Source organism: Musa acuminata, chromosome BXJ1-2, assembly GCF_036884655.1.
Source record: "Musa acuminata AAA Group cultivar baxijiao chromosome BXJ1-2, Cavendish_Baxijiao_AAA, whole genome shotgun sequence".
In the NCBI taxonomy this organism is placed as follows: Eukaryota; Viridiplantae; Streptophyta; class Magnoliopsida; order Zingiberales; family Musaceae; genus Musa; species Musa acuminata.
Window position 1 is genome coordinate 27629516 of NC_088328.1, and position 136721 is coordinate 27766236.

Here is a 136721-nt window from a genome sequence, read left to right on the forward strand (position 1 = left end):
TTGATGGCTTCGATGCAGAAAGAAGAGAGCCACAAGGAGAAGAACCGGAAGAAGGCAACGAGAAAGAAGTGGAGCTTTTGGTCCAAGATGATGACTGGATCATCAGAGAGGAGAAGAGGGGTGGAGGGAGATCAGCTCCACTCTTAGACTGATGCCAAATGGTTGGCAGGAAACTTCTGCACATTATGTACATAAACTGATCTCCCTCTGTTCATCAAAATCCATGAGATTGTGTAGAGAGAGAGAGAGAGAGAGAGAGAGAGAGAGAGAAGCCTGTGTTCTGATACATATAACGAACAATTCTCTAGAATCAATAAAACTGGAAAGTTCAGCTCAAGATCATGGATTTGGTTTGTGTCAAGATACATCCTTCACAGGACATGCAATTTGATCTACATGGGTCCATTAATATCTTTTTTTTTGTGTAAAAATGTTCATGTAATGATTTATAGACAATTTCAATAAATATCTTTTTCTCTTTTTCTCAGCACCTAACCCACTATAAAATCCATAAAAAAAACCTTATTAAGTTAGATGATTTGGATTAACACAAATCCTCAAACAACTATATATTTCTTTATTGAAGAATCTTTTTCCATAAAAGTAAAGAAAAAAATATAATTCCATAAATTACAGCAAAAAGAAAGCAATAAGTTTCTGCTTCAGTTTTTCTTTTTTTTCCAAGATGATGAAAGTAATAAATAAATCAAAAGAAAAAAATAACAAAAAGCAGTGAACCAAAGAGCTTTCTTTTTTTTTGTTACCAAAAAATAAAAGACGAAAAATTACTTTTCCTAAAGTTTGGTGAATAATTTTTTTTTTTTTTATTTTAACGTCAAACATATCAAAAAATAAATCGGAAGAAAAAGAAAAGATAATTTGGCCATGTCGGTGCCGCAAGCGGCGCACCTTCTCGACCACGCTTTAGAGGACGACGACCGGAGACTTCCTCGGTGGGGATGCTGCAAGTACCTCGCATTAATGGAGGACATGAGATCGGTCGATCCCACAAGGTTGCATCACAACGCTTGCTCTCGAACACAAAGCCTCCCACGAATCCGTTCATCTTTCATTGATCGGGACAAATAGTGAAGAACTGTGAGTACTCACTGTTCTTTCCTTCCATCTGTCTCATCTTGACGATCCGCCTTTCCTGGAACACAAATCCATGGGGTCTCCGCATTGGTCCATGCAATCATATCGGGATCAACCGGAAAGATCAAACGATGATGACCATTAATTTTCTCAGGGTTCTCTCAGATTCGCACTGGCCCAGATGTTGCGTATCACTGTAACGCGAAGTTGACTAGCTGTTTCCTACTGAATCCCCCGAGAGAGAGAGAGAGAGAGAGACAGAGACAGATGCCGACCATCACATGGGCACAGCACAAGATCAGAAGCAGCAGGAGGAGAGGGAGACGAGGCTCTTCTCCCACATCCTCTAGTTCTTTGCTTCAGCTTTCTCTCTCTCTCTTTTATCCTCGTGTCACATGAAGGCTTTCCCCGCTGGCGCAATTTGGAATGAGATGTCACGAGAGTTGTGCAGCAGAGCAATACAGCAGAAGCAAGGAATCACTTCCCCTCATCATCTTGCCTTCTTCGAATCATCTTCTGTTGCAGGAAGGGTTATTTAGGGATAAGACAAAGACAAAATGCACGAAAGATCTAATAATAGATTACAGTTCTTGATATGAGAGGTAAGAGAGATTGAGGATGAGGTGATTGACACTGGCAACAACCAGTTCAATGGGACCAAATAAATTCCACCAAAATGACATCTTGTCTTCCCAAGTACACACCTTCAGCATACATTAAACAACATATAATAAGCTTAATCCTGACTTGGACATAAGTCGATCACAGTGGCTGTAGCTCTCACCTGTCCTCCTGCTTGTAAAGTGAAGACCAAAACTTGCATTGTCTTCTTCCTCTGAAAACAATACAGCCAACTCTTACACTTGCATGTATGGTAGCATCACTGGCCACTAGTGCTAATGCAAGCTGAGTCCTCAGACACCAACATACTCTCTGTCACACTTGCTTGCTTGGACAATCATATAAATATTCTTCATTTATGACACTAAAATTCCTTAGCAAGTAAAGTGAAGAAAGAATGTAGCACTTATCTCATTGTATTCCTGGGATGTGTTCATTACTTTTTGTAAGAATGCTGACCCAGCCTCCAACCTTGGATAGTCAATCATCTGTCAGGAAAAAAATATAGTGCATGTAAAGGATAATAAAGTCAGCCTTTGCTATCTGCAAGTCATAGATTCTTGACCAATGGGGTCAAACAAAATAAATGTGTCCATCTGTGATCTGCTACTGATGCATCAGAAAATATAAGCAAATTATATGGGTAGCTTTTTTGCTATGCATTCATATTCTGCATCCTCGGACCATACGTCTAAATGCAGCCAATCTAACATTCCCTGTAATAACCTGGTGATTAAGAACAAGAGCTAAATTGTTGAGCTGATTTCCATCCGAGATCAGGATGCTCATCCACTGGGTATTCTATCTATATTGATGGTTGGCCTGAAAAGTGTCCCCATCTCCTGCAGCAGCAGGCCACATTCATGAACTGGAGATCTCAGATAAACAAAGTATGAGATCTGCTGCTGCTTCATCTTGCTTGTAAGACAGGCAAGATCTTTCTCAGACAGATTACTCACCTAAACCGATAATTAATGCCTAGATGTTGTCCTTTACGCTGAGATCTACCTCGACATGCAGCCATCCTCATGCCTCATTAACCCTCCACATTGTTCCCATTGTCCCAACACCACACAGCCATAATAGATGATTGAGAAAGCCAAGGTGGAAGAGTTTTGACTTCCGGTGCTGCAAAGCCCTGATTTCAGTGATCAGGTTCCGAGGAGCATGAAAATTTTGTTTTTGATCCTTCAAGAAGCTTGCTTTAGTGACAAGCTTTGGTGTTATCAAGAAATTTATGCTGTAGTATATCCAATTTTTTATATGAATGTATATGATGGATGGGAGATAGCAATGCAGAAACTCACCGCAAATATAGCTACAGTAAGAATGATCAAACAGTGGAAGCAAAATAAGGTGGAAACAAAAGCAAGAGAAAAGGGAAGGCATAGAAATTGCACAGGTTTCTTGATGTTACGTCGATATAGTCATAAATGTTGGGTATTAAGATGCCATTTTTTTTTTACCGCGTTCGATGGCTGGTGCCGATTTGGGAGAACAGGGGAGGGGCTACTATGGGAATAGAAGCGGGGGGAGGGAGGGGCACAGTGGGAACGGCAGTGTGGCGGTGCTGGCACTGGAAGAAGGACAGTTGGAAAGCCTCTCTTCTCCTCTCTCTCTTTCTCTCTCTATCTCTCTCTCACGCACTCTATCCCATTCATCCACATTTCCTTCGTTCTTTCTCTGTTGGTTTCTTTGTTTTCTCCTCTGCCTTCTCCCTTTATAAAGTGGCACGCAGAGCAGGACCAGAGCGAGTGACAAGGAGGGGAAAACGGGCAGGATGCAGCGGCGCAGGTCGACGCCAGCCGGACTCTGGGCCCTGCGGTGGGCCCTGACCTGCGCCATCGGCGCCATCGCCGTCGGCGCGCTCGTGGCAGTCCACGTGTTCCTCCTGCCCTCCGCCGCCGTCCCCGACGCCTTCAAGCTCACCAAGGCATCTCCTCCTCCTCCTCTTCTGTTTCTTCTCTTCTCTTTCCCTTTCATTGCTTTTGTGTTTCTCCGCATTCAAGATGTCTTCTTTCCTACATGTCTGGCTTTCTTGATTCTTGGAAGGTGATCTAGGTCTAAAAAGTTGACATTTTCTTGATTCGTTTCTTGTAATCTTTGCTATCCCCATGCCCGTTATTATTTGGGCACGGATTTGCTTGTTCTTTAATCAATCTCCGATGGATATGATCCTCACGAGGAAAAAGATTTTGGGGCTTGGGTTTGCTGACCCTTCTTGTTGCCCACATCATGTGATACGATTTGAGTTTGGTGGTGTGTTTTCGTTCAGCAACGTGAGGTGGGATACCGGCGAAAGGCGAGCGAGCTCAGCTGGACGCAGGAGATCGCGCCACCCCAACTTGCCAAGCTTAAGATTTCCACTCAGAAGGTGATCCCGTACCACATTTTCCAGAATGTTGGTTTGCATCTGTTGTTAGCAGATTGTCGTGTTCTTGTAATATCTTTTTCTTGATATTTTGATGTATGACGGTGCTCTATGGCGAAGATAGTGTTGCCGTCTATTTTGTTGATCTCGTTTCCTCTATATCTGGCAGGTGGGCAGCATGAGGGAGGGAGATTCCGGTTTCGAGAAGCTGTGGAAGCCTCCTTCGAATCGTTATTTTGTGCCCTGTGTGGCTCCCAGCTCTTCTTATCTTCGTGAGAGAACACTACTCGTCGATTTCTTGGTCTCTTAGCTGCATATTTTCTTGCTGTCATCTTGTGATTTACCAATCTTCCATTTGTCAACGTGATATTTTTGCAGCTCCAACGCGGTCAAGGGGCTACTTGCTAGTTCATGCCAATGGGGGGCTAAACCAAATGCGGGCTGGGGTATGTAGTGGTTGATTTCTCTCAACTGGGTATTTTGTTGTTGGCTTTCATTGGGGACCTGATGCAAACCTGCCTATGTTTGACATAGCAGCAGAAGTGAACCCACCCAATCTTTAGAAAATGATGGCATGAAAAGAGATCTTGATGTCAGCCTGTTAGTTTGGCAAGTCCCATAGTCCCACATCAGGAAAATCAGACTTGTTGTCTCGTCTTGGAACTATAAATAAGGGCCTGAGCTTTGATGTTAGACACACCACAAGAAGTACGGCAGGCATCACAAGAAAACCTGCTTATGGTTTGAAGTCTTCTTGTTTAGGAAGCTGAAGGTGTTTTATGGCCTAGGATCATTTCCTAAGGCATTTGTAAGTGTCCCTCTTTTATAATAGTAATTTGCTCCTCTTTCTTCCGTGGATGTAGGTCAAAGTTATTTGACCGAACCACGTATATCTGGTGTTCTGGTGTTTTGTTTGTTCTTGTCGCTTTTATTATTTCCGCTTTATTGTCTTTGTTGTGTTGCCAAAATTACCCTTTGGTAAATATCCTGGGGCTAGCTCTAACAAACTGGTATCAGAGCCTGGTTCTGGGATCTTTTGGCAACAATGACAATAACAAAGATTGTTGTCGAGAAATTCGATAGAAATGTCAACTTCGGCATGTGGCAACTCAAGATGGAGGTCATTCTGGTTCAAGACGGAGTTGATTTGGCACTTTAGGGTGCTGAGAACATTCCAGATGGTATGTCAAAGGAAGATCTTGCGGGTATGGATAAGAAGGCCCGATCTAGCATCATTCTAAACCTCTCTGACGAGGTTTTACGGGAGGTAGCTACGGAGACTACGGCTAAGAGCATGTGGGACAAGCTTAAAGCCTTGTACATGAAGAGGACAGTGGAGAATCGTCTCTACTTGAAGCAGAGACTGTATATGCTTCGGATGGTTGAAGGTACATCTATACTCTCGCATCTTGATAAGTTTGATTCTTTGGTTATGGATTTGGAGAATATAGATGCAAAAATTGATGATGAGGATAAGGCTTTGTTGCTCTTGTGTTCTCTTCCCCAATCTTTTAAGCATTTCCGTGATACTTTGATTTATGGAAAAGAAACAGTTTCTTATCAAGAAATTAAATCTGCACTGTAATCTAAGGAGCAGATAGACAAGAATATCACTGGGGAAAGTAGAGGAAATCAGGTTGAGGGTCTGGTTGTCAGGGATAAAATGGATAAAAGAGAATTTGACAGTAGTAGATCTAAATCTAGATCTAAATCCAGACATAGAAATTTGGAATGCAGATATTGTCATAAAATGGGGCACATTAAATCTGATTGCTTTAAATTGAAAAATAAATTAAAGCAAAAGGAAAAATTTGTTGAGAAAACTATTGAATCCGCTGAAGCTAGTGTAGCATCTGATGAGAATTTTGGAAATATTTTCTTTGCTACTGATGACAGGACAAAGTCTAAAAATGAATGGATTTTAGATTCAGGTTGTTCTTATCACATGTGTCCCAATAGGGATTTATTTTCCACATATGAATCTTGTAATGGTGGAATTGTTTTGATGGGCAATAATGCCGCATGTGATGTTGTTGGTAGAGGAACAATCCGAATTAAAATGCATGATGGTATTGTGAGGACGCTCACTAATGTTAGACATGTTCCTGATTTGAAAAAGAATCTCATCTCTTTAGGCACCCTAGAGGCCCTTGGGTGTAAATACACATCTGAAGGTGGAGTTATGAAAGTTTCTAGAAATGCCTTTATTGTTATGAAAGCTTGTAGGTCTGGTAGCTTGTATATTCTGCAGGGAACTACTGTCACAGGTTCAGTTGCAGTTTCGTCATCATCATTGTCTGATTCTGACATCACCAAATTATGGCATATGCGTCATATGAGAAATATTCGACCACCACAAAGGTATGCAAATTTGGTTGCATATGCTTTGTCTGTTGCAGAAGAAACAAGTGAAGTTGGTGAGCCTACTTCCTATTCAGATGCAGTTTCTTGTGATAATTCCGCTAAGTGGTTGATTGCTGAAGGAAAAGTCCTTGTTCAGAAAATTCATACGAAGGACAATCCAGCTGATATGTTTACGAAGCCTCTTCCGGTTTACAAGTTCAAGCAGTGCTTGGACTTGGTTGGTGTTCATTGTTGGTGATTGCCCGTTGGGGCTTTTGTGAAGAAGGTGGAGCAAGTTTTGTTGGGACATGCCAAGGTGGAGATTTGTTAGTTTGGCAAGTCTCATAGTCCCACATCGGGAAAATCAGACTTGTTGTCTCGTCTTGGAACTATAAATAAGGGCCTGAGCTTTGATGTTAGACACACCACAAGAAGTACAGCAGGCATCACAAGAAAACCTGCTTATGGTTTGAAGTCTTCTTGTTTAGGAAGCTGAAGGTGTTTTATGGCCTAGGAACATTTCCTAAGGCATTTGTAAGTGTCCCTCTTTTATAATAGTAATTTGCTCCTCTTTCTTCCGTGGATGTAGGTCAAAGTCATTTGACCGAACCACGTATATCTGGTGTTCTGGTGTTTTGTTTGTTCTTGTCGCTTTTATTATTTCCGCTTTATTGTCTTTGTTGTGTTGCCAAAATTACCCTTTGGTAAATATCCTGGGGCTAGCTCTAACACAGCCTAATTGGTATCCTACATGCAGTTTTATGCCCCCTACCTAGTCCTTTTTGCTTGCCTCGTTCAAATCTCAATATCCAATTTATTAGATGTGGGATCACTAGTCATATATTCTTCATTTTTAAAGAACTAGCCATTACTAGAACTTTCAAAATAATTCAATTCAAATAACTGTCATGCCAATATTAACGAGATGCAACAGCTAGGCGATGCTATGCTAAATTGCTCCAAAAAACCAAGAACAGTAAGAAGAGGTGTCACTAAAGCTATCCTGTGACACAATCAAGTCATTATTCTAAGGGAAGGAATACCTTATGCCACTTCTATAAGAAAAGAGAGTCATGATTCTTAACTAGTGGGGATAAAGACTCAACTGAATCTGGTGGCACCACATCACTTAAATCTTCATGTCATTGTTTATGCTTCATGTCACATTACTTGAATTCTCGTATACATGCTCAACAGTGTGCTAGTAACTTAAGGTATGACCAATGACACAAATGGCCCGAGTTACTTATCCATCCTAACATATAACAGCCCTGGAACCATGTTAGTTTTTAAATCCAATTGATGATTAAAGAAAAAGGTCATAGCTACTGATATTTATTGGATTTAAAGCTGTTTAATGAAGAACTATTGTGAGAAAAGACTCATGTAATAGGTTACTAACTCCTGAATCTAGATTGAACTGCAGTCACAGACTACCCTTGTTTTTCCAGGCACTTAGCCCCAAGCAAATATGCTTCTTAGCATGAAGAGATCTTATAATTTCGTGATATGATGGACATCTAATTTAAATTCTGTTTGTTAATTCTTTTGAATGCATTCAGTGAGATTCTTTGCTGTGTATCCTTTTTCTTTTAATAATGTTGGCCATAGCATAACAGCTTACATGGCTTCGAAATGTAGCCTTGATAGAAAGCTTTTTGCCTCATCACATATAACTTATGACGTCTATCTTTTCTGTATTTATTCATTCATGACTGGTCGAAACCTCATAAGAACCATCATTTGGAATGGCAGATATGTGACATGGTAGCTGTTGCACGATTGATCAATGCTACACTTGTTATTCCTCAACTTGATAAGAGATCATTTTGGCAAGATTCTAGGTAAAAGTTGCTTTTTTTATTTTTTCCCTTTTATGCTTTGGCAGGACTAGACCTATGTAGGTGCTGTAGATAAAACTCACATTGTATACTCGCTAATATCCATTTCTCATGCATGTTGCCAAAGTTTGTGTAAGTTCTCATAATTAGATGCCACTGTCACGTGCCATGTTTGACGCTGGTCCATGTTCTTTGTGCCCAACAAAGTTATAGCTTCAATTTTCATAAATACTGCTATTTTTTTATGTTGTTCATGATGAATTTCCATGTGCTTAGATGTCGTCTGATACTTTTCGTGAATATATGTCAGCAATTTCTCCGATGTGTTTGATGAAGAACATTTTATCCGCACCTTGGCCAATGATGTTAAAATTGTAAAGAAACTTCCTAAAGAATTGATGACAACTGCAAAAGCAGTAATACATTTCCGAAGCTGGTCAGGACTGGACTACTACCAAGATGAGATATCACGCAAGTGGGATAATTACCAGGTATATTTGCTGGAACATGGAAGTTCATTTCTATCCTTCTATCAAGATTCAAAGTTGCGATGCTAATGTTTCTAATTGAAATGCTTTTGCCGGCAGGTTATCAAAGCTGCTAAGTCAGATTCACGTCTTGCAAATAATAACCTTCCTTCTGACATTCAGAAACTTCGTTGCCGTGCTTTTTACGAGGCTCTCAAATTTTCTCCACAGATTGAGGCTCTAGGAAAAGTACTAGCCTTTAATGCTCTGTTTTCTGCTTTTTGGTAACTGTCCTTATACAATCATCAATTTTTTATGCTTTTTATTCTGTAGTTGTTGGTGGAGAGAATGAGGTCTTATGGTCGTTATATCACTTTGCACTTACGTTATGAGAAGGACATGCTTGCTTTTAGTGGGTGTACGTATGGCTTGACACCTGCGGAATCCGATGAATTGGCAAGGATTAGGTATTGCTGTTGAGACTTGACAAAATAAAGTTCTGGATGTTGGGAGTAGAAGACAAACTCTTGTTGTATGGCATTAAAACGTTTCTTCCCTATTCTGCAGAGAAAATATTTCCTATTGGAAGGTCAAAGAAATAGATTCACAAGAACAAAGGGACAAAGGATATTGCCCATTGACCCCAAAGGAAGTTGGGATCTTTCTTTCTTCTCTAGGATATCCATCAAATACTCCAATATACATTGCAGCTGGAGCAATATATGGAGGGGACTCTCATTTGGCTGATCTACATTCTCGTTTTCCCATTTTATTGAGCAAGGTATTAAATGAATGACTGCAATGGACAATAGGCAGCATATTGTGGATGCTAGTTTTTATTTCTGATGAAATATGCTTTAGTTTAACTCTATTTTTGTGATATTTCACTGAGAATACATCTTTTTTTGTGATGTAAGCATGAAGAATAATATATAGTGTAGACACCCCCAACCACACATTCAAAACGTTATTTCATGAAAATCATTTGTTACTTGATTCCAAAGTTGCCATTGCAAATGAATGTAAGTTGTTTAGATTTTGAACAATACCTCCTAGATAAAGATTTTGATTATTTGCTTAATCTCCTTTTGGAAAGATTGTTTAGATTTCTTTAATATCAGTTATGAAGTTTATTGAGTATTTGACTGCATCAACCTTGTTCTACTTAGTTCTAGCTTCAGTACTAGACCTTTATCATCAACTTCGGCAGTAACATATTGTATCTTGTCAAAGTTCAAAGAAGGAAAAAAGTAGCCTGGATCTCCTTGTGACACCAATCACATCCGATAATTAGATGCCTACAACCATAAAATGATCTAAGAACCACAATAATGTACAGGAACAATCAGGAACCAGAAACATCACTCTTAATTGATAGATTGTTGTCTGATATGCTGCTGTCAGATTTTCTGTTTTCAGAAAGTGCTCCATTCATCTCCATTGCTTATCAGTATATGCTGGGTCATGATTCATGGCCTGATGCCCATCAATGTCTGAAACACATCCCTGTGACTTGATCTTGGCTTTATACAGTGTTAAATTGTGGACTTCATCGCAGGAGAAACTAGCATCAGCTGAAGAGCTTGGACCTTTCAAAGATTATGCATCTCAAATGGCAGCATTAGACTACATTGTATCAGTGGAAAGCGACGTCTTTATCCCTTCATACTCAGGGAATATGGCAAGGGCAGTTGAGGGTCATCGCCGTTTCCTTGGTCACCAGAAAACTATTAATCCTGACAGGTAATGTTGGTATTTCCCTCCTTACCGGTGAAAGGCTTTTGAGCTTATTGAACCTTTTTGTCTGCTACCTTTATGTATGTAGAAAAGCTCTTGTTCATCTGTTTGATATGATCAACCAAGGATCTCTTAAAGAAGGGAAGAAGCTGTCAAATATCATCACAGAGATTCATAGAAGACGGTAGGTGACAGTGTGAGCATAATACTTGCTTCTTTCCTTTTGTTTAATATTGCCATACTTTATCTTTCATTTTTCGATATGACAGGCGAGGTTCTGCCCGCAAAAGGAAAGGTCCTATTCCTGGCACGAAGGGCATAGAGAGGTTTCGGTCCGAAGAAGTATTTTACGAGAACCCTCTACCCGATTGTTTGTGTCAGCAGCAACCTTAACAATTGGGTAACTCACTTGTGCATACATAAATCAATATATGCTAGAATTCTGTATAAAAATGAAATGTCGGGATACAGCCGATGGCTTGGCAAATTCGACACGGTCCAGCTAAGCATCTCGCATGACCGATGAGGTGTTGGAATTCTGATAGGGCTGTGGATTTTGTACATGTTTAAGCCTATCAGCAAAGTGGAGATCAATCACAGGACCACTTTGTTGGGAGGAACTAAGGAAGTTGATCTCGTTTTGTATACCTGAAGAAATAGAACCTGGTGGCTTGGATGGATGGAGGCTGCGATTTGGCCAAAGCAACAACTGCAATTGCTCACACCATTGCTGCAACATTTACAACACAAATGTACCATTTGGAAAGGACAAAACACACAGCATTGGTTGTCTTCTTCCGTGTGAACTGCACTGTCATAGAGATTTCCAAAATGCACTTGTCATACAAATTGCTACTATTAAGCTGAATGGTCAAAGAATCTGATTGACTGACTATTGTGTGGCTGCATCTGTTGGCTGTTTGGTTGTGTACCTTTTCATGAACGTGGCTTATTAAACACCCTTTTGGTGCGATACAGAACTTTGTGTTTATTTTGATAATATCAATCGAGACAAGTCTTCTGAGAATATATATATATATATATATATATATATAATGTTATAAACAGAAAAAATGGAACATGATTCCAATGATGGTTTAACAAATTTTGACAAAAAATTATTTAGTTTAGATTTTATTTAAATAAATTTAACTAATTTAGAGATATATTGTATATATAATAAGTTATACATCTACTCAATGAGAAAAAAAAGAGGAGGTAATTAAAAAAAAAAGAAAGAAATAAGATTTGATCTTGATTAAAGATGATAAATTTTGATTGAAGAAACTTTAAAGATTATCTCTACAAGATTTCGAATGAAGTCTATCAATCTAAATTATCATGAAGAGGGGTAGATTATTTTTCAAATAAAGTCAAAAATATTATATTCTTTAAAGGATAGAATGTATTATATATTTAATTTGATACAATTATAATTTTACTTATTTGTATATTTTTTAATCTTTTTTTCTAATAGATTAGAACATTAGAACGAAAATTATCAAAAATGGATCAATGAATTGAGTTTTATTTTGATGGCGTGAAACCCCAATTATTATTTTGGTGAAATGATTATATCATCCACTTTAGAGACATAAAAATGTGAGATTACTTTCAAAGTAAAACCGAATATACCTTTATCCTAAGAGTTTACTTCTTTTTTTACTATTATTTTTAAGTTATTATATATTTTTTTCTTTCCTTCTATTATTCGTGATAAGCGAAGAAATAAATAAGTTTAAACATAATGGATACGTTAGTCATCATAATGACCCGTCAATCATATATTATCGACATATAATGATCTGATCTAAGATTTAGACTCAAATGATCACACATGGTCATAAGATTTAGTATTTGACCTCGTAAAGGGCTTAATCAAGCGACGTGGACTATACAAGTAATGAACATTACGTTATGCCCTCACTCAACACATGGCATGTCCCCTCTTAATGTCCGACGATCTCGGATATAACTACTCTTAGACTAGTTAGGAAAAGGACCATAAGCTATGCGATTGCGACATTCACCATTGAACTTTAGAAACTAACTTGATTAACGGAGTTGTTGTTGTTGTCAAGAACACCATTGAATCAGTCGACACAACGGAGAAATCATGAATAGTTGAATCAGTCTTGAAATGAGACTAATTGGATACGACTTATCGTCCCAACTCAAATAATAGAATCTGACTTAACAACCCTATTAAAAAAAATTATTTTACACAGTATATGAAACGTGCCTCTCATTAATTAGATAATGGACTAAGTGAGGTAATTAAGTCCATGATCACAAGCATTTAGGTACTTGGCCACGCCAGCCAATTAGACTTACCTCTACCGAATAGACATTAGTGAGATTTCCTCTTAATTTATAACTTGTAACATGGAGTTCAAACCATCTCATGCATATCTCGAGACAATATTATAATCCTTGCTGAAGGTCGACAAAGTTCTTCTTTGATTGTAATGAAGTAATCTTTCCTTCCAGGCTTGCATTGCAAAGAAGCAGAGAGATGGCTGGGGATAAGCAGTGACATTGAGAATTCGTGTAGCTTCCATCACCTCGAATTCGTGTGTGTATACACACACACTTGATAATGGATGATTAGATGATTCATGATAAACTTTGATGTTCTTCTGAATCTGTTAATCGAAGTTGCTGTTGTTGATGCTGACCATTATGAAAGCATTCCATAAAAGTATTCATAGACCAGATGGATGGATAACCACTCTGTTGACGAGAACTTGATGTAACTTACAGTGAGATTAAGATAGCATTAAATGTGATTAGACCTGCAAGTGTTGGATCCACAGCTTTTGAAAATTGCTTAGGAAATATTTATGAATCTGGTCATCGTAAACCAAAAGCGAGGAAGGAATTTTCAGCTCTTGCTACAGAGGAGCAGGTCACCTTAACGTGCCATTCTCATTGCAGTCTTGAAGATTCGATGATAATAGCATTAGATTGCCAACAGTACCCATAGAAGACATATTACTATGGGAACAACTAGATGCTGGGTTTGACATCTACTCAATGCATAAACTATCTTTTGGTCCTTGCAATTCAATTGTTCAGTGAATCATACCTCTATCTGTCACCACTTAAGAAAACATATTTGAAGGATCAGGAAATTAGATTTGAGACACCTGAAAGGAAGTCTTGAGTGGTACTTTACGTAGCTTAGACCTACACTAGTTGGATATATATATATATATATATATATATATATATATATATATATATATATATATGAGATTTGCTGAGGTGTAGCACATAGTTAAGTTGGTAATAGAGTGGGAGGATCACCAAGACTGGAGAAACCTCGGTCAGAGAAGATGCATGAGAATACATCAGCTGTGTTTGGTGGGCAATATTTCCTCCAACCCAAGCTAGTGTTTAGTTTCTGAAGCTTGTCAAGAAGAAAAGGGAGAAGAAGAATGTGATTGCATTGCACTTTGCCTTTCACGTAATGCAATATAGCCTTCTCCGGTGGACAGAAAACCTGAGCATGACGATGGCATTCAGGCCCCATCAACATGACCAAGCTGTCTGAATTCACGTAGGAATTTGAACATATTGGTGGCAGATAGCAGTCAGACAATTATTAGAATTTGTAGTTTTGTTCTGATGAATCCATCACAGTTAACTGCTCCTTTTGTCTGGACTAGGAAGCAGTTGCACCTGAGAGAGGACGTGATCGAAGGATGAGCTAATGTTCATTTTAATTCGGTGACAAGCATCTGTCAAGCCCTGTAGATGCCGTTGTTGCAATCTTGGTCATCTTTTGATGTCTGCCAGACCTCGCAGGTGGTGTTGAACATGCACTTGGTATCCGGCGAAGATTCTTTGCTTGCTGCACACATCTCTTTGATTAGGATGGACTGTTCAATCTTTTGCTGCTCGAAAGATCTTCCACTATAGATTTCTATTAATTCTACTTATTTCCATTTCCAAATAATCTGATCACAGAAGACGTCGAAACGTTTGCAGGGATACGAACGAAATGGTTTGGTCATTTCTCTTGTAAACAGAATAACATCTGCTTCACATTTCACAGTCATTTCTTTCTTTGTTTCGGTGACGAACATTTACAAGCTCACCGTAATTGGAGATCAGACACCGATACAATGCCAAAGGTTGAGTTCATATATTGTACACCACTATCTTTTAAGAGTATCCTATTTTCATATGTGGCTTGATTTGATTTGAACGTCAGACTCATACTATCTTAACCTTCATCTTACACATGAACATTTTCTTAATATTTAGTTGGACGATCACATTAGCCGCCTCCTGATTGTGGCAGTGATCATGTTCATCTTCTCAAGTCAGCACTCTCAAACCTACCCTGGCCTTCTCCTTTCAAGCAACAGCAGGATATGTCTCGTGTTCTGGTCTAACGGGTTTCGATGCTGCTTGTATCACTCCCTCCATTAATGGGTGTGTTGTCTTTATTATTGAGAGCTGATGCAATGATCGATGTCCTTAAGATTGTGATTGCAAGTTGATGAAACAATGGACTCTCACAACAGCAATTAGCCCTGTGCCCTTTTGACTCTTTTTCCCGTCAACGGAAGCGACCTCTGAACGTCGCATGCATGCATGAACTCAATTGCTGTGGCAATGGAGAGCTGCTATTTAGATTCAACCGATTGCTTGATGTTGATCCAGGCGAACAGGGTGTATAAATGGCCGACTTCAAGTGCAAGGAATAGTTGAGCATTGGAGCAAGGAAGAATGGGAAGATCTCCATGCTGCGGTGGGAATGATCTCAAGAAGGGTTCCTGGACCTCTGAGGAGGACCAAAAGCTCATCCAGTTCATCCAGAACCATGGCCATGGAAGCTGGAAAACCCTCCCCAAACTAGCTGGTCCTCTCTCTATATATTCTATCAACGTATGTATATATACTGAAGATAAATGCGTGCTTCTTGTGCAGGACTCAATAGATGTTGCAAGAGCTGCAGGCTTCGATGGACTAACTACTTACGACCAGATATCAAGAGAGGAAAGTTGTCCCCAGAAGAAGAGAACACCGTTCTTCATCTCCATTCCATCCATGGCAACAGGTACAACCTCAGCTCCACAACCCTGCCTTAGGTCGCCTGGATTCCAAACATCGAACGTAAGGCTCGCCTCTTTCTTCTTGTTTCCTTAGGTGGTCGACTATCGCCGCACACCTCCCGGGCCGCACTGACAATGACATAAAGAACTTTTGGAACTCCCTGAAGAAGAAGAAGAAGCCGATCTGTACGAGCACCGATCCGATGACCTACCGGACGAGCACAGAACTCTTTGCCTGCCTGCTACCACATTTAGCTCTCGCAAGTCACAAAGAAATCATGGAAAGATCATCGTGGGACGACTATGGAGGTCATCTACAGGCAGAGGCTATTAAGCTGGCTAAGCTACAGTTCCTGGACTACCTTCTCCAGTCTGCAACACCAGTAGTAACTAGCGGTAGCAGCAATAGCATCATCATCTCCGAAATGGAACCCATGGAATTGGCAAACACACCCATGCCCTGGCCCTCTTCTCTCCCTTCTCCTTGCCCTTCACCGCTGTTTGGCTCCCCCGCTCTCCACCAGAACTTGCTTGGAACGTCACGCAGTTTCGAGCACCCGCTGATCAATGACAGGAAGGGAGAAGACATGATGACATCCATGGTTTCTTCACCAACTCTCCCCCCTCTTCACGATGCCTCATGGAGCAATGAAGCTGTCTGTAGCACTTTTAGTCACGGTGTAGCTCCTTCAATTTGGCCAGATGATCCTCTCTACGACTGAGTTGAGTTGATCTCTTTGTCGCTTCCCTTTCCGTAGCAGCGGGTTCTTAGTGTGCGTCGTCCCATGCACTTGTACTGTAAACCACTTATGATAAGAGATCGAGGTTGGTGTTGGATTCGCACTTCACGGCAATATTTTGATTGCTAATTGATTCATAACAGTAGAAGTAAAGGAACAACGGACGGCATGTTGATTCAACACCTGTATATTTATTATAGGCAGCCACATTGCCCGGTTGGTAGGATCATTCGGCCCTGTTGTGGCACGTCATGGTTTAATCTGATCACATGATGGTGAGCAATTCGATTCCAGGGTTTATAGTTTATTTGAGCTCGGAAAAAATACAAAGAAAAAACAGAAGAAACAATTAATCACCCCTCCAATATGCTCATTCCACCTTCAGCACTATCTTCATAGACTCGTAGACGAAATAGCTAATGGAAGCAGATGGCAGTACCTGGGAAAGAAAAGACACCTCGATCATTACAGATCACCATAAAAATATGAAGCAATGATCACACACACACACACACATACTGGTGATAAGTACCTGTAACAAGCTAGGAATCATGCCGGCATACAGTGCCGGGGCACCACCTTTGTCAACTATGTTCATAAACGTGGCAAAGGCATTCAGTTTGTTTGCTTGAACCTGCATCTGTAGATGTCGCCTCACCACTTCAAACGGGTATGTGGCAGCCTCAGCACAAGCACCGGCAATGGCCCCGTAGAGCAAAGTCCTCACCGGTCCCAGCTCCAGTTGATCAAAGGCATTCACTTCCTCACCTTGTTGTCGTTTCATTAAAGCCAACCTGTTCCTCCCTTCCGGTGACCGCAGATAATCTGCCTTCAGTATATCGTACACGCCGTAGAAGACTGCACCTGAAGGTGCCATGCTTATGAGAGACGGCACAAGCCCCTTGTAAAGAGAAAAGAATCCTTCGGTTTCGATCATGTGACGGAAAACACGTATGACACCTCCCAAGGCTTCCCCTCCGGGAGCTACCATCTTCGTTCGTATCTGAAATTTTAAATTTTCAAGGCTTAAATATAAAAACACTGGCACATTCTGTATCTAAAACTCCGATGCAAGCACTCTAAATATATCAGCAAAAACATTAAAATTATCTTCAAACCAAGGAATAAGAAATAAACAATTTATACATACCGTGTCCATCGGTATGCAAAGAATTGTTGCAGTAACGCCAGCTGCAGCCCCCGCAAGAAACCTTTCAAAGTTTGTTGTTTCTTCATTTCCAGATAGTTTGAGAAGCTGCTTTCTATATGTATCATATGCATAGAAGTTAATCGCTTTAAAAGGAGCAGTACGAAGAATGTTGACAAAGTTCCCTTTCCAGAAGCCCTTCAACCCTTGTGTCGTTGCAATTTTGTGAATGACTGCAAATAGATTGCTCTGTTCACCACCAACTACATATTCCAACTTTAGCCTCTCAAGAGGAGCAACAAAGGTCCTGATACACCACAATATCAATACATGAGGAGTGCAAATAGATTGCTCTGTTCACCACAAACTACATATTCCAACTTTAGCCTCTCAAGAGGAGCAACAAAGGTCCTGATACACCACAATATCAATATATGAGGAGTGCAAATAGATTGCTCTGTTCACCACAAACTACATATTCCAACTTTAGCCTCTCAAGAGGAGCAACAAAGGTCCTGATACACCACAATATCAATATATGAGATGTCATAATGTCCCACTCTAACTAGTCCTCATAAGTTAACTACTGTTTCTGAAGGGCAGCTCAATAGGAGAGAGTAAAGTCATGAACAAGGTCCAAAAATTTGTATACGAGAAAAAGAAGATAAATGGTGATACGGTGGGATCTGAATCACAAAATTCTTATACTAAACAATGTTATATATAAGACAAGAATTTTAAGTTTCATCAAGTACAGGATCTGAAACTGACAAACCAAAAAATAACATTAGATATCATTTCAAAGTCAAAAAAATCTGATCAGACCAGTAAATAATATTGGCAGTATGCTTGGTATATAGTAGTAAAAGATAGAAGCATATTCAAAATCATGGTTTACAGCAAAAAAAGACTTAACAAATAATATACGAGCATGATAAAAGAAAGGGGTCGCAATCACTATAATTTCTCATTCTCATTTACTTTAAGCTCTTATCTACCAATTAGGATAAATCTCAATTCCAGAACTGGAAAGAATAAAATAAGACAAAATTTGTATGCGTTTTACTGCATGTATGAGAGATTACTTGTAGTTATTGAGTCCAAATTGGTGGAAGATATTTCAACTATTCAAATAAATCAAAGTGCAACAAGGAACCAAATAGATTTTGGTAGCAATCCAAAAGCCTCCACATTCCTAGAAGTACCTAAAGATCTGAAAAATCATAGAAAGGCCACCACATACTTGTCCATCAGGATAGAGACATTCTTGATAACAACAAATTAAAAAGTAACCTAAAGTAACCTAATTTGTTGAATGTATAATGGTATTGTGATTCTCAGAACCAAGCATGCTAGTGGTTCAATTTTTTAAGAATTTGTTACTATCCTTCAATCTTTCTGGTGTTTCGCAATGTAGTAATCCCTCCTCTAATTGGAACTTACCAATAAGGAAATAGAATTCTCAGAAACACACATTTTTTATTTTTTCACTAAGTCTTGACAAACAACACTATTATTACTCGAAGGAAAACAGTAGCCATCTCAACTCACTGATATATGCCAAATTATGTTCCTTCAGTAGGCCCTATAAAAAGCTGACAATTAGCAGCAGAAACGGATGAGAATAAAAATATATTGATGAAGAATAAAATAAAGTAGCTTGTTTGCGATATAGTTCTATTAAAAAGAGGAACTAATGATAATGAATCAAACATAAAACAAAGAAATGCGCTTCACAGTGCCTCGAAACCATAGCGGCGACAGCTCCAGCCCAGAGATGCTTGGTGGTGTTCATTGCACCGGCTCCCACCCCCTGCACTCTACCATTCATATTCTCGTTCTTAATCCTGTTCTTCTCATGCTCCTCCAAAACCACCATTACGCCATCATCCTTCCCTTCCCATGCCGCCTCCTCCGACCTCCTCACCTCCTTCCCAAGGAACCCCGCGGACTCCCGCACGAAACCCTCGCTTCCTTTCACCGACAAGCTCACCGACAGGAAACAGTCCCCGACAGCGCCTCCCCACCTGATCCCGCCCAAAGGAGCCGGCTTTCCGCAGGAACGGCACAATCTAACCGGCATCGTCACTGCGGAATCTGGGACACAGGGTTCAAGGAAGAGGCGACCTCCGTCGGCGAAGAGGGGTGGAACGCATCGCTCATCCGGGAGGCGGATGCGAGGAAGGATGGCGGCGTGGAAGCGGACCTCCGTGCCAGGCATCGCGACGAGAGGGAGAACAGATGGGAGAAGCTACAGAGTTCAGAATGTATTTCTAGGGAAAGGGTCAAGATTTGGAGAAGGTAGGAAGCGGGGAGACGTGGGAGTGTGTTGAGCAATGTAAGCGTTCGAGAAGAAGAGTCATGGAGAGGCGAATATGCTCGGGGCGAAATGGAGATGGTAGTGGCAAAAGAGGCCTTTTGGGTTCCGCTGGCGTTCGATCCCACTAGTTTTGAGGAACCTGACATTGCACACGTGGATTTTTCTTTTTTGTTTTTTTTATGGATCGGAAGTTGGACATCGTTAACTATGATGACCAAGGTGGGCCCCTTTTTTATTTTGATGTACGGCTTTCCGTATCCATCCTTTCTGAGTTTCAAATAACACATTCGACACTTTATATATATATATATATATATATATATATATATATATATTTGCAACTTAGTTGCCCCCATTTAATATTAATTAAAGACTCCTGCCGTTTATATCTATTTGCAACTTAGGTTGCCATGATGAACCATGGGCATAAGCTTTGGGAAGATGACAGCAGAAAATTGCATCAAGAAAACCCCCGAGTCATATTCCAGAATAAGATGATGAACTTTGAAGCCGTGAAGCCATACAAAATCGACATCTCAAGTCTATACTCTTCTAAAAAAAACTGGCAGTTGAATGATGGCAACGAGAGGGCATATGCCCGAATATGCATACATACCTGTCATTTAGAATAACTTCCTAGTGCATCTTGATCAACTAGAATACGAATTTTGAGCTGCTTTCCTTGGTTGCAAGTCATTGTAGCATATTTCCATTATTCTCTCATGCCTCTGTCAGGATCGAATCTGCTGCCTTTAACATATCAGAACAGAATGAGGCCATGCGATTCTTCTAGCACCAGAATAAGAAGATGTCTACTTGTGCAAGTACAAAAAGCACATTATGATTTATGGACGATAGCCAGTATAGGTAAGCATTTTCAAAGATAAACAAGTTTTGATGCAATATTTCGACTGATAAATTTGGTTTTTTGCAAATATTGTCCTGCTTCTTGAGTGCCTAAATTATCCTTCAACTCAACACACATCATATACTTCAACCCCTAAGACTAGGAGTCATTGGCATGAGCAATTTGATCAACAAAAATGGATGTTCATGTGGATAAGAAAATCGCATAGTCTACCTATCAGTTTATACCAAAGCGAATAAAGCATCCTATAAAGTTCAAAATGTCACAAGGTCTCATCACAACCAAGTCTGATTATATCACGTTGGCATTAAAATCAAATAAGGAATTATTCTACAGATGATCTATCGAATTCAATTAAAATAAAATATACATTCAACCTGAACCAAAATCATTCACTTTCCTTTCGCACAATGTTTCATACTAAATTACCAAATAAACTGATACATAGTAAATCTTCTAATAAACAATTTGGACTAATCTACATCTAGCACAAAAATTTATAACACATATTAAAAACAAAATAGGTATGGCTATCAATCGCAAGTATCACATTAAGCAACTGCAATATGGAATACTTCTCTAACCCAAGGATCATACAAGTATAATTAGAGTAATTGATTTTTATTTTTCGATGAAACAGGATTCAGAACAACCTAATTTTTTTTAAAAATAGAATATGTAAAAGCATAATACAAAGCAATAGAAAAAGAAATATGAAAGGTAGGTTTGGGAGAGCTGCTGTCTCATGTGAATAGTAAGAGTGTGTGATAAAACTATGTTCTTAGAAAAAATTTCCTAAAGATTCACCATCTTTTCAAAATTGTGAAAAAGAAGAACCATCAATTTTTATTCGAAGATTCTTCCTATCCTGGATCAAACAATCCAAGTCTATCCAAAAAAAATTTCTGTCCAGATTATAGTCATTTTTTGGCACAGAGTGACAAGAGGTTAAGGCATTCTCGAGAGAGGATGGTAATCATTAGTTTCCCCAAAAAACCATTATCTTCATTCATGCCACAACTGCAAAGGGACATGTAAAAAGGTGCTCATCAATTTCCTCACTGGAGGCACCAAAATGCATGCAGAGTTGACATTGATTTCAATATATAGAATAAAAGTTGGGTGTGTAGTCTTCCCTTCAAGGTTCTCCAACCAAATATCTTAACTTTTGTAGGTGCTTTTAATTTCATTACTTCAACAATCAATAGAGCATGGGATATGACAAATTCCTGACAATTTCCTTCAGCACCTGAAATGCATCTAACCCTACTAAAACAACCCATGAACATAACCAAGTGTAATGAATCTCATCTGGGCCAAATCCGTCTCTTATATTTCAGGAAGACTTCAAAGAACCAACTGAAAAGGCCCTTCTGAAATCCAATCACTACCTCTTGACCATCATTCTAAACAAACTCTCACCAACAGAGGCACTGGTTCAGCTGATCCCAGCAAAAACTTGAAATATGATAAACAGTAATCTTTGTCAAAAATAATTGTCATAAACATCATTTGCACATTCATTTATCTTTCATCAAACAAATGCTTAGGCTATAGCTTAATTGCAACGCTAAGAATTATGTTAATTTTCGAACACTAACATTTGGCTGATAGCTCCAGATCTAAAAACCATGTATGTCACTCCATTCAGCTACCCAATATCAGAAAAACTCAACCATATATCAGCACCTTTTAGACCTTCTCCAATTTTCCGAGGCCTACTGAATGGAGTGAAACCAGAACAAATGCCTTACATATCCAGAAACTGCTAAATGGAAGAAGCTTAAAGACCAAAAGTAAACTCTTCATCCTGGGCATCATGGCCATGATAACCACTACCAGCTCGGACGTGAGATAAGTTAGAATAAATTAAAACTTCTTAATTGACATTCTAGATCATAGAATCTAGTCAAGGTCCTGATCTGATTAAACAACATCCGTTATTACTGTTTGGTCAGAAATGTTTGCTAATTATCTTTTGACATGATCAAGGATGAAAGACTAAAATACAAAACCCTTCTTTTGGTGGCAGCTTGATATTAGTTTCTGGTAACATCATGTAACGAATTTAAAGAACACTAGAGAACTAGCAAATAAACTGTCAAATAACATCATCTTTGTTGTAGGATTGAACTCATTACAAATGCTGGACATTTCTAAGTCCATTTTTTGAGTATTTAGTATAAATGATTTAAAGGAGAGAAAGATCACACTAAACTAACAAACTGTTCTTAAGATTAGTCTTGCAATTCTTTAATCAAAACAGCAGTGTTTATACCCAAAAAAAATTCACTTGTGTGTACCTGGAAAATTTATAATCTGGTTCAATGAGAATAACCACAAGTCATTTCTGAATGAATCTTTCCAGTTGGTTGTGAATTTGAGAAACTTAGCAATTTTTTAATCGTGAAAAAGAAGTAAATATATTAAAAAATCAAGTAACACACTTCTACACTCTATGGTGGTTAGACAGACTATAGCCTTGTAGAAAAGACAACCAAATGAAAATAGAAAACTTATATCATAACCTCCAACAAAAGTTGCCATAAGCTAAACAAAATCGGTAAAGTACAAAGATCAGTAGATAATTTTCCTGAAGCATTTGTGATAAATGTATCACATGCATGGACATATATATGTTTCATGTTTCACATAGTCATAATTAATAAGCTTATTTGTAAAATATATAGGTTAATTTCATAAATAAATAAAAAAAGGCATACGTGTATGTATCACAAAGAAGTTCAATAGATACAATATGATAAGATCTTTCAGTCAAAACTTCATATAGCTTCCGCTATTCACAATCTATTTGCCGTTCTTCTCACTCTACGCGGTTCCAATCAACTGAAAACGCAGAGAATTTAACTAAGAGGAATTCCTACTTACCCTAGAATTGCCACTCGACCCTCATTACCAATGCCTCCTCCATTGGAAACAAAGACCCAGAAAAGGAGAACGAGCAACACCCTCAGATCAAGACGAAGGATTACCTCCACTCCTCCGAGAAAATCCATTCTCCTCCTCGGATACGCCGGAAACTTATCGATTTCTCCCTGGATGACTGGGGTTTTTCGAAGAGCCCATTAAATCGCAAAAAAACAAACAAGAGGGATCGCCGGTAGTTCTGGCTCCCTCGGCGGCGGCGGCGACGACCGGAGGGAGAAGCACTTCATGTTCCTTCCTAGCCATCTCCGGTGCTACCTTCGAAACTTATTCGTTCCCACGACTTAATGGACGACTTCCAACAGGATAGGCGGAGTTGGAGAGCATGAAGTAGCATGCTGGCTCGATGGTCGTAACTTAAGCGGGGTTGAATGCGTCGGTATCCTTCCTACGGAAGGGTCTTGTTTTCCCGCGTTCTTTTCGGTGCTTAATTTTGAATTATTGCATCGTGTCTTTGTAGCAATTTATTCTCAGGCTAAATGGGCCGTATTTGGCGGCCCAAACTTGCGATGAGGTTCGTCTCATTGGCAAGAGGCAGCCATGCTGGGCATGTCATATTAGTAGAGCATCGGAATGCGATGAATCTTACGACCCCCTCTCTGGCTTTGCAGGTGGAGGTTTTGTGATCAAGAACTGAGGAAAGGATCTTAGTAGAAGGCGGCTTCGCCTTTGAGGCTGCACTGATGTATGAATCAACTGATACACTTGTCTTTTCCAACCATTCCGTGGTCGCCACTGATATATGAATCAACCCCTTCTTCTTTCAAATCCAGTTTGGGGTAGAATAATCGAAGTTGGTTTTGCAGGCATGACATGCAGCTTGTCTGAACTCTTTAAGGATGAGCATCTTTTTCCCTTTTCTTTCTTCAACCTTGTTCTTACAGCTGGTCTGAGTGGGTTAATGATGGCGACCACCTGCTGCCATTGGAGCTTCTCTGCCTCCAATAATTTGAGCTCCCATGGCCTCTTTGTTCCAGCTGAGGCTTCAATCATGGGTTGAAAGCGGTGGGCGCCATCTTTCCACGCATGAGAAGCCTGGAAAAGAGTCAGGTGTCGCTCCATTAGAAGGCTTAGAGTGGATTCCACCTCCTCACTCAGTCAAGGGCTGGCTACTTTGCTAGTGGTCAAGTGTAGAACTTTCATGGCCTAACTAAAAGATACCCAGAGTTCCCGGTGCTGAAAGGAGGCTACTGCAGTATGTCAATGTGTCAGCTTCTTCTGTGATGGTTGTTGATTGGGATCAAAGGTGGCACTGGTTGGAGCAGTTTCTATTGACTGGATCAACAATGGCTGTTCTTGTCATGGAAAGGTCTTCTTTTTGCTTCATTGCCCAATGTTCTTCTTTCTTTCAGGAGCATGGTCTTCTCCAAGTATACAGTGTCCAATTGGTTGGAACCTCGGGTATGCATATCAGGATGTTGTAGTATGTTTTGGATCTTGAGAATTTGCAGTGAACTTTTGTGTATATCACATCTGTGTGTCAGTTGATGACAGATGTATGTAAATACATTGACAAAAACTTCATCCATATATCTGCTGTTCTCTATCTGAGCAACCTCTGCAAATGTAGATACAGAACATGTAAAAATCTTTTCATCTTTTTATGGAAAATTTGTCTTTTTTTTTTTGCTATGACAAAATAAGATCTGCAAAGGTCAAGCAAGATCTCCTTTATCATCACGTTGAATTCTAAAGGAAAGAGAACAAAATGTTGTCTCTTCTCCGCATTTACTTTGATTGCTAGCCCTGAGTTAAGTTGGTATGTTTGAGTTCTTTCAGCTGATGCATGCAAGACTGAAGTTTAGAGCAAAGCAAAAAGGATAACAAATGAATCTAAATCCCATCAGGTGGCTTCAAGTTTCAGAAGAAAAAGATTTGGTGATAATAACATTAGTCTCCATGGATCATCCATCATCAAGTGTAATTTGGCTACACCGCAAAAGATTGGATGCTTTCATTCTTGAAGTTACTTGTGATATCTTTTTGATGCCAATGATAAACCATCGATTCAGCCCTCATGCTCAGCAGCTGATTTCCATGTTTCTAGCAACTGTTTCTGCATATATTCTACATTCCATAAGAACATTTACATGATCAAAGATGAAATATGCTTCTCATCTGAAGCAGTATGATTGTGTTACTCAGAACATGGGAACATTTGGATTGCTCATCTTCATATGCCATCATCTCGACTTCACAAAAGAAATATTGCAGCTGCATTATTGTACACTAAAAATGAAATTGCATGAGAGAAAGCTCTGCAAAGTTAATTATTGCTATCTGCTCATTTTGTACACTAAAAATGGCTACATGATTCCACTTAAACAAGTCACAAGATGCGGCAAGAAATCCAGTTAATAATGGTTTCAAGCCCACAACCAGATTGGAGACATCATCAAAAAAAGAAAAAAGAAGAAACTGCTCTGAATTTTCTTTTCTTAATGATGGACCAAAATTATCCATGAGAATTGCTTTACATTGAACAACACTCTGAACACATTTTTACACCCTGCACTCCTCCATAGAGATTTGCTTCCACTCCACTATGCGTCGCAGAAACTTGAGAACCTATTTATCGAAAACATTCAGAACAATTATATTAGCCTATAGATCTGTCGTCAAAAGTAGAGCAAAAAAATGATAGCCTAAGTCAGAGTTTGCTACTCACCTCAGCTGGTTCTCTCAGAGAAAAAGAGGCATTTGTTTCCTTTGCAATCGTTGAAACAAGAATGCCAAAGCCTTGTCCTCTATCTTGCAAAACCTGAAAAGACAATACAAGACAATATATGTTTTACTCAATCCAAAATCAAATCTATGAATTGTTCACTATGATTGATATCCAATCTAACGAAGATTAAAAAAAACATCATAATACCTTGAAAGCATCTTCGTCGGTACGATCATCTCCTATGTACAATGGAAATACATCATTGTAGCCATCATATCCTGGGTAACAAAAGGTTGATGAGCAACGGTATGCTGAACTGATGGAAGAATGCAGTTTAATGGCCATTAGAGCTTACCAAGAGACTCCAAAAGAAACTCGAGGGCCTTCCCCTTGTCCCACTTGATGCTTGGGCGAATCTCCAACACCTAACATTTGAGCAGCAATCAAACCAAGTCATGTTTACAGTAACAGAGTTTCCAAACATGAATTATGGCAAAATACTTGGTAGAAGAGACAAAGAAAGAACTGGTGAACTTGGGATTCTACCTTCCTTCCATGAGTGAGTCTGAGTTTAGGGTAATCTGTGATCGTTGACCTGACCTTTTCAGCTAGTAAACACCATTTCTGCAACCAAACCAAGATCAAATGACTTACTGTGAGACACAGGAATTTGCATGTGTCTCTTCCTATACTGTCATATGTTTACCTTTTCATCAACACACCGAAAGTGAACAGATAGGCAGAACTTGTTGTTCTCCACCCTACAGCCAGGGATGCACTTTGTTGTCTCTACCAAACGCTTGTAAACCTTCAAGAAGGCAATGTACAGATAAGTACTATTTGGTGAGTGCAGCTTTCAGTCCAATGACTATGGAATTCTTCCAAGTTCAACATGGAAACAATGAATCAAACAGATCATATATAGTGCCTGCAACTTTTTGGACGCAGTAAAATAATCAAGTGCTTTGATGTAGAGTTTCATTTAGAACAGCAAACCAAATAGTTTCGTGTGTCCTTGCAGATACTCTAAGAAGCGGTGCAGAATCAACTTTTGGAGATTGGAACTCACCTCATCTATCATGGGAAGGAAGTCCCTGGCTGGTTGAAATAAAACATTCTCTGCCTGCACCAACAAAGATGACATCGGGGCTAAGAGACTAGCCTCCTATAGTATCGTTGAGAGAGATGTAGCTACTGGTTGTTGAGCTTGCCATGAAAGAGAGGGAGACCCACCTTAGCTTTTAGGTGCTGAGGCCCATCGTTGGGACCTTTGATGTCCATGCCATGGCTCCCGGCATAGTACAATTCTGACAGTTCTACGAAGCTAGTGACCTGATCATTGACAAAGCAATTGTTATCGACAGAAAGGAATAGAAGAGCTTGATCTCATTCTTACGGTTGAGTAGAAGCAGAAATGTACCTTCTCTGTGCACCTCCCACTCACGATAGCTGTTGGAAACTGTCTTGCCACCTCTCTTACTGCTTCCCTCATCTGCTTCAGAAGGAGGAGTTCCTTAGTGCCTCCGTTCCACAGAAGAAACAGTGGAACAAGGGACAACACAGAGAGCAACGGAAGCAGAGCCAGGGGATCCGAAGAACTCACCTCGTCGGACATGAAGGCACGGTCGGGGTCGTCGACGATGGGCGACAGAGTCCCATCGTAGTCTAAGAACATGACGATCTGCTTCCCCTTGGACGCGGCCGCGAGAACCTCGAAGTCGTCCAGCGCCGACGGATGCAGTTTCTGCGTGCGAGTTCCCGCAAACCAGCACCGTCGTCAGTAAGCATCAATGGCTACGCCGGACCAAGATCAAGCAGCAACCACACTCACCATCCATCCGTCGTAGTCTTGCTCGTCATGGGAAGCAAACGAGGAGACTGCGCGCGCCGCCGCCGACTTGACGTGGGTGGGAGACGAGGCCTTCATCGATTCGATCCAAGAACCGGTCTTCCCACCGCCGCCGCCGCCGCTGCTGAGATCGGGCCGGCTCAGAAACTTCTTGTACCTGGCATGATTAGCTCCGCCGCTGACAGGACGAGTTGGCGCTGCAGCGGCCACCGCGACGGCTGGCTCCTCCTGCATGACCACATTCTGCTTCGTCATCTCGTCTTGCGCCGCTCTGCTTCTCCCCTGTATGTGAGTTGGGAGTTGTTGTTGTTGAAGTGACGAGAAGAATGGAGATCTGAGAAGATGAGAGTTTGGAGAATGGAAATCTGAGAAGATGAAGGTCAAGATCCTTCGCTCTTCTTCTTGGCGGAGGGAGAAGAGTAGCAGGGAGAAGATGAGAGCTGGGAGCAGGTGTTCTATGGAGATTGGCGGAAGGGGGGGGGAAGCGACGCGAGGTTTATATAAGGCTCGAGACCGGAAACGGACAAAGAACGCGCAAAACGGCCTTTGGGGTGGGGGTGTGGGGCCCGAAGGGAGGAAGCCGTGGCCGAGCAGGCTGCTGGCTCCAGGTGGCGCGCGACAGCACGAGGAGGACGATGCGAGGCCCGAATCTTGATGACCAGCACGGGCCCGCCGCGTCACCTCCCGCGGCTCTCAGCAGCTTCCGTTTTGGTTTAAGAATCCATTGGATTTTGTTTTGGCAGTATTCTTTTCTTTCCTCGAAAAAGAAAAATAAAAAAAAATCCACTTGTCATTTTCTTTTTTGTGTGCGGACAAATATATGTATAGTTATTAAAATCGGATGATTAAATTTGGTCGTCAATACAACTTGATGAAATCGACTCGAATCGTCACCTTAAAAAAAAAAAAAAAAAAGGTAAGTTCTTCCAAAAAGGATGCGAATAGAAATCTAAAAAATACATATATATATCATATTTTGCTTAGTTCATTCCTATAAATGGTTGCACCTTCCATATATTTATTTTGCAAGGCTCATATGATGGTTAAGTCAGTACTCATTTGTTGTTTGTTAATGATGTCAAAAGTCCATAAGAAATTTATTATTCGTTTAGTATAATCAAAATGATGATGATATACCTCATAAGATTATTTCATGTAGCATTAGTTTTTATAATTATCGATTTGATGAGAATATATATTTTTTTAGGTGTCATATTTTTGAACTATATTTAATAAGTTCTTTATCATTTTCTAAAGTTAATATGGTATGTCATAATATAGGGATTGACTAGACTCCATGTATCACCCTCCATTAAACTTTGAGACATTGATTTGTCCCGAACATAACATCTAAAAAATATCGATGAATCAATCTTTTATTTCATATAGAACATCGACCCTAAAATAGAGTATTTCATATAGACATTATGGATGCTAGGAATGTTTTATTTAATATCACATATGGAAGAAGAAAAACAATGCAAGTGAAGTTATACTAAAAATATTTTCTTTACATACCGTTAGTTGAAGCATGTCAAATAATATCTTTTATTATCTCTAGATATTGATATGACATGCCCAATAAATACTATCTAAACCCAAGTTTTGAATCCTAATTAATTAAAAACAATTATCATATTAAAACCAATTAGTGATCTGATCAATATTTAAGTCATTGCGGTTGACAATCGGGATAATTATTAGTATTATACCATGTAATAAAAATATTAAAAAAATTAAAGATTAAATATATCAAAGAAGAAAAAAAATCAATTTTTTATTTTATTTACTATTAACATTTTAAAATGATACATTATCCATCCATAAACAACATATAAGGGTTTCCTTAATTGGTTGTTCCTAGTTTTAACTTAACCCTTAAGTAAGTATATTCAATCCAACGATCAAATTGGATTTGTGGATTTTTCGAGTTCTTCGATTAATCTCCTCGATTAATATGGTTAGATAGTTTACTGTGCACAAGGATTTATTTGTCTATCGAATAAATTGTCTAAAATTTATAATTTTTCTTGAATAAAAAATTAAATGAGAATGTTGGAAGAAGACATATGGAAGATCTAATTACAAATTCTTCTCATCATAATTTGTATTATGTCATGCATTAAATTGTATGTATTGGGACCATTGTGTCTTCCTCAAATTATTATATCAGACTTCAAGACATCAATAACAATTGACATCATTATCAAGGCATAGGTAAATGCTAGCTGGATCCCTGCAGGACACAATGTCCTATTATTTGTGTCATATTTTTAGCAATGAAAATGTGGGCTAATTGTGGAACCTTATTCTAGGAATGGGCATATTTGATAAGCACATGTCACATACATATAGGGACCATCGTAGGGCACACCTATGGGCTCCATATTGTTGAATAATTTATTCTTAGTTTTCTAAATGATAGAAAAGAGTTTATTATTTAAAGAAGTAGTAAAGAGCGAATCTTTTCGTTATTTTCTAAATGATAACTTTAGTTTTATCTTTTTCTTCTTTTTTGGTTTTATTGCTTGACGAGGAAAAATATTATTAACACATGGTCTCAACATATATAGAATAATTTGAGGTGTTTGTCTCTTATATGAAAGTGTACAACTCTCGATGTGTCATTAGCATAAAAACTGAGGTCGAAAGAAATTTTTTAATAAAAAAATAATTTATTTTTTGTTATAATGTTAAAGATGAGTATTCATACTTGATAATAAAAGACAAATGGAGGGTGACTTTAATATTTTTCTCTCTCTTTAGATACCGTATGTATCAAATAATGATTAATTGATAAATTAATTATTAAGAAAAGATTAGGATCGCTGATGTTTTGAATAAATGCAATTAAATAAAAAAAGAGAAAAACAACAAGAAACCCTATTAACCGTTCATATATAATAGAACATGTGCTCACATATAGGAACCATAGAGTGAGTACATCTACGGGGACGGCTGATTTATCAGAAGAATCTCTCGAGTAATTTAAATTTCTTTTAAAAGAACTAATAAGTAGTTTCACTCTTATTTTCTGAATTACAACCTAACTTTGTTCTTTCTCTCTTTAGTCAAAAGTTAAGCTGAAAGATGGATAAAATCATCTTGAAGAAAAGCAGCATGCACCAAAAAAGGATGTGCACTACAGGCATTTAAGTGAACACCACTTGGACTACTTCCAAAGAGAAGAAGCTGCAGCAAGCAGTAGTAGTACTACTACCATTATTGCGAGCCCTACTTTGTCTTTCAGTTGATTATGTCTTCCATCTTGTTGGAGTCTTAGTACAAAAACCCTAATCGAAAGACAGCCTCGATTGTTAAGGGATGTATCTGTCACCAACTCCCTCGTGCATTGTCCTAATTAATTGCTATAACTCCTTGCTAGTTTCTGCTCTCTTTCTTAAACATCCCTGATGCAGAGTTCAAAGACCTCCCTACATTAATCATTGTAGTGTACTTGCCGAGCAATGGCTTGTTCAGATTAGTAAGTCTATGTCATTAAAGACCAGTTGCCCATGATACTGACCAGCCAAACGAAAGGGCCAACAAGAAACCAGATAACGCATTATCCCTCGTCTTCTTATGCTTGTCTATTCTCCTTTTCCTACCTAATTATCCACAACTATACGATAAAGTCTTGTGGTTTTTGTTTTCGTCAAACTCTTCATTAATTAACGGTGCACAGAGATCTACTCCAGAATTGAGAAGCAGGATTTCCGACATCTCCGTCTCTCTCTCTCTCGTGGATTTATCGGCATGTCCACAAGAGTGACCGAGATGCATGGAGAATAACTTGTCCGTTCTCCAGAGGTGGTGGCCGCATTCCGCATTGCCAGAAACGTAGTTATCGCAGCCATCGGCATTCTGGAGATGGGACCATTTATTGTCTTGCAGAGCTTTGCCACCTTTGAGCTTGTGGTGTGTTGTTGAGTGCATGCAGTTCTCGTTCTTCTCTACATTGACCAGAGCAATTACATGGAGATGTGCAGTCACAGCTTTATCGAAGCCACCAACTGCTATGAACCCTAAACACACGAAAGACTAAATGAACGGACGGAAATCACGTGGAATGTAACGATGATGTGCTACTTAGTTCATAGATTTTGCATGGATTTGCGTTAAGGTAAGATTTTGGAACTTCCATTTTATCTAATGCTTCATGCACTTCGATTCTGCTACGATATAGTTTATGAAGGATTTAATGAATTGAATTGTCATGGTGGTCAAAAGTCGTAGTCAGAGACTCGATATGAAAACAAGCATGCCACGTGAAGTCTGCCTCTACACGACAACTCAATCGTTATCTGTGTCTACGCACTAATTAAACTTTAAAGTACACTTGGACTTTTGCATCGCACATCTCGATCGATTAGACAAACCCCATTTTTGACGGTCGGAGTGCTGCCACTTGCAGCTTTGATATGAAGCCAATTGGATGTAAATGAGCAAAATATGAAGTACATGTAGTCTTTTCAGATATGCATATATGTGTATTAAAGATGACATGCACGGAAGAAGAAAAGGTTTCACATGATGTGTTGCAGAAAGTTTACTGCACTGTGGAAACAAAGAGGGCACGTAAATTTTAAGACTGTGTTGCATGGGAACTAACCGATGATCGAGAAAAGAGATCGAACCGAGCTGACACTTGACTTCCGGATCCAATGATCAAATATCTCCAAGGTGAATGTCCCGTCATCCAATCCATATGGACTTCTCGTCCACCGTCCTTGTTCAGTTTCCTCTACGTGTAAAGGCACAAGAGGAGGGGAATCATGACGGCCTTTCTGAGTCCTTGGAGCATGCAGTTCCTGCTTTTAAAAGGTTAGGTGAGATACATTGAAGCTTCTCCGCGAATGAGGACGAGGCAGGATTCTCATACAGAGGTGGAAAGTTAGGTTATGTCTTGGTCCAGAACTTGCAGTGATCGACAACTGTGTGCAACTTCTACTGAGGGTCGATCAGCAACCATTGTTTTCAGACTCATGTTAGAAAGGGGAACAGCAGACAAGTTCAATTGTATTGAGTTCCTTTCTAGGTTGACTTCAGATTTCCCTAGTGTTGAGTCCACTACGTTCCTAAGAACAACTGAAGCGGTGTTGCTTTCACTGTGCCGACGGAAAAGGAAGCCCTAAGGCCTGCGGTTTCTGCGGTCTCCATCCGCCACTAGCTGGTGGTGTTGAAGCGTTCAAACTTTGATTTCATTGGTGAATGGGCTTTCCACATCACTCGGCATCCAATGCTGTGGTAAATTTTGCATGAGATCTCTTTGTGTGTGTATGCGTGTAAATTTCATACTGCACCTTCCTGGGTGGGTGATTACTGGTGCATTATTTGAAGGGAAGAGGGTGCATTATTTGAAGGGAAGAGGAGCTACCAAGAACCCTAAACTTTCTAGCTTGGCTGACAGAAGATGTCTGTGTTGCTTATGATCGAAGCCTGTCAAGCATTTCTGCACAAAGTTCTCTGACAAGATGCACCACCGTGAATGCCTTATTCTCAGAGTTATATGATTGAAGTAGTTCTTTTGGAGTTTCTTCCTCCAGGAACCTCATGTTTGTTGGTGAGTTGGGTGGCTTCACCTCAAAGGACTATCCAAGAGGCTTTTGATTGAATTCACTTTGATTCTCTCCGACCAACTTGTGTGACACCAGATGATGAAATCATTCCCTCTCGAAATGACAATTCAGAATAATTTTCATCAGGGGATTCTTGATCCATCTCCCGAATGCCTTGCAAAACATATCCTGCTTCTATGTCTAAATATGAACAACCTCACCTCTTTGTTCAAGAAAAGAAGTTCTTCCTCAAAACAGAACCATAGGGACCGAGAAAGGTCATATGAAGCGGCTTTTGGTCAAGAGTGCATCAAGTTTGATCATATCTCATGCATGTCCAAATCAATCATCGGCATCAGATCATGCGGACAATGAAGCAGAACTAATACAATTCTTTCTAGTTAATGACTATTCTCACAACCAGAATCTAGTTAAAGAACAGTTGTTAATCTCCACACAGGCCATTTCAGAAACGAATAGTTCATCTGAGGAACAAGATATTTTATGGACTCTATTGATCCTGCTTCAAACATCCCGGTACGTGGAATCTTCTTACTAATTCATTTCTCTGTGCTTCCATACCAAAATATCCCTTACGCTAAACTTGAGTAATCTAAGCAAGAAGGCACCATACGATAGATACCTCCTAGATTTCTTTAACTTAGGATTACTTGAGCTCCGATGTTAAGGCTCATCATCAGCTACAAGCATACGAATATCTAAGACCACGAAGAGCAAGCCTGAAAGTTTAGTAATAGAAAGTATCATTTGATTCTAAGTGGAAGCGCTTTAATGCTTTTTGATGAGAAAGCGTAGTTTGATTCTCAGGAAAACAGTAGGTAGAGTCGTGCTTAGAATCTTTTGAGGGAAAAGACATGTGAGTTCCCAATCCATGCAAGCTGGAATCTTGGCATTTCTGCATTGAACTCAGACCTCAGAAACAAGATGAATCTACGTCCTTTGCTGCCATGCTTAGTCCTCTATTCAAACATCACGTTCGATGTTAGGTTCTGATTCTTCATGCTTTCATTTCCTTCGCCATTCTTTTCGTTCACGTCTCAGCTTGGAACTAATCAACTGAAGATGTGCTGATGACAGAAACATGGGTCGTTTTATGGATCCGCACGAGCTGAACAACTTTATTCGATTCGGTGATGGAAAGAAGAGCCATTTTTGAGATCATGTATGTATGATCTTTGAGATCGAAGGTTGAATTAGGCTCCCCAAATATCATACATACATGATCTCAAAAATGGCTCGATCTTTGCGTTGCTTAATGCGCAAGTTCAGAAAACAAGCACTGCAGATCCAGAAGATTTCCAATTCCAAATTGGCTGTTTGCTTTCTCTGTGACTTGGGCATGTCTTGAACTCTTCTTTACCTCTTTTCTTTCCGTCCTTGACCTTCTTTTATATTACAATGCCAACATTTTCCACATGCTGAAGTACTAAAATGGAACTTAAAGATCATCTAGGAGTTCAAGTTGCTAAAGAATAATATTCATTTTGGTTTTGTTGGACATTAATCAGTTAAGTGCAGATGATTTAATTCATCAAACTTTTGTTTGGAATGCAAGAGAGAGAGAGAGAGAGAGAGAGAGAGAGAGAGAGAGAGCAAGTAACAACACTATTTCCATGGTGCAACTCTAGAATCACCTCTAAGGGTTGTAAACACCTCAACTTTAAGGAAATGAAGAAGGCATTCCCTTGATCAACTTGTTCCTATTTTTTCTGCATCAAAAAAGTTTCCTTAAGTTTTCTGTATCTTCATGGTTAATCTGGGCTGGGCTTTGAGGTGGACTGTGATGAGAAGAGGCAGACTAATTTGAGATAGAGCTCAGTTAGCTATGGCACAGGAAATACCATCAACAGAAAAAAAAAGAAAAAAAGAAGAAAACTAAAACAAATTAATGAAGCATTTTCCTACCATTTTCTGAATATCCACAAATTAGACAAAGTTCCTTGATTAATTATGTTAATAATTATTGTGCTTCAATTTAATTGATATATATATATATATATATATGTATTTGTGATGAAAGAATGCTTAACTATTCATATTATAATTTTTAATAAGAGCAATTTAAACTTTACAAAATAAAAATATTAAATCCAAATAAAAGAAAAGGTCATTTGTAACGGTAGTTATGACGGTTATAACGGGCGTTGTTTTACAGCTTCATGCCGGAGGTTTCCGTAACGGCCGTTATACCCCGCCGTAAAATGGCATCCATTCCCCGTCCCCGCTGCAATCCAACTTGCGAAAGAAGGGGCGACGCGATGCGGCGGTCTCGCTTCCTCCTCGCCGGCTACACCGCCGCCCGATCCGTATCGGGCCTCCGCGGCTATCGGCCTCTCTCTTCCGCCTCCGCCGACACCCCGGCCCAAGTCCTATCCTCCACGCCGCCGCCACCTGCGCGGACACTCGCCGACCTACGCCGGCGCCTAGCCGAGGAATCTCCCGCCTTCTCTGATTTCGTCTACTCTGTTGAGGTCGGGACTAAGAAGAGGTCGCTTCCCAAGCCTAAGTGGATGAAGGAGACCATCCCTGGGGGCGCCAAGTACGCCGCCATCAAGTCGAAGCTCCGGGAACTCAAGCTCCACACGGTGTGCGAAGAGGCCAGGTGCCCTAACCTCGGGGAGTGCTGGTCGGGAGGCGAGACCGGCACTGCCACTGCCACCATCATGATCCTGGGGGATACTTGTACCCGCGGTTGCAGGTCGTATTCTATTTGTTTCCTTTCCTCCTGTTTTCTTGCCTTTTTTTCCTTGAAAATTGTTCCTTTTTTCATAAAAGAAAAAGATGTAAAATTTGCCTGTGTCTATTGATAATGAAGCATTTGATTTGTAGCAACGTAAGTAAGAATGTGGAGATCCCATTCATCTTAACAATAGGTCTCTTTATCTGATCTTAGGAATGGAAATTATGTGACGAAATTATTGATTTGATAGCTCTTGAAGTCTTTCCTTTTTGTTTTGCTACTAAGTTATGGTTGTGCTGCCCTTCAAGTTGAGAACAAATTTACATATTGATTATGAATGTTCAAATTGAGTGTTAAGGTACGTGTTCTACAGTTTAGAATATGATTTTATGGTTGTCGTGTTTGATAGTTAATTATTAGGAACGTCGAATGAAAGATTAGGAGAAAAAGAGGGTGCAGTATTATCTGTGTATAATTTAGAGTCTAGTTCAGTAGTACATTTTTCGTATGAATCACGAATCAACATTGTGGCATGAACTTGCTTTAAAGCCTATTGTTATTGCTTCCGGATATTGGAAAAGATTGCAGAACACATCAGACTTAACTAGTTGATTAGAGTGGATGTATGGTGGTCTTTGAATTCATGATCAGATGGAATCTTTTGCCAGATCGGATTTTTGAATTCAGTATTTTGGCTAAAATTGATTTTAATGAAAAATAAAATTAACATAAACTTGAAAAATGTGAGAGGAAGAACTCTGAAAAGAAAATCAAAGAACCTAAAAAAAAATTGAATTTGAGGTAAGGTTAGTGCAAATCAAGTAAAACATCAATGCAAACAAGGTGTGTGGTTTCATGCAAAAGATGGTCATATCAGCTGAAAAGCATCTAATCTAGACCTTTCTTCAACCACCGGTGTTGTTTTTAGCTGGCCAAAAACATCTTGTGCCTTTCACTCAATCAAATGTAGAGAATCACCTTTTCACTCAATCAACTGTAGATTATCAACAGTGCACCAGTGTAAAAACCATGACTTCCACCAGAGTTACTAGTATCATCACACCATGGCTTCCACCTGCAAAGTTCAATTTCCTCCCAAATAATTTATCACGTTTTCCTGTTCATGGGCAATTTAATGCAATGAAACTACATATGGCTTATCTGGTCTCATTGATGGTTATTGATGTTAAACTCATTAATGACTTGGAAGTTGGACACAACCTGCAGAAATTCTTATATGCATTTCAAAGTATTTTGCTTGTAGTTATGCTTAACTTCAATGCAATGTGGACCTGATGTTAACCTGGAGTTTTCAATACTCAAGATATCAATATATTTCTTCCATATCTAAAGGTTAATGTTACTATTTCTTGCCTCTTCAGATTCTGTAATGTAAAGACATCGCGCACTCCTCCTCCACCAGATCCAAACGAACCTTCTAATGTTGCTGAAGCAATTGCCTCATGGGGTTTGGATTATATTGTGATTACTAGTGTTGATCGTGATGACTTGCCTGATCAAGGAAGTGGCCATTTTACTGAAACTGTACAAAAGTTGAAGGCTTTCAAACCAAAGATTCTGATAGAAGCACTAGGTATGATCTGTGATTTACGTCTTTTTCATTAGTTATAGCCATGTTTTTTTAGTAGTACTGGTTATTTATTTACTTAGAAGGCTTCTATTATCACAAGAATGACCCTTTTGTAACAAAATAACTTTTCATCTTTGCCATTGATTAATTAGCCTTATCAGCCCACTCCTAACAGGTTAGGAAAGGCATGGGCTAATCAAGCTCTCTCACTAAGTCCAAACGGTCTAGTCTTTTATCCTGTGCATTAAAGTTATCTTATTTAGTAGTTTAGCTCTCTAGCTGATAGCTTAGGCAACCTTTTTCTCCTCCTTGAATTGAAGAAACACTTGTTCGAAGCTTCACTTCTAATAACTAAAAAAAATGGTTAGGAAAATATAGCATTTTTTTAAGGAAAGGAAAAAGTAATTATTGTTTAATTAGCCTTGATTAAAATTGATCATGATTATGATAGAACTTGTTACCGTTTAAAATGTGCTAAAGTGCATCCACATCTTTTATGATTCATATAACTTGGACTTGAATGTTCAAAAACATTTTCTTTATGCCTCTAGAACCTCATCATTTTCTAGTCTTTTAGATTTTTGCATGAAACATGTTAAAGAGGCTTCAAAAGATAGATGTTCATTTTTGAGATTCATATGATAGCAGAAGAATGGTATCACTGGAGTGAACTTTCATGTGGGAAAAATAAGTCCACGGTGACCAGTGCTGGAGATAAGCTTTATGACTAATGCTGGATATAAGCTTTATAAGAACAAGTGTGCAATATGTCTGAATGTTGAGCGGTGCAGATTGTTTCTATGTTGCTACTTATGAAAGCTACCACGTGGTTCATAAAACTCGTACTGATCCCTTGGTGGGAGTCTCATGCATTGGGCTACACCTTTTTTTATCAACATATATGTTCACTGTATTTGTTATCTAACTCTCTTAGCTCTTAATGATTGGGCTGATTACTGAATCCTTTCTTTAAGATTTGGGTAACTCTTTTAAAATTTCTCTAACCTTATTGTTATTTGCGTTAATGACTGTGCAGTTCCTGATTTTCGAGGAGATCCCAGCTGTGTGGAGAAAGTTGCAAAATCTGGATTGGATGTTTTTGCTCACAACATTGAGACAGTTGAAGAGCTTCAGAACATGGTCCGAGATCACCGTGCTAACTTCGAACAATCGATTGATGTCCTTAAAATGGCAAAAGAGTATGCTCCATCTGGGACTCTTACAAAGACATCAATTATGTTGGGTTGTGGTGAAACACCTGAGCAGGTAATCAGCACAATGGAGAAAGTGAGAGCTGCAGGAGTTGATGTCATGACATTTGGTCAGTACATGAGACCGTCAAAAAGGCATATGCCAGTCTCAGAGTATGTTACACCAGAAGCTTTCGAGAAGTATCGATCACTTGGAGTTGAAATGGTACTATCTCGTGATGTTTGTGTCTCTGATTGTTAATGGTATTAGCTTAAGAATGACACCATATAATTAGCTTCCTCGACTGATTCTTTGACAAGATGAAAAATCTCTTTTCCTTTTTAGATTCTCCTTATGCTTTCAAAGCTTTTTCTTTTTTTGTCAAAATCAGCCTAGATAATTGAAGGATATGCAGGAAAACAAGTGTCTTGTGAATGACTCTTAAAAGTATGCTTACATGTAGTTATAATGTTTCCACTGATTGAAGTTGTCCATTGAATTACATGCAGTACTAACGTGATATGATGCTTTGGCAGGGGTTCCGATATGTTGCATCTGGTCCTATGGTCCGATCATCATATAAAGCAGGTGAATTTTACATCAAGTCAATGATCGAAGCTGATCGAGCTATGGCTTCCTCCACATCAAATGATGGATCTTAGTCACAGTAATGTTCTATACCTGTACATCACAAAATTGAGTTGCATTTCCTTTCGGCAAATACATCAGAGCTTTCTATTCTGGTGCATCATCAGCATTGACGCTGTATTTTGTTGTCAAAAGTGTTGTCAAATTTATTTATAAATGTAACTGAGATGGACAGTTGTCTAGACTGATGTATTTTGTTGAATGTGAAAATAATATTAACAAATCTTGTTTTCTGAGCTAGCAAGTCATCACCAACCAATATAATATAACTACTGCAGTTGTTCGAACTTAGTGAGGATAAAGAGGTGAGTCAGCAGTGCCGCCATCTCCCATACCAAGGTTGCTGCCACAACACCATCTACCAACTCAGCATGATTTCTGGTATGTTATCGGGGAATCAACTTCAAAAGTTATATAGTTTGCAAATATTTTCTCTTGCTTATATGCATAGGGAAAAAATTCCAGACAGCAATAAGTACCTGTTCTTTGTTGTTCAACTGCAATATTTTCAGCATCATCGGTGGGATCTAATTATGCATAAGATTAGCCATGTATGTGTCCGCATGGAAGAAAATTTTCTTCAATGTTCATGTTTATCTGGGATGAAAAGAATTTCCAGACTTGGGACCAATTAATCAAAATGTGGGGTTTTCTCCCAATGTTCCAGATATCTGAGAACTGTCCTTCCATTAGTTGATGGAGAGTTGTTTTCTAGGAAACCTGCAGTATAAGAAGACAGGCTATGTATATACATTAAAACATTATTCTCTCAAATGGCACACACAAAAGGTTAGGAATTTTCTTGAAGTGGCATGCTTCGAAAGGTGGAAAGCATTTGCGTTGACTTGTGTTACTACTGTCGACTCACAAGTCCTTTTGAATCATAACAAGAGTAATTTTAACTTTGTCTTATGAGATTAGACCTGTATTTTGTTTTATACAAGGAATGCTAGTTAGTCTTTGGGCTTCATTAGGTGAGCCACCATTTGCAAGGAATGGTAGTTTGAGTTGGATCACAGGAAATGTCCATATGAAAAGTGGGTAAGTATATGGATGGTCAACAGAAAAAAAAAAAAGTATTTTGTAGATGTATTGCACTCCACATAAAATGTATTTTGGCTCTCATTACCAGTATAAAGTTAAGGAACTTCCCTTTGTCTTCTCCATTTCTCATTTTAACAGTTCAATATCTTTATTTCGTGTGAGAAAGAAATATGCAATATATTTTATTTTTTCACATTATAGAATTTACAGTGGTGTTTATATTTGCATATTATGACTTGTGTAAACTGCTATCGATCCATCTCAAACTCAAATGAATATTTCAATGTGCATGTGCAGGGCTTTATAAACAGTGGCTAGATGTAGCATTCGCCACCCTTTTCTGTTCTAAGTGTCATACATAATGCATGATCGGAAAGTGATACATGGATTGGAATGGGCGTTGAGGCAAACTTCTGGAAAAACTGCATGTGATATGCAAGTACAGGAGGAGTCAGACTGCACTATTCTGAGATGATGGGTTGGTCAGTCTTCAACAATGTCCTGCCGCAATTATCGTTTACGAGCCACAAAAGTCAACGGTGGATCCTTGGAGAACTGAAACCCATCATCGGGAGAGAATGATTACTTAATTGCCGAAGGTTATGGTCATATTTCTGTGTGACTTTGACCTTTTTTATCCCCACAATTGGGTGGTCAGAATGAGAATTGGCCAAATTGATGAACTTGTATCGATTGAGAAGATTATTTCTAAAGGTAAGTTGAAAGCCATGGCGATAGGCATTAAGAACTCACAAGAACAAATGATTGGAAGTCGAAAGAATCAAGACCACTTCTTTAAGCATCCCCTTTTGCTTTTTTGTTTAGAGAAGTCATTCTTTCTGCAATCATCAACTCATCTTGAAGGAATCGAGGTCTGCTAACTTTCCGTTTTGGTCATCATTTCTACGGTAATTACTACATTGTAATACCGTCAAAAGCATTATTTTCATGCCAACCACCTGTCTGTACCAGAAGACTATATTATACATGGTGTGCAGTATAATCGGCTAATTAAGCTGCCCGTTGATGTTAGGCAGCATCACTGCAGAAGATGTCGATCCAATCTAGAAGCATTTGACCACCTTTCAAGCCGCAAAATCTCTATAAATGTCTCTTCCCACAAGCTTAACTTTGCCATAGAATCAGTCATAGCTCAGCCATGGCAAGCCACCACCTCTGCAAATGGCTTCCATTCCTTCACCTGCTCTCATCTCTTCCTGTTCTTGCCTTGGCTGCCAGATCCACCCCTTCTAGCACATTCAAGGCAGTCAACCTCGGAGGATGGCTTGTCACTGAGGGCTGGATCCAGCCCTCCCTCTTTGATGGCATTCCCAACAAGGATTTCTTGGTAACAACAACAACCATTCTTTGGTCATGGCTCTTCATTTTTGTTTTCCTTTGCTCTCTTATGTCCTTACTGCTATCTCCTAATGGATTTGCGATCACCATCGCCATCAATTTCATTAGAAAATAGAAGAAAACATATTTTGGTTCTTGTTGTTGAAATTTGCTGGCTTTCATGATTACATTAGTAGAGAAAGATGATCCAATCACTCGGTCTTCCCCCTGCTGACTTTTGAGTCACTTGCGGCTGTCTCTTGTGACTTAGGATGGTACTCAGCTCCAATTCAAGTCGGTGACGCAGCAGATGTACTTGTGCGCGGAGAGCGGTGGCGGAACGATCATCGTCGCCAACCGATCAAGTGCTTCGGGCTGGGAGACCTTCAAAGTGAGTCTCGTTTCTTGATCTCTTCCTACTGATGAACAGCAACTTGTCGTTTTATCAGAGCTTTACTGCTTCTGAACCAGCTGTGGAGGATCACGGAGTCCACCTTCCAGTTTCGGGTCTTCAATGGACAGTTCGTAGGCCTCAGCGACCAAGGAAATGGCGTAGACGTAGTGGCCGTCTCGACTTCACCAGGTGAATCGGAGACGTTCGAGATCGTCGTAAATGCCAATGACTCCAACCGTGTTCGAATCAGATCAACCAACGGATTGTTCTTGCAGGTGCTTGAAACAGCTACGAGTCTTGCTGCTTCTACAAAACCCTTTCTTGTTCTAAACACGAACGTCTCTCTGTTTTGGTAGGCGAAGAGCGATGTGTTGGTGACGGCGGATTACCCTGAAGGCACCAGCTGGGGAGACGACGATCCATCCGTCTTCCTGATGACGAAATTTGGGACGCTGCAAGGGGAGTTCCAGGTCACCAATGGTTACGGAACAGAAGCCGCAGCAGTGATGACAGTAAGAAATCTCCAGAGCTCCATGAGCAGATCTGTTTATGTTCATCTTCCATGATTACTGATCATTATTGTAATTGTCGGCAAAATGCTTAAGATGATTAAGACCTTTTTAGGATGCCTTCCTCCATAAAGCTGGCCATCTTTTACATTAAAGTTGACTTTTGACCAGGATATCTTCTTAACTCTTATCCAAGGGTTGACTAACGATTCCGTTTGAATGGTGGCAGGAGCACTGGAACACCTTCATAACCGAGGATGATTTCAAGTTCATATCGGGCACCGAGTTGAATGCGGTGAGGATTCCAGTCGGGTGGTGGATCGCCAGTGACCCCAGCCCTCCATCGCCTTTCGTTGGAGGGTCACTTCGAGCTTTGGACAATGCCTTCACCTGGGCAGAGTAAGAAACTTCTTCGGTCAATGCCTTTGAATCTGTCCCGGATGAGCCTTCAATTCAGTTGACCTTGTCGGTCGCAGAAACTAGAAGTCAAACCTCTAACAATCCTTGCTTGGATGCAACAGTAAATACAATCTGAAGGTCATAATCGACTTGCACGCTGCACCGGGGTCGCAGAACGGGTACGAGCACAGTGCATCAAGAGACGGATCGATCGACTGGGGCACGACCGACTCCACCATCGATCGAACAGTGGCCGTGATCGAGTTCCTCGCCGCCAGGTTGTGGTGCCTTCCTCTTGTCGATCGGTCAACTGTAAGATTAAGCACCAACATGAACCGATCCACCTCCCTTTCCTTCACAGGTACGCCCAAAGACAAAGCCTTCTTGCGGTGGAGCTGCTCAACGAGCCCCGAGCCAGCGGAGTTCCCCTCGACACCCTGAAGAAGTACTACCAAGCAGGCTACGACGCCGTCCGCAAGCACACGACCAGCGCCTACGTGATCATGTCGAACCGTCTCTCCGGCAGCAATACCGAGTTACTCCAGTTCGCGAGCGGCCTCAGCCGCTCGGTCGTCGACGTCCACTACTACAACCTCTTCTCCGACATCTTCAACGGCTTGACCGTGCAGCAAAACATCGACTACGTGAACAACAACAGGTCCAGTGAACTGAACACCGTCATCACTGCAAATGGACCTCTTGTGTTCGTAGGTAATCAGACCCCGTCAGAGCTTTGTTTGGACAAAACCTCCATTGTCGAGGGCTGATCACCTTGTGGTTGCAGGGGAATGGGTGGCAGAGTGGACGGTGAGTGGGGCATCGAAGGAGGACTACCAGCGTTTCGCGCAGGCTCAGCTGGACGTGTATGGCCGAGCAACATTTGGGTGGGCGTATTGGACGCTGAAGAACGTGGAAAACCACTGGAGCTTGAGATGGATGATCGACAATGGCTACATATCTCTGTAGCCCATTATAACAGCAATAGAATTTGGCCAATGTTCTCCTTATCCCTGCACGTTCAGTATCAAAAAAGAAATCAAAGGGAGCATCATCCACTCAATCCCAGCTTATATCAAATGTATTCTCGGCCAATGTTTCCTCGTATTCAATAATGTGAAATAAGAAATGTGTCAACCTTCTTCTCCGTTTGAAATATGTAGAGCTCTTCAAACAAGATGCGATTTATAATTAGAAAGATGCAAGAGGGGGACATCGACTGCTATTCGCCGTGATGAAGGATGTAGCATTGGAGCGTCATGAACAGCAACATAAATTATTTGGCGTTGGAGTAATCAAATACAAAGAAAAAAAAAATCGAACTAAATTAAACTATTTATTATGTGGGATGAAATCATCTAAATGTCTCGAGCATAAAGAGAATCTAAGGGTAGCATGAGCGATACCACCTCAACTAGCAAACTAAGAGCACTAAGTACAGTACGCGAAAGATCATATGCTGCAAAAGAAGGCGGTGGCGAATGCGAGATTGGCGAGGAATACTGCAAGCGACGTTGCGAGCTTTAGCGCGCCAGAGGACGAGGGGGCTGCAGCGGGTGACGTCGCTGGCGGATGAGAGTTAGAGACCGGCGCAGAAGCTGGTGCTGTTACCGATGTTGGCGGCTCTGCGATTGAAGAAGATGGTGGATGCGACGGCGGCACCGAAATCGAAGATGACGGTGCATTCGCCGGTGGCTCTACAACCGGCCCTGACGGTGGACTCGATGAACGCGCTTCCACCGAAGCTGGAGGCGCATTAGACGAAGGTGCTTCAACTGAACCCAATGGTGGATTCGACGGTGGCGATGAGATGGAACTCGACGGTGGGGTTGCTGGGGACGGATGAGTGATGGGAGTAGAAGCCGGAGGCGGCGCATCATTGCATGAACAGAAGCAGGGTATGCGTCATCGAGTAACCCAAGAGCTCAGTTAGCTATGGCACAGGACATACCATTAACAGAAAAATAAAATAAAATTAAAAATAAAACAAATTACTGAAGCATTTTCCCACCATTTTCTGAATAACCACAAATTAGACAAAGTTCCTTAATTAATTATGTTAATAATTATTGTGCTTCAATTTAATTGATATATATATATATATGTATGTATTTGTGATGAAAGAATGCTTAACTATTAATATTATATTTTTAATAATATTTAATAAGAGCAATTTAAACTGTACAAAAATAAAAATATTAAATCCAAATAAAAGAAAAGGTCATTTGTAACGGTAGTTATGACGGTTATAACGGGCGTTGTTTTATAGCTTCATGGCGGAGGTTTCCGTAACGGCCATTATACCCCGCGGTAAAATTGCATCCATTCCCAGTCCCCGATGCAATCCAACTTGCGAGAGAAGGGGCGACACGATGCAGCGGTCTCGCTTCCTCCTCGCCGGCTACACCGCCGCCCGATCCGTATCCGGCCTCCGCGGCTTTCGGCCTCTCTCTTCCACCGCCGCCGACCCCCTGGCCCAAACCCTATCCCCCACTCCGCCGCCACCTTCGCAGACACTCGCCGACCTGCGCCGGCGCCTAGCCTAGGAATCTCCCGCCCTCTCTGATTTCGTCTACTCCGTTGAGGTAGGGACTAAGAAGAGGCCGCTTCCCAAGCCAAAGTGGATGAAGGAGACCAACCCTGGGAGCGCCAAGAACGCCGCCATCAAGGCCAAACTCCGGGAACTCAAGCTCCACACGGTGTGCGAAGAGGCCAGGTGCCCTAACCTCGGAGAGTGCAGGTCGGGAGGCGAGGCCGGCACTGCCACCGCCACCATCGTGATGCTGGGGGATACTTGTACCCGCGGCTGCAGGTCGGATTCTATTTGTTTCCTTTCCTCCTGTTTTCTTGCCTTTTTCCCTTGAAAATTGTTCCTTTTTTCATAAAAGAAAAGGATGTAAAATTTGCCTGTGTCTATTGATAATGAAGCATTTGATTTGTAGCAACGGTAAGTAAGAATGTGGAGAACCCATTCATCTTAACAACAGGTCTCTTTATCTGATCTTAGGAATGGCAATTATCTGATGAAATTATTGATTTGATAGCACTTGAAGTCTTTTCTTTTTGTTTTGCTATTAAGTTATGGTTGTGCTGTCCTTGAAGTTGAGAACAAATTTACATATTGATTATGAGTGTTCAAATTGTGTGTTAACTTACGTGTTCTACATTCTAGAATATGATTTTATGGTTGTCGTGTTTGATAGTTAATTATTAGGGGTGTCGAATGAAAGATTAGAAGAAAAAGAGGGTGCAGCATTATCTGTTTATAATTTAGAGTCTAGTTCAATAGTACATTTTTCGTGTGAATTACGAATCAACATTGTGGCATGAACTTGATTAAATGCCTATTGTTATTGCTTCTGGATATTGGAGAAGATTGCAGAACACATTAGACTTAACTAGTTGATTAGAGTGGATGGATGGTGGTCTTTGGAATCATGATCAGATTGAATCTTTTGCCAGATTGGAATTTTGAATTCAGTATTTTGGATAAAAATGATTTTATTGAAAAATAAAATTAACATAAACTTGAAAAAGATGAGAGGAAGAACTCTGAAAAGAAAATCAAAGAACCTAAAGAAATGAATTTGAGGTAAGGTTGGTGCAAAGCAAGTAAAATATCAATGCAAACAAGGTGTGTGATTTCATGCAAATGATGGTCATATCAGCTGAAAAGCATCTAATCTAGACCTTTCTTCAACCACAAGTGTTGTTTTTAGCTGGCCACAAACATCTTGTGCCTTTCACTCAATCAAATGTTGAGAATCACCTTTTCATTCAATCAACTGTAGATGATCAACAGTCCACCAGTGTAAAAACCATGACTTCCACCAGAGTTACTAGTATCATCACTCCATTGCTTCCACCTGCAAAGTTCAATTTCTTACCAAATAACTTATCACGTTTTCTTGTTCATGGGCAATTTAATGCACTGAAACTACATATGGTTTATCTGGTCCCATTGATGGTTATTGATGTGAAACTCATTAATGACTTGGAAGTTGGACACAACCTGCAGAAATTCTTATTTGCATTTCAAAGTATTTTGCTTGTAGTTATGCTTAACTTCAATGCATTGTGGACCTGTTGTTAACCTGGAGTTTTCAATACTCAAGATATCACTATATTTCTTCCGTATCTAAGGGTTAATGTTACTATATCTTGCCTCTTCAGATTCTGTAATGTAAAGACATCGCGCACTCCTCCACCAGAACCAAACGAACCTTCTACTGTTTCTGAAGCAATTGCCTCATGGGTTTTGGATTATATTGTGATTACTAGTGTTGATCGTGATGACTTGCCTGATCAAGGAAGTGGCCATTTTACTGAAACTGTATAAAAGTTGAAGGCATCGAAACCTAAGATTCTGATAGAAGCACTAGGTATGATCTGTGATTTATGTATTTTTTATAGCCATGTTTTTTTAGTAGTACTGGTTATCTGTTTACTTAGAAGGCTTCTATTATCACAAGAATGGCCCTTTTGTAACAATATAACTTTTCATCTTTGCCATTGATTAATTAGCCTTATCAGCCCACTCCTAACAGGTTAGGAAAGGCATGGGCTATTCAAACTCTCTCACTATGTTCAAACGTTCTAGTCATTTATTCTGTGCATTAAAGTTATAATATTTAGTAGTTTAACTCTCTAGCTGATAGCTTAGGCAACCTTTTTCTCCTCCTTGAATTGAAGAAACTCTTGTTCAAAGCTTCACTTCTAATAATTAAAAAAAAATGGTTACGAAAATATACCCTTTTTTTAGGAAATGAGAAACCAATTATTGTTTAATCAGCCATGATTAAAATTGATCATGATTATGATAGAACTGGTTACCTTTTAAAATGTGCTAAAGTGCATTCACATCTTTTAGGCTTCATATAACTTGGACTTGAATGTTCATAAACATTTTCATTATGCCTCTATAACCTCATCATTTTCCAGTCTTTGAGATTTTTGCATGAAACATGTTAAAGAGGCTTCAAAAGACAGATGTTCATTTTTTAGATTCATATGATAGCAGTAGAATGGTATCACTGGAGTTGTTCTGTATACATTTTTAACTTTCATGTGGGAAAAATAAGTCCACAGTGATCAGTGCTCGAGATAAGCTTTGTGACTAATGCTGGATATTTGCTTTATAAGAACAAGTATGATAAATGTCTGAATGTTGAGTGGTGCAGATTGTTACTATGTTGCTACTTATGAAAGCTACCACATGGTTCATAAAACTCATACTAATCTCTTTGTGGGAGTCTCATGCATTGGGCCACAGCACCTTTTTTTATCAAAATATATGTTCACTGTATTTGTTATCTAATTCTTATCTTTTATGATTGGGCTGATTACTTAATCCTTTGCTTTAAGATTTGGGTCAGTCTTTTAAATTTTCTCTAACGTTATTGTTATTTGCATTAATGACTGTGCAGTTCCTGATTTTTGAAGAGATCCCAGCTGTGTGGAGAAAGTTGCAAAACCTGGATTGAATGTTTTTGTTCACGTCTTTGAGACAGTTGAAGAGCTTCAGAACATGGTCCGCGATCACCATGCTAACTTCGAACAATCGATTGATGTCCTTAAAATGGCAAAAGAGTATGCTTCATCTGGGACTCTTACAGAGACATCAATTATGTTGGGTTGTGGCGAAACCTGAGCAGGTAATCTTCACAGTGGAGAAAGTGAGAGCTGCAGGAGTTGATGTCATGACATTTGGTCAGTACATGAAACCGTAAAAAAGGCATATGCCAGTCTTGGAGAGTATGTTACACCAGTAGCTTTGGAGAAGTATCGATCACTTGGAGTTGAAATGGTACTATCTAGTGATGTTTGTGTCTCTGATTGGTAATGGTATTAGCTTAAGAAAGACACCATATAATTAGCTTCCTCTACTGATTCTTTGACAAGATGAAAAATCTCTTTTCCTTTTTAGATTCTCCTTATTGTTCCAAAGCTTTTTCTTTTTTGTCAAAATCAGCCTATATAATTTAAGGATATGCAGGAAAACAAGTGTCTTGTGAATGACTCTAAAAAGTATGCTTACATGTAGTTATAATGCTTCCACTGATTGAAGTTGTACATTGAATTACATGCAGTACTAACGTGATATGCTGCTTTGGCAGGGGTTCCGATATGTTGCATCTGGTCCTATGGTCCGATCATCATATAAAGCTGGTGAATTTTTCATCAAGTCAATGATTGAAGCTGATCGAGCTGTGGCTTCCTCCACATCAAGTGATGGATCTTAGTCACAGTAATGTTCTATACCCCTACATCACAAAATTGAGTTTCATTTCCTTTGGTCATATACATCAGAGCTTTTTATTCCAGTGCATCATCAGCATTGGTGCTGTATTTTGTTGTTTAAGAGTTGTCTAATCAATTTATAAATGTAACTGAGATCAACAGTTGTCTAGATGTATGTATTTTGTTGAATGTGAAAGTAATATAGCAAATCTTGTTTTCTGATCCGGCAAGTCATCACCAACCAAGATAATAACTACTGCAGTTGTTTGAAATTAGTGAGGATAAAGAGGTGAGTCAGCAGCGCCGCCATCGCCCATGCCAAGGTTGCTGCCACAACGCCATCTACCAACTCAGCATGATTTCTGGTATGTTATATGGGAATCAACTTCAAAAGTTATATAGTTTGCAAATATTTTCTCTTTCTTATAAACAGAGTGAAAAAATTCCAGACAGCAACGAAGTACTTGTTCATTGTTGTTCAAGTGCAATATTTTCAGCATCGTTGGTGGGATCTACATAAGATTAGCCATTTATGTGTCCACATGGAAGAAAATATTCTTCAATGTTCATGTTTATCTGGGATGAAGAGAATTTCCAGACTTGGGACCAATTAATCAAAATGTGGGGTTTTCTCCCAATGTTCCATATATCTGAGAACTGTCCTTCCAGTCGTTGATGGAGAAAGTTATTTTCTGGGAAATCTGCAGTATAAGGGGACAGGGTATGTATATACATTAAAACATTATTCTCTCAAATGGGCCACACAAAAGGTTAGGAATTTTCTTGAAGTGGCATGCTTCGAAAGGTGGAAAGCATTTGCGTTGACTTGTGTTACTACTGTTGACTCACAAGTCCTTTTGAATCATAACAAGAGTAATCTTAACTCTCTTATGAGATTAGACCTGTATTTTGTTTTATACAAGGAATGATAGTTAGTGTTTTATACGAGGAATGGTAGTTTGAGTTGCATCACAGGAAATGTCCACATGAAAAGTGGGGAAGTATATGGATGGTCAACAAAAAAAAACAAAAACAAAAATAATCCTGTGTGCTGGAACCAATCTTCCATGATTTTTTGTTTTGTTTTTTTCTTCTCTATTCATATTCCCAAGAAAAATTCCAAATAAGAGTTGTTATCAAAAAAAATATATTTTTATTCTGTTGATAAGACTGTATAATTTATTTTCAAATACGCGAGGCAAATAATTGCTGCATGCTTCAAATTATCAATTGAGAAGATTTATTCTACAGGTAAGTTGAAAGCCAGGTTAAAGCCATGGCAAGGACACTTCTTTAAGCATCCCCTTTTCCTTTTTGTTTAGAGAAGTCATTCTTTCTGCAATTATCAACTCATCTTGAAGGAATCAAGGGCAGTTCTTCCTGCAAACTTTCCTTTTTGGTCATCATTTCTACGGTAATTACTACATTGTAATACCATCAAAAGCATTCTTTTCATACCAACCACCTGTCTGTACCAGAAGACTATATTATACATGGTGTGCAGTGTAATCTGCTAATTAAGCTGCCTGTTGATGCTAGGCAACATCACTGCAGAAAATGTCGATCCAATCTAGAAGCATTTGACCACCTTTCAAGCTACAAAATCTCTATAACTGTCTCTTCCCACAAGCTTAACTTTTGCCATAGAATCTGTCATAGCTTAGCCATGGCAAGCCACCACCTCTGCAAATGGCTTCCATTCCTTTCCCTGCTCTCATGTCTTCCTGTTCTTGCCTTGGCTGCCGGATCCACCCCTTCTAGCACATTCAAGGCAGTCAACCTCGGAGGATGGCTTGTCACTGAGGGCTGGATCCAGCCCTCCCTCTTTGATGGCATTCCCAACAAGGATTTCTTGGTAACAACAACAACAAGAACAACAACCATTCTTTGGTCATGGCTCTTCGTTTTTGTTTTCCGTTGCTCTCTTATGTCCTTACTGCAATCTCGTAATGGATTTGCGATCACCATCGCCATCAATTTCATTAGAAAATAGAAGAAAACATCTTTTGGCCATTGTTGTTGAAATTTGCTGGCTTTCATGATTAGATTAGTAGAGAAAGATGATAGAATCACTTGGTCTTCCCCCTGTTGACTTTGAGTCACTTGCTGCTGTCTCTTGTGACTTAGGATGGTACTCATCTCCAATTCAAGTCAGTGACGCAGAAGATGTACTTGAGCGCGGAGGGCGGTGGCGGAACGATCATCGTCGCCAACCGATCAAATGCTTCGGGCTGGGAGACCTTCAAAGTGAGTATCGTTTCTTGATCTCTTCCCATTGATGAACAGCAACTTCTCGTTTCATCAGAGCTTGACTGCTTCTGAACCAGCTGTGGAGGATCACAGAGTCCACCTTCCAGTTTCGGGTCTTGAATGGACGGTTCGTGGGCCTCAGCGACCAAGGAAATGGCGTAGATGTAGTGGCCGTCTCGACCTCACCAGGTGAATCGGAGACGTTCGAGATCGTCGTACAAGCTAATGACTCCAGCCGTGTTCGAATCAAATCAACCAACGGATTCTTCTTGCAGGTGTTTGAAACAGCTACAAGTCTTGCTGCTCCTACAAAACTCTTTCTTGTTCTCAACACGAACATCTCTCTGTTTTGGTAGGCGAAGAGCGATGTGTTGGTGACGGCGGATTACCCTGAAAGCACCAGCTGGGGAGACGACGATCCATCCGTCTTCCTGATGACGAAATTTGGGATGCTGCAAGGGGAGTTCCAGGTCACCAAAGGTTACGGAACAGAGGCCGCAGCAGTGATGACAGTAAGAAATCTCCAGAGCTCCATGAGCAGATCTGTTTATGTTCATCTTCCATGATTATTGATCATTACTGTAATTGTCGGCAAAATGCTTAAGATGATTAAGACCTTTTTAGGATGCCTTCCACCATAAAGCTGGCCATCTTTTACATTAAAGTTGACTTTTGACCAGGATATCTTCTTAACTCTTATCCAAGGGTTGACTAACGATTCCGTTTGAATGGTGGCAGGAGCACTGGAACACCTTCATAACCGAGGATGATTTCAAGTTCATATCGGGGGCCAAGTTGAATGCGGTGAGGATTCCAGTTGGGTGGTGGATCGCCATTGACCCCGGCCCTCCGTCGCCTTTCGTTGGAGGGTCACTTCGAGCTTTGGACAACGCCTTCACCTGGGCAGAGTAAGAAACTTCGGTCAATGCCTGTGCATCTGTGCCGGATGAGCCTTCAGTTCAGTCGCAGAAACTGGAAGTCAAACCTCTAAAAATCCTTGCTTGGATGTAACAGTAAATACAATCTGAAGGTCATAATCGACTTGCACGCTGCACCGGGGTCGCAGAACGGGTACGAGCATAGTGCATCAAGAGACGGATCGATCGACTGGGGCACGACCGATTCCATCCATCAAACAGTGACCGTGATCGAGTTCCTCGCCGCCAGGTTGTGGTGCCTTCCTCTTGTCGATCGGTCAACTGTAAGATTAAGCATCAACATGAACTGATCCACCTCCCTTTCCTTCGCAGGTACGCCCAAAGACGAAGCCTTCTTGCGGTGGAGCTGCTCAACGAGCCCCAAGTTTCCCTCGACACCCTGAAGAACTACTACCAAGCAGGCTACAACGCCGTCCGCAAGTACACGAACAGTGCCTACGTGATCATGTCGAACCGTCTCAACGGCAGCAACACCGAGTTACTCCAGTTCGCGAGCGGCCTCAGCCGCTCGGTCGTCGACGTCCACTACTACAACCTCTTCTCTGACATCTTCAACGGCACGACCGTGCAGCAAAACATAGACTACGTGAACAACGACAGGTCCAGTGAATTGAACACCATCATCGCTGCAAATGGCCCTCTTGTGTTCGTAGGTAAATTACACCCTGTCAGAGCTTTGTTTCAGCAAAACCTCCATTGTCGAGGGCTGATCACCTTGTGGTTGCAGGGGAATGGGTGGCAGAGTGGACGGTGAACGGGGCATCGGAGGAGGACTACCAGAGTTTCGCGCAGGCTCAGCTGGACGTGTATGGCCGAGCAACATTTGGGTGGGCGTATTGGACGCTGAAGAACGTGGAAAACCACTGGAGCTTGAGATGGATGATCGACAATGGCTACATATCTCTGTAGCCCATTATAACAGCAATAGAATTTGGCCAATGTTCTCCTTATCCCTGCACGTTCAGTATCAAAAAAGAAATCAAAAGAGAGCATCATCCACTCAATCCCAGCTTATATCAAATGTATTTTCGGCCAATGTTTCCTCGTATTCAATAATGTGAAATAAGAAATGTGTCAACCTTCTTCTCCTTTTGAAATCGGTGGACAGCAGAGCTCTTCAAACAAGATACGATTTATGATTAGAAAGATGCAAGAGGGGGACATTGACTGCTACTCGCCGTGATGAGGGATGCAAGACGGATACGAATTTATGATTAGAAAGATGCAAGAGGGGGACATCGACTGCTATTCGCCGTGATGAAGGATGTAGCATTGGAGCGTCATGAACAGCAACATCAATTATTTGGCGTTGGAGTCATCAAATACAACGAAAAAAAAAATCGAACTAAATTAAACTATTTATTATGTGGGATGAAATCATCTAAATGTCTCGAGCATAAAGAGAATCTAAGGGTAGCATGAGGGATACCACCTCAACTAGCAAACTAAGAGCACTAAGTACAGTACGCGAAAGATCATATGCTGCAAAAGAAGGCGGTGGCGAATGCGAGATTGGCGAGGAATACTGCAAGCGACGTTGCGAGCTTTAGCGCGCCAGAGGACGAGGGGGCTGCAGCGGGTGACGTCGCTGGCGGATGAGAGTTAGAGACCGGCGCAGAAGCTGGTGCCGTTACCGATGTTGGCGGCGCTGCGATTGAAGAAGATGGTGGATGCGACGGCGGCACCGAAATCGAAGATGACGGTGCATTCGCCGGTGGCTCTACAACCGGCCCTGACGGTAGACTCGATGAACGCGCTTCGACTGAACCCGATGGTGGATTCGACGGTGGCGATGAGATGGAACTCGACGGTGGGGTTGCTGGGGGCGGATGATTGATTGGAGAAGAAGACGGAGGCGGCGCTGCATTGCATGAACAGAAGCAGGGTATGCGTCATCAAGTAACCCAAGCAAACAAACACAAGCAGCACGCAAAGGACGTACCAAAGCAATGAAGGTTATTCGTCGGGAGGTGGCAGAGTTCGGGGAGGAGGGAGACGCGAGCGGGATCGACAGCAACTCCCAGAAATGATGGCTTCATCGCCTCGCAGAGGCACGAGGGATTGACCATGAAGATGTCGAACACGAGGGCACAGCAAGTAAGGCTAGGTTTTGAACAATGTCTGCCTTTCTGCAGGAACGGCTTGCAGTACTGGATGGGTAACTCCGCAAACGAGCAAGGATTATGCCCGGGCGTATTCGATGCAGTGGCGACGGCGGCTGCCATCGAGAAGCAGACGGCCAATGCTGCGAGGAAGTAGGCTGGCCCAGCCATTGCCGCTAGCACGAGGAAGAAGGTTTGCTGTGTCGATGGGGTGGCGTTGGGAGATGGGATGGTGGATGTACATACACTGGAGAGAGGGAGGCTGCATTGGACGATATATATAAAGATATGAGATGAGGAGTAGTAGTACGAGAGAGATCTGTCGAAGAGTTTTGTTCCTTCCCAACTCTATCAAGTCTTATCCTGTGAAACGATCACAAACATATTGATTAGGTTGGAGATCGGAGGTTGCTGATCGAAATCTAATCTATTTGTTTTATTAGGAGTAGTTATAGGGAAAAAGAATATTTGTTACATTATTTGTATGATTTAAGTCTCCAAATAATTATAGTATTTTGGTTCTAAGATTTGTCAATGACAGACAGGGAAGCATCTATCTACTTTGAGGTATTCAACCTCAAGAGTATCACGATTTGAGTCATTAAAATATTACATTTCAATCGTGCTATTCAACTCTAATTTTTTTTCCTCTTTTTTTTTTTTTAGAGGTGTCATGATCTTAGCTGGTTTTGAAGTTTGTCCGTGACATGAGGGTGAAAGCTAATGATTGTACCTTCGTGATACAATCATTTATCGTATAGTTTATACTTCAAGGAATCATCACAAGAATATAGAATTGGAGAGAATATATATATATATATATATATATATGCATTTATTGTGTCTTTCGTGAAACTCTATGTAAAACATGGAATAGGAATGTATCTCCACTTAAATATATAGACAGATTTTGAGCTGATATAAAAGTATATGTTACAAAGAAAATTACCTATACAATAATAGTGATAATTTCAGCTTCTCAGCATTTTACTCCACCATTACTAGTTTTCTATATCCATTCTTCTTCTCAGCAAATACCAAGAAAACTCAAGTGCATGCATGAGACTACCATCTCCGAGAGTCTGAATTGACTATGTGTAAAAAGGTTATTTTCATTACTCGAGTTGAGACTGCTAAGATTTGCCTTCCATTCCTCGGTAAATGTACAAAATCTTAACAATAAAAGCAGATACAACAAGATGAAAGGAATATTAGCTGCCGGGATGGATAATACCAAGTGTTCAAGTATTGGTAAAAAACATGGTGGAAAAGTCCGGAGCTTCAACCTTTCGATTGTCTTATAAGAGAGAACACAAATAGATTGGGCATAACCTTACAAAAAGAGATTTCACACAGTACAGTGCTTGAAAGATGCATAAAAGCTATATAAATTAATCTTCGTATAGTCTTCTGATTAGTCTGAATCAGAATCCTGCATTTTAGAGGACCGAATGCTCCTGCTTTTGTGATAGTCTTCTCCATCGTCAGCGTCTTCACCGTCATCCTGTTTCTTTTCATCGATGATTCCTGAAATATGTGTGTTAGGGTAGAGCACATGGGGCAAAAATATCAACAAGAGAGTACTTGCCTTTTCGTTTCAAAAGATTTTCTAAAGCTCTGGTGGTGAAATCGTCTTTGCCGCCAAGATCTTGAAAACCAACTACCCTATCGAAGGCAATGCCGTTTCTGGAAGAATTACCATCAAATGGATTATTTTTCAGATAAAATCTTCATTTTAACTGGTAGTAATATGGGGCATTTGCAGTTAATTTGTAGCTAGATCAGCCTACAGATATAAAAAAAATATATATCTGGCTTTCTCAAATCCAGTATAAGCTATACTGAACTGTAACAGAAAAGAAAAGCAAGGTTACCAGTAATATAAAGGTTGTAACAGTAATATGTAATCAGAATCACAAATCCAAGAAATAATGCAAGTGAAATTGCTGGTTGATGAACCAGAGGCAATAAGATTTGAAGGAAATTTTAAGATGTTAATGAAGATTCACCTGAACAGTACAACGCAAGGCAGTGTTTTAACTGCCAATTTCGTCACAAAAAATGGAGCATTCTGCACCGAGAACCAGATAGTAATTAGTCCCCATATCAAAGGTGCAAAACAGGCTATGCTTGCTTACTTCAGCATCCAGCTTGACAAATTTTGTATTTAGGTGCACTGGTGCTAGGGCCTTCAAATGCTTATCCATTATCCTACAGGGTTCATTTAGAAGATCCTATTAAAGACTGGATGAAGAAAAAAAGTACAAAATAAGCTTCATAAGATATATTACTTGCAACGGTAAAATTCCCGGTGGTAAAAATGGCAAATTACTCTTTCACTGCCGGTAACTTCCCCAAGAAATTCCCCTTCGGTTATCTCCCTATATTCTCCGTGACCTTGCCTTTTGAGGACTTCTCTCTTTTCAACCTCTTTCTGCTCAAAGAATTGTTTAACTATTACATATGGTTTTAAACTTGTGTCACAAGAGAACCATACATAATAAAGTCCAGAAGAAAGGAAATGTTCCGGAAAATTACCTTAAGAGCAGCAATTCTTTCAGCATGCAACTTTTCGAGCTCAGGATCCTAAAACAGATATTTGAAACCAACATGAGGAAGTTAATACATACGGATAAGTTGATAAGACAATCTAATTCGCTAAGGATAGTGACCAAGAAGCATTTCACTTACATCCATCAGTTCATCAAGATCAACTTCTTCATTGTTAGATGCTGTTGCCTGAGACTTCTCTTTAGCTAAAACTTCCTACAAAAATGAGTTTTGAAATTAAATAATCTTATCATAAAACCTGATTCACATGTTTCATTTTCCACTATGCAACAAATACAAATGCCCCTTGCTAAAAGTTCATCATCGATAAAGCGTATGAAAATATGCAGCTGACTTACTACGTATACTTGAGACTAGACCTTGTGAACAGCGTAAATATTGGTTAATACTACTAATTGAGCTGATAGCATGTCAAAGAATCAGCTACATACTATAATTATTATCTTCTCTTCCTCCGGGTACCTACCTAACAGCTCTAACCAAGCAAAATATTGCAGTTTATTTGCATAGGCTTCTTTGGATTCATACATCAAAATTACACATAACAAATTCATAATAAATAACAAGAAGAAAGCGGCAGAATGATTATAAACTGAAAAGCGTCACTCCTGGAATATCATCTCTTTCGGTCTTGTTCAAGTAATTTATATTGTGATTTGGATCCAGAACAATGGAATCTTTCCGTCATAGGGGTCTCAAGAGTGCCAAACAACAACATTTGCATCTCATTTGGCCCTTCTACGAAGGGAAGTTCGCATCTTTTGACTAAAGCATGAATCGGATCATATCGAAATAGCCAACATTATAAAAAAAAAATTCACAGAAATTCGCATCCAATCATGTGATATGTTGTAATTTCTAACATGAAAAAAAGAATCTGAAGGAGATTTTTTTTCTCCGAACTAACATCAGCCCACACCAGATCAGACTTGCAAATCAAACTCAAGACTGATATCGCAGAGGTAGCATCAGAAAGGCTAAAAAAGGGAGGATCCTGGAGGGGGAGGGGAAAAAGGGCACCTTCTGGTAGTCTCTAGCGGCAGCGGCCATTACATTGCCAAAGGCGAGGGTGGACAACGTCGAACGGAAGGAATCGGGATCCATCTTCTTCCTTCTCCCTTCTCTCCCTCGCCTCCTCGATGTCGGTCTCAGAGATCCCAACGAAGGAAAACAAAATTGAGTAAGCCGTGCGATTCTAGGTCGACAACTCTCTAGATTTAGGGAAGGGGCCGGATGGCAGCGGATCGGATTCTGAGAAAATCTCACAGACCCGACCCGAATCCGATTAACCATGAAGGCACTAGCATCCGAACCGACAAATGCACATCCAAACCCGATAAGACCGTACCCGCATCCCTTTACAAAAACAACAGATCTCAATGGAGAGAAGGCGAAGGATAGCGTTCTTGTGGGAATTGGGGGATTTCCTTTCCTGGATTGAAATGGAGCTCCCTCGATCGTCCTCCTCAGATCTCAATGGAAAGAGGAAGAGCGGGTTCGGAGGCAAAAAAGGTCGCGCCAAAGCCTGCCGTTTGTCTTGCGAATAAGTGCAATTACAGGTTGATTGTATTCCTCCAAAAATTAGTGATTTTTGTATATATCTTTTTGAATTTGAATTTAGAATATAAGACCTAAAAATTTATATACGTGCATGTCCATTATATATAGTTGATCGCCGTTAGCTAATATAAGTAACTCCTAATTGAAATCGTAATTTACATTAATAATCTTTAAAACATTATCATGATAATAAAAAATATTAAGAGCGTTCTAAAATCTGAACATAAACAATAATGACATATATGAAGGAATCTACGCGATATCAGCGATCATATAGGCTATGATATGATTTGTGTTTCATGAACACGATAACACTTTTCGATGAAAATGTCTAACAGACAACAAACTTCGACTAGCATTCAATTTATTGACAACGAAAGCTTGAGTTAGTACATGTCAACATAGCAGAGGATCCAATCTGCCACTTGCAAGAAGGGATTTGTGACATGGTCTTACTAGAAAAAAAATTATACACACTAACTGATAACACAATGATAAAATGGCCCCATCGATTAATATACATGACTTTTAGCTCACTTGGGATTGTCTAATGGGGTTCAAAAAACATGACATGCATAGAGAAAGAGATCATCTTCAGATGGTTTGGAGCAATTTCATGATGCGGTCATCTTGGTCCTGATAATACTTCTGGACGAAGGTTGTCAGTCGAGTCTAAAATCCAATCATTGTTGAGATGACGTGGGGCCAACTCATCTTGTCGTACCACGTCGACCTTTTGCCATTCCTCCCATCTCTCGGCAAGACCATCGCCTTCGAGCATCCTCACCACTTCTGACATTTTTGGCCGTTCCATTGGGGAGCCCTGCGTGCACAGCAATGCCACTTGGATGAGAGATTCCACTTCAACCTCCACATAATCATTCTGCAGATCAGGATCAACCAACATTTCCAGCTTCTTCTCTTTCAGCAATCCTTTTACCTGAAAACAACGCATATAAGTACTTGATGCCTTACGCGTAGAAAATGCTAGATGACAAATTTATACCAAGTACTATTTCCCTTTTCATTTTATATAGTCATTAAGTTATTTATACATTGCCATTCTGAGATGTAATAGGTTATCATATACCAGCCTAAGACAGACCAATATTCTCACCAGATATATCTACGGCATAACTTTGATATATGCAATGGCCGAGAAATTGGTGCCTCTTGCTAAATCCAACACATGGACGAGAATCATCGTCTATCCTCTTAACCTTATTATCTTAGTTGCTAGAGGCTACATGAGCACATGATCCATATGTCCAGTTTCCAAGCAACCAATAGCACCAGAAAAAGAGCTGCCCTCAAACAGGTCTATTCTAAAAATAAGTACCAGACTAAAACACACTGTAAAATTTAATTGACTAGCGTGTACATCATAGATTATTAATGGGAATAAGATTTGAGGCTTACCCAGTCAAGCAACATAACATCATCATCATTTGCAAGCCGAGCAAGGTCAAATGCTCTTTGCCCTGTAATCAGTTCCAAAAGCATGATCCCATAGCCAAAAACATCAGTCTTCTCTGAGGATTTTCCAGTTGACAAGTATTCTGGAGCTATATGTCCGATAGTTCCACGGACAGCAGTTGTAACATGGGTGTCCTTGTAGTCCATTAATTTTGCCAAGCCGAAGTCTCCAACAACAGCCTCAAAGTCCTCATCCAATAATATATTTGCAGCTTTAACATCACGATGAATAATTTTAGGATCACAATGATCGTGCAAGTAGGACAGCCCTCTTGCAGAACCCAATGCAATCTTTCGTCTAGTTGCCCATTCAAGTGGTGGCTCAGATGGTGGACGCTCTACAAATAAACATAAAATATTGTAAGAACGTAGTTCCCTAGTAACTTCCTCGAAGCATTTTTAGAATTATGATTGATGTAGCTGAACTTTGAAGTTCCCAAAAGCAATAAGTGAAGTCATAAATGATTGACAAATACCTCTCAAGCGTGACGCAACACTTCCGTTAGCCATATAAGGATACACAAGTAACCGTTCAGTAGGTGTCATACAAAATCCACGGAGCCTAAGTAAGTTTCGATGCACAGCCATGCTAATCATCTCAACTTCTGTTTGGAACTGAAGTTCTCCACCTGGAGTCCGTTCTTCTTTTAGCCTTTTTACTGCAACAAGTGAACCATCTGCAAGCCGTCCTTTATATACTTTCCCAAATCCTCCTCTTCCCAGAATGTTCTTGTTGCTAAAGTTATCAGTTGCAACTTGTAATTCTCGGAGAGAAAATCTTTTAAGCTGACCCAAATGAACTTCTGGGTCCTCTTCAGCTGCACACAATAATGGAATATTAAGTTTCACAATGGCAGCAACAGGAGTACATTTAGTTCTTAGATACTAACCAGGCACATCAAAGAAATGTTCTTGTGGCTTACGGCGCCGCCACCATGCAAACATTATAGCAGGGGCAGCAAAAAGCAAAGCAGCACCTGCAGCAACTCCCCCAGCTATTGCTCCGGTGCTAGACGCACTACTTCCTGTAAAATGACATTTAACAACCTTTATATTTCATACATGAGAAAACCTATAATCTATTCACTGTCTAACACCCATGGAATAAAGCATCTAAGAGTACATAATCTGAAAAGCATCCTCCAAGTTGTATCTTGTCAAAAGCTACCAGCCTACTTCCAGACAAATGGGTGGTCCCAATAACATTCATTTCCACATGATGAAGTATATTATAAACTAAGTAGCATAAGATAAAATCTATGTGCTTCAAAGCAACACAGCATCAATAACCTTGTCCTGCTGCAGGCCCTATCATGTCTATCTTGAAGCCTCTACACACAGACTGAAGCAAGAACTTTCCAACAAACCCCTTTTTAGATGGATGAAAAAAAAAGAAGTGGGAAAACAGAATTTAAAAGAAATCTGTTTTAATCTGTTTTTGCCGTAGTATACCACTCAGAGAAGAACAAAGGAACACATCAAATTTGCCTATGATGAAAGTTAAAGTCACCAGAAAATTACTAAAGTAAGCTTCAGTGAGCAGAAACTATTGGCATAATTACCTTGGGATGAGGGTGGTGTTGGAGGAACAAATGGAGGTGGTGGAGATAAGGGAGGAGCACCAGGACAAGCCGTTGTTGTTCCCGGGCCACATAAGAGAGGGTTGTTAGCAAAACTGCATAAATACAACATACAATCAGCAATAATAGTGGCAATTTAATAAGCAAAGCTATTTACAATTTTATCAAAACTCAAGAGCACCTGATTGGAGTGAATAATGAGAAGGACCCAGTAGATGGGACTTCTCCTGACAGGTTGTTATTTGACAAATCCCTGTATATTTATTGACAAAACAAAGTCAACATTGGATAGTGGCATTAAAATTAATTTAGACAGTTGTTATATAACATAGAAGGATTGAATCAACTTACAGAACTTGGAGTGCCGTGATATTAGTCAAGGACTGAGGAATATGACCCGACAGACTATTATTGTTAAGCCGACTATCCTTCAACAAAAATTTCAAAATAATCAAATGTAAAAGAAAATTGCCTCAAAAGAAAAAACATACAAATTAGTAGGGGAAAAACTTGGTATCAACAATATAATGCATTATTTACTGAAGCTTCATAAAACCATGCAGGATACTCTTCTTCAAGGGTAGGGGTTCAGCTTCCTGGGTGACTTCATAATTATTTGACGCTTCAGTATCTTAACAACTCCTTAAAATTTTTGACATCTTAGATTTATTATATAAAAAAGGACATTGTAAAGCCTGGTATACTTTTTGAATAATCGGCATTTACAAAACTACCCAGAAAGTTACTAGCATTAAGATGAGCATATTTAAATAGATAAGTGGAATAACTAGACATGATAGAAAAGCAAAACGTTAGCGAGATGAACAATTACAGGTAGTTTAAATTGAGAATAAAATGTATACAAAACAAGAGGAACTTTATTCTGGGTGGAACAAATCTTACAGGAATCGCAACTTTGTTAGCTTCCCCAGTGAATCAGGAATTTCACCAGTGAAGCTGTTTAGATAAAGATCCAAACTGACCAAGTTCGTCAGATTTCCAAGGTCATTAGGTATAGTCCCACTGATGTTGTTGCTGTAAAGTTCCCTGTCATTGGAAATATAGGATAATTTAGTAAACTGCAAAACAAGCATCAAAGCCTGAAATTATTGTAACTAGAACCACTAGATGATTCATAGTTAGAACATGCCTCAAATACAGCACAATAGTGCTGCATAAGAAAGACTACTGGTTTAGGGTATGCCCGTCGATAAACAGTTAAAAAACATTTATGCTATTAAGAAGTGAGGTTGAAAGGAAGTACATTCTATGCAAACAACACAACAGAAGAACCAGAGTAATCATACATCCTGTATTTCGTTATTCCTATATCAATAAATTTTGCTATCTAACAAAAAATATGACAAAATTGGATGTCAAGACTCAAGAACATTTAAACTATTTGCAAAAGAAGTATTTCATAAAGTAGAACAATGAGCTTAAGACATTGATCCATTCAACCGCTCCATCAATCTACAATAAAAAATTTGAGAAGATGCTGAAAACCTAATGCAGAACTTACAGATATTGTAGATTTTTCAGAAGACCTAGTTGAGGGACCAAAGTACCAGACAGCTGAGCATTTCCAAGATCACTATAGAAAAATGAACATGGTCAATTAATTGGGTTCCACAGTCCACACTGACAAATGCCAAGAAAAGAGAGATGGGCACACTTACACTCTAATAACACTATTGTCATTATTGCACGTGACATGGAACCATGTACATGGATTTACCAAAGTTGGGTCCCAGCTTTGTAGCACATTATTGGGATCATTTAAGTTGGTCTTGAGATTGTGCAATGCATCACCTGTTGACACCAGACTTGAGCATGTGACAAGAAAATATAGATAAAACTACAACCATTATATGTATTTTTGAGAGTAAAGAAGCGGTTACAGACGGACCTAGTAGAAACTTGCATGCTTGTGTTTTTTCAAGCAAAGTCGAGTGGAATGAGAACAAGTAGGAAAAATATTAGTCACAGAATGACACATGCATCGTTGAGCTAACAGAAAATTCATAGAGATGCAAAATTGGTCATGTGTTCCCACTTTAAAAGATTATCACATGTGTAGTATTGAATTCCACAAATCCGCAACTCTTCCAAGAATTTTTTTGTGGATAATGATTTTACTGATGTTCCTACACTTTTCAGTAGTTTCTAGTAAATAAAAGAGATTGAATGCACATTCTGATCATACAAGAGGCATTATAAGCCAAAAAACGGTCCTTTTTATTATGAGAAAAACATCCACAACAAGAAATTTCCACCATGGATAAAGACACAGTTGTTTGTTTCAAGAAAACAAACACATTCGTTCAGTTTTACTGGATGTTTAGCAAAAGCTTAACTAGAACAAGACAGAAAACCTAATACAAGAATTAGCAACTTCTGGTTTCAAAGCTTTTTCTCTGTCTGAAGTTAAAGCTGCTTAATTGTCCACCATAGGAAGCATGCACCAGCTATAAACTGGGTTGAATTCCATGCCGTATGGTTTATTGGCTCTTCCATTCAATGACAAATAAAAATTAAAATCTCTCTTTCAGTTTATTTAAAACTTCTTTTCTTGAATTCTACATCAATCTTACAATGCATCATGCATTTTTTCCCACATTGTAACCTACCACTAGGCTATTCAAGTCATCAGCTTATCAAAGGGCAAAGGGAAATTAAACCTCAAAATCTGCATACCATAACAAGATCTGCATTAAAACTTGTAAACTTCATCACAAGTCTATAGATAATAATGAAACCTTATCCTGCTATACCTCATTGTGTTAAATTGATAATTCAACATCTCATATACCTAACCCCTTTCTCCTCTATGTTTTCTCAGAAAAAGTAAAAAGTATCTTTTCTGTTTGATGCGCTTTTCTTAGATATACTATGCATCAATATCAAACAACTTGTAACATGGCTTTAGCAAGCATGACTAAAAACCAAATTTCCTGAAACTACTCCCATATCTTATTGTGGTTACTTTTTTTGAGCATCAGCTCCTCTAACATACATTGTCAACTGAGCGAACATCAACTATAACAAAGAACCAGCTATCTATGTTTCAAGTGGTATCCAATAAATTGACAAATAGGGACATGACAAAACTGAAAACCTAGGCACAACTCAATGATTCCAATTTTGGCCCAAGCTAGATGGTCCATTAGGCCAAGATAATAAGATTATAACTTAATACCCCTGAAGGTTACAAAGTACAGATAGGAAAATGGATCATCTCACTACTGTTTTTGAAAGACAAAAGGGACAGTTCAAGATACAACACTGTTTTCTAATATTGATTATCACACATATTACATATATTTTTCCCTTACAAATCAGAAATTGAAGAGAAATAAAAAATTACTATCATGAAAGAAGCTTCCTCTCAAAACAACAATTCAATGTCTTCCAAACTTTTTTATATTGATTTGACTGGAAAGTTGATCTCATAACCCAAAAAAAAGAAACTAACACTTGAGATACAATCACAGTCATAAAATCCTAACTCTAGAAGTTAATGCTAAGAAAAAAAAGAATCCAAGTGGACAAAAAGGACCTGACAATTTAGGATATTGATTATTCAACCAACTATGTCACGACCCTTCTAAAAACAGCAGACCGTGCCACACAGGTGAAGCGTCTACCATTTACGAATCAGGTACGTTAACCACAACCAGAGGATGACCTACAAACTGAAAACTTGGAAATTGATCAAAATCACTAGCAAGAAAGAAAAAAGAAAATTTTCAAAATAACTACCAAACCACTATTATATTTGTTCCTTTTCCTTCATGTGCAATTGATTGCACTCTATAAAGCAAGAAAATAATCCTTAATTTACAACTGCAATAACCAATTGTTTCTCCTAACTCCACTAAGTCCAAACCCAAAAAAATGGAAGTATCCAAATGGACAAAAAGACCTGCCAAGTTTGGACTTCCAACCATGCCAGCGGTCCCTTTCCAAATCCGGTAGACGCTGATACACAAGGGAATCATTCACTATTTCTCCATCAGATGAACTTGCACGAGAAAACGGACGACGGAAGGAAGGAAGATCTTATAGAATTTTATGACTTTTTTCCTACACATACAAATCACTCCCCTACGATCTCACGCAGCACAGAACTGTTAGATCTCTGAAAGCTCCAAAATTGTCAAGCATCCAAACCCGCACGAGAGTCCAAGGAAAGAGCACCGCTTACCTTCCATATTGCCACGAACCCAAGAGAAGGGATTGAACACCAGCAGGAACCAGATGGACCCACGCAACATCAGCTCCCGCTCCACCGCTGCCATTTCCCCAACGAAAGATCCGCGCTCCTCCTAAGGCAACGGCACCTGCGAAACCATCCACAGCTCCAGCGGAAGAACCCTAGAGATTATGACCTCTCGAGAAGTCGGAATCCTCCACCATTCCTCGCGAGAAGACCGCAGGGGGAACCAGAATTGAACGCGTAGCGCGTCGGAGGCGACCGAGTCGGAGATCTAAGGGCGACGACGAGGGATTGAAGCGAAGATCTCGACGGCGAGCTCTGGGTCTGCCCTTCTCCTCCTCTCCGCCTTTATTTTGTTCTCATCTCGTTTAGGAGCTTTCATCTGAGTTAGCAGGGAGGGCGAACTGGATCTGTTGTCTATTATTATGCAAGGAACAGGACTTGGATACTCATTTGAAGCCAAACATGATGTCAGCCGTCCTCATTTTGGCGACAGCGACGCTACTTTGCTCGTTGTAATTAGAGTTTCCTGTGTCATGCTTCGCACGGTGTTCTGATATTGGTCAAACAAGCTCGGGTCAAACTTTAAGGCGGAGAACGAAGCATTAGCGTAGTGAGACGAGCCTTTAAAATATGTGGGTGTGGCAGTGGGTGGCCGTAGGCGTATGTGTAGTGAGTGACGAAATAGGGCGTCAGGGAGGACAGGTCAAAGGGGGAGGTGGGGGCCACTCTACCCTGCCACGTAGGCTTGGTCATGTAATCGACGCAATTGAGAGAGGAATACAAATTTAAATACGTATAATAAATATTTCATTTACTTGTTTGTCTATTTATATGTTTATATATGTTTCTCGGACGGGTAATAGTGCAAACTTTACATTCTATATGTTGATACATATAACAGGTGATAAAGAAATAAAACAAAATATTTTCTTGGGAGTTTTGCTACGTGTAAAAGAATAAGGCATAGATTATCTAACTTCTCTCGATTATGTATTATGGGAAGACATTGTTGATATTCAAGTCAACCCGATATGGTTTAGACTCGTATCCGTAGAATTGTTTAAGATGCCAAGGTAAAAATACTAAGCTCCCAAATAAATTCTCAGAGGTGAAAATATCAAGCTCTCGAGAAAATTGTTCGTTGTGTCATCTATATAGAGATTGAAGTTGAGAGAGATTTTCTAAATTGATCGCTCCAACATCTAAACTAGTAACCCCAAGTAAACAAGTGTAGTTGTCAATGATAAAAAGTGAACGACTATGTTAAAAGTAATATTTTATACCTAATAATAAAGGGATGATATATTCTATGAAATATTCTTTAAAGATAGCATTTAACTATCTTTAACTATCTTAATTTGACCTCTTTTCCATATAGATGACAATGGCAAATATAGCCCATGTCCATATAGACAAATTAGCGAGGAATAATTTTTCTCTTTCTTCCAACATGGATGTCACGTAAAGGACATATATCAAATAATAGTTGGTCGATAATATTTTCTTTAACATTTATTCCCCTATTCTCATATCTCCTAAGCATATTTCGAGAGCTCTTTGGTGAGAATTTTAAACTATAATATTTAGGACCCATCTGACCCCTTTGATCAATTCTTTGAGGTGAAGCAAAGGTGTCCAACCATTGTACCTCGAGCACACCCAAAAAGGAGAGCTAGGAGCTTATCCTCCCCACCTTGAGTAGTAAGACGATCGACGTGTCTCAATTAGCCCACCTCGAGCAGAGAGGGGGTTGGCACTCGACCTCTCAACCTTATACAAAGGTGGAGATCGATGCTCGACCTACTTGCCTAGGGTGAAGAGGGGGTCAGCAATCGACCAACCCACCTAGGGCGAAGAAGGGGCCAATGCTTGATGCATCCACCTTGGTCGAAAGAAGGGGCAACGCTTGATCCCTCCATCATGATCGGTGCTCGACCCACCTACCACCATTTAAAAGGGGATCGATGCTTGACTCCTCCACCTTGGTCAAAGGGAGAGGTTAACGGCCAACCTACTTGACTTAGACAAAGAGAGGGTTAGTGCCCAATTAGCCCACCTTGGTTAGAGGGGGTCAATGCCCGACTAATCTACTCAAGTAGAGAAGGGTTCGACGCCCCATCCAACCCACCTCGAGTGGAGAGGGGGTCGGCTCACAACCTCTCCGCATCGTGCTAGCCTTGAGGGGGTTGGGTTTTCTCGACATTCATATCTCAAGTAAGCATTATTTTAAGTGGGTTGGACTTTCTTGAGCTAGTCTAACCTATTCCTTTCAGAGGTCTTTTTAAGTGGGATAGGTTTTCTTGACTCACGTGCTTTGGGCATATTTTATCTTATGCATTATGTCATGACAGGTTTATTCTTATATGGGTTGGGTTTTGTCGACTCATATACCTCAAACATATTTTATCTTGTGTCTTTCATCGTTGCGAGTTTCTTCTTATGCAAGTTGAGTTTTACTGTCATACATCTTGGGTACATTTTGTCTTGTGCCTCCCATTATGACAGGTTTCTTCCTATGTAGGTCGAGTTTTACTTAACTTACATGCCTTGGATATATTTTACCTTATGTATCTCATAGTTATGAGTTTTATTTCATGCTTTCCGAGATGGTCTTCGTACATCAATCACTTTTACGCTTATTGAGATACTCCTTCATTAATTAACATTTCTTCAAATTCATCCTGAAGGAACACTTGTCTTTAAAATAAGAGGAGATAGATTGATTTCCTCCATATTAATCTCCTTTAGTCATGGGGATAAGGCTCATTCTCTTATTTGAGCCTTTTGTAGTCTCCTTTATGAGTTTTTTCTTTTTTAATTTTAGTTCTTTTCTTCAATATGAGTTGATCTTTGGTTTATTTTTTAAAGGTGGGTGGGTTCTTGGGTGTCTTATCCTCAAAATATGTTAGTTCTCTAATATCTCAACCTTCCAAACCTTGATCCTGATGACCTTCTTTTGCCTTTGCAGAATCAGAATACATTTTCTTTCTCGCACAAGCTCCTCTCAATCTCATGATCGTAAAATGCCCAAGAAGATTGGTACTTCATCCTCGGACAACCTAAGAGCAGAAGAAGTTTTGACCTCTCCTTCATTGGGATAGTCACTCTTAGTGAATTCGAAGATTCTTTGGGATTTAAAGTTTATGAAAAAACATATATGATAGAGATTTAATGATAAACACATGACTCCTGGATCACTTGTAGACTATGTACTTCATCTCAATCAGGTTCTAGGTGCAAGTCCCTTGATCTAATTATTATCCATATGACCTAATGTTTATGCTCTTTTATTTATCTTCTAACACTTTAGAGGTAGGATTTTGTTTTTCACTCCACCTAGTGATTATGCTTTGCCTCCAATAGTGGAAGATATTACCACCACAGATGATACCCAAATTATGGTACTATTTGATAATGTTTATTAGGGAGTGCTACCATATCTGTATTATTATCCATAAGCTTGCTTTCGATTATGTAAGGCAAAAAATGACTACTACTTGGCTACTTAGAAGAGTTTCAAAGTTAGTAGTGCCCCTTCCAATAATAAGGGTCGGAAAGAATACTTTTTCCTTGTAGGTATAGGTTGGGATTAGGGGTTCAATCTCACTTGGTCTGCACACTTTATAAACAACAAACTTTCCTTTTTGTCGGATTAAGAGATAGATCAAGTGCTTGGGTTGAAAGATATACTCTCTTCTTCTAAGGCAACTAGGAAAATAGATAAGAAATTGTTGATTGATGTGGATCTCAACTCAACTTCTTAGGGTATGGATCTTTTTGCACCCCATCCCCCATTCTCACTTCTTTTTGCACTTTGAGAAATTAACTTATGCAACCTCATGACTTCAATCTCATGTAGGTTTAAATCTTCGAGCATTAAGGAGAAGGGAAGCTAGTTTCTCTTCGAGTACAATGGTGGCTTCTTTGGCTCCTCCCCTGTCTGTTCGTAATTCGTCACATGAGGTGTCACCCCCGACTCGATCTGACCATCCTTTTATCACCAATCAACTAATGAAGAAAAAGGTCATGAAGAAGGTGTCCCATTTTTTATGGGCTGAGGAACCCTATGTAGAGTAGATTTCTAAAGAGGAACTGAATAAAGGATCTCTTACCCTCAAAGTACCAACGTTTTCAAAGGGCTCCCAAAGCTCAAGATCTTCCTCGGGAAGAAGAGGAGCGAGATAAGCAAGATAAAGGTTATTTTTTGACCTATGTAAGGGCAGGTCCTTGTCCTTCATAGCTTTGAAGATAGTCGACTTGTCAAACTCAAATCTAGATGCACCACTACAGCTAAGATGGAAGGGCCAACAAGAATCACAAAAAATATGGAGCAACATTGGCGTCCTAGAGCAATACTACCAAGGGTCTTTGTGCTCTAAAATAGCAAAGCAAATTTATCATTCCTTCTTAGAGGTTTTGCTTGACACAAACTATCATAATGAATTATTAGTAAGCCAAGTCATGGCTAACCCATTTAATATCTTGTTATTATATCATTGCTAACCCTTTTGTCTTTAACTTGTAACGTCATCATCATGTCATAACCATTCTCGACTGCATATGGGACATTGGCTCTGTTATTAATTAGTAATTTCTTATAATTGATAATCTTCAGAACAAAATAGATGGGCTAAAGAGAAAGAGAGAGAGGAGAAGCCTAGTACTTATTGTCAAAGTAGAGTCTTAAGGAGACCCAACCCCTATCGACAATCTTCAGAATGTTACAATATATTCCATCGGGTCAATACTATCATCAAACACTTGCAAGGATGGAAGATGAAAATTCACTAGAATTGATCCCTTTTGGATTTTCTGGGTAAATAACAATCGACCTGATATGGGATCAACCAACACCTCTCTTTTTTATCGTTGGAACTCTCATCACATCTCCTCCAAATGTCAAACTTTCTATTATAATTGGATTCATAGAAAATCCTCCATCGAATCCACTAATTAGGTCTTGGATTCAAGTGGGGTAGAGTGAGGGTGATATGATCCACTGAATTCCATGATTATGGATCGGAGTGCCCCCTTGGTCCGTGGTTCGATAGAACTCGGATGTTTTTGAGATGTCGGCGCCCACTTCGGGTCGGGAAATTTCGATAGGTGCCATGACGGTGGAGTTAGGGATTGCGATTAAGTTGGTGACATCGCTTATTAGACCAATTAGGGCAAAAGTAGAGTAACAACTTATATCAACTTGTTAGCATTTATATTTGCTGAGTGAGGTTTAAAAATTTATTAGCGAGGATGATGATGTGGCTCGAGGCTATCCCTAGGGATAAGAGACTCGGGTTATTGAATAAGCATCAATATCACATTGGAATTTGCATTGAAGTTGATGAATAATATGCAAAAAGAGTGGCAGCTGATCTCCTTGGATGAAAGCATTGTATATCGGAGACAAAGCCTCTTCGCTCGAGCATTCATTAAGATGATTGTAAAACAAGCATTCTTATGACATTAAATCCTCATAATGACAAAAATATTACAGGAATATGTTATTGACATCTGCATTAATCTAACATGATTCAAACTTGTGTGCATAGGGTTGTTTGAGATACCACTTAACATGAATATCGAGGTCGAGAAAGGTTTCTCGAGTTGATCCCTCCAATATTTAAATTAATAACCTAAGATAAATGTGTGCGATCATAGATAATTTTTTAACTATGTTAAAAGTAAACTTTTATATTTGATAGTGAAGAGATGATATATTAGGTGAAATATTTTTGATATGATAACTTTTAACCATTTTTAACAATCTCAATTTAATCTCTTTTTCACGTACGAGTAAAGGCATTCTATAATATTTATTAAATAATATTATATATGGTTAGATTGATAAGAAATAAATTTTATCTTCTTTTTTTAACTTAGTGTCACACGAATAATATTTATTAAATAATAATTCATCAATAATATTCTCCCAATAAGATGCATAATAGAATTACTAAGTCCAGGGAAATACCAAAGACACCTTCTGCGATAGTTACTAGATTCGTAACATAAGTCGTTAATCTGGCATGGTCTCGTTCATCGAGCTAGCAAACACCGGAAGTTCTTCTCCCGTTGGTGGATAAAGGGGGGGGCCACATTTTACTCGCTGTCGTTTCTCCGAGAACGAGATGGAAGTTTGAGTACGCGTTGCCTGGGTGACTCGTGCCTCGAAGCGTTACAATTCGGGCGTCTCTCACACCGTAACCTAACCCCCCATCATCATCGTCCTCCCCGACACCTAACACAGCTCGAGTTAGATTCCGATCCGTTCCTCTCGTCCCGGACCTCGGACTGCTCCCGTCCGCCGGGTGAGCATGACGGACCCCTCGGATGTCTCCGCCGCTTCTGCCGCCGCCGGGGGCTTCATCCCCGACCTCCCGGACGACATCGCGGTGCGGTGCATCGCGCGGGTTCCCCGATCCCACCACCCGGCCCTCGCCCTCGTCTCGCGATCCTGGCGCTCCCTCCTCCGCTCCCCGCTCCTCTCGGCCGTCCGGTCCCACCTTGCCGTCACTGACCCCCCCGTTCTCGCTCTCAATCTCCGCTCCCCCACCGACCAATCCCCCTGGTTCCTCCTCGACCCCCTCCTCCGCCGGAGCGGGAAGAAGTCGCCGCCCCCACTCCGCCTCCCACCGCCGCCCCTCCCCGCTATCGGATCGGCCTGCGCTGCCCTCGGCCCCGCGCTCTTCCTCCTCGGCGGCTCCGTCGCTGGCGTCCCCTCCCCTGCAGTACAGGTGCTCGACGCCCGCCTCCGCCGCTGGTCCCTCGTTCCCCGCATGTCGGCCGCCCGCGAATTTGCCGCCGCTGCCGTGCTCGGTGGCCGCATCTACGCCATTGGCGGCTGCCTCCCCCCGGCCGACGCCTGGGCCGAGTCCCTAGACCCTGCCACCGGCCCCACTGGAGGGGGATGGGCCGTCGTCCCCAGCCCACCGCTCATCCGAGAGAAGTGGATGCACGGGTGCGCCGTCCTCGGGGGCAGGATCCTCACGGTGGCGGATCGGGGAGGAGTTGTGTACGACCCGGCGGCGCCGGCCGGGGAGGCCAGGTGGGGTCCTGTGCCACCAGTACTCGACAACGGGTGGAGGGGGAGGGCCGCGGCGGTGGGAGGGATACTCTACTCCTATGATTTCCTGGGGAAGATAAGGGGTTATGACCTGGAATCCAACGAGTGGAAGCAGGTCGAGGGGATGGAGAAGGAGCTGCCCAAGTTCCTGTGCGGGGCGACATTAGCGAACCTGGGAGGATTGCTGTGCTTGGTGTGGGAAGGGAAGGACTTGGCTAGTGGAAACAAGGAGATGGTGATTGAGTGGGCTGGAATCGAAGTCTCGAAGACTACAGATGGCAAATTGCAGGGATCACTACTGTGGCAGGAGCCTGTGGTCTTGGATGCCCCAAAGGGATCATCTATTGCTCATTGCATCGCCTTGGAGTTGTGACACTGCAAAAGTTGCAACCTTTGATATGTGAGTATGATCCCTTTCAGTTCATGACCATTGGAATAGCTGTGTTTTTCTCTTTCTCCAACTCTGCTGCATAGCAATATAATCTTGATTACAAGACCAGTATGTTCTTCACACAAGATATTACCATTCTGCACTGGTTGATCAATTTTAAATGAGAGTTCTTTTCTTGAATATGTTGTTGATGTTTTATTGTAGGACTTGACACAGATTGCATCGTGGCTGTGCTCCAACAAGGGTGCTTAATTTCCTATTTGATACATAATCATATTGTTGCTCACTGATTGATATGGAGTGTTTGAATTAGGAAGAACCACAAACAATCTTTCATGGAGTACCAGTAATTTATCAAATTAAATAGATATTGAACATAAAAAAAAAATATCTTATTTCATCCAATTGTATTCTATCAGTGGACTTGTCATTATGCAAATTACAAGGGGAACATGCATTAGCCAGTCTGTTTGATTTCGTCTTATATTTAGAGTATCATATCGTCATTCACTGGCTGAAAGGAAGCTTAGTCTTACCGTTAAAAGGAATATATATTTTATTGGAGAACTGGTGTTTTATAAATTCAAAAGTTGGTGATCAAGGGAAAAAAAAATCTTGGTTGATGCAATGGAAAGACTCATCGTAACTTTTGAAGCCATCACAATGAGGATAGTTTCTTTGATGGTGTTTTCAACAAAAGATCTGCTCGGTTGCTTGAGAGAACCTAAGAAATTAGTATCTCACTCTACTTCTTGATGCTCTGTTTAGGTTGTAGTTAATCAGAAGAGGATTCTGGAAATTTATTGGATCAGATTTGTAGGAAAACAACACTATGATCAAGGACGATCAAGGACAAGTTAAGCCTTTTTCCCAGAAAATGGAGATCTCTATCATACTTGCATCAATCTTTTTAGCTGCTCTTGCAGACAACAGAACAAGTTCTTATATTTTTTCCAAACCAATCATTAGCAAATGAATGTAAATTGGTCTTACAGACCGAAAAACAAAACATCTTCATCCAAGTATAAGAATCCCCAATTGGGTATGAGTTTTACGACTCAAAAATACTTGAAGGTTAACTTTTTTATTGTAAGTTGTGGCACTTCTGATTCATGGCTCACTCGGATGTGCGAGGATTGTTTTTAAGTAGCACTTGCCATTCTGCAGATTGTGACGCGGCTATATCAGAGCCAGTTTGTTTAATTCCTTGCCATAATGTGCGTTTGGTTCACTGATGGCCTTTTACTTCTTGATTGCATCTACTGGATAGTCAATGATAGTAGTTTCTGCTATTGCCATCAAGGTGGACAGTCGAAGTAAACAGTGGAATAAATTCTAGTAGCTTTTGCTTGCACCTGAGATGATCATGTGGTTCAGCATGTGGAAGTCCTTGATCTGATTCTTCTCCTTGTCAAACAAAAAGACTAATCAAATCACATCAATTTTAAGACATTTGTTTGATACTTTTAATTCAACCATTACTGTAATGTGCTCACAAGGCTTTTGGTTTGTGTTTACAGGTTCTTGATAGTTTCATGCTGAAGAGCTAAAAGCCATCAAGGGCCAGAAATTACATGTCAAACTCTCTCCTTTCCAAGCAGATTGCAACCTAAAACTCCCAAGCTGTTGTATTGCCCATCATCTGCAGAAACCCTAAAAAGATGGCTGGGTTGATCTTGATGAATCAGATTATAGACATCAGCTGTAAGTATCTGTAATGCCAAAATCTTGAAGCTGAGCATCTAATGTAATAAACCACACTAAATCTTGAAGCTGAGATATGGGCTTTGGTACTTGTATTGTGAAGACAGTTACTTCAGTGATAAATGCATGTTAAGCGTTGTTTACTTGTGGCATTTGGATGAGATCATTAGATATAGCAAAAACATCTTTCTCAATGAATAAGCTCTCATGTTCCATTTCTTAAGTGTTCTAATCAGATTGTTTGATACAGCTAAAACATCTTTCTCGTTACAAGCTTGGCTGGTTCTTCCAAAACTTGAAGCAAGCCCCCCCTTGCGATCAAGTCAACACTGCCACATTTCCACTGAATCGCAACCTGAGGCAAGAGGATCAAATCAAAGAATGCGGACCATAATTTAAGATGTAGAAGAGAACCAACTTACAGATGGCCTCATTCAGCTCTTACGACTAGCTTTCATGTCCAACTTGGCTCGTCGTTCCTCGTATGAGGCTGCAACCAACATAAAGAAATACCCTATAAAATTAAATCTGTCACAGTAATATGATGATCAATACCATTACCCAAAATACATCTATAAAAATACCTCCTAAATGCATAAAGTAGTGTTTGTTGTCCCTAGTTGAACTAATTGATTCTAAGTACAGTGGCAACCCTGAAGCAGATATCTATACCACAGATGATGAGATGAGCTGAGGAACAGTCTTGAGTCCATGTATAGTAAAATAAAGCAATGTCAAAGAGATTAACAGACTTTAGACTTGAATCAATTTAACTTACGCTCGGTTGCACGGCGCAGTAGAGGAATGTGACCTTTGTTCTTCCTTGAAAATTCTGAACTTTGTCCTGCAGATTCTTCCTTCCCGAAGGCACATGTAAAAATTGGGCCAGAATACAATGAAAATTCATGCCCACCAGCAGTCGATAAACAGCTTAGGGCCTCATTGAAGATGGCCGCCTGAAGCATGTGTCTTTGGACTTCATTCTTCAAGTGCTCATGCAAAGTTCGCCTGGCCTCTATACAAAATCTATATCAATCAACTAATATTCAAGAAGTCAATCAGTTCTATGCAACCAATTGATTAATTCATCAAGAACCAGTTTTTGCTGTCAATTCAAGTTAAAAATTTAAAAACATTTCAGATAGGTAGTGTCAGTTTCATGTGAGAATGATTCAGAAACAAGTTAATCTGTCCACATATATGCATTATAACATAAAAGTACCCTTCTAATGTGAATTACAGAGATGGCAAGATAAACTGCACTGGTTTAGCATTTAAGATCTAGATGCTGCTTGAATACCTGATGAACAAATAAATTCCAGATCTTCAAATTCACAAAACCGCAATATCAAGGGAAGCTCTGGGGCCATGTTGTATTGAGGTTTTCTAGGGGTCTTCTTAGTATCCAGTAGTACATCGATAACCTATATCAAAATCAATCCTTCCAATGAGAATATTAGCAAAATAAAGTACAAACTGCAAAAATTAAAAAAATTCAATTGCAAATAATAAAATATCAGAAAGAAAGAAAAAGCTATGTAACAGCTTATTCCACTTTGACAAATTGATAAATATTCCTGCAGAAAAGGACTTTTCCATTTAAGCTTTGTTGCCATATATCCCGGTTGTCAAAAATCAAAGACCATAACCATAAAAGCCACAGTAAAGTGGCAGTGGAAAACCACATCAATCTATCTAGGACTAACAAACATAAGAAGCTAAGAAGCTAACATGTAACTTAGCACCAAATCATGCTCCAAATGATCAGATGGACTCTGAGAGGTAGTGAATTCGAATATGATTATATGTACTCACGTCAGGTGACTCAAAACCATGACCAACCATAAATAACACTGCAACCATGCACCGGACTTGATGCCACAAAAATGCACTACCCTTGATTGTCACTGCCCATAGTTCATCAACATCAATGGACCTGTACAGAAGGGAAATGGTTTAGCATTATGTGCAACCTTGCAACCACATGTTGAATACATTTCTACAGTTTTACTGAAAGAATCTTAACAAGAAGCAAAAGATTTTCAAGTGTGACAAATTCCCATGCAAAATGAGGACTAGTAATATACTCCAGAACATGCAAAATTTTAGAAGGAATATAATTTAAATGTTACAAAACCATATTTAAGTACTGACATAATCACACTGTCTTTATAACATTTTTTTCTGATGAATTATGCATAAGGTGTTCCTGATTAAGAGCAAGCAAATGGATAGAGCAAATGGACGACAGTGAAAAAAAGTTTTTAAATTGCCAAAATAAGGAGATTACAAGGAAAACACATTTACTGTTACTTTTTTTCACCGATAATCTTTTAATATGAACATTAGTTGCCTCAGAATCCCCTTTATTATTTATGACAAGAATAAATAATACTACCCAAGAATAACATACTAGTCAGACCAGTTTATATCAACTGGTATTTGCCGATCCACCCAATGCTTGGTACATTACCATATAGGTAGTTACCAATTAGTACTTAATATTTTTATTATTCTTTTTTATGCTACCATGCCGTATAGGTCGGTAAACTGCCCATGTATACTTATACAACCATTTGATCGGTTGTCAAAACCGATATTGGAAAGGCATTTAAAAGCTTTGTCTTACCTCCTATCTAAAGAAGAGATATCAAAGAATGTGATTCGTCGCCTATAGTTATTCACATTTGCTGCATCCATCTTACAGAAATTTCTGAAGTCATATTCCCCAATGAACTTCATAGCAGCTTGCTGCATTGCCTGGTGAAAAATTACAGATGGACTTCGTTGATTATTGCTAGGAATGGGTAGAACACAAGTACAAAACAAAGTTAGTATAGAAGTGGTAGAAATTTACCGATATATCCAAATTTCCTTTCCAGAAAAGGTATCTATATTCCCTGCTGAGACAGCTGAACCTGCAACATCGAGCAGATATTGTATGTAAATACCCGACTGTCCAAGGTTTCTTATGCTGAACTGATCAGTAGCGAGCTAGATATTATTGAAAAGCATTCACCTACAAGCTGGTAAAAAACATACTAAATCAATTTGAATGCAAAACCATAAAATCTAGATCATATGCTACAACATTGGCTAGAGGCGACCTGGCAGCGACCTCAGGTAAATCAATATCAAGGTTACACTCCTTATACCTGTAATCTCGATACAGATTCTGAAATTTTGCAAATGTCATCTCAAGAACTCAAGTCTCATATATGTAGACAGAATTTATTGTGTATCAGTGATTCTGTGATCTCCATTATAGATGGAAAAAGACTTATCTCATTAAGCACGAGTTTTATAAATGTTATTATTAGCACATTATCTGCCTTGTCTAACACCTTAAATGATTATGTCATGATTAAGGAGAACATCAACATGAGATGTAAAGCAAGCAACAAATTTATTAACTTATGGTCGGAAATGCTAGAAAAGCATAAAGCTGGAATAAGAATAACACAAAAACCTTGAGTGAAAATCTGTTGGAACAGGACACCAGCCTATCACTCGTATATCCCCCGGGAGAACTTTATTCAACACCCTTACATAATCAATTTCTGAAGATGAAGCAGAAGAAACAATGACATAAATGTTTCCATAGGTAACTCAACTTAACACAGAAAAAATAAACAACGATTAAGTAGTAAAAAGCTCATTTACTTTTTTACATTGACTAAACTGCAACAGATAAGCAAATAAGCATACTTCTTTCCATGTAATTATATATACAGTAACACAAATTGCTTAAAATATAAACATATTCACATTCAGCAAATAACTGATTCAAGATGAGCCCATACAACTACTAGTAGAAACATACCACCTCTTACTTCCAAGGTGGTGGTGTGGTTCTTGGTATACCCTCCAGTGTCCTTGAGGTTTGATCTTAAATATAAAGAAATTACCTACACCAGGGACTTCCACTTTCAAGTTCAATTCACCAATTTAGACTGTTTATAGCTAGCATATACTCAAAGCCTTAAACTTACAATAAATAAATTGGGTAAGAGGAACAAAAACATATTATTTAGCAGTAAGTTTTCTGGAAGTTTGAGAAGACAAGTTATAAAGCATGTAAATCAAGAAAATATCAAATTAGATGTACTTGGCCAGTAGATGAAACTCCCTTGTCAGTTCTGCCACATCTCGAGTATCTTGAATCCTCTTTAGTGCCAATTAAAAGCTTTGTCCTCTCTAGCGCTTTGAAAATTTCAGACTGCAAAAACCAGGAAACTGAGAGCCCAGAAACCCCCACTTTTTAAGATAGAAGATAAAGTAGAAAGGATCAACCTCAATAGTTGGATCCATCTGAGCCTCAGAGGCAAAACCATAAAACCTACAGAAAAGTATAATGAGAATTATTTGATGTGTTTATTAAACATTAGGGGTTGATAATTTAATGACTAAATTTTCAATTAAAACAAATGTGATTAGGTACAGAATCCCAAAGGGTGCGCTACATTATCAGAATAACAGCTGAGCCACTTTAGTCATGACAAGTACAATTAGCATCTTGATCCAAGTACAGGAGAAGCCTGTGACATCAGATGAGTATCTGTCCAACAGAATGTCTTCAGAGAAACATTTTGATCACATAGACACATCAAGGAAGCCATTATGGTGGCTGATTTTTCTAATGTATAAGTAGAAAAGGTGGCCCAGTGCACAAGGTAGTATTGACTAAATATAAAAAAGATGGAAAAAACGAAGTGAAGAATACTCACGACATAACAATGATAGAGGTAAGTTATAAAATGCATGACATAGGGGTTTTGTTAAAGAGCTCTGATCAGATTAGAAAATTCTTTTTATAGAACATAATCTACATATGAACATTAATTTTAAAATAGATGTGATAAAATAATTAATTGCAATTATCTACAAAAAAACAGGCAAACTGTCTGCTTCTAGGAATCCTCAGGTTTTTTCTAAAGTCAAAACCCCAGGATTCTTGGAGAAAATAAACCAATAATTAAGTATTCAGATGCATTTCTATGATATGTCTTAAAACAGAAGAAACTTAACACTAGATTGTCAAATTTCCAATCAAGCTAAATGATGCACTAGAATGCTGTGGACCTTAAAGATACTGACTTCAATATTTAGATGCATTTGGGTTGTAGAACAGATTCAGAAATTTGACTATAGTTAAAAAAGGACAAATAGATCACAACCTCTGGCCAAAGTACATGATTTTCAAAGCAACATATCTCCCTGCACGTTGTTGACTCCTCTCCTGGCAACCTGTATGCCAAACCATCCTAGATATCAGTTTTTCAGTTTTGGACTAAAGCATCTTGTTGACAAGAAGAACATTTGTTTATTACTGTACTCACAAGTCAACCTTCAACAATGTCTGGCAAATACTTTTTTTATGAAAAGAACAAGGGAACGCAGAGAAATTTGGAGAAGAATGCAACAGTTTGTGTATAAAGTGACATTTTAGTTTTGCTCGTTTTCATAAACATTATTTCTAGAACAGAGTATCACATCACATGGCCAAATTGAAAGTAACAGAAACCAACTTTTGCTTTGTATGAAATATCTTACTCGACCACTCGAAACCTCATGAGCAGGTCATGATAAGGAATCAGCAAAGAGCAACTGAGGTTACTTTTTGTTTCTGTTTTCAGTATCAATGAAAAAACCATAACATCATAATGGTGGACAAGATCAGAGGACAACTTGAAAATAACAAGTGATGAAATAACATATATAAAATTACCCATCTGGTTTGTGACTTAAAGCACCCAACATTAAGCTAAGCAAAATAGTTATCGAAAATCACATTACTTGGTAGCATGGTAACCACAGAGAGAGACATTTCTTTCCCCTAACAGTTCTACTTCCCTCTCGGAAGACTGTTGAAGAGTACCTCACCAATATGGGGTTGAAACCCTACAGTAGTTAGAAATTGTCAAAGCGCAAATAGAACGAAACCTAAACTATTATTTTCTCGAGTTACCACTGTAAGTACAAGAAGCCATAAAAAGCAAGGAAAAGACCAATTACACCAAAACTCTCACAAAATAAGATAATAAATATACACCAAATCTAAATTCTGCAAGTTCAATTAAACTATAGTTTAAAAAATAATAAAACTACTTCTGACCAGTGTTGCTAGCTAGCTGATAATTTCTTAATCCAGAGTAGCACCTACTTTATTCAGAAAATCTCTCTCGCCCACCCACAACCCTGATCAGGGGGTTGAAACTTCAAAATGCCACACAGAAATATATGATTGACATTTCCAAATATAAATGTTGACGGACTATTCAACTTTGCACACAGAAAAAATCATACTCTATGACTAGTTCAAAATAAGCAACGATTTTTACATGTGACAAACAGAAAACAGGTTTCACTATCTCATAACCTGGTTTCTCTCTTGGTTCACAGTTCGTTGGTGAGCTGTCCTCCACAAATAACCCTGCACTTGGTATATTTCCATCCTGCAGGCAGCTTATTGTATATATTAGAACTTACATGAGGCAGAAAGGTCTATAAATTTGGTGATTTGTGGCTGCAATCTACCTCAACTGAGTTTCTTGAAGAAGTTGTTAAATGGTCAGAAATAGATGTCCAGTTGTGTTTTAAGCATATAAGTGGATCAATCTTTGTTAAGCTTTGTCATTGCTTTATCACAAGCAACAAACATTTGGAACAAAATCAATCAATAATCATTGATTCTCAACTGTTTGGAAGTTGTATTATAAATTTTTAAGTTCTAAAGTAATATTAATGCAATAGTCTCTCCAAATACATCTCATGAAACAAGTACATAGCTTCAAAAGGCTTTAAGCATTTAATATGAATGTGTGGTACGACTTAAAATCATTAACCTAGAAGAAAGGTTTATCCATTCCTGTGGAATATAACGTCCACAATAACATACATTGTAAATTAAAATTTCGCCCACCACATATAAAATATATCAACAAAACATAATTGTAAAGTTTTTTCCCATATAAAATACACTATATAGAATTAATAAACGTGACCAGTCATGGCCTACGCTGAGTGGAGAAAAAAAGTTGCATCTTTCACGTTCGATTGCCAAGAAGAAGACGAAAACATGTTGAACAAACAGAGAACAGTCTTTTGGAACAAATTATTCAAAAATACAAAGCCTCTTTTACTATTACCTATCCATAGACCGACCTATAGTTAAATAAAAGAGCAGCAAAAAACACCTGAGGCCTAAAATCCTTTGAATAAAACCGACATATTTTGACCATATCCACAACAAGCAAAACAAAGAGTCCAAAGAGTTCGCGGTTCCTAAACTGTTCATTCAAAGGAGAACTTCCGCCACAATTTTACAGCAGCATACCTTGGAGCACCGGCATCTTGATAACTGGGAACACAAGCGCTCATTCTCCTTCTCCAATTCCTTGGGTATTCAACCAGAAACCCGATCAAGTAAGGCGAAGAACACGAAAGATCAAGACTTTAGCATCACCGTAACACCAGGTGACAGATGGAAGCGGGATGGACATGATTATCTTCGTTAGGGTTTTACCTCCACCCGGTTGCGGAGAGCGAGAACCTGAGCTTGGAGTTCCGACACGAGATCACGCCCGTCCACACTCGCCATCAAGGTGTCTCCGGATCGCCTCCGCCGGGATAGAGCTCCGCCGCCCTGGTCCTCCTCCTCCCTCCGTGCAAGGTTTAAGAGGCACGGCTTATGCCATTATTTCCTGAACACCCCCGTTTCCGTCCGCTTTTGCAAATAAGCCCCCCGTGGCCGTGATATTGCTTCTTATGCAATAAATCCCCTTCAATGTTGCATATTTGTTCGAATACCCCCCAGGATGACGAACGGTCAGCGAAGGGGTCAGGACGACCGCCTCTCATCTTCGTCTATGTTTTGCATCACCTCTTCTACATGGACATGGTGGGTTGGTTGAACGTAGCTATGAGCAGGCTGTGTCTTGGCCACCTTCTTGCAGCTCATGCTACTCCTCACTTCCTGAACACTGTCCCAATCCCCAATCATCGCATGCAAATTTGACTTCAGAACGTAATTTCCACTGTCCTCAGGTTCCATCTCCATCATGCAATCCAAAACCTCTGCTGCCAGATTCATGTTTCCCTGGTTTCTGCATGCAGCAACCAGGGTGCGCCAGATGACAGCGTCTGGTTTCAGGGGCATGTTCATGACGAAGTCGAGCGCCTCGTTCACCAGCCCTGCTCTGCACAGCAGATCCACCATGCTCCCGTAGTGCTCCATCCAAGGCTCCATCCCATGCTCCTCTGCCATGGACCTGAAGAAATGCTTCCCCTCTTCCACCAGCCCTGCGTGGCTGCATGCGTTGATCATGATTAAAACCACCACCTCGTCCAGCCGAAAGCCTTCCCTCTGCATCTGAGAGAACCGCGTCAGCGCGGCCCGACCGTGCCCGTGCATCGCCAGGCCTTGTATCATTGCGGTCCACGTTACCAGAGTCCTCCTCGTCATCCTGTCGAACGTGCTGCATGCCTTCTCCATGTTCCCGCATTTGCTGTGCATATCGATGAGAGCATTGGCGACGCGTACGCTTTCCCCAAACCCGCACCTCTCGACGTACTCATGGATCCACTCTCCTATGTCAGACCTCCCTAACTTGGTGCAGATAGAAACCACTGCCAACATCATCACTTCGTCAGGTCTTTCTCCTACCGCTTCCATTTCCTCGAACAGATCCAGTGCCTCATTCGGGTGGTCATTGTCGCCATAGGCATTGATCATCGAAGTCCATGAAACAGTATTCTTGTTCCTCAGATTCTTGAAGACGTTGTAAGCATCCGACAGGCATCCACAGGCCGCGTACATGTCGATCAGCACATTGTGAACGAAAGTGTCGAGCACTGCAAGGTTTTTGATCGCGTAGCCGTGCCACCGCTTTCCCTCTGGTAAAGCCTTCCTCTGCGAACAAGCCGAGATGATACTGACAAAACCGACTTCGTTCGGCATAACACTCTCGTTTACCATTCGCTGCGCGGTTTTCATTGTACCGCAGGGTCGATTCCTCTGGGAGTACGCAGCAAGGAGCGCATGCCATTGGACAAGATCTCTTTGAGGAGTTTCATCAAACACTTTTTCGGCAGCATCGAGGTCTCCAAACATACCATACATCTTGAGGAGGGCGGTCTGGGTAACTACCTCTGCTTGGAAGCCCAGCTTGGCGACCTGAGCGTGCACTTGTTTGCCCACGACGACGTCATGAATGATGAGGCAACAGGCCTTGACAACAAACAGAAGGGTGAAGCTATCTACCTTCACACCTCTCCTCCTCATGAGGGCATAAGCGAGGATTGCTTTCGCTGGGACATTCCCCTCCAAGAGACCTCTCAGGGTCACGTTCCACTTGTATGTCCTACCTTCCAAGATCTTGCTACTTCTTGGTGCTGCGCTTCCAGGTTGCTGGCAGTAATGGGAGAATGAATGTTTGGTGAACGGAAAGGCTCTGATAATGAGTTTGGCCATGTCCGTACACCCTGGAGGTGCTCGGTGTAGGAACTCTAGGCTCCAAGTCTCGTTCACAGGTCAACCACTGGTTCACGAAGACAACCCACTTTGGTGGCGCTGCGTCCGTTCCATGAACGAGAGTAGACTGCAGACTATATACCACCGCCTCCGACCGTGGGAACGAAATGGAGTTCTGCCACCACCCAATTAATGATTATTTATCAAGCAAAATTAATTATATATATATATATATATGTTCAATTATTTTCATATTTATCTCTCTAAATTTAAGTTTAAAATATATATTTACAAATTTAAAATAAAATACATGGAGTTAACCTCCAAGATATGAAATATAGATAATATTATTTTATACCTTTTCAACTCCTAAGAGAATATTAATGGTTTTTTATTTTTTTTTGCCTTCAATTTTACTCACAACTTAGTTTCCAACAACAACTGTGAAACCACATAAGCTGATGAGATATAAACAAAATTATCCAGAAATAAGAGACGTAACTTAATCTTCATCTTGAAGAGAGGAAAAGCAACTTTGGTATGTGGAAACTAGTGTTAGATTATTCTCTTGAAACTAACCCCCCACTAACATCAAAAGAACACAGCACACCCTTTTTTGCATTTCCCACTTTTTAGAGCAATTCCGAGATAGCAGAAACACCGTGCCATGGACTTCTTTTTGGTCCTCCAAGGACTTAAATCAGCAAAAAAATTTAGATAGGGAATTCCAAGGAAGAAGATTCAATATCAAAGACTGATAACACTAGTAACACTCTTGGCATTTAATGCAAAATTTAGATCGTAGATACAATAAGATGAAGCACAGGTTTACTGCATCAAAGACCAGGAAAGGCAGCCTTCTATCGTTTACTTCCAGCTTTATTCTAGAGCACTTTGGCATCAGAGTTCCATGACATCCAGCTTGTTCTGAGAAGGCCATTCTAAGATTAAGCTATCACCTAAGCAGGCTCCTGATGATCGCGGCTTGAGCACTGTTAATGTCGTTGTTGGCAAGCAACTCGGAGAGCCTCTCGCTCAGGTCGTCCACCTCCCGGTGCAAGCTCCGGATGTAGTTGCAGGTATCCTGCAGGACTTTGGCTGCTGACACCTGCACCATCGATCCAAAACCCTAGTTCGTCACCTCTAGATCAACTGTGTCTAAGTGTTACTTATGGCAATGAGCATGGAGAAGCGCGAGTGTTACCCTGTCGGTGCTGCGAAGATGGGCCTCGGGGAGCACAGCTTGCAACTTCGTCAGCAGATCATTGATCTGCTCGTCGGTGATCCTCGACGAGCTCATCTGCCTTGACCGAGACCTCCTGCTCGACATCCTTCCTGGTGAATGCGTCTCTTGATGCAATGCAGGTCGACCCAAGAAAGCTTGTGAAGGTGTTCTTGTTACGGGGAGGCGAGACACAGTTTGTAAGAACAAGAGAAGATGATGGAGTTCAGGGATGGAAGAAGAGGGCGGAGACAAGCTTATGGAAGAAAGAAATGGCAAGAGGTGGCATTTAAATAGGGAAGCGAGAGAGAAGATGACATCCAGGGGAGACGGCTCTTTGTGTGCCCAAGTGGGGACTGTGGTGACTAAATGATTTGTTTATGAGCCAGCGACACAGGACTTGTGTCAGGAGGAACCACGTAGCCCATGTTAGGTTCTAACTCCAAAAATACATTTCACAGCTTATTATATGACTTCTTCCTGTTAATATCACAATAATATAACAACAAAAAGGTTAAAATCACTGTGACTCTCTGTATTTTGTGCTGCCTTTGCATTAAAATGTTGAGATTTAGAACCATGCAGAAGATGGTCATCACACCGACTCACAGATCCACATGAAGGTTAGACAATGCTCCTCATTAGGTTCCAGAACTGACACTTAGATTAGATTCATCAACTTAACTGTTTTGTTTATGGAGGTAACTCCGTTTGAACTCCTTTTTATACTGATTCAAGCAGTAAACACGGTGTCCTATAGCAGATTACAGCATTGAATACAATCCGATGTGCTGCTGTGAGTTGGAGAGTTGGTATAAGATTATGTAGGTGAAGTTTCTATACTGCAGTATGTGCATCACGGGGCACATGAGTTCGATCAAATCGGCAACGAACACCGTACAGGGAGTCACGAGGTGGCAGTGTTTTGTTTAATCTGTGGATCTTGCTGCACAGGCCAAATCACATATACAAATGGCTTATTGCAGCTCAAGAAAGATCCAGTTTGTTTCTTCTTCCTTCTTTATCTTCTTCCCCCTGTGGGCATATGCTCTCTGGTCCACACAGGAGTCGCAAGGAATCCCATGCATTATGTTACTGATATTACACCTCAAATGAGTACACACACACAGATAGAGAGAGAGAGAGAGAGAGAACCACTTGTAGCCCTAGTAATTGTTTATCTCACAATGTGACTGCCTTATGTTTCAACCGAAGTGCCTGTAAATCTCTAAGTATCTCAGAACAAAGAACTCAGAGATCAGTTGAAAAGCCGAGATTACATTTAATCGGCATGTGGCTGAGACTTGAAGAAGCTCATTTTGATCGACTGTTGGGTCACAAGATGAGCCATACAGAATGATGACATCCATGATGCAAGACTATTATACGCAAGTTCTTTAGAGATCTCAACTGTGTTTAGGAATGATAAGATGGGGTGGATTGAGAAGTAAAAAATAGGAGATGGGATGATTGAAACCCTAAAGTGGCAATGATGACCCAAGATTGGTTCCCTTGGACCATTGACTTGAATATTTATCTTGCGTGCTTATACAGATGCAGTGCATGCATCACTCTCTTCAACAAAGGCAGCTTCATGAAATCATTGTAGGGTCTCTTTAGTGGAACTATAAAACCATCCAAAGCAATATGTCATGTTCTTTAATTGTGAGTTCATCTTCATACGAAGCTTACTAAACTATAGATGTGTGAAGATAACCCCCTAAACGAAGGATGCATTGCCTCAAGTCACCAGACGATCTTAGTTTGCAGATCCATGCAGTCGAGTACCATATGCATTTAAAGCTCACAGGAATCTGGTTTGGAGTGGGCTAAATCATGTCTGGTGAGTACTATATCATTTTGGCCATCATTGAGGCAATCAATATGAGGAAAAGCTTCTTTTAATCTCAAAAATGTCACTTCCACAAAAGTGGCTTTAGGTCGAGGAAGAAGAAAGCGATTGCATCCTTTTGTGAAGATAGAAGGCAGGTTGATCACAGGAGAGAATCTTGAATCTAATGAATCCCAAAACTTAAAAATGGATGAACCCTTCTCCACTTGCATCACAAGAACACCACTGTAGCTACACAAGAATTACAGAAAACATATACCCTGCAAGATGTTATCTCCCTGAAGTAGACAATGTAAATGTATCTACCTCAAACACATACCTTCCTGTGGAGCTGCAACTGTGGCAAGCCAACAGAGGTTGAAGAAACAGAGTCTTTCATCACATAGTTTGGTACCATACTTCACAGAAACAACATTAATTACATTGAGAGAGAGAGAGAGAGAGAGAGGGGGGGGGGGGGGGGGGGGGTCCATCAACAGGCTCCAAGTTTCAGAAACCCTACACCCGCATCATATCCCCTCACGTGCTCCCTATGTGCTCCTCTTTGGGCCACAGCTCAATCTACCAATATCCATTAATCTAATGCAGACTGATACTGTTCCTGTGATCCCCCCCCTTGCTTGCTTGCAGCCTTTCCAAGAAGTCGGTGAAAGGTTCCGTCACCAAAGGCTCCTCAAAACTGTCCCCGTCCCACTGCTTATGTTGCGGGTGAGATCTCCTTGATGTGATCATTATCACACTTAGATTCTCCTTCGGATGCTTTAGGCTCATCTAGTTTATGCATGTATACATGGATGAGTCTGTACCAGGTTGAATAGGTTAAAACTGGCCTGAGGAGGAAGGAGGTGGACATGGGAGGAGCACAAGAAGGTGCACGTGTGAGCATCAAAGCACCGACCCCCCCTTCTCACGTTTTGAGCTCCTCGAGATCTCCTCGGGAACCGCGATCACAGGTGGTCCTTGTACCTCCTCCCCATAGTTAAATCCCACACTCGATCTGCTGAGCTGATTTGGTCGACCAAACGAACGCAATACTATAGCGTGAGGACTGAGAGAACATGATCTGTGATTTCATGTACGACTTCTCCATCCAGCTTATCGGATTCAGATCCAAGATAAATCCGACCCGAAGGTGTGGCATGGCCAAGCTTAGTTAGATTATGGTGCTGTCTCACCGTACAAGATGGCTATGCTCGAGGTTGCTTGAAAGCCGAGAAGCCTTGTAAAGCTACGTAGTGATGAGTAGAAATCAAAGATTCACGCTCATCTTTCCAAACATTCAGTCAAACACTCATAATAATGCATTAAGATTGATTTGATGAGCAGAAGTCCTAAATTTAAATGTTGATTATCATGAACATTATGATGAGGTGACACTTAATAATTTGAAACAAGTGATTCTCAATGCAAACATAACCCAACTGATACGTTTTATTCCTTAGAAAAAAAAAACCAAGTGAAAGACAGAGAGACAGCATGTGAAAGAAAAAGTTGAATGTACCATTTCTTAGATTCTTGAGATCTAAAAGGTAATTTGCACAGATAGTTCCAAAAGTGCCTTGGGTTAACACACATGCTTCTTCACTCACCTGATTTGTGGACAAAAATCACTACGTTCGATTTGTGTAGTTTGTACTAATTCTTGATATTTTTTAGGGGTTGAGCTCATCGCAAAAAATTGTTTCCTCTATTATAATGCTTTAATCCTTAAAAACAAATCTACAATACTTATAGATTTAGAGCTTAGAACTCAAACAAATGATTTGATGGGATTTGATGGGCCAAGTTGGGCCGATCACCAGTTAAACCAATCTGGGCTCGGGCTTCTCTTCCATTAAAACTTTCATGTATAGAACATTTTATATGGTATTATTATAGATCATGCTCAAAATGTATTATGGCTTCAAGGGATTTTAATATGACAGATTACATGGACGCAAGTAATTAAGATATGTAGTAGTAGTACTACTACTGACTGCATAATGAAGACTTAAATTTCCAACAAATAGAATGGTAGTGGGTATATTGCCATGGTAAGTGATGCCTTTGGAAACTGGAGGCATGTGTTGCTTGAATCAATGCGATAACCTCAAGGACAGAGTTGTGAGGTAAAGGGCATCATTTAGCACAAACTACAACAAGGGTTTACTAAACAGTAGTTAATGTTGTTTGTGAACTGTGTCTTCTCTCTCTCTCTCTTTGCTCTTTGGTCTTAAAGAAAGCTGGTTCTGAGAAGGAGTGATAAGACTCGTTGGAAAACGAAACAAATCCATAAGTTATGATGTTGATGTTGGCCTTGGAACTTATTCCAACTCGAGAAGGAGGAGACTTTGTCACCTCTTCATTGGTCTCACCGGAATATAGCTCACCCCTTCCCCCTCTCTTTCCCGACTAAGAATCCAAGATGTGCTGTGAGCATCCATGTTATTGGAAGGCCGTGAAGACTAAGGAACAGTAACTCCATCACTTTGTCCACAAACATCTCCTGAGGTGGCCCTACACAGCTTCAGGTAGCAGGGAATTTGCATGCTGTACTCAGCTAAAGGCTTCGCCAAAGGCAAAGCAAAGATGTCATGTGTGCTTTGCAGAATATTCTCTCTTTGGAGCTCCTTTTCCTTGCTCTTTCTTGTGTCTTCACTTCCAGTTGGCTGCCAAGTTGCAAGCGTTAGTGCAGGAAACCATGCTATTATTTGCTCTAGAAGGATTCCCGTCAGCTAAGCCTTCTGTTTGGTAATAATCACTTCGAGCTTTCAGCAAGAGGAATCTTTTGTTGGAGCTGCAAGCCAGAATGATAGTTTTGAGCGAGGAATTCATGCGTCATTCAAATGATATGCTGCTTCCAAGTGAAAAGAAAAGCTGTGTTGTAAACATCTTTACTTTCACTATTACTAATCTACTTTTCTAGAACTATAGGTTAGGCAGGAAGAGTAGCGAACCAAAGATGGTTCGGCATCGCTGTCTCTTTCACGTGTACAGTATCAACTGTGTTCTTCTTACATGGCTTCCTCTTCTCTACAAAGATCCACCAACAAAGATAATCGCTGTCATCTAGCAGTATGATCTCGACAGAGCCATCGAATTCATCATCTGATTCGAGAACAAGATCCCTGGAACCGGAAGCTTTTTCCTGCGCACAACTGGACCACAGGATCACATTCCCCTTGACAGTAGTCAGATGTCAAATTGGGTGATGGCTTCCACAGGGGAATGGAGCATCAAACTCCCATGCATCTCATCCCACCTAAGAAGTGAGGCAGCTGGTTCGAGCTTCTGGGAAGCCTCCAAGAGAGATTATCCCATGTGGTGCAACGTTTGATGCTTATCTACCTTCCACACCTTGCCCTCATGCATGGTTGCTTGCTTGACCTGCTCCCTGAGGTCTGTGGGTGTCCTTGTTCAACAAGCATTGCTAAAGTGAAACCAATACGGATTTGATCTTCTTGCTTTAGGTCATGTCATATGCTGTAGATGATCATGCGTGAACTTGCAGATCACTTTGCTTCTTTTTCGGTTCTAGTAGCGGAAACTTTTTCTAGATAGCCAAAAGTGTAGGCTTTTGGAATTAGTGTTTGCTTGGTGGATTAAGCTGCCATGCTGCCACTTGTTGAAGCAGTCGATGCTCTCCAAGATGAAGGATGATTTAGAACGTGTGAGCTCCATGTCTTCAAATTGTCTTCTTCTTCTTCTTCTTCTTTTTCTTCTTCCACCACTTGTGCAAAAGATTAGTAGTTAAACTTCACGTCGTTTTAGGACAATGGGTCACGTTTCCACAGTCATCTAAAGGCACAAAATGGCTTTGGCCAACATCAGTGTAAATGCTCTCTTAACTTTGAGCTTTAGGTGCAAAAGGAGTTGCTCAACTCAATGAGTCATCATTACTGATGACAGTGAGCATCATCAAGCAACGATCAGCTGAGGTCGTAGCCAGGAGAAAGGATTAAAGAAGACATAGATCGAGAAGTGCTGTTTAATTGCATGGTTTCTGAGTTTGTTTCTACAGCCTCGGTGATTGGATGAAAGCAAAAGCTGTCATGGGATTTCTACCTTCGATGCAAGAAACAAAGTTGTACAGAAATCATAAGGAATCATTATGTTTTCTATGTGAAAATCCAAGCGATTCCACACATCCTCCATTGATGATTAGCTAACGAAACATGTTGAGCTTAGTACGAGAGTTCAAGTGTTATCCGGAGGAAGGATTGAAGTCTTTCTTCTATTGCCTCAAACCAATCAAATTTAGGGGTATTTGATGGTAGAAACACACCCCAATCATTATGTATTTTATGCATGAGAGATCAATTCCTTTCTCCAGTCGGACACCCCACCAACCAATCCTATCATTTAACGCGCATATACGGATCCCATCGCTCCACAGCTCTACAAGCGATGCAAAAGAAGACCAAATCATGGACTTCATTGTCTTGCGAGGAGGCAATCTCGCAAGCCATCAAGAAATAGATGAAAAATCATGCAACATTAGGAATCTCTGCGCACTTGACAATTGTTTATCGGTGCCGCAATGAAGTCACATAATCCAATCAGGACGATGACAACACTTGAAGCCCCATCTGTTGGTTTGGTGCTCAAATGACATCAACCATGGGGTCAAAGTTGATTCGGTCACCAAGTTGACGCCTTCCACAAAAGATCGAAGAACAGTGTTGATGCAATCTATCACCCTGATGAGTCCATATTATGTCGGCACATATCAAGTTTTCAAATAAAGTCTAAAATATCCTAAAAAATTTTAAAAAATATATTTAATTCAAAATTTGCACCATTCTATACCAAGCGAAATAGAATCGATAGCAAAATTATCTATCTAGTTTATCTCTATTCATATAATGATAAAAGACGTCGAACATACATATCGATCATTTTACTAGATAGTATCATCAGAGATGCGTTAGAGTTTAATGTATGTCATAGTATTTTCGCTATAAATAATTACACATAGAATACAAATTTAGTGGATTTTGATTACTAGATCTATTATGATGTGGTAATTACTCAAGATAAAAAATAATAGCAAAAGGAAAAACCCTGGAGTAGGATTCCAAGCTTTGGACCACCCTCACAACACCAAGTAAATCTATGAACATAGGCATATCAAAAACCCTATGATTGCATGATTATGATTGGATGAAGCAGACTTTTGTCACATATTCTGTGTGTCTCCTTCCAAACTTCACTAGCATGAGATTCCATGCTAACATCACATAAATCAAATTAAATGCCCCTCTTTTTCCTCTCTTTCTCCGATATACACCAACATTTGTGGCAACCTCAAATTAGAGCTTATATGGTGGATATGAAAATATTAGGATTTCCAGGGGTGTTTTCGGAATCAGGCTAAAGCCTTTATTAATCCTTACGATTACCGCCACTTGGGTGACCAGCTGCTGCAGGTGCAGTCTCAGCACACGTGCGGGGCACGTTTTTTGATACACTGTTCCTGCGGCGCAGCAGCCTCGAGATCGCTTATTTTTCCCCTTTTTTTCTGTTTTTTTGGAGGGTTTAAAATCATAAGAAAATTATAACAAAAGAAAATAAAGAAATTAAATGTCAATAAAAAATAATTGAAGAAAGGACGTGTGGACGGGTCCCATTTTGGGTGAATAGAGTTAATGGTGGATTATTCTCGACATTTAGTTAAAAGGAGGGGATTAATGAGCCTTAAAATGAGATATAAAATGAGGCCGATGGGTGAGAAGAGACGGGAGAGAACTCCAAAAGCTCAGTGGTAACAGAGGAAGGAAGTGGGAAGTAAAAGGACAGGAAGATGGAGTGGGTGTTGTAGGAGGAGGAAGAAGAAGAAGAAGAAGAAGAAGAAGGAGAAGAGAGAAGATTAGTTCCCGAAAGGGGCCTCCTTTCCCTCTGTTTCCTCCTCTTTCCGGTCCCCCTCCTCCTCTTCATTCCCTCCATACCGTTCCGTGAGTCTCCATCTCTCCTTTCAGATCTCCATCCCTCCCAATTTTCCTTGCCTCAGAAAAGAAGAGGCTTTGTTTTTCTTTTGCTCTCGAAAAAAATCTGAGCGATTCAGAAAAGGTGGGATTTTTTCCTTCTGTTTCCCGATCGCACGGGAGGGGATCCGAAGGAGATAGGTGCGGCGGCGAGTAAAGCGGGAATCTTTTACCCGATTTCTTCGTGCCCGCGGGCTAATTCTCGTGGTGGGATTCTCTGTTCTGAGGTCCTGGTCTCTGGGCTCTCTTCTTTTCTTTTCCTTTTGTGTATAAGGTTGCATTTTTCGCTTCCCAGATCGGTGATTCACTGCTTCTGCTGGTGGGCATACTAGAACATACAACAAGATTTGATTTTTGTGGGTTTACTTTTTATTTTTTCTTTTTTGTTCCTAAGCTTGTATCCGATCTATGCACAAGTATTGTAGATCGCGTTACACAGAAAAAAAGATCTAAACTTTCCATTCTGGTTCGTTCTTACTCTTTCTTTGTGGTCCAATTTACGTCTTAGGGAGGAGATAAGGAGGTCTTTTAGTGGTCAAATTGCAGGCTTTGGGTTTGGCCTTGGAGTTATGTTGGAGGGGCGCTCCTATTTGATATCGAGGGTGTTCAGAAGCTCCTGTGAGCAAGAATCCGATTGGCATTGCATGGATTACCATATCCACGAGTCATCGGACAACAAGAAGCGTCCGCTGGACGAGGAATTTGAAGAACAACAGCTAGAAGACCGGGTCAAGAGGAATAAATCGCCGCAGCTCCCTGATACCCCTGACATCAAGGATATGCAGTTGCTTCTTGACAATTCGTATCACCGTGGCCGGGAGCATGGTGATTCAAGCATTGTCAGTCAGCTTGGCGGGGAACTGATAGTCAGCTGCCTTCTTCGCCTTTCTCGGTCCGATTACGGTGCCGTCGCATCGCTCAACCGGATGTTCCGCTCTTTGATCCGCAGTGGGGAGCTCTACCAGCTGCGCCGCAAGATGGATATCGTCGAGCACTGGGTCTACTTCTCCTGCAGCGTCCTCGAATGGGAGGCTTATGATCCATACCGTGGGCGCTGGATCACGGTTCCTAAAATGCCCCCCACCGAGAGCTTCATGTGCTCCGATAAGGAGTCCCTCGCAGTGGGCACCGAGCTCCTTGTTTTTGGAAAGGAGGTGAATTCCCATATCATACTGAGATATAGCATTTTGACTAACTCCTGGTCTCGTGGTGTGGTTATGAACTCGCCTAGGTGCTTGTTTGGATCCGCTAGCCTCGGAGAGAAGGCCATTGTAGCCGGAGGAACCAATGCTCAGGGTGATATACTGAACTCTGCAGAGCTTTACAATTCCCAAACACAGACCTGGGAGACCTTACCTTGTATGAACCAAGCAAGAAAGATGTGCTCGGGGGTATTCATGGATGAAAAATTTTATGTCATTGGTGGAATGGCTAGCAACACAAAGGTACTGACATGTGGGGAAGAGTATGATCTGAAGCGAGGTTCTTGGAGTGTGATCCCTAACATGTCTGATGGACTTAACGGTGCGAATGGTGCACCTCCACTTGTTGCTGTGGTGAACAATGAGCTTTATGCAGCTCACTATGCTGATAAGGAGTTGAGGAAGTATGATAAGGTGAAACATACATGGGTCAGATTGGGAAGCTTGCCCGAAAGCTCTGTCTCAATGAATGGTTGGGGGCTTGCATTCCGTGCCTGCGGTGAACGGCTAATAGTGATTGGTGGAAGGAGAGGTTCTCTTGGAGGGATGATTGAGCTCAATTCGTGGATTCCAAATAGGGGGCCACCAGAATGGAACATGATTGCAAGCAAGCATTCAGGCAACTTTGTTTATAATTGTGCTGTGATGGGCTGCTGATTGATCTGATTTTTTTAGACCTGTATTTTACTTCCCCTGGATGGATGCTCAGCGTCAGCTTGTTAGTGGGCTCAAAGTATAAATTCTGCCTAATGGGTGATAACTGGCTTTCCTGAATTCCATTTAGACTGAAAATTCAGTAGAGGTCTCTTGTCTGTGTAACTCAGAGTTCCATTATTTGTTGCTCCTCTCACCCCTTCATTTATTTTGCATTTGGAGCCCCATCAACAATTACTCTTATATGGCATCTTGCAGGACGATTTTTTTGGTCAATAAGTTCAATCTTTGAAATAATTTGAACTCTTGATGAGCAGTAGCTTTATGTGGTTCAAAGGTATCGATTGTCCTTGAGTAAAAGAATTTGCGTTATCTAATTTTGTTATATCCACTCTCATTATTATATTTCCATGGTAGCATTGGATGGCATTAGTTTGCCTTCATGATGAACTAAACATACTTGGTTGCTCTAACTAGTTGTATTCTGTAGCTGTTTGATCTGTTCTTAAGGTCATTTATCTAGGTAATTATGTCTGATCCTTTGAGTTGTCGAAAAGTGTCTGATTTTTCTTTAGGGACCCTTTCTATTCCACTCCTGAATGCACTGATGGAAGTTTGATTACCTTGCAAGCACAATGTGAGACTTTAAAGGGATGGTGGACAAGTAGCCTGCTAGATATGCTCAGTTGACCGAGGTAATACTTTAAAATTTGTTTATCACATCTAGCGAGCATTGTTCGATGGGAGAATATTGCATCTAGTGTTTCTACTGTTTGTCTGAGATACCTTGGTTATTTTTGCATCATTATCTTCAGGTAGTCATCAAATTGTTCTAGAACTTTTTTTCTGCCAAATCAAAGACCAAGGAAATCTTTTGAAGATCTAGTAAGCTGTGCAATGCAGCAGACACCTTGTTTTTATGAATGAATCTGGGATTTTATTTTTTCACTTACAGAAAAAATACAGCAATTTGTTTGTGCCGTTGGATGAAAATGGCTGTTGTACATACCGTAGACCCTGTGGTGCTTAAGTTCACCTTTTATCTTCCTGCATTTCTTTCTTCATGTATACCATTTATATCTATTACTGACTTCCACAAAAAATGGGGAGCAATTTGTCTTGTTTCAACTCTCTCACTGATTTTACATGGTTGACTTTTACTTGTTTTGAAGGAAGAGATTACCCAATTTCTCCTGATCTCTGGCTGCTCATATTTAGATTCAAACGTACTTATGTACTTATGTATCACTTTCTTCTGCCTCTTTTACCCAATTTCTCCTAATTTTGTTTATGATATTCCTCTTGCTATCAAAACCATCATAATATCTTCACCTCAGCTTCTTGCATTCGGTAGTTAGCTTTACTCTGGAGTATCCTCAAATGAAAATTGTGACTTTGTGTGATAAATTGTTAATGATAGCATTGCATGCTTACAGTTATTAGCGAATGAACTAGCAAGGTTCGATTTTTTGATAGGTTATTGATATATTGGATTGCACATTTTTGACAATCTGAAATTTACAAGAGATACTTGAGCACTAGACATATGTAGTGAAGCCTATGCACTCCACTGATCATGCACATTTTTCCTTGATTGATTCATATCTGATTTCTACTCTTCAGAAGGACCCTAAATCTACCCAGGAATTAGCAGTTTTATCATTTTTATTGTGGCCATTGGAGCACTCAAGGCCAAATATTCAGGGAAATCATGACTTGTTATTATAACCCAACAAGGGAAAGATTCATATTTGTTAAATACTCTAGGTAACTCCTGTGATTGACTTTCCCTAATCTTGAACTGGTAGCGCAAGCTCTACTTATAGTAAGAACTACTGAAGAATTTAGTATTTTAGGATGTCTAGCCTCTCGGAGGATAAACACAAACATTTGACAACAATTATAGATATCCTATAGTCTGTAAAATTAGTGAAACTCTGATATGATTCACAAATGTCATACAATTATTGCCATAGCTCAAGGATTATGAATTATATGCAGATTTTTTTTACATCAAGAAACATCAGTTTTGTGCCTAGATATATATGGTACTTGATGTGATTTTTGACTAAGGCATCTCGAGGCATATTTGTCCACTAGGCAGTCAACTAGGAACCAAGGTAATTGCCCGTACCAACAATGATAATAACACAGCATAGAATTAATTGTCTCTGTAAATGTTGAGGTTCTGTTTAATATCCTGTACTGATTCAGGTTTTTTACATAATTAAGGATGTGTTGCCGTCAGCTTGATTTTTTTTCTTGTCCGGTGCTTAACTACAGTAGATACAACCACAATGTAAGGCATATCATGATTTTAGTTGATCAAGATTATTAGTCTTTTTCTTTTTTGGTATAGAAAAATTAAATTGGAACTAGTTGCCAATGATTCTTATTTTGCAGAAACTTATTGGAGGATTTTTTTTATACTTTCTTTTGTTGGATATGAAATATCATGGTATGTTTACATCTCTTTTACGATCTGACACGGAACTGGTGGACTAGTTTACGTTGGATTGACATTGTGTAAGTGAATTTAAAGAAGAAAAATCGAGAATAGGACCAGTCAGATCCATGAAACTTGTCAGTCTACTGTGTTTTTACAAATTTATCTTCCAGTTGATTATGCAGTCAAAATCTGTCGAAAAGGTCATTTTCTCATGCACCTGACTTATCAGAGAGATTTTGGCTTTTACATATAAGAGAGCAACCAAAGTAGAATCAAATACTTCTCGGTAAGGAGTTTAGAAGGTGACAAATGTAATGCTATAAAATTCTGTGGGGAAGATGCCATCAATGAAGACTCTGTTCCCTTGAAGAATCTTGATTATGTTGACATCTGTTGCTTCAAGTAAATCTAGCGCCAGATTCTGACTTGAATTGGTAATGCATCTGCAAGGCAAAACAGTAGTTTCTTTCTTCTGAAATGCCGGTTTCTTTGGTTTATTATCTACACAACTTTGAAATGCTACTTCTTTTGTATAATGCTATCAAAAACTCAGAGAGGCCTTCTTCCTCAAGAAATCAGAAGATACAGCAGCTTTATTGCTTGTTTTAAGCTTGTCCACTTACTTGCTTAGTGAATTGGCATGAAAGTTTGTGTTTCTTCAAGCTGCTCAAAATATAATAATGGAGTTTTAGCAGCAGAGAAGCAAGACTAGTGACATTGACAGATTAAGTTGCACTGATATGTCTCTTGTGGCCTTCTTCTTGCCTTCATTTGCCAGCCATGAATCCAGTCTCATCTGCTCCAGGGCATTGTAGACAGGCATTGCAACAGAGCAGCTTGCTTTGTGTAGTTTGCTTGTGCCACTGTCGAAAGTAATTTTCCCTGCACACTGCTGCCAATCATGTAATGCCGCCTACATGACTTGATCAGCCAAATCAAACTCACAAGTTCTCATCAATTCTTCTTCTTCTTCTTCTACCCAAGTATACTTATTGTCCATTACTTTGGTGTGCAGTCATCTGTTTGTTTTTCACATACAAAGCTCAGCAGATCACCACAAGCTTCTTATCCTAAAGCTACAGGAGATGACACGGGGGAGGGGAGAGGGAGTACGATGGCATATCATCTCCGTTATTGCGGTACCGGACGCACCGCAGTGCTCGGGATTGGCTGTCACAGGCGGGGCCACCGTCATGAAGTACAACCTGGCTCAACCCAACCGATCTGAGCCCTCCGATTCCATGATGAGGTGCTTTAAAAGTACAACTGCTGCATGCATGCAGTACGCTGATGTCTGATGGTGGCTTTTCCATGCACTTGTTGTGGGTAAGTCGCTTTGTTGGTACACTGCCGCAACCTTTTCTCTGCTTCTGTAGGAGGAAAGAACATCATGAAGTATCACTTTACCTATTCTCCCTTGTAGTTTATGCATCGATAATTTGCATGAAATCTACTTCTTCACACAGAGCTTGCAATTACAAGTGCATGAAGTATATATAGTTCGACAACACTTTCTCAGAATTATAGTAGCAACTCCTCCCTTTACCTCTTTCTCAAGCAATATGTTAATAGTGTGTGTCTTTTATAGAGTTGGTGTTACTGTTACATGTGAGGATTCAGATTCAATTGGACTCCGGTGATCAGCTTTGCTCTTAAAGATGCCTTCTGGCATTAAGAGTGCAGGTGGAATCTTGATTGGAACCAAGAAAGAGGAGCAATGGAAGTTGTGGTTTTCAGCTGCTAATGGTGATTGAATGTGAATGGTGGTAATAGAAGTGGTAGGCGGACCACATAACACGAACTGTTGCCATCAAAGGCCACTGTCACGTCTCCCTTCCCACACAGATCCAACTCCCCTGTGCTGTTGCCTATCTCCTGCAGCTCCAGAGCGAACCCTTTCCATGGATCACGGTGTCTTCCCATCTCCCCCGCAACACCTTGAATGGCCTGCCTTGTAGCTTCGCTTCGAGGTAAAGCAGTCCTAATCAACAGCGTGCATCCTCATGTGGATGTGGATGCACCCATGGCTTCCAGATGGCCGGTCCGCCGCCGACGCCGCCCGATATCGCCGTTCCCGGGTGCACACAGCTGCCATCCTCGAGTACACACGTCGGCTGCAAAGCCACCTCATGCGTCGCGATTGGCGGGCGATCACGCGTGATTCGTGGGCGCAGCCAAAGCTGGCTGGGACGCCAATCTACTCCCTGGTTTCCTGATCTCTCAATCTCCATTGGCACTGGACTTGTGCTCACGTCAAGGACACGAAGCATGTTTCATGTACAGAGGAAACTGGCGAACAAGTGGCGATGACAGCGTGCGTCGTCAAGGTCTTGAGGTCCCTCACGTTTTACCTCAAGTGCGGGGAACGCACAAATAGACCTCGTTTTCGACGTGAGACATGTAGGCCATGGAGCCTCTCCTACAAATACCCCCGACGGATGTTGGTGCGAACTTGCCTTACTGAGATATTTCTACGCTTCTTCTTCACCTTTCTGTACTCCTGCCATTCTACTCTCTTCTCCAGCACTTGGTGCCCATGTCGACCCAGAAATCGAGGATCAGCGACGAGGAAATCAACGAGCTCGTCTCCAAGCTGCAGTCTCTGCTCCCGGAGTCTCGCCGCAGGAACCTGAGCAGGGTATGAATCATATACAACCTTCAGTCTGGCGTTGCCTGTGGTTGATGTGTCGATGCGCGCATGCATGCAGGCGTCGTCGGCGTCCAAGTTGCTGAAGGAGACATGCAGCTACATCAAGAGCTTGCACCGCGAGGTGGCCGACCTCAGTGGCCGGCTCTCCCATCTGACGTCGACGTTGGACCCCGACAGCCCTCAGGCTGAGATCATCGGGAGCATCCTCGGGTCCTGAGCAGAGCTTCTCTGCTGTTGCTGGCGTGAAGAAGGGTTATAAATCTCAGCGAGAGTAACTTCTGATTGATGCAAACCAAATCCTCCAGCGGTTGCTATTGTCATCGTGTTTCTGTATACATATCCAAAGATTAATCCATTTCTTCTCACTCTATTATCTTGATACAAACACCATGCATGATGATGCTATCAGAAAATGAGCTTGAGAGCTGAAAACTTGAGAAACGTTTGAACTAAATTTGGTGGAAAGAATCACCAAATCTGCAAGTGCTACACACACATTCGTCACCAAGAAGCATTTAGAGAAAGAGGGATCAAGAATTGATGATGCAATTGGCCTGAAGAAGCGATTTGGTCATTGTCCTGGAAGAGACGGTAGGTCGACAAATTGGGCCCGGCTGGTCCCAACAATGGCGGCATGGGAGACAGGAACATTAAAGCCCCTCGTTGGATCATCATAAACACCATTCCTTGCCCAGCCCACGTGAGATTTGTTTCTTCATCGTTTTCCTAATGATTTAGACAGACAAATGCCTTTGATTCAAATTTTCTTTGTGTGTTCAAATGGACAGATATCATGTTAGATGTTCTCACTCAGAGTCTAAATCAATGACGAAAGAGATGAAACAAAAGTAGTAGCTTAAGATTCTTCTCTGTCTCGTGTCCTGCTGTGAAGGAATCACCTGTAGCTGTGTATTGTGGCAAAGGAACACTCTACCTGAGAAAGCAGTACTGCGCTTTTGCTCTTTGGTTAAAGCAGACGCAGCTATTGGCTGAGAGCTTTAGCTAAGAGAGCTTAGCTTGGACCATGACCGGTCCAACATCTTCCTCCGTGAAACCCAGCACCATAAACTCCTTCTGAAAGTGAGCAAGACGGTGTCGAGTTGCGTGCTGCTCACATCCTTTAACTCGATGTGCACAATGGTGCCACTGTTGGATGGAGAGCAGTAGTGTTGTTCAAGGGCATAAAGCAAGTGTTTGTTCTTTTCTTTGTTGCTGGTCCTACTCCTCGCTACATCTCTGCTTTGTTCATCTGTGTTGCATGTCGAGAGACAAATTAGCTACTTGGGAAGGACTGTCTTCCAGAATGTCTTTACAGATTCCTGCCAGAACCTTCTAAAACAGCCTTACAGATGCTTGACTGCTGCCATATGATTGGAGTGAATCCAAGAATTCTCAAGTGCTTTGGGCTTCTGTGCAGGTGATCAGCTTTGTGCTTTTAGACCAGGTGACAAAGGAACGATCAAGGATATATCTATAGCGGGGAGGGAAGGAGGAATAATGCCTCATGAGAAGAATCACAGTCTCCGAGCTGCTGCTGGGTTTGCTCGACAAGAGAGAACAATGGCTTTTGCTGCCTATAGCTTCATCGTCCTCCTGCTCTGTGTTAGCATTCTTGCTGATGGAACATGGCTGGCCCATGGCAGTAGCAGAGAAGACGCTGCCTCCAAGCTGAGTACAGAGCGGGGAGAGTTAGCGAGGAAGCTGCTGCACATATCGAGGGGGAATGATGTTGCTGGAAACTCGAACAGCAAGAAGAAGAAGAAGAGAGCACCATCTGCATCTTCATCGTACACGGATGCCCAAATGAGCAAGAGAAGGGTTCGAAGAGGGTCAGATCCCATACACAACAGGAGTTGAGTCGCCGGAGCTGCCATGTGATACTGCAGAGGAAAGGGTTTTGTAGTTGTGTGGTCTGCTTGCTGTCTTTCACTTCCTTCCACCATCTGGTTTTCATATAGAGAAACATGTACAGTGGCCAAATAGAAGAGAAACTACATCTTGTCATCTCCGTTTCTTGCAGAGATTGCTGAAAGAGTTTGTTGCCTCTGCCTTTTTCATCTGTGTCAATAAATTCAAAGGATTTCGGACAGCCAAATCGAAGAAAAAACAAAGAAATCAAAATTACTACCGGTGGGGATTATTTAACTTGGAAATCAAGGACAGTGAGTAGGCCGTATCTTTCGTACACTGCCTTGTCCCTCATAATCTAAGATCAAGTCTCAGTAGATTTGCAGAATCAATAAAGGGTTTCAAAACACTATGTATAAAAAAATCCATCTTTTAATTTGTACAAGTGTCAAAACACTATGTATAAAAAAAAAAAATATGTTATTTTATTCATTAATTAACATATTTTAATATTAAGATTATCTATTCTTCATTGCATTCATATTGATAATAGTAATGTACATTAAAATGTGACATCCTACTTTAGTCATGCATGTATACACACAAATATCAAAACTATATTTACAAATTTTCTTACTCTATGTTAATCTCACATTATCAAATTTTTTAATGGTTCCCAGCAGTAACCTCTTTCCAAATTTTCTGTCCAAAGTTGGCACACAAGAAAGATTTCCAAGATTTAAGATGATCAATTTTCTTCACCCAGAGCACAAAAAAAGAAAAGCAAGACTGTTCATAATAGCTACAGGTAAAAAAAACATGACCAACATAAGTATGTAGCACGTGATAACACTTGGTTTGTGGTCACACACCAAACTCCCTTCTAAAAGTCTTTATTGGATCACTACCTGTTTCCACTAATGCCTATCGGCCTAACAGAAATTAACTTCCTGTGAAGAAAAAGGTCCCAGCAACATTATTGCACATCCTGTGATTGCCATCACAACCACCAAGAAGAGCAGAGCTATTTAGAGGAATTGCGAAGAAGGGACAGCAGAAAGAGAAGATGACTCATTCTCGCTTCCTCTCACTGCTGCTCATCGCAGGATTTATCTCATTGTCCTTCTCTGTAGGTCTCTACCTCAGGTTCTTCTATCATCTTTTTGTTGAGGTAAAGCTTCAAAATGAGTATGAGCCTTTCATAAATGGAAGAAAGATCATTATGAGACATCTGTCTGATCCTGAGGTGAGTTTTCTTTCCTCTTCTTCTTTTTCCAGCTTCAAAATTTTCATTGTTAGGTGCTTCATAAAGTTTCTTTTGATGGATGTTTCAGTAAAGCATGGTGCAAGCCTACTGAGAATCTGGAGCTAAACACTAATCCAACGAGTGGAGTCATCTGCAACAACACATCCTGTAGCTAAAATACTGCTAATAATATTTACTCTTAACCCCAAAAGTGAAACAAAGAACATGTAAATCCTAAAATGAAATAAAGCAAGGAGTTCTCTAGTAGAGGTCATCTGCTTACAGTGAAATCTTAAATGTTGAGTTCATGCAGAAAAATGATGGGTGATGCTATTCAATTGTCCTTTAATTAGTCTTCTGCTTACCCAAAAAGCTTTGCAGGATAACAACATGGATTAGTTCAGTGTCACCAAGAACTTGAAATGAAATGATTCCATTTAGGGATAAGATATATCCCCAGTACTTTTTAACTGAAGCAGTATTCATATTAAGACTTCCTATGATGGCAAGATGCAAATTCCCACCCCTCCAGCTTCTCAATCGATATTCCGCGATAATCATGGTTGAACAGTAAAACTACTGAGCAAATTATTGAATTTATAAGGACAACATACTCTACCCATGTAACATATATTAGGGATGACAGCAGGGTCAGATTTTTTTCAAACTTATAATAAAGAATGATAACGGCACACTAAACTATTGTCTAATATAAAATTTTCAGATCTTCATAGCTTGAATATAAAGGAATAGAAAGAAAACCATTAGTTCTCAGTAGATCCAAGACTACCATATCATAGGTACAGGATAAATTGGCCTGGAAGTAGCAGGCACTGATATCACTAAATGATTAGTCCAAGAATATCCAACATAAGGAGCGGTAGTACTGCTAATTTCAATTATCACAAAACTTCCATTGGGTGTGTCAATTGGGATCTAGATGTTGCTATGCTAGTTACTGGATGTTGCATCCCCCTGAATCTGGTCCACGACGGACATTACCATAGGCAGAGAGTTCTAGAAGATCCATGTCTCGTCCTACAGTTGATAACAGGTTGGACGTTTTTAAACAAGTAGATGATTCAAATTTTCATTTGACATCCAAACAATATCATTTAGCACCTGAAACCCTGCAATAAGCACTCTTCTGTATGAGTTCAGATTTGGAGACCTCCATCTTGTTCCCCTTGGATCTATTAACAGTTGCCTGCAGACGAGAAAATTATAGTGTATCTTGAAAAATTGATGGAGAAGGAAATTGGTAAAAAATCATAGATGTATCTTAACAAGACAGCATTATCAACTTCAATTTGAAGAAACAAAATCATGTAAACTATAAGAGTGCTACCTATTAAAATATAGATACATTGGCTCAAGTCAGGAGTCATGATAATTATATGTTATTCATTTTTGGTCGAGATAAAGATTTAAGGTGCTTTACTGATTTTATAGTATTAAATGCTATGTCTATTGATGAGCACAGTACAAGAAACATTTTTGGACTACAGTCCTACAATAAAACAGGACATTACAGCAAGTGTAAAAGACGAGATGAAAAGCTTGTTAATCACTATGATTTGAGATTCCCTAAATATACTACCAAGATAAGCTGTTAGATATATCTCCACAGAAATGTCCAAATGTTATTTCCTAGATTATTTCTCAAACCGAAAACCAAAGATTTTGGAGAACTTCTGATTTTTTTGTTTCTTTTCAAGGGTTAATTAAGTAACAAGTACCCTCCTATAACTAGGTAATTTAACCCCTTGAATCAACTTAAATGAATCATGGGAGGAGACTAGTCTAATAATTAGTGCTTTTTCCCTTTTCTTCTACCCTTTCAGATGAAATCAAGAAAGTAAAAAAAAATAAAATCAAATGTTATGATAGCATATTCATGTGACCAGATAGAAATGGAAAACGACAAGCAACAACAGTATCCTTATGAATCATATTATTGAGCAAAAATAAAGAAAATAAAAAAAAGGAGAATGCTAACACTCATCATTGAGGTGCAAACGAGTCACTGAATTCTAAAATAATGTTCACACAAGAGAAAGAACACATGCTGAGAAACACAAAAGAAAGCATACCTGCAAAACTTGGCAGTTTTCCAGTGTGCTTTTTCCACCCTGACATTAGGTAACATTAGAGAGACAAACTGCAATCTATTGAAATTTCATATAAAATAGTAGAATGGTAAAGATGAGTACAAGCTCTACAACAGAATAATCTTTAGAGTGAACAAACAATTGACATTTTAAGAAGCACATTCCGCCTAGTTTCAATTCACTCAAATTGCTGTCTGAAATAATCACTTTAGTAGCTAAACAACCATGAAATATGAAAGTATAGTTAAGTTCATGGAATTAAGAAGTTCTCCATCAGGAGCAAAGGCTGTCTGTTTTACTCTTTAAATTTGATCAGAATCTGCTCCAGTTGTAAAATCCATGATTTTTGTACTTGGCCCCATAAACACGAAAGATCCAAGACTATACTCCATGTAGCAATTTGACCCAAAGACCACCAGAAGAATAAAGGTTTGTAGCTTCCGTTATAACCAATACATTACATCAAAACCCAAAACTGATGGATTTCGGCTAACACTAGTTCTGTCTTCGAATCTACTATTCATTATCAGAGTTTGGACTGGTTTCCAGTTTCAATAGTTTTGGCTAAATCTGATTAGCTTCAGGTGAAATTTAATAATTTAAGGTAGAAACATACCTCTTCTGCAAAACTAAAGAACCCATCTTAGAGCTACTTTAATAACAGAAAACTGACAATTCCCATCATTATGAAAACATCAAGCTAAATTGCAACTTTCAACAACGAAAGCAGCAATAGCTGCAGTGATAAGTTGATAAAAATTAGAAGTACTGCTTGGGATTTGTTTGCTTACGAGATTGCTAATGGACATTTCATTTAACTTTTGTTATGATAGCTAGCTTCATGGTGGTACCACAGTAGAGAAATTTGATAACGTTTTCATGCAGAATTCGGGTGTTAATGAGCAAGCTAATGATGCTAAGGTCATAACTACTAAGAAAATGGTTCCTGCTATCTTGCTCTTAACAAAAGACCACATCTTTTATGGGTTGAAATTTGACGATATTAAAATTAAAGACTCAGCTGATATAGCTATCTGGCTATCAAATAGAAGCCAAATTTTTAGCATTACAAGTGTTTGGAATCACATATAAACAAGAGGCAATAATCTGATAGCATAATTTGGTGTTGTGAATAACATTTGCCATTCAAAGAAACAGCCGTAGTGATAGCATCAAGGTCGCACCTTTGAGTACGGGACTATGTGATCGTAGTCGTGGCAAAGGCATCCGGGGCATCCGACGAGCTTACGGAAGACGATGTTGCCGAGGGCGTCGCGGCGCCACCGGTCGGGATCCCGCCCCTTCACCTTCTCGGCCTTGTCCCAGCACTGCAGCTTGACACCGTAAGGAAAGCTCCTAGGGTTCCCAGAGAACGGCCCAGCAGCGCCGCCATCGAAGATCCCCCGCGTCTCGTCCTGTCCCTCATCCTCCCCGAGGAGACCGGGGGACCCGTCGTGTAGGAGAGATGCGGATGCACTGGAGGGCCTCCGGCGAGAGGCAGAGCGGCGGACGCGTTCGACTCCGGGAGAATCGACGGTGATATCTCCGCTAGGCGACGCGGCGGCTCTCCGACCGCCTGCCGCCGCCTTCCTCGACCTCATTTCCGCTCCTCTTTCTCGAGAAGGCGGAACGAGCCGAGACAGTTTGTGTGTACCATCGGAATCGGGTTTTCATACAAGATGAGAATCCGTTTCCCCCCGCTCATAATTCTGACTCAGCTCGTTACAGATGACTCATCCGAGTCTAATAGCCTGGTCTAGTTTGACTCGAGTCCGACTCAATGTGAGCTAAGCCTGTTAAACCCAGTTCAATGGAAGTCGGGTTCAACCCTGTACTTGTAGCTGGGTTCGAGTCCAAATGGGGCCTGTGGTAGAACAAGCTTGAAAGCACATAAAGACACCTTCTGTCATGAGCTGTTCATGCAATTCCTTTCCAGAATCCAAAAGAAAACAATTGCTTGGCTACAAATTTCTTGCCAACCAATCGAATCAAACTTGCTTGCTAGAAAAAGTTTGGTTCGAGTATCAGTCTCTGCTGAGAAAAGTCTCCCAAACTCAATGGGGGTTCAGAATCAGATTCCTCTGAAATGTCCAACTCTTCATACTGGAGTGATGATTCCCAGCTACAATCATCAGGGTTCAACACCAGGAATGATCCAAAGTCACCATCGACAGCACCAATTCGGATACCAGTGGCAGAATACTTGTGGAAATTCCATTTGGACATGGTCATAATAGCTTGCAATTGTTCTGCTCAAGTGCTATTACATGGTGCAGTGTAAGTGCTATCCAGTGACAAGAAACAGTGTTCTTTTGACCGAGTCTTCTGCCGGCACACAAAGAAGAGACATGGAAATTTTTGCTGCAATCTCGTCGTCATCCTCTCAAGTTTCTCCTAAATTTCCACCATTAGAGTCTCATCAGAGTCACAATAAAAATTGCAGATTGAGACTAGCTTTGACAAGGTTCATAAGATTGCAAGCCCACGTAACATCCACAGACTAGCTTTGACATTTCTTTAAGTTCTTTCCTCAAAGTTCCTGGTGTCTGATTTAGAATATTTCTTCTCTGTTTCTTTTCCTTCAGTGATTCAAATCTTCTGTATTTTATGGAGAGATCTGCAGGTACTCGATAAAAATATTGTATGATGTTGATGTTGTTGTTGTCTTTCAAGGAAGTTTCCGCCAAGCCAGTTTCCAACAAAGAGACTGAGCAGAAAAGAATCCATGCTCCTTCCTACAGCCACAGCTCACCTTTCCCCCTGTTTCTTTGCTCCGAAGAAGCATCTTCCTGCCTTCACAAATGGTCTAATCTTCTCCAAACATCTCTTCCGCCTATAAAGGCATCAACTTTGTCTTTATTTTCTCATCAGTTTATCACAGTCTTTTTCCATTAATCACCAACCAAATGGAGAAGTTCGTCTCTTTGGCAGAACCCTTGGAAGTCCTCCTCCTTCACACAGTCCTCCACTGGTTCGCTATGATGCTTGAGAGGCTCTCGCTAGGATTCATGTCCTTCCTCCACTCGTATTTCCAGTTCTGTACATGCTTGTCGATGGCTAAAGATGAGCAACTGATGAATAGGAGTAGCAGCCAGCCTAGAGAAGACCAGTGCCTAAGTAGAAAGGAAGTGGAGATGGTCATGGACAGGATGGGGATATGTTGCCCCTTTGAAGGTGAGCAGCTCTGCGAGCACATGAGTTCTGATGAGATCTCTGGCTTGTTTGAAGAGAACGAGCCAAGTTTGGAAGAAGTAAAGGCAGCCTTTTGCTTCTTCGACGCAAACAACGATGGATTCATCGACGCAGTGGAGCTGCAGACAGCACTCCTCAAGCTGGGCATCACAGAAGGGTTGGAATTGGACGCGTGCAGAACGATGATAGCAATCTACGATGGGAACTATGACGGAAAGATTGGTTTCAATGAGTTCGTCAAGCTTCTGGAGACCAGCCTTTGCTGAAACTTGCTCTGTTTTTCCTCTCTTGTTGTGTATTTTTCCTCTCTTGTTGTGTTTCTCCTTGGAGCTGTGCAAAGTGAGCTCAAAAAATGAGAATTCAACAAGAGAGTTGATCATATATTTGCCAACTTAGTCCATCTTGATTTTGATTTCTAGTTAGCTTATCAGTGAATTAAGCTGCAGCATCAGGAAGAAAAGATGCAGGTTGGAGAATACACATGTTAGAACTCATCTAACCAAACCATAGCTTTCTCAAGTCCTCCTCTGTCTCTCATATTGGATTTAACCAAACCAGAGTTTTCTCAGGTTTAATCATGGATATTGGGTTGCTTCATATTTTGCATACTTGGCACAGATAATTCTGACAGATGTTGGTTCTTAATCTCAACTGGAAGTGTAGGCTTGGTGTATTCATTGATTATTCTGCATCATCTCCTCCAGCTCTCAGTCCTGACAGCTTGCTAACTCTCAAAAACTACAATAATAACAGGGCCAGAAGCATGCAGATTCAAATTAAATGGTATACAGCTACTTTGTTGGGGGTGTAAGAGACACAATGTTGCACTACCTGTCTTAGAAGTCAACTCTGTAGCAGAGTTTTGAACTTTCATGCAACCTTCCTCAGCATTTGGGTACATTTTTAATGCTTGGTCCATTTGAATTCAAGTCTACCAACACTCTTTGGTTCCACATTGGAAGTGAAAGAATCATCAGACTGATTTATCAAGATTTAGTATTATAATTAATTTGTCTAAATATTTTGAGTTAGTAATTGAAGTTTATTGAGTTAATCAGTCATCCTATTGAACTCCAATTTTTTAAAGGGAGATTTGAAGACACCTAATCACATCATTAATTGGAAGTGTGATAAGACCTGAATATATATAATCATCAATTTAAGCTTAGCTTAGCTTTTTGGATGAATAGTTCATGCTATGCATCTTGAAGATTAGGGTAGAAGATACTAAAACTATGAGAATAAATTTCGATTAAGAATATATATTTCAGTAGAAGTAATATAGCCAACTCAGCAGTTGTCCAGGATAGTCAATGATAGATAGGAGCAGTTCTGGTCAACAGATATGCAATTAGAAGCAACTAAAACATACGATGAGAACCACAACAGCACATTTCAATCTCCACTATACATGGCAGTACTGTTCCTTCCAATTATCTCACTTGAAGCCACATGAACTTGTTGTTACAGCAGAGGACAAAGAGGCAACAGAAATCTTCACGGGCAATCCTAACCCTGGAATGTCTGAATGATAGTGTTGTGCCATGGGTCGGAAAGGTGCTGCAGCAGGTTCTCGAATGGCCCTTTGCCAGTCACATTGTGCTGGATGATGAAACCCAGGAAGGCCAACATCGCCAGTCTCCCTACAGCAGAAACAGTACGAACAGTGTCAGCTAATCTTCCTCCCTCTCTACATAACCCCAGTTTGTTCAATGGTTACAGAGCACTCTTACCGTTTGCGAGCTCCTTCTCCTTGGCCTCCAGCGTGGGGGCGAAGTTGAGGGGGTTGAAGATGCCCCCAGGGTAGCCGACCTCATTGGGCGGCAGGCTGTAGTTCTTGAAGATAGGGTCCTGGTTGACGCTTCCAGGGTACTTGATGTCTTGCCACCTCCTGATCTCCACGTAGTGGAAGAGGATGAACTCGATGACGAAGAGGGTGGAGGAGGACGCGAAGTACTCGGCCTTGCCGGCGTCGTACCACTGCGGCGCGTTGATGATGCCGATCTTGGTGAAGACCTCCGGCAGCAGCATCCCCGCTACCCCCAGCATGGCCCAGCGCCCGTTCACGAGCTCCGCCTGCACGTACCACCTGAGGTTCTCGGGGTCCTCCGCCAGCCCCAGAGGGTCGAATCCATTGTCGCCCGGCAGGCTGCGCCATATCATGAAACAAGGTTAACCAGCAGGTCCGCCGGCAGAATCTGCTGTAATTTGCATGGTTAAGAAGTCAGATGAGTGACCTGCCGTCGAGGTAGGTAGGCGAAGCGAGGCCCGGGAGCCATTCGCCCTTCTTGGCTTCCACCTTGAGGGACCTGTAGGATGAGGACGGCGAGGATCTGGCCGCGAATTCCCTCGCCAGTTTGCCGGAAGACCCGGTCATGAATCTCGACCTGGAGCTGCATGGCCGCAGGGCGGCGACCGACGCTTGAGTTGCGACTGTGGCCATATTCGCCTGATGGATTCCTCAGGCAGCTGGTGATGGTGGCGACGCTTGTGTTGCTGCTGAAGTGCCGACTCCGTTGCTTTGTACGCCACCAGAGAGCGTTCTTGTGGCCAAAACGTAGGAATGCAATCCAGCCACTGGTTTCGTGGGATTCGGATATTGGACGGCTGAGATGTGTTGGGTGATTTAGCCGGCCAATGGGAAACCTCTGAGTCCTTATCCCTCCTTATCTGATGGCCAATCCAAGAGATCTATTGGTGGAGTGCTATTGGCCAGTAGAAGATGATGTGGGCCCTTCCCGGTCCTACTTCTGTGGCAGTCTGTGCACCATATTAATGGACTCTGCCTCTTTTCCCAAGATTAGTTTAGTGTCTGAGTGTATTGCTGTGCAAATAACATATTAAATTAAAGATTAGTGTAAAAATTGAAGAATAACATATTTAAATAGAAAAGGTGAATTAAAAAGAATAATAACTTTTTTAAATCCCATTTTGATGTGAAGATATCATAAAAATGATATTTTGTTTACATTTAATAAGTAGCAGAGAAAATTATTTGGCAGGTGGGACCGAATCTGATTCAGTCGAATCAGATCGGTTGGTGGACCGGACCGGTTTGGAATTGGCTTCCCGACCGACCACAGCTGCGTGTTACGCGGTTGCCTGCTCCATTCCTTGCCTCCCATAGCTTCCCAAGCCATGGAAGATCCTCACAAGATCCATGCAACTGGGTTTCCTGCACGAATCCAATTCCTTTTTGGCCTCCTCTGCCATTCCTTTCCCCTCTCCGGAGAACCATCGACGAAAGGTTTAAAAGCCATGCAACTGTCCCGTTCCGTTTCAAACGTACCAGCGAGCCAGAGAGTTGTCATCCTCTCTAATGGGAATCCATGCGGCCATCTTCTGGCTCCTCCTCCTCCTCTATCCCTTCCACGAAGCGTTGCTCGCCGGCGCGCTGGGGTGCAACTGGGGAACCCGATCGTCCCACCCGCTGCCGGGTGACATCGTCGTGAGGCTCCTCAAGGACAATGGCTTCGACAAGGTCAAGCTGTTCGAGGCCGATCCCAAAGCCCTGCGCGCCCTCGGCCGCTCTGGCATCGAGGTCATGGTCGGCATCCCCAATGAGTTCCTGGCCCCGCTGGCCGGCAGCGTCGCCGTCGCCGAGCAGTGGGTGACACAGAACGTCTCCGCCTACATCTCCCGATATGGCGTCAACATAACGTACGTAGCGCGTTAGGAACGTGATTGAAGCAGTTCTTCTTCCTTCGCCTTCTCTGTTCGTGTGTTGATGTTTTGGTTGAGTTCAGGCATGTCGCTGTTGGTAATGAGCCGTTCCTGAAGACCTACAAGGGGATGTTCCAACGCACCACGTTCCCGGCGCTGCAGAATATACAGGCGGCGCTCATCAAGGCCGGCCTTGGGCGCCAGGTGAAGGCCACCGTGCCGCTGAACGCCGACGTGTACCAGACGAACAACCAGCTGCCCTCTGGCGGCGACTTCCGGCCCGACATCCGCGACCTCATGATTGCGATCATAAAGTTCCTGCAGGACAACGGCGGCACGCTCACCATCAACATCTACCCATTCCTCAGCCTCTACGCCGACCCCAACTTCCCCATCGACTACGCCTTCTTCTCTGGCTCGGCCGCCCCCGTGGTCGATGGGTCCATAACCTACTCCAACGTGTTCGAGGCCAACTACGACACCCTCATATGGGCGCTCGAGAAGAACGGCTTCGAATCCATGCCGGTGATCGTGGGCGAGATCGGGTGGCCGACCGACGGCAACCCCAACGCCAACCTGGACTACGCCCACAAGTTCAACCAGGGACTCCTCGACCGCATTACGAAGCGCCAGGGCACGCCGAAGCGGCCGACCCCGCCGGACATCTACCTCTTCGGCCTCATCGACGAGGACACCAAGAGCATCCAGCCCGGCAACTTCGAGCGCCACTGGGGGATCTTCTACTACGACGGCACCGTCAAGTACCCCTTGGTGTTGGAGAACGGCCAGGGTCTCGTCCCGGCCAAGGGCATCAAGTACCTGAGCAAGCAATGGTGCGTGCTGTCGCCGGAGAGGAGCATCACCGACCCCGCCATCGCCGACAGCGTCAACTACGCCTGCCAGTACGCCGACTGCACCAGCCTCGGCTACGGCTCGTCATGCAACGAGTTGGACGCGAGGAGCAACATCTCCTACGCTTTGAACCAGTTCTACCAGGTAGCGGATCAGCAGAAGGGCGCGTGCAGCTTCTCCAACCTGTCGGTGATCACCAACATCGATCCGTCGCAGGGCAGATGCAAGTTCGAGATCATGATCGACGTGGGAAAGCATGAGAAGTCGGTCAATTCCGGTGAGGAAGGATCAGCTCGGATCCGGTGGAACGCGGTGGTGGCGATGGTGGTCTCGGCGGTGCTGCTATCGAGCGCAAGTAGTGCTTTGCTTTAGGATCACGTGACCATCTGTGGTCTTCATATACACACACAATTTGCTTCTCTTTCAGATTCAGGGAAGATGAGCTTCGCCAACATAACTTTCCATCAAAATGAGATATACAGAATGTGTATAATTCCTCGATAGATAGGAAACAGCAATCTGTTTATTATCAATCATCTGTTCTTTTATGAGTCAAAGAATACTGTTCTTCAGATTCACTACGAAAGTGTTGGGCATCATAGCCATGATATGAACTGTGAGACAGGGTTGAAAGGGTGATACACCAAAGTCTGGAATTACATCAACTTTTTCACATAAATGAACTAACAAATCCATGTAATTAGAACATGTAGTCATCCTGATCGCCAGCTCGTCTGCTAGTCTCTTGTCCATCTCCCCCAGCCATTCTGTTGTTCATCTTGACCCTCTTGACCAGACGAACTAGGGCTTGCACGACCTCGGACATGGGTGGTCTGAATTCTGGCTCAGACTGTCACATAAAATACATGCAACAAAATTGAACTCTAAGCACATACCACCAAGATATTCAACATAACCAGCAATGTCTTAGCTTGTGATGTGTGTAGATTTCAAGTTAGGTCGAAAATTCAGATAGTTTGGTTTTGCCTTGGCAAAAGACAGAGATGTTGAATGTTTTTACCTGAACACAGAGGGCAATTACATCAGCAAATCGAGAGAGCGATTTTGCAGGGTACAGCCCCTTGAGAGCAGGATCAACCATCCTGTCCAGGGCATCAATGTCATGGAGCTGAGGAGTCGCCCACTGAACCAAGGACTGCTCAGATCGTGGCCTTGAGCTGTCATAAGTTTGCAAAACAATTAAATCAGCAACACCATGTACTAAAATCATCAAAATATTGGCTCAGAAGCATTCACAGTCAATGCTATCACGAGACAAATCTTAGTCGAGTCGAAAGCGTAAACTCATGGTTCAAGATATCAAGTATGGCCTCTTATCCGTGATTCTTTCTGAAGAGATACCTGTCAAAAGGTTTCCTGCCAGTCATGAGCTCCAGCATGACCACTCCAAAACTGTACACATCACTCTTCATAGTATACTGGCCAGACATGGCAACCTCAGGTGCACTGTAACCCATATTTAGTTCAGATGCCTGTACAAGTCATTAAACAAAAAGGTCAGAAGCATTTTAGAAAATGTAGTGGGTTCATGATTGTTATCAGAAAAAAGCATATGTGCCGTAAATTCAAAACAAGATCAAAATGCATTCTTTGTATGCATTTGTATCATATATTTACAATCATTTTGATCATTAGCAATAATATAGATATACGAATGGATTTTATGCCACCAGTTTTCTATTAGATAAGCAAAAAAGTATTTTCAAATCATATAAATTTTATTTCTTAAATGATTTGGATAACATGAATCAAGATCAATGGAGCTGATCATGGAACTAAAACCTTGATGATTGACTTTAAGCTAGAATCCAATGAAAATTAAAGCCTCAATACTATCACCTCAAAATCAATTATAAGGGCTCCAAAACATAAATTGCCATGTTGAAGTTGTTCTATGATATCCAAAAGGCTTAGAAATGAAAAAAATCAAACTTTCTAAAAGATCTTAGCATTTGCATAAAATGGACCAGAAAATAAACAAATTTAACAGGATGCAGCATATTTTGATGCAATCAATAATAATAGAAGTATCATGATCAATCATTTAATTTGTCAATTGAAATAATCTTAAAATCATATTTTTCATAGATGAATGCCTTTTACAACATTCATGTTTATCAGTTTGATGAACACTTGAATTTTATTAAAAACACATGAAATTTGGTTTTTAATCATTTTTAAACATCATAGATCATGTGCAGTGACATTTATCTTGGACTTGAAGCTTCCATTAATAATATAAATGTAATACAATTGAGACCTCAATCCTTTGGTAGGACTCCATTTCACTCTCTCATTATCAAAACTGCAGCCTACATGTGCTTTTTTCAGTCGCTTATAAGCAACCCTGGTTTGCCTCAGTCTTAAATCTGTTAAGTTCAATTGCAAGTTATATGAGCAGTTTATATAGAAAACAAGTTGATACAAAAAATATTTACCTTAGGTCATGCCAAATATGTCAGATCTTTTATGAGTTTAACATCAATTTATGTAATTTTTTGATCTAGTCTCATCTGATAGTTAACTTTTTTAGTCTCTATGGACTATGGGGTGCCAATTAGAATGTATCTCAAATTGCTTTAAGGTTATATTTTTGTGACATATTGCCTAATTATCATGAAACGAAAATAGGACGTTAGTCTTATGATGTTGGTTCTTGTTGAAGATAACAATATGAAGAGAACAAAAATGCACAGATATGTCATATCAAGTATGCAAAAACTCTTATAGATGACCATGTTGAGACCTACTGGAGAACCCAATACATTATTGTAGTTCATAATGTCTTAGCATTTTCTAAGAGGATTCTGTAATCAGAATAGAATATATGATCTCACACATTACCTGGAATTCTGCATTGGGAACAAGACCTTCGAGCCCACAATCTGACAGGTGTGGATTAAGTTCCATGTCCAATAGAATGTTGGATGACTTGAAATTTTTGTGAATGACCGATGGTGAGCAAACCTCATGCAGATACCTGCATTTAGAATGTTAAGATACAAAATAATCAAGGGAAAAGCCAGAAAAAATCTCCAGAATCTGTGATGAGAAGATGATCCATGCATGTTGATGAATCACATAATGAACTAAAATGCTTACATGAGATAAAGGACAATAGGATTTCAGGATTTACAAAATGGAACTTAAAAGCAATGGATTTAGATGAACTTGTGAGTTTCAGAGATCTCTATAAATTAAATTCTCAATCAACTCTTCGAGTAAATTGGAATAAAGACCAGCATGGTATAATGAGAAAAAGCAACAGACACAATTTCCCTTCCATAAATAATGTTTGAAATTCAAATAGAGAAAAGATCAACCAAAAGTTCTTACTTACTCTAATGCTCGTGCAGTGCCAAGTGCAATCTTGACACGATCATTCCAAGACAGTGGTTCGTCTGAGAGTTGGAGGAGATCATATAATGCGCCATTCTTGTGAAATTCATACACCAACAGTCGCTGTCCATGCTCAGAACAGTAACCTACCAGCTCAGTCAAATTCGGATGATGTAAACGTGAAATGTTTCCAACAATCTCAATGAATTCATCAGATGATCTGCTAGGCAGGGCCGTTAAGTTTAATTTCTTCACAGCCAATACCTATTCAAAAATGAAAATGTTAATAGATAGTCTACTTCTTAATTTTCTTTAGTATCTCAAAGCATGTCGCACACATCTACACTTTCAGAAAATTCAAGAAAAAAAGTTGTTGCAATAGTTCTTTCTAAAAACAAGGTAAAAAAACAGTGAAGCCAAAATCTGACAACCTGCAAAAGTTTGGAGGATCGGGTAAGTTAACTATACCTTAAAAACTTGTGTTCTATCATGAACATAAACACATAAAATGCTAATGATTGTGTAATACAGGTTGTTGTGTTACGAAGATGGCTGGAATTTTCTGTAAATAAAAGTGAATATCTTCTTGGTAATAATAAAATGTTAAAAGGCATCTCTTGTTGCTAAAAAATGAAAAGTGCTAAGGTCCTATTTACAAGGAAAAAAGAACCATATTTTGACATATAAAAGCTGATGATGACATAGGTGCTTCAATGCTATGTTTTGTTAAAGAACATAGTAGATTAAATTAGCTGACAAGCCTCCGTTTAACAACATTATGTACTAGTGTGAGATGTTATATTTACTAGTGTGATGTTATCTGCTATATAATCATGGTTTGTGCATGTAGTTCACATTCATTCAGCAAGTCTTTGCTCTGATTGTATTATGCTCATTTTGCAGCCACATGTGGACATTGTTTTTTAGTATAATTTACTCCAGGTAATATTGTTCAAGATTTATCTGAGGTTTATAGACGAGGTGTCTCCTCAGTTGTAACATGGGATGCAAAGTATGAACTGTATGCATGTGAGTGATTTTCAAGATCAGAGAAACTGCCTGATAGAGGTTATACAAAAGATAGCCATATCTAGCTAAAAGAGAAAGAATTTATGGTTTTAAGGAAGCCATACCTTTCCATCACTAAATTGTGCCCTGTAAACACGACCAAAAGAGCCTTCACCAACAAGATTATCTTCACTAAAACTGTCTGTAGCAATCTGCAGGTCAGCTACAGAATAAATAATTGCTTTTATGGATGTTGTATTAACCTTCTTCGCGATAGGCTTGTTTGAGAACTCATCTTCATCGAATGATTTATAACGATCAATTGGTGGAGGCTTAAGGCTTACTGGAGCTGGTGGTGGCAACTTTTCTGTGTCAAACATAGAGGATGTTTGGACCATCTTCATCTCTGCAACTAATTAGTTACATAGTAAGCAAATTAATTTCTCGAATCTGAACAAAAATTTCTGATGGCATGCTGCACTTAGTGCAACATCAAGAAAACTGTTCACAAAGAGGTTATTACTTCATTTTTCAAGCAAGAGAGATCAGTAGATGGTATTCATGTTGCAATTGGCCAATTCCAATGAATTCATCATTAATGAACTTTTGTCACAAGTTATGTGTTTAACAATAATTGTTGACTACAGTTTCCAGCAACATGGCATTCATGAAAATCATTTATCTTTAATTATTAGAAGCTTCAAAATAATTGATTGATGTACTATTTTCTAGGTGTAAGATTGTTCCAATACTATGTGGGTTTTAATAGTTTGAGCCATGACAATGACCATCTGCATGCAAGAGTAAGACTGAACATCCTACCATTTCTAGACCTCTTGTTAGCAGGAGCATCATGCATGTGCATTGACAAAAATAGTCCTATTATACTCTTGACAAAAATAGTTCCTAGCATTTGTGTTCCAACTAAGAGGTTTTGTGTAAATAAAATTAAAAGAATGTCTCCAATCATAGATTGTTTGTATTTTCAATTTTTCAGATATGACAACATCCTGCATTGAAGTATTCATTTGTTTCATAACTACCGTGGCTATTACTTCAGCTAATGTTCAGACAATTTAAAGAATTGAACAATGTTCAATAAATTAGTTAAGAATTATAGATTATGTAGGTCTACCATTGGTAGAAGTCTTATGTGTCACCACAAAAAACCATCGAGATAGAGTGGACGATGCAGCAGATTTACCAGTGAAGGGAGAGAAAAAAAATTGAACAGAAAAAAGTAGAACATATCAAATTAAAAGAACAGGGACTACAATCTCAACCTCAACAATCTGACTGGTATCAGCCAATTAAAAATTAAAATTTAGGCCAAAAGTCCAGCTTTCATTTAAAACAGGTGGCAGTCAGAATAAAAAAGGATGAGATCATACATAATATCCTTTTATAAATTCAACTGAATTTATTTTAGCACATATATAGTTACATCCCTGAAACAAAGTTTCATATGTGTGGCTTTAGGAGCTTCAAAATTAGAAGGCATTACAGAAATCTAGGTCATTTATGTACAGCTGAGCAAACATTCAACAATAATATTGTGGCCATATTAATATCCAAGGGCATGAGGCCCTCACCAATGAGGGGCAAAGGGGGTCCTACATACACATCCTAAATCTTACGTCAAAACAGTTAGCAAGAGATCATCCTTGTCATTGCATCAAGGCCCATCATTTAGGTTAAAAAATAGTACAGTGAAATCAAATAAACAAGATTGTAGTGGTTCATTTCTTAGTCAAGACAATGAAAGAAGATACAGTTAGTCATTTCAAAAGTCATGACACTATATAATATGCATGTATTAATCAACCATGCTGATCTATGGCAGATAGACTTTGATCAAATCATGGATATACACAATTCAAACTACCTTTAACTTCATCTGAAGCAAACTGAGCAAAAGGCCGGTCTTGTTCAAGACTTTCTTCTGTTGGATATTTTCTCGATTTCCTCCGTATCACAAAGAATGCAATTATTCCACCTACGATTAAGATAGATATGATAATTCCTGCTATTCCCCCACCACCTATACCACCACTGCCACCAGATTTTTGACCAGCGTTGCTTTTTCGACCTGGTGGAGGAGGTGTATAAGGTGGAGGAGGAGGTGCTGGCCCAGAGCTCCACTGGTTATTCTCAGTGCTACAAACAAAGATTTACAAATAGGTCTGTTATGAAGAATTCATCTGTAATTAGATCAAATGATGTCAATGAAGTTCATTAAGTACTCACTGGAGATTGTTTATCCCCTTTAACTGGTTAGGAATCCAACCAGTGAAGCGGTTATTTGCAACGTTCCTAAAAACAAATATGTGTACCTTGTCAAACATATGATGTGAAGACGATATCCAATTTTTAAAGGACAGCTTTATATGTAAACTTACAAATTTTGAAGAGGAAGACCGGCAAGGACATCTATGTGACCAGTGAACTGGTTGTTCTCCAAATATCTGAAAGGGAACAGACACTGGTTATTAAAGCATTCATAAAACAACAAGGCATTTTCTACATGCATGAAATTCAGTACTCTTACAGGCTCGTCAAACTTGTTAAGCTGCTGAAGCTCTGTGGGAGGTCACCTGTTAGTGAATTGGAAGACAGGTCTCTGCAGTATACATTCCTTATTCTCAGAATGTCAAGTAATCAAGTAAAACCAGAAGAGGAACTGATGGATGCATGGTTAGACCTCTACAATCCAAATACAAAGATCGGCAGGAAAGATTTCAGTCTCTGCCACACTAACTTCAGCAACTTACATGCAAGAAAATTTAGGCAACATCACTAATAAATAAGACAGTAATTATCTATAGCCCAGATGATAAAGTGGAAAAAGGTGGACTTGCACATTATATGTAGACTCAAATGTGTTTGCCGTGAACAATAAGAATACAGTAAGTGATCAATCAGAATGTTAATTTACACCTACATTGTCGCCAGATTCGAGAGGCTTCCAAACATGTCACCCAGATTTCCTTGGAGTTGATTATGAGCGAGATTTCTACATGCATTAGTGCATATTTTAATATAAAATATCAGTTAAAATAGCTCCATAAAGGGAACATAATGTGATTTCACAGGCCACTCACAGATATTCTAGTGTGACCATCGGGGAGATTGAATAAGGTAAACTTCCACCATACTGGTTATTGCTGAGGTCTCTGCAGACAATATTATCATAAGACTGATGCCAATAATAGCTGACTAACAATTGAAGTCATCATCATCTACATTTTAACTTACAGCCTGTGAAGATTTGGAGGAAGGTTATAAGGTATCGAACTTCTGTTTCCAAGATTATTTTTGCTCAGATCACTGCACAAAAATTAAAAAAAATTAAAACCCCAAGAAAAATCTCGCCACAAGAATTATACGATATAGAACTTATCCAACTTACAGCTCAGTTAGTGAAGATAATTGGTTCATGTTGTAGCCAAGTGTTCCAGTAAGTCCCAACCCCGACAGTTTGCTACAAACCCAATGAAGAGAACATGCATCAGATAGAGTAAAACAAGATATCGGTTCGGCAAATTTGTCATGATACAATCTCACATGGCAGTAACCGAAGAGCCAGAGCACGTAATTCCTAGCCATGATTCCCCGCATGGATCACCACCACTTTGTTTCCAGCCTGTCAGCTGGGATGCCGAGTTCAAACTGCTGAACAATACACTGAGAGCAGAAGCTGCAAATGGAGCATGAGAAATGAGAAATGTCTTCACATCGGCTTTGACAAAGCTTAAATTTTCATAATTCCCTTGGACACGAGAACATGTCAACCAAACCTAGGCATCAATACTTCGTTCCGGGGAAGGTTCAAGAATGAAAGTTGGAAGTCACAAAAATAAAACCAGCTCATCTAACCATTTTTGGAAATAAGAGGTTGCTGCAGAAGTAGTAAATCTTTTCTATATTTCTAAAGATTGAATTTAGGATATGTAATAAACATGGAAAATCAAATCAACCAAACAAGATTCTATTAGAAGATCACAAAATAACAACATATCAGGTCTTCCAACCACAAATTAGAGCAAAATGCAAATATTCTTCTGCTAGTGAGACAGATCGTTACCGAACCCGTCAAAACGTGCATTCTAAAGCAAAAGTACTCAATCGCCTGAATCCAAAAGCTCCCATCATCTTCCAACCAAAGGCACGAAATTTTCGCAAAAAATCTCAAAACTTGAATCAAACCCAAACAACACCAACTAGACATTTGACCAACCAAAGACCAGTACACCAGAACAGATCAAGAAGACAACTGCAGAAACCAAGCAAAACTCATCGAAAAGGAAAAAAATATTCAATCTGCAGACACCAGGTCAGATATCCTTTCCCACAATCGCTTCGCATCTGCTCTAAACCAGTAACCTCAAAAGGCTCACCAGGAATCCGAACCCACTCACCGTCATTGCTGTCCGTGTCGCCATTGACGAAGCCTGGATTCCACGCCCAAGTGCAGGCCAGGAGAACCCAAATCGCCACCATCCCTTCCCCTCCCACCCTCGCCATTCTCCCAAGGGCTAGAAGAACAAAAAGCTCGTCTCTTTCCTACTGATAAGAATATACATGCAAGTCTCCCTCCTCTGGACAACTGACGGAGGTGAAGGAAAGCTAGCTGGCACCAAGAACGAGAGGAATCGAAAGGAGGAACCTTTTACATAAAAAAGTAAGTATTTGCAGTCGATTTCATGGACTTTCTTTTCGCGGAAAAGAAAAAGATAAAACAAAGGCCCTTTTTTTTTGTTACTGTGAGCTGTTGAGTGCACTTAAGAAGAGGAAAGTGACGGGAGGTCACGGGAGCAAACGAATCAGGGCCGTCGGTTCCTTCCATATATCAAATAAGATGGTGATCGATCACAGGACTTGATGTGGATGTTCGCATATTATATTGCACTGGCCTTGATGGCTCGTTAAGATCCGTGCAGATGGGGCCAAATGAGATTATTGGATACGGATCCCGATGTACGATCCGGATCCGATCCTTTCATTTGAGCCGCGTGGCACGTGTGTCGTGCTGTGTGGGGTAAGTGGCTGACAATAATTACTTGATTCAATGGCATTCGACCGTGTCAAATAAATGGCACTGCATGCATCCGTAGTGGCAGCCATATCCCATATCTTATATGTTGTGATTGAAGCGCCGCACTAAGTCGCTCAGTAGCAACAAGCAGCAATTCTTGTCGCCAAAGAACAAGGCCGCTGCAAAGCTGGCATCAACCACGAAAAGACGGTGTGACGCGGCTTTCGTGGGCCCGACATTGCTTGTCTCGGAATCCGGTGGGCCAAGTCGCGTCAACCAATCAAATCGCAGAGTGTCTACATCGGGAGACGGGGAGAGTGGGTGACATGTACTTTTCGAGTGGCGTCCGAAGGTTGATTTGAGGCTCGCGGTCGTTTTCGTGCTTTCCACGAAACATGTACCGTTCCGCGTTCGTATCACGATTCCTAGCTTCCGGCCACGTGTTACGACCATGCACATGGACTGCTTCGTCGCCGGTCTGTATTAGACCGGGCCCAATCGAACACGTCCAATGGCCCCTGGACGGGCAGATTTGCCTAAATATTCGTGCTCCAAAACCCTAAGCACCGGCGGCTTGCGCCGGGCTGAATCCCGTGGAAACCCTTGGTGATTTCTTGGGGTTCTTCTCGGTCTTCTTCCTCAATTAACGACGCCAGGCCTCAACCTTCCTTAGGTTCTTGATTCGTCTCGAAGCCCAAAAGCATCATATTTTCTCTCGTTACCGATGAAAGATGCTTTTTTTTTCCGTTAACAATCACAGAGGTTCTCTCGTAAGTAATTGTGGACATGTTTAAGACGGGCAAAACTACTGTCGTTAATTATCTTTATCATCTCAGTTTTTATATTTTTAAAAAATTATTTTAATATTTTTATAATTTTATCATCTTAATTTTTATACTTTAAAAAATTATATTAATATTTCTATAATTATGAAAGTAAAATATCTAAGTTTATTTACTCTAGTATCATCGATCTTATAAATATAAAAAAAATAAAATAATAATTTTAATATTTTAATTAGTGATGATGAATGATATCGATGGAGATGGATGATGGTACCGTTAGGATCGCAGGTGACTGTTGTGGATAAGAAGAGTTGGGTGGCAAGAGGTGAAGGTTGTCGACAATTGCATCAATAACTACTGGTATGACGACGTACTCATTGTCGAATTCCAAGATCCATATTTTTCTACCACTGTCGGATATGTCCATTGGGAGTTCAATAATCGCTCACTTACCGACCTTCCAAAGCTTCCTTTCTTAATCGATGACAACCATAGTGAATAAAACTCTTCTTCCAACGAACCCTCCAATCTCTCTTTTTTCATGCTCATGTCGAAACTAATGTGGCAACATGGAGAGTATCAAGAACTCCAGTGACCCCAGCTTCGAGACAAGCGATCCACCTAATGGGGCAATGGTAAGGTGGCCACCATCTTCGCCATAAATGATGCGATGGCCACCATTATATATGTCGATACCGACGTAATTGTCGAGCAACATCTAGACAAAGATGATGGCTGCCTTGTCGTTGATTCGTTGTGCGGATCGCTTGACCTGAAGCTAGGGTTGTCAAAGTTATTATCGCTCCCCTAGCTGTCGCATTAGTTCCTGCATGGGCATATAAAAGGGGAGATGAGAGGCTGGTTAAATAAGAAGTTTTATTCGTCACGATTGTCACTGATTGGGAAGAGAAGCCCTAGAAGGCTAGCAGACAAGCGATTATTAAGCTCCCGACGAACGTATCTAGCGACGGTAGAAAAATGTGGGTCTCAAAATTTAATACTGAGTACGTCGTCGTACCCATCGTCGATGCAATCACTGATGACCCTCACCTCTCATCGTCGCTCTCTTCATCCACAACAATCATTCACGACCTCCAACAATACCATTATCTGTTATTTTCAATTGAAATATTAAAATTATTTTTTTACTGTAAATCGATGGTTGATTAAATGCGTAGATGTTTCAATTATGTAAATTTAATTTTTTGAAGTATACGGGATAAAGATGGTTAACGAGGTGTAATTTGCTCGGTTGAAGACCCATTGAGATTACGGAAAGCTTGAATTTGTTTTCGATCGTCTATCCGTTTTTACTTCTGTATGAGCGGCGACTAAGCTCGTCTTTCTTTGAATTGATCTTCTTTTGATGCAAACAAGAGTTGTGTAATATGTAGAGTTTGTAAAGGAATCGTTTTTCTTGTTCCTTTCCTTCTTTAGATTTTGATCTTAGAAGTTGGATTAGTGCATGCCAGTGTAGCTTAAATGGGGGAGAAGCGGAAGCAGGACGAGGCATCTGCGGCTCCGAAGAAAGAGGAAGTCGCCCAAGAAAGGCCCAAACGCACCCTTTTGGTATGGAAGGATGGGGTTACAGAGAAGGAGAAAGATTATCGTCTTTAGGGACCGAGAGAAGGTCCTTGACACGAGCTCGCGCCACATCACATATAGGTAGTCTGGTGCGTTTGCTTGTTTGTTTCTCCAGCTTCCTTGGTACTTCTATGAGCTTACATAAATTTGGTCTGGTGGTGCAGAAAGGCATCGGCATTTGATGCTGAACGTGGTGTCCCTCGTGCCTCATTGCAAGAAAGACAGCAAGGTGGAGTCCCAAGAGAGCGAGGGGGCTACTCTCAATGAGTTGATTGAGCTTAGGAACTGCTCCAGCTGCTTGTTCTTTGACGTATGGTTCACATTGCATTTGGAAACTTGACTGATTTTCTGTTTCAGCTGCTCAGCTGTTCATCCACAAATTGAAGGATGAACAGCTTGGTGCTAATGCCCTTGTTTATGTGGTTTGAAGTGATTGGCTCTATAACCAATCTATAATTGTATATCATTCCTACTTGTCAAATTGTATCTACATATTTAAAGAGGGAATTTTGGATCATAGTGGAAGCTGACAGGATTTGGGGCTCACTGTCTTTATATATATATATATATATATATATATAATAACATTCTTACCTTAATGGCATTATCATCGTTCTTCCATATAGAGCCTAGTGAGAACAGTTGGTTCTGTTTCTTTAACCTACTTTGTGTACAAATTTCTTGTTTAATTATTATACGTGTTCCATTAGGACCGAAATATATTGTGGATTAGAATTGTTGTTTCTTTTATGACACTTGCAATATCTTCTATTTAGTTCTTTCATCGTTCATATGTATCAGTGCAGAAAGCAGAAAGATCTTTATCTTTGGATGGTGAAGTGTCCAAGTGGGCCTTCTGTGAAGTTCTTGGTTAATGCTGGTAAACATACTCTGATCTCTTATAATCCTTACTGAGCAAATCGCTTATCACCTCTGTACATCTGATTTGATTCTATGATATATGATTAGTTTGCTATGGACTTCTAAAAACTTGTTGTTTCTTTCTAAAGTTTATACAATGGAGGAGCTGAAGCTTACTGGCAATCATTTGAAAAGATCACACCCAATTTTGACATTTTCCTCAAATTTTGACAAAGTACCTTGCATTTTTTTAGTAGTCAACTCTTGGCTTATTGCTTTGTTGTCTTTACATGGTGTTGGATTTATAAAGAAGTGATGTAAATGACACTTGGAAATGATGGTAGAAAATATTTCTTGTAGTCATATAGCTTTTACAAAGAATTTTATGCACGCATGAATGGTAAGTTTTATGTGTTTATTTTGGAGCTTCTATCATTTTGAACTTTTACTCATCTGTATATAATACAAAGCTTATACAGCTCATTGATATAGTGTAGCAAATTGATACTGCTTGAGGTGTGCTTTTGTTCCTGTTTCAGACTATACATACGGTATTTTGCCTTTTCTCTGTCGAGCTACTGTGAAGCTCTGTAGCTCTTAGACTGGGTCTCGTGCTCCACGGAGCTGATCTTTCTTTCATTGTCTTTATGATAGTGTTAAAATTTTAAAGTTATTATGAAGTTTTATAATAATCGGTTTGAGGCATTTCTCTGTGAAATCATGATTGTTCAGTACTTAGAGCACATCAAAGGATGGTGGATCTCCACTATGAGTTTGCTATTACATTGTAATAATTAGATGGTTTTTAGCAGGCAAGAAGTGTCACTAGCATGGTACATAGTGTGTCAAATCATTTCGAAATATGGTTGAGTAGACGTAACCAAAGATATGAATTAGAATCCTCATATCATAATCTGGTAGGTTGATTAGTCTTCTGATAAAAAGATCTTTCACCTTCACTGTAACGAAGGCTATAGCACAGTGTACAAGAGTAGGTTGCTGTCTTTTTCCTTCTGCTTGTTATAACCTTTCTTCAAGGAATTTACATTTTATTACTGGTAGTGATTTTGTTGCCGATATCATTCATGGTCTCTTAAGGTTAGTTTGTGCTTGTTGCTAAATTGAGTCTCTAGTTTTTGTTATCCGGAGAATTTTATAAACATAAATGCTTTCTTCATTTGCAGATATCCAGTATCCCAAAGGACCACTGGAAAGTAAAACCTTTCCATGACCATGTCTTTGTCTATCCAATTGTCGATGATCACATTCGGTTTCGCAATTACCAGGTGATTTATCCTATACATTACAAGGATGATACCTAGGATAGTGATTACATGACAATGTCTGAGGCAACATGTGCGGCATAGTTTGTACAAATTTAAGTGCTTCTGTTTTGTGGAATATTAATTTCTTTTCTATCGCTTTCATCTGTATGAGATGTGTGAAGTGGCTAGCATTCGTCAACTGTAATTCCCATCAATAATACCATGTTCACAGTCACTTGCTATACATATTGATGCTTTGGTTCTAGTTTGACTTGTCTAGTCCACCATGAAGAGTCGCTCAGATATCTCAATCTTAGGAAATGCAAGGTAGAATCGTCTGCTATTTTTGCATAACTGCCCTTCTGTACATCATCAATTGCTCTGATAGTTTGCTTTGGTTGATGTTCTTGGTGCCAGCTAACTACAATATTGTAGTTGTAATTTATAAGTCATATGCCAGAACAAATGGAAGACTTTCTTTGAAGCTTTATTTAATTTGAATGACTTTGTCCTGCAAAAGGCAAACATCTGACTTTCAATTTATTACATATATATTGAGTTTTAAAAGGATATTGTTGTGATTTTTTTTTCTTTCTGGGTGCAGATTTCTGTACCTCGCAATGAGATAGGCAAAGTCGATCGATCGATTGAGGAGCTCTAGACAAAATGACACTTGTGGAGGTACAAAATTGCTTTTATGTTTTAAAGCAAGGTTTGAAATATCATACCGTACCGACGTTTTGATATTCGCTCGGTATGATACGATATAGTATACCGTTTGGTATACCGCTTGGTATATATATATATATATACCATCCGGTAACGGACAATCCGTATACCGATCAGCTGATAGACCGGTACGTACCGTTCATACCAGACTGTATTATTCGAAATTACATATCTTGTTTTAAAGTATATAACAGAACTTGCTTATTTTGTTGCTGACATGGCACTTGAAGCAGGTTGGCCCAAGATTTTTTGTTTGAATCCAATCAAGATATTTGGTGCCAGTTTTGGTGGCCCAACATTATATGAAAACCCATTCTACATTTCACCAAATTAGGCAGTTATTACATTCACCCTCACAATATGGTTGAAGTTTGTCAATGTTGATCAACACATTTCTACACTGAATATTTCAGATCCTTTTTTTTATATTTTTAATTTTCTTTTACCAAACTAAGAAATTCTCACAAGAAAACATATGCGAAGACTCTTGAAAATTTCACTTTCTTTAACCTAAGAGAGTAGAATAACCTTGATTTTTCAAAACTATTTCCGAGAGAATCGAAGTTCATTGTCATCTCCCATTAGGACTTTCTTGCTTAAAATAATGATCATTTTCTAATCTTGTCGACTATCAATTATGTAGTTCTAAAAAAAAATTTCATTGCCTCTTTGATGGTGATCTCTCAGTGAAATATATTTACATGCGTAGTTGTCACAATAGAATATTCAAACAAGTATTCTTGTGTCTTCTATATCCACATTATTTCATTTTTCTAAGAATTTTGTTACAAGTATTGAATTTTTTTTTGTCGGAGCTAGATTTTTCATTGCATTTCATGTCTTCAGCTGTCTTCAGTCATTTCCTTGTCTAATCTCGTCAACCTCATAAATGACCAAAATTGTATTTTTAGTCCAATTCAGGAAAATTGCCATACTATCCATCTTTTGTTCTATTTTGCATTTTCATTTCATAGGTTTAAATTTTAAAGTAGAAAATCTATTGCAAAAGTTCTTGCTTCGACATCATTGCTTTTCCGCTGATGTGTTTCATTCTGAAATCAGATCTGTGCCCTAGAGAAGAAGAAGAAGACAGCCGGAAAGTACACGAAGAAGGTCAAGGCAAAGATGAGGAGGAAGATGCATGAACTCTTGAATCCTTTAGAGCCCAATGAGTTTGCAGATTTATGGAATGATTGATTAATGCACTTGGGAATGTCTCTGGTGCATGTGAAATCCAAATCCTGGACTGTTTCTATGATACAGTAACTTTACGCAAGACATTCTCTATTTATCAATTATTAATTGTTGTCTATTTTTTGTACCATCTAAGAACAGTTCAATTTTGAGGGTGTGAAAGTGCATCCTAAAGGAAATCCAAATTGTTGTACCACATGAAGTGCTACATCGGTCAACATCCTTCAACAATCTTAGGTAGAATCTACATCAGTTTTCTTTACACTTGATTCAACATATTGACTAATGGTCAGAACTTGGTCCCTTCCCTAATCGTGTTGGAGCTCAGAGGTCAGGTGTTTATGAACATTAAATTAAGCAAGTAGGTTTGTCTCATATAGTAACATCATGACATTGTTTAATTCATAAGATTTGTCTGTGGCATAATCAAGAATCAATGTCGAATAATGTCCTCTGGGAAAAAAAGACAAAAGGTAGTATTGGGACCTATTGGAATTCCATTCACATGCCTATCATTTTCATCCCTCTAAATGCTTTCCCTCTCAGTAAATGATTTAGTTTCTATTTATTCTTTTGAGATTTTTTTTTGTAATCTAAGTATATGAAAACTTGTAGATGCTCACTGGCAAACTTTGAGGTATGATCTACGGAGGATTTCTCACAGTTGATGGAAAGACAACAAATCACTTAATCTTGTTAATCATTGAACAAGTTAAAATCAGGATACTAAACTCTTAGATTTAAATAGATAAAATTGGATGCAAACAATACATGCTTAACTCCGATGTTGATTAGTTTAATTGGTAAAGATTTTAAATGATCATCGTGAGATTATAAGTTCCAATCTCAACTTTGCCGCTTATACTTCGAAAAACAAAAACTTGTAAAATGAAATAATATCTCTCTTGTTTACATATGATTGTCATTTTCCTCCCTTTTGTAGTTGTGATTGCTTTTCATATTACTCACATGGAACAAAATAAAATAAAATAAAAGAAGAAATTGCTTCTAATAATTATATACATTAACACATTGTATGAATTAAGCATGATATTTGTACAAATCAATCGTGTAATTGCAATGTATAAAACACATGAAAAAAGTAGGAACAGACCACAGCTCAACTTATCTCTGGTAAGAACAATCCTGTGCACTCTAAATGTCTTAATGTACAAAAAGATGTCAGATAAAAATAATACAACCAAGAGTAACAATAAAACCTTCGTTAAATACATCAAACAAATTAAAGCCAAACTGTAACATATATGCAAAAATGCACAACAGTGTAAATAACTTTTTTCCATGTATAATAGTTGAGCTTCTGTCCACGGTCAACCATGCTTGATCCGCTTCCCTTATAAATGATTGAAGAGAGAAGAATGATTGAGGTGCTGCAAGACATCAAATAACAGATCTTAAGATTGTCAATCGAAATTGCAGACAACATACAGGAAGAAACCCCCAAAATATATATAGGACAGTCATAAGAGAAGCTGCTTCAAGTATTTAGTCAATAAACAAATATTTTCATTTTCATTAAACTCAAAAATGTAATGCCATTAGATGGCAACCATTCAGGAACTCCCAGTTAGATGTTCCTCGACGTGAAGTTTGCAGGAGGATTAGTAATCAAGTTGCCTGTACAAAAGAACTATGTTCAGCAAGCATGAATGGGTTATATTTACAGGGAGCTCTGAGATACAGAGAATAAAATCATCATCATGTATCCCAAAAAACAGAAGTTGCTTTGAAGAAGTATCAAGCAATATACAGCTTGAAGCTGAGTTCACTTATTGATGCATAAAAGGTAATTGCATATGCAAATGAAGTTAAATAGTTCGGTCAACAAAAATATCCATGCTTTAAAAAGCTTAAACAGAAAAATTAACTAATACAGATCATAGCAAGCACAACTGCTATATTATTCCTACATTAATCCTTGCCAAATTATCTTTCATTTTCAAGTGGAGGATACAATGATGCCAAGATTTCTAAGAAATTATCTCCACAAGTTTTCAGAATTTCTTCCAAAGAAACAATGAGATCTACAAAGTTTAAAGAAAACTATACAAAATCGAAAATAATATAGATTAACAGTACCTTGTTAAAGAAAAATCACATTCTCATCAAACCCATCATGTGCATATAGCTATCCTGTCAACACCTCTGGAAGCCCTTCAGATACACAATCTGTTACAAACTCTACATCCCTGTTATTCTTCTCAAGTTTTATTAAACGTTTCAAACCTTCAGTGGCATCCATGTGTTCTAGCTGGGATGCATTGACAACAATCATAGACATATTCCTTATTTCTTTCTTGTTTGAATAGCACCAGACTCCATTTGGTTCGGTAAAGAGTTCCATAAAGCTGCCCCATATATGCATCTACATAAGCCTCAGTATCTGATGCCTCATGCATGAAAGAAAATTGATAGTATCCATGACTGAGGGCCCTCTTCTAGTGACTTTTGTACATTTACTGCCAAAGTAACATGAACAGTATCATAATCCACCTTGGACAGTGAATTTTGGAACATCAATAGTTTATGATCCAAAAGAATCAGAATTTCAAAATTTTGCTCATGCCTTGGCTTGTCACTATTTCATTCCACAGGAAAAGTGATTGGCCCAAGATTGCTATAAGCAAATTTTGTCTCCAGTTCTTCATCTATGCATGTTAGGAAAAACATGACGTTCATCAACAATATCCTGAAAATTCATACCAGACTCTGAACCATGACCAATAAGATTGGCTTTTCTCAGTAGTAGTTTGGACTCTGCACTTCTCTGGACTTTATTTATAGAATCTGGATTATTTTGCTCCTTGGAATATCCACTATCAGAAATAATAGTCCAAAGCTCGTTAAGTTTATTGGTACTAGCATTGCTTTTCCCCATGGACTGAATACATATGGCTTGTCCTCCTAACAAAATCAGTCTCTTCAATAATGCTCTTGATTTGAGAAAAGATTGTTGGCAGCACTTGTGCACTTGTCCTGCTGGTTAATGTTGATAATTTTGCATTTTCCTTTCTGAAGTGAGATGAATTGGGAAACTGATTCTTCATATTCCTGGATAACTCACAGCAGGATGTTTCCTGGTTATTTGTAATATTCTTAATCCTGTCCCTATATATGGAAAGGCTCAGCTTCCAGCCGACAAAACACAAAAAAATAATGTGCATATACTCTGATCCAACCAAACATATGAAAGATACGTTCATATAAAAGAGGTAAAAAATAATTGATCATCACACTGTCAGAAGCAAGAAGCAAGTCCATACGGAGATAACAACTTCTTGCAATGAATGAAAGGGATAACAGAGAAACGTTAAATATTACCCACATGATTAAGAGAGTTCTAAAGCATTTTGTTTTTTCCTCTTTTCTACATAGCTTCATATTCAGTGTCCAACAAAAGCAAAATTTTCCTCACTATCTCACTGATGTTTCTGGGCAGGAGTAGCCATATGTGATGGAAATCTTGTAGCATATTGGATATCTGACACTTGAAATTCATATGCTTAACTTACAATATGAAAATCAAGATCAAACAATGGATAGGTTTCATCAAAACCACCAAGTGTCATTATGCTGCAACATTAAATATACTTCAGTTTTTGAAAACCTTCAAGCATAAGTTGCAATGCTAGAAGATAACCCCCATAGCCATGGTATATTATATTGATACAAAATTAAAGATAGATAACTTTCATTAAGGAAAGGTGAATCTAATACCTGATCTTTATTTCTTAAAGCCGAAGTATTGCTAAATGAACTTCACTACTCAGCAGAATGATCGACACGGTTTGACTTTTGTCCAGCAGCAGATCCTACAAATTGAGCCCTCATCTCAGTCAGACTACGTTCTAGGCTGTCACGCATTGCCTTCATCTTTGCTTCTTTCTGAGTCCTTTTTGATTCCCATTCTTCTAGTAGTTTTGAATTCCTTTTTTGCATATATTTATTATAGAATTTTCCTCTAAAATCATCTGATTGATCACTGAACTTTGGGCTCAAGTTACTCTCATATTCTTGATTATCTACCATGTCTGACAGCAAGTTAGCATCAAAATCTACTTCCCTAATATAAGTCTCCTTCACAAGTTTCTTCTCAGATAATTGGTCTGTAGGAGGCATTGTGTTTTTTTTCTCCGAACCCTTCAGCACATAATCTTTATGGACATCTGCAGGTAAGTTTGTTTGAAAGACTGCGGCCTCATCCTTCTGAATTCTGAGTTTGAATGCAGCAAAATGTTCTTCCAATCTTGTAGCCTTCATTTGAAGCCCCTCATTCAGCTCTCGATTTCCTCCTCTTAGCAGATTTGTCATCTGAACCTGCTCTACTGAAGATGTAGAAGGCAGATCAAGTAATTCTGTGCTCTCCTTTGCACTCCTCACGGGAGAGACGGGCCATTTTTTTCTTTCAGAACTCCAAGCCTTATTAATATAGTCAGGAGCCAATGGTTGCTTATGCAAATTTATTCCTAGGTCCCAATCTAATTTTTTCTCGACTGGAATAGGTCCAAAGGTCTGCTCAGTAGCAGCTTCCTCTCCCCCACCACCTTCCACTGTTGTACTAGGAAAGGTTGTCCCTTGAGACTGGGACTCCAAAGATATTGTTGATTTGGTACTTGGCTTAATTTGAAAATCTGAAGAAACTTTGGCCTTTAATGTAACATCATCTCCTTTTCTCCTGAAAGTCCTGAGTTGGTTATATAATGTTATTTGATCCTTCGCTCCACCTCCATCTGGTCGCAAAGGAATCACTCTAATTTGAGACCTGAAAATTTCTTGATCTTTCGACCCACCTTTCTTTGCTGCAGCTTGTGATGTGGCCTGCAGAGCCTTATGTTCTTTATATTGTAAATAATCTTCTGAGGTAACTTTGGACTTGGGTTGATAGCCTGGTGCATAATCACCTGATTCTGAAAGGCCCTTTTGTTGGGTCCGAGAAGCATCTTGATCACTTAATTCATAAAATTTCACCCCACCAAGAGAAGCGCTCATTTGATGCTTGCCTTGCTCATCATCTAAGGCTTTGGTCTGGGCTACTGAAATCTTGTTACCATCTACTTCAGTATGATCTTTATCTTCTGAGAGACCTTTAAACTCAGCATGAGAAGACAAAGAAGAGGATGCTGTGACTGCCATTGTTGCCATGCTCTCTTTACTTTCAGTGTCCGATTGAAGCCACAAATTGACAGTTGTAGGAGTGCCAGAAGTGCTCCCATAGCCTTCTCTGTCATTGAAGCTGCTACCAACACTGCTGCTAAGATCTAAGCTCATGTCACTTGCACCACTCCATCTTCTAAACACTGACTTATCTGAGGCATCAGAGGGGAACCTCCTATGGCCCCCTTTCCCTGCTATAATTCTATTAACAACAATATTAGAGCTGAGATTTTTGCAACTCGCAGGCTGTTCTTTCTTCTTGCTCTCAAAGAGATTGATACGGTCTTGCACGCTTAGATGCCTGGAGTCCCCTCCATCCTGTTGAGCTGGCTCAGTTCCCAATGCAGCGGGAGTAGGATCATCCACCACCTTTCCAACTGTTCTATCTAAAAATTTCGGCTGACTAGGTTTAAGTTGCTGATATGTACCCAACAACTCTGCTGCATTTTCCTGTGCTGGATGGCTACTACTGGGCATGTGGAGTTTAACGCCACATCCATGATGTGGTTTACCAGGAACCTTGGGCTCGACTTCTGGCTCATGTATTGACATATCTAAGCTAGAGGAAGTTTGAACATTCCAATAATTAGTGTTCTTTAGTGGCGGAGGCAACGACTGTGGCAGGGGTTGAAGAGTAACAAGTTCAGGGTGCCTTTGGCAAAGTGAAATGAACTTGGTGCATGCTTCACTGTTGCCAGTATAATCAGCATCATAATAATTCCCAAACAGAAAAAAAGGGCAAAGAAAAGGACAACCAACTTGGGTACTTATTTATCAAATCTACTCCTATCCAATATAGAGAAGATAGAACATGGAACACTTAAGAACTTATAAAAAATTTATCAATATAGTACAAGAACAGGTTGACACTTAAGTTTGACATGCCATCATGAGCAGCTATACTATATGTTGATTGTTCATTACTATTTTTTACATGTATCTCATCCGACTAATTTCAATTGAGTTGCATCAAGGAATCCTTTAAATATACCATATAAATAACCTTGCTTTTGATAGCAAAACATTTTTGGACATACCCGACATTAAAAGTCTAAAACCATAGTTTTTGGTAAAAATATGTTAAAATCAAATACCAACTTTTTAGGTATTCAGGATCTGTAGCTAACAGCAACAGAGAGATCTCTGGTTGTTGTTGATATGTTCAGTTTCCTTCAGATGAAATTTCAATCCTTTAAAAGGCTGGTTAGTGGAATTCTATCATACAAGGTCTAACGAGTTTGCTGCGAAATGTTTTCACCAAGGTTGTATGTTAACCAATGGAAACTGACTAGGTTGCACCAGCTACCAGGTACCATGGCAGTATGACAGGCTGCACCACAAAGGATGGAATCACCTTGCCAAAGTTCAAAGTAGCAGCCTCTAGCACTTTATCCTCCATAGGCATACGGAATTGAACTGCTGGACGTATGGATAAGCTCTGTTCCAGTTCAACAACCCAGTTCAAGGATTCCATAATTTGGTCCAAGTTCAGATCAATCCTACGAAACTACATTCTCAATCCGAAATAGCTGGATCTGCCAAATCTGATTTGGGATCAGGATTATTCTGAAATCAACCAAAAATAGGCTGGAACAGGTTGAAAATTGAATAAAAGTCACGATTGACAAGATCAGCTAGAAATTGGCTGGACTAGTGAGACTGGTTGGATTGGCCCAAAAGTAACTGGTTGGACCATGGGGATGGATTGGCCACATTGGCTGTGATCAATTGATGATTTTGTTAATTTCTGAGACAATCTCAATAATCCCCTTGGAAGAAAATCCAGGTTTTTAAGATCAGTCC

The 136721-nt window shown here is 40.2% G+C and overlaps 21 protein-coding genes, 2 long non-coding RNA genes and 2 pseudogenes across 40 annotated transcripts in view; 14 read left to right on the forward strand and 11 right to left on the reverse strand.

Moving 5' to 3' along the window:
• The window catches only part of LOC103976255 (uncharacterized), a 393-nt gene extending 246 nt beyond the window's left edge, over positions 1 to 147 (forward strand). Inside the window, exon 1 of the mRNA XM_009391462.3 lies at positions 1 to 147. This exon is cut by the window's left edge and continues 246 nt beyond it. Coding sequence (XP_009389737.2) covers positions 1 to 147 — 147 coding nt within the window.
• Positions 148 to 3240: 3093 nt separating this feature from the next.
• Positions 3241 to 11368, forward strand: LOC135606909 (O-fucosyltransferase 7-like). Its single transcript, XM_065098274.1, has 13 exons — positions 3241 to 3649; positions 3992 to 4090; positions 4257 to 4359; positions 4466 to 4533; positions 8186 to 8274; positions 8582 to 8762; positions 8859 to 8987; positions 9072 to 9205; positions 9306 to 9519; positions 10297 to 10481; positions 10564 to 10659; positions 10745 to 10875; positions 10947 to 11368. The coding sequence occupies exons 1-12, from the start codon at positions 3497 to 3499 to the stop codon at positions 10866 to 10868; spliced, it is 1575 nt and encodes a 524-aa protein (XP_064954346.1). The 5' UTR covers positions 3241 to 3496; the 3' UTR covers positions 10869 to 10875; positions 10947 to 11368.
• A 3172-nt stretch (positions 11369 to 14540) lies between these two features.
• Positions 14541 to 16427, forward strand: LOC135606920 (transcription factor MYB93-like; annotated as a pseudogene).
• Positions 16428 to 16551: 124 nt separating this feature from the next.
• LOC135606915 (probable mitochondrial adenine nucleotide transporter BTL3) lies at positions 16552 to 19924 on the reverse strand. The gene is made up of 4 exons (XM_065098283.1): positions 19171 to 19924; positions 17432 to 17735; positions 16814 to 17284; positions 16552 to 16720 (listed from the first exon to the last, which is right to left on the reverse strand). The coding sequence occupies exons 1-4, from the start codon at positions 19647 to 19649 to the stop codon at positions 16652 to 16654; spliced, it is 1323 nt and encodes a 440-aa protein (XP_064954355.1). The 5' UTR covers positions 19650 to 19924; the 3' UTR covers positions 16552 to 16651.
• Positions 19925 to 25798: 5874 nt separating this feature from the next.
• Positions 25799 to 28542, reverse strand: LOC135606925 (probable trehalose-phosphate phosphatase 6). The gene is made up of 11 exons (XM_065098294.1): positions 28062 to 28542; positions 27834 to 27974; positions 27651 to 27722; positions 27464 to 27562; positions 27300 to 27353; positions 26937 to 27038; positions 26777 to 26854; positions 26586 to 26655; positions 26438 to 26508; positions 26231 to 26323; positions 25799 to 26130 (listed from the first exon to the last, which is right to left on the reverse strand). Exons 1-11 carry the CDS (start codon positions 28332 to 28334, stop codon positions 26065 to 26067), a joined length of 1119 nt encoding a protein of 372 aa, XP_064954366.1. The 5' UTR covers positions 28335 to 28542; the 3' UTR covers positions 25799 to 26064.
• Positions 28543 to 35877: 7335 nt separating this feature from the next.
• LOC103975517 (lipoyl synthase, mitochondrial) lies at positions 35878 to 40004 on the forward strand. The gene is made up of 4 exons (XM_009390498.3): positions 35878 to 36356; positions 37721 to 37932; positions 38966 to 39345; positions 39657 to 40004. Exons 1-4 carry the CDS (start codon positions 35917 to 35919, stop codon positions 39780 to 39782), a joined length of 1158 nt encoding a protein of 385 aa, XP_009388773.2. The 5' UTR covers positions 35878 to 35916; the 3' UTR covers positions 39783 to 40004.
• Positions 40005 to 41854: 1850 nt separating this feature from the next.
• Positions 41855 to 44596, forward strand: LOC135606930 (probable glucan 1,3-beta-glucosidase A). The gene is made up of 8 exons (XM_065098314.1): positions 41855 to 42160; positions 42422 to 42541; positions 42622 to 42819; positions 42901 to 43056; positions 43283 to 43452; positions 43575 to 43730; positions 43814 to 44163; positions 44237 to 44596. The coding sequence occupies exons 1-8, from the start codon at positions 41972 to 41974 to the stop codon at positions 44416 to 44418; spliced, it is 1521 nt and encodes a 506-aa protein (XP_064954386.1). The 5' UTR covers positions 41855 to 41971; the 3' UTR covers positions 44419 to 44596.
• A 1095-nt stretch (positions 44597 to 45691) lies between these two features.
• On the forward strand, positions 45692 to 49913 carry LOC108952127 (lipoyl synthase, mitochondrial-like; annotated as a pseudogene).
• A 1286-nt stretch (positions 49914 to 51199) lies between these two features.
• Positions 51200 to 53955, forward strand: LOC135606937 (probable glucan 1,3-beta-glucosidase A). The gene is made up of 8 exons (XM_065098327.1): positions 51200 to 51544; positions 51817 to 51936; positions 52017 to 52214; positions 52296 to 52451; positions 52678 to 52847; positions 52954 to 53106; positions 53190 to 53530; positions 53605 to 53955. The coding sequence occupies exons 1-8, from the start codon at positions 51356 to 51358 to the stop codon at positions 53784 to 53786; spliced, it is 1509 nt and encodes a 502-aa protein (XP_064954399.1). The 5' UTR covers positions 51200 to 51355; the 3' UTR covers positions 53787 to 53955.
• Positions 53956 to 56107: 2152 nt separating this feature from the next.
• Positions 56108 to 58753, reverse strand: LOC135606947 (thioredoxin domain-containing protein PLP3A-like). Its single transcript, XM_065098334.1, has 8 exons — positions 58571 to 58753; positions 57671 to 57745; positions 57518 to 57565; positions 57271 to 57413; positions 57118 to 57190; positions 56989 to 57050; positions 56568 to 56665; positions 56108 to 56506 (listed from the first exon to the last, which is right to left on the reverse strand). The coding sequence occupies exons 1-8, from the start codon at positions 58652 to 58654 to the stop codon at positions 56394 to 56396; spliced, it is 696 nt and encodes a 231-aa protein (XP_064954406.1). The 5' UTR covers positions 58655 to 58753; the 3' UTR covers positions 56108 to 56393.
• Positions 58754 to 59447: 694 nt separating this feature from the next.
• LOC135606933 (LRR receptor kinase BAK1-like) lies at positions 59448 to 66796 on the reverse strand. Its single transcript, XM_065098319.1, has 11 exons — positions 66374 to 66796; positions 63846 to 63978; positions 63689 to 63760; positions 63070 to 63213; positions 62518 to 62589; positions 62348 to 62419; positions 62149 to 62261; positions 61477 to 61611; positions 61063 to 61404; positions 60530 to 60924; positions 59448 to 60050 (listed from the first exon to the last, which is right to left on the reverse strand). Exons 1-11 carry the CDS (start codon positions 66465 to 66467, stop codon positions 59736 to 59738), a joined length of 1887 nt encoding a protein of 628 aa, XP_064954391.1. The 5' UTR covers positions 66468 to 66796; the 3' UTR covers positions 59448 to 59735.
• Positions 66797 to 72587: 5791 nt separating this feature from the next.
• Positions 72588 to 75689, forward strand: LOC135606975 (F-box/kelch-repeat protein SKIP6-like). The gene is made up of 2 exons (XM_065098384.1): positions 72588 to 73851; positions 75363 to 75689. The coding sequence occupies exon 1, from the start codon at positions 72703 to 72705 to the stop codon at positions 73822 to 73824; it is 1122 nt and encodes a 373-aa protein (XP_064954456.1). The 5' UTR covers positions 72588 to 72702; the 3' UTR covers positions 73825 to 73851; positions 75363 to 75689.
• Positions 75690 to 75717: 28 nt separating this feature from the next.
• LOC135606954 (uncharacterized) lies at positions 75718 to 83222 on the reverse strand. Of its 7 annotated transcripts, XR_010485048.1 has the most exons (16): positions 83072 to 83203; positions 82883 to 82942; positions 81926 to 82001; positions 80724 to 80793; positions 79840 to 79885; positions 79655 to 79765; positions 79370 to 79454; positions 79016 to 79106; positions 78404 to 78464; positions 78176 to 78306; positions 77362 to 77482; positions 76847 to 76970; positions 76325 to 76561; positions 76131 to 76212; positions 75969 to 76036; positions 75718 to 75901 (listed from the first exon to the last, which is right to left on the reverse strand). XR_010485048.1 is itself a non-coding variant. In XM_065098342.1 (15 exons), the coding sequence occupies exons 1-14, from the start codon at positions 83144 to 83146 to the stop codon at positions 75981 to 75983; spliced, it is 1344 nt and encodes a 447-aa protein (XP_064954414.1). In that variant the 5' UTR covers positions 83147 to 83203; the 3' UTR covers positions 75718 to 75901; positions 75969 to 75980. The 7 variants fall into 7 exon arrangements, 6 of the variants coding, with proteins under 6 accessions (XP_064954414.1, XP_064954421.1, XP_064954435.1 ...); XM_065098342.1 differs by lacking the exon at positions 76131 to 76212; XM_065098349.1 differs by having other exon boundaries at positions 75718 to 76036.
• Positions 83223 to 83383: 161 nt separating this feature from the next.
• On the reverse strand, positions 83384 to 85190 carry LOC135606951 (pentatricopeptide repeat-containing protein At4g38010-like). The gene has a single exon (XM_065098338.1). The coding sequence runs from the start codon at positions 85016 to 85018 to the stop codon at positions 83387 to 83389; it is 1632 nt and encodes a 543-aa protein (XP_064954410.1). The 5' UTR covers positions 85019 to 85190; the 3' UTR covers positions 83384 to 83386.
• Positions 85191 to 85738: 548 nt separating this feature from the next.
• Positions 85739 to 86507, reverse strand: LOC135613043 (transcription factor ILI6-like). The gene is made up of 2 exons (XM_065109982.1): positions 86223 to 86507; positions 85739 to 86126 (listed from the first exon to the last, which is right to left on the reverse strand). The coding sequence occupies exons 1-2, from the start codon at positions 86346 to 86348 to the stop codon at positions 85974 to 85976; spliced, it is 279 nt and encodes a 92-aa protein (XP_064966054.1). The 5' UTR covers positions 86349 to 86507; the 3' UTR covers positions 85739 to 85973.
• Positions 86508 to 93806: 7299 nt separating this feature from the next.
• Positions 93807 to 99821, forward strand: LOC135606979 (F-box/kelch-repeat protein At1g74510-like). Of its 7 annotated transcripts, XR_010485059.1 has the most exons (3): positions 93807 to 94282; positions 94602 to 96248; positions 96487 to 99821. XR_010485059.1 is itself a non-coding variant. In XM_065098399.1 (2 exons), exon 2 carries the CDS (start codon positions 94625 to 94627, stop codon positions 95912 to 95914), a length of 1290 nt encoding a protein of 429 aa, XP_064954471.1. In that variant the 5' UTR covers positions 93807 to 94282; positions 94564 to 94624; the 3' UTR covers positions 95915 to 96119. The 7 variants fall into 7 exon arrangements, 6 of the variants coding, with proteins under 6 accessions (XP_064954471.1, XP_064954468.1, XP_064954477.1 ...); XM_065098399.1 differs by lacking the exon at positions 96487 to 99821 and having other exon boundaries at positions 94564 to 96119; XM_065098396.1 differs by lacking the exon at positions 96487 to 99821 and having other exon boundaries at positions 93807 to 94262; positions 94351 to 96119.
• Positions 99547 to 101380, forward strand: LOC135607005 (transcription factor ILI3-like). The gene is made up of 4 exons (XM_065098431.1): positions 99547 to 99686; positions 99949 to 100804; positions 100885 to 100998; positions 101069 to 101380. The coding sequence occupies exons 2-4, from the start codon at positions 100667 to 100669 to the stop codon at positions 101225 to 101227; spliced, it is 411 nt and encodes a 136-aa protein (XP_064954503.1). The 5' UTR covers positions 99547 to 99686; positions 99949 to 100666; the 3' UTR covers positions 101228 to 101380.
• Positions 101381 to 103526: 2146 nt separating this feature from the next.
• LOC135607026 (uncharacterized) lies at positions 103527 to 104368 on the forward strand. The gene is made up of 2 exons (XR_010485062.1): positions 103527 to 104104; positions 104193 to 104368. It is a non-coding gene; the product is annotated as an uncharacterized LOC135607026 (long non-coding RNA).
• A 478-nt stretch (positions 104369 to 104846) lies between these two features.
• LOC135607020 (uncharacterized) lies at positions 104847 to 107876 on the reverse strand. Its single transcript, XM_065098463.1, has 4 exons — positions 107400 to 107876; positions 106198 to 106236; positions 105227 to 105311; positions 104847 to 105142 (listed from the first exon to the last, which is right to left on the reverse strand). The coding sequence occupies exons 1-4, from the start codon at positions 107814 to 107816 to the stop codon at positions 105060 to 105062; spliced, it is 624 nt and encodes a 207-aa protein (XP_064954535.1). The 5' UTR covers positions 107817 to 107876; the 3' UTR covers positions 104847 to 105059.
• A 1245-nt stretch (positions 107877 to 109121) lies between these two features.
• Positions 109122 to 109673, forward strand: LOC135612003 (probable calcium-binding protein CML45). Its single transcript, XM_065107708.1, has one exon. It carries the CDS (start codon positions 109122 to 109124, stop codon positions 109671 to 109673), a length of 552 nt encoding a protein of 183 aa, XP_064963780.1.
• A 1064-nt stretch (positions 109674 to 110737) lies between these two features.
• On the reverse strand, positions 110738 to 111913 carry LOC135607019 (chlorophyll a-b binding protein 4, chloroplastic-like). Its single transcript, XM_065098456.1, has 3 exons — positions 111645 to 111913; positions 111141 to 111556; positions 110738 to 111050 (listed from the first exon to the last, which is right to left on the reverse strand). Exons 1-3 carry the CDS (start codon positions 111848 to 111850, stop codon positions 110917 to 110919), a joined length of 756 nt encoding a protein of 251 aa, XP_064954528.1. The 5' UTR covers positions 111851 to 111913; the 3' UTR covers positions 110738 to 110916.
• A 762-nt stretch (positions 111914 to 112675) lies between these two features.
• LOC135607015 (glucan endo-1,3-beta-glucosidase 5-like) lies at positions 112676 to 114423 on the forward strand. Its single transcript, XM_065098447.1, has 2 exons — positions 112676 to 113067; positions 113154 to 114423. The coding sequence occupies exons 1-2, from the start codon at positions 112727 to 112729 to the stop codon at positions 114292 to 114294; spliced, it is 1482 nt and encodes a 493-aa protein (XP_064954519.1). The 5' UTR covers positions 112676 to 112726; the 3' UTR covers positions 114295 to 114423.
• A 2-nt stretch (positions 114424 to 114425) lies between these two features.
• LOC135607012 (protein STRUBBELIG-RECEPTOR FAMILY 6-like) lies at positions 114426 to 122867 on the reverse strand. 2 transcript variants are annotated; one of them, XM_065098440.1, is made up of 16 exons: positions 122709 to 122867; positions 121855 to 121987; positions 121700 to 121771; positions 121546 to 121617; positions 121392 to 121463; positions 121232 to 121303; positions 120839 to 120910; positions 120690 to 120755; positions 120538 to 120603; positions 120176 to 120447; positions 118416 to 118696; positions 117284 to 117546; positions 116788 to 116923; positions 115285 to 115415; positions 114944 to 115100; positions 114426 to 114772 (listed from the first exon to the last, which is right to left on the reverse strand). In XM_065098440.1, the coding sequence occupies exons 1-16, from the start codon at positions 122812 to 122814 to the stop codon at positions 114623 to 114625; spliced, it is 2121 nt and encodes a 706-aa protein (XP_064954512.1). In that variant the 5' UTR covers positions 122815 to 122867; the 3' UTR covers positions 114426 to 114622. The 2 variants fall into 2 exon arrangements, with proteins under 2 accessions (XP_064954512.1, XP_064954510.1); XM_065098438.1 differs by having other exon boundaries at positions 118416 to 118702.
• A 3568-nt stretch (positions 122868 to 126435) lies between these two features.
• LOC135613049 (uncharacterized) lies at positions 126436 to 129851 on the forward strand. Its single transcript, XR_010487176.1, has 4 exons — positions 126436 to 126574; positions 127740 to 127841; positions 128425 to 128501; positions 129612 to 129851. It is a non-coding gene; the product is annotated as an uncharacterized LOC135613049 (long non-coding RNA).
• Positions 129852 to 130953: 1102 nt separating this feature from the next.
• Positions 130954 to 136721, reverse strand: part of LOC103975503 (uncharacterized) — a 10750-nt gene continuing 4982 nt past the window's right edge. The window contains exons 7-9 of one of the 5 annotated variants that reach the window (XR_001975850.2): positions 133482 to 135606; positions 131844 to 132872; positions 130954 to 131134 (exon numbers count right to left, since the gene is read on the reverse strand). Coding sequence is in view for 3 of the 5 variants with exons in the window: in XM_018819129.2 (XP_018674674.2) it covers positions 133527 to 135606 (2080 nt within the window). In the remaining 2 variants the exon portion in view is untranslated. The other 4 variants (XR_001975851.2, XM_018819129.2, XM_009390482.3 and 1 more) reach the window with 4 other exon arrangements.

Coding starts and splice junctions, on each gene's coding strand:
- LOC135606951 (XM_065098338.1), bottom strand. CDS start 85,018: ATGGCCAAACTCATTATCAGAGCCTTTCCGTTCACCAAACATTCATTC.
- LOC135606933 (XM_065098319.1), bottom strand. CDS start 66,467: ATGGCAGCGGTGGAGCGGGAGCTGATGTTGCGTGGGTCCATCTGGTTC. Junction 63,979..66,373: donor GGTTCGTGGCAATATGGAAG/GTAAGCGGTGCT, acceptor TGGTGTCAACAG/GTGATGCATTGCACAATCTC. Junction 63,214..63,688: donor CTGAAAAATCTACAATATCT/GTAAGTTCTGCA, acceptor TTCCAATGACAG/GGAACTTTACAGCAACAACA.
- LOC135606979 (XM_065098399.1), top strand. CDS start 94,625: ATGTTGGAGGGGCGCTCCTATTTGATATCGAGGGTGTTCAGAAGCTCC.
- LOC135606915 (XM_065098283.1), bottom strand. CDS start 19,649: ATGCCTGGCACGGAGGTCCGCTTCCACGCCGCCATCCTTCCTCGCATC. Junction 17,285..17,431: donor TTTGCATACCGATGGACACG/GTATGTATAAAT, acceptor TTAAAATTTCAG/ATACGAACGAAGATGGTAGC. Junction 16,721..16,813: donor TGATTCCTAGCTTGTTACAG/GTACTTATCACC, acceptor TTTCTTTCCCAG/GTACTGCCATCTGCTTCCAT.
- LOC135607012 (XM_065098438.1), bottom strand. CDS start 122,814: ATGGCGAGGGTGGGAGGGGAAGGGATGGTGGCGATTTGGGTTCTCCTG. Junction 115,416..116,787: donor TTCCCAATGCAGAATTCCAG/GTAATGTGTGAG, acceptor TGACTTGTACAG/GCATCTGAACTAAATATGGG. Junction 115,101..115,284: donor GGCAGGAAACCTTTTGACAG/GTATCTCTTCAG, acceptor AACTTATGACAG/CTCAAGGCCACGATCTGAGC.
- LOC135607020 (XM_065098463.1), bottom strand. CDS start 107,816: ATGAGGTCGAGGAAGGCGGCGGCAGGCGGTCGGAGAGCCGCCGCGTCG. Junction 106,237..107,399: donor ACATAGTCCCGTACTCAAAG/GTGCGACCTTGA, acceptor ACCTAATGTCAG/GGTGGAAAAAGCACACTGGA. Junction 105,143..105,226: donor TGCTTATTGCAGGGTTTCAG/GTGCTAAATGAT, acceptor TATCAACTGTAG/GACGAGACATGGATCTTCTA.
- LOC135613043 (XM_065109982.1), bottom strand. CDS start 86,348: ATGTCGAGCAGGAGGTCTCGGTCAAGGCAGATGAGCTCGTCGAGGATC. Junction 86,127..86,222: donor ATCTTCGCAGCACCGACAGG/GTAACACTCGCG, acceptor TCGATGGTGCAG/GTGTCAGCAGCCAAAGTCCT.
- LOC135606909 (XM_065098274.1), top strand. CDS start 3,497: ATGCAGCGGCGCAGGTCGACGCCAGCCGGACTCTGGGCCCTGCGGTGG. Junction 4,091..4,256: donor TTAAGATTTCCACTCAGAAG/GTGATCCCGTAC, acceptor TATATCTGGCAG/GTGGGCAGCATGAGGGAGGG. Junction 8,275..8,581: donor TCATTTTGGCAAGATTCTAG/GTAAAAGTTGCT, acceptor AATATATGTCAG/CAATTTCTCCGATGTGTTTG.
- LOC135606930 (XM_065098314.1), top strand. CDS start 41,972: ATGGCAAGCCACCACCTCTGCAAATGGCTTCCATTCCTTCACCTGCTC. Junction 42,542..42,621: donor CGGGCTGGGAGACCTTCAAA/GTGAGTCTCGTT, acceptor CTTCTGAACCAG/CTGTGGAGGATCACGGAGTC. Junction 43,453..43,574: donor AATGCCTTCACCTGGGCAGA/GTAAGAAACTTC, acceptor TGGATGCAACAG/TAAATACAATCTGAAGGTCA.
- LOC135606947 (XM_065098334.1), bottom strand. CDS start 58,654: ATGGATCCCGATTCCTTCCGTTCGACGTTGTCCACCCTCGCCTTTGGC. Junction 57,191..57,270: donor CGGGAATTTTACCGTTGCAA/GTAATATATCTT, acceptor TGAACCCTGTAG/GATAATGGATAAGCATTTGA. Junction 56,666..56,988: donor CCTTGCGTTGTACTGTTCAG/GTGAATCTTCAT, acceptor TAATTCTTCCAG/AAACGGCATTGCCTTCGATA.
- LOC135607005 (XM_065098431.1), top strand. CDS start 100,667: ATGACAGCGTGCGTCGTCAAGGTCTTGAGGTCCCTCACGTTTTACCTC. Junction 100,805..100,884: donor AATACCCCCGACGGATGTTG/GTGCGAACTTGC, acceptor TCTCTTCTCCAG/CACTTGGTGCCCATGTCGAC. Junction 100,999..101,068: donor GCCGCAGGAACCTGAGCAGG/GTATGAATCATA, acceptor GCATGCATGCAG/GCGTCGTCGGCGTCCAAGTT.
- LOC135606925 (XM_065098294.1), bottom strand. CDS start 28,334: ATGACGAAGCAGAATGTGGTCATGCAGGAGGAGCCAGCCGTCGCGGTG. Junction 27,975..28,061: donor AAGACTACGACGGATGGATG/GTGAGTGTGGTT, acceptor ACTCGCACGCAG/AAACTGCATCCGTCGGCGCT. Junction 27,723..27,833: donor GTGCCTTCATGTCCGACGAG/GTGAGTTCTTCG, acceptor CTTCTGAAGCAG/ATGAGGGAAGCAGTAAGAGA.
- LOC103975517 (XM_009390498.3), top strand. CDS start 35,917: ATGCGGCGGTCTCGCTTCCTCCTCGCCGGCTACACCGCCGCCCGATCC. Junction 36,357..37,720: donor ACTTGTACCCGCGGTTGCAG/GTCGTATTCTAT, acceptor TTGCCTCTTCAG/ATTCTGTAATGTAAAGACAT. Junction 39,346..39,656: donor GATCACTTGGAGTTGAAATG/GTACTATCTCGT, acceptor ATGCTTTGGCAG/GGGTTCCGATATGTTGCATC.
- LOC135607019 (XM_065098456.1), bottom strand. CDS start 111,850: ATGGCCACAGTCGCAACTCAAGCGTCGGTCGCCGCCCTGCGGCCATGC. Junction 111,557..111,644: donor CCTACCTACCTCGACGGCAG/GTCACTCATCTG, acceptor GATATGGCGCAG/CCTGCCGGGCGACAATGGAT. Junction 111,051..111,140: donor GGAGAAGGAGCTCGCAAACG/GTAAGAGTGCTC, acceptor TTTCTGCTGTAG/GGAGACTGGCGATGTTGGCC.
- LOC135612003 (XM_065107708.1), top strand. CDS start 109,122: ATGGAGAAGTTCGTCTCTTTGGCAGAACCCTTGGAAGTCCTCCTCCTT.
- LOC135606975 (XM_065098384.1), top strand. CDS start 72,703: ATGACGGACCCCTCGGATGTCTCCGCCGCTTCTGCCGCCGCCGGGGGC.
- LOC135607015 (XM_065098447.1), top strand. CDS start 112,727: ATGGGAATCCATGCGGCCATCTTCTGGCTCCTCCTCCTCCTCTATCCC. Junction 113,068..113,153: donor CGATATGGCGTCAACATAAC/GTACGTAGCGCG, acceptor GGTTGAGTTCAG/GCATGTCGCTGTTGGTAATG.
- LOC135606954 (XM_065098342.1), bottom strand. CDS start 83,146: ATGGCGAGTGTGGACGGGCGTGATCTCGTGTCGGAACTCCAAGCTCAG. Junction 79,455..79,654: donor GAGTTTCATCTACTGGCCAA/GTACATCTAATT, acceptor TCCCTGGTGTAG/GTAATTTCTTTATATTTAAG. Junction 79,107..79,369: donor CACCTTGGAAGTAAGAGGTG/GTATGTTTCTAC, acceptor CTTCATCTTCAG/AAATTGATTATGTAAGGGTG.
- LOC135606937 (XM_065098327.1), top strand. CDS start 51,356: ATGGCAAGCCACCACCTCTGCAAATGGCTTCCATTCCTTTCCCTGCTC. Junction 51,545..51,816: donor TTCCCAACAAGGATTTCTTG/GTAACAACAACA, acceptor CTTGTGACTTAG/GATGGTACTCATCTCCAATT. Junction 52,848..52,953: donor AACGCCTTCACCTGGGCAGA/GTAAGAAACTTC, acceptor TGGATGTAACAG/TAAATACAATCTGAAGGTCA.